This window comes from Stenella coeruleoalba (assembly GCF_951394435.1).
Source record: "Stenella coeruleoalba genome assembly, chromosome: 1".
NCBI classification, from domain to species: domain Eukaryota; kingdom Metazoa; phylum Chordata; class Mammalia; order Artiodactyla; family Delphinidae; genus Stenella; species Stenella coeruleoalba.
The window spans coordinates 104,461,578-104,605,756 of NC_137169.1; the positions used below are offsets into that span (position 1 = coordinate 104,461,578).

The 144,179-nt window shown below is 44.0% G+C and overlaps 1 protein-coding gene across 1 annotated transcript; it reads right to left on the reverse strand.

Moving 5' to 3' along the window:
• Positions 1-10,558: 10,558 nt before the first annotated feature.
• Positions 10,559-113,021, reverse strand: TBX15 (T-box transcription factor 15). The gene is made up of 8 exons (XM_079941426.1): positions 112,499-113,021; positions 52,349-52,562; positions 47,053-47,154; positions 45,326-45,497; positions 44,041-44,208; positions 35,141-35,205; positions 21,624-21,721; positions 10,559-13,070 (listed from the first exon to the last, which is right to left on the reverse strand). The coding sequence occupies exons 1-8, from the start codon at positions 112,701-112,703 to the stop codon at positions 12,286-12,288; spliced, it is 1,809 nt and encodes a 602-aa protein (XP_079797552.1). The 5' UTR covers positions 112,704-113,021; the 3' UTR covers positions 10,559-12,285.
• Between the last annotated feature and the right edge of the window lie 31,158 nt (positions 113,022-144,179).

The following is a 144,179-nucleotide window of genomic DNA, read 5'->3' on the forward strand; positions in this document are numbered from 1 at the left end:
TAGATTTTCAGTACATGTTGATGAGCCATTGTTGAAGGTTTAGTTGAATGAGTTTGGGTGAATATTATTTCCAGGCCTGTGAATGAATTCTACTCCAGAAATTCTTTTTTGCCAGTATCACTTTGTCAGGAAATGTTATATATGGCTTGTGTTGACACTCAAATAGAAGGACACACATCCAGCTAAAGTTGTTACCACAGAAAGACTAAGTAGTTTTAACACTCAAAGGGTAACTGTATTTAGCAGGTCTTGTGGAGGCCATGTGGAGGGAGATGACTGACTACCCCCCATGCTTTCACCTTGTTAAGAGACAAGGAATTAGCAGCCACTTTGGATTGGCCTTTAGTTTGGTCTATAACTCAGTATCTTCTGACCGCATCTTCCTTAAATCCTCCCAAAAGACTCTCCTGGGATTCATACACATTATGAAATCCAACTGTCTGATATGACATATGGATGCCTCACCCTGTATATCAGATTTCCATCCACACACCCCACAAGTGTGTTCGTGTTCCTATATTAGATACAGACTGGGAACCCCAGAGATAATCTTCTTTCCCAATTTCAACAACTTCAGCTTGCTTGAGGGATAGTTCTGTTCAGCTACATAATAGAGAATGTCCTTGAGTGATTAAGTCTGGAGGAGTCTTGCATCCTGGTGGTTTGAGGGGAAAAAAAAAAAAAGTCTTTCCAACTCTGGATCCTCTGGGTTTTGCCCTGATATTTTACTAGGGCCTCAATATTCTCTAATTCTGAATGGTTAAGGAAGACCTTTCCAGGCCATGTTTCAGAAGAATTAACCCATGTTAGAGTGAGGCTTGGAGAGCTTTAAGGAAAAGATGTACGTAAGCCCGTATTACAAAGAAACAAAATCAGCATTTAGGAAAAAGGCTCTACTGATGAAGCATGAAACCCTGCTCAGGCCAACAGACTCTGCAAGTGGGAAACGGATCTTGTGGCAGTTTGCCTACATGTTTCTGGGAACCATTTCTGGATGAAGGGATTGTTGAACCAGTTCTCCTTGGAAAAGAAGACTAATTGGACCAAGATGGTGGTTGGCTTGTTCTACTGGGTGCCTCACTCTCTGACCTTCCTCTCTGAGACTCATCACCAGCAACACTCTGAGCCCAAAAGCCTGGGTGTTGTCTCAGGGTCAGGCAAAGCCTAGTTCCAGAAACCCAGCTTGGGAGTCACGGAGAAAGATTTTACTGGGTCTTTGGCTATTGCACAGAACGTTACATGACAAGGCTCTCTGTGCTCCTACTTAGGGGTAGGAAGGGTCATTCCCCAGGCCTGCAGAATTACAGGCTGCAGAGAAAGTGATCCTGATACTCTAGAGCTGGTTTCCGTATCTGTGTCTGTTTTGAGATGGTCTCAGCCTATGAATAGTGATGTTACTGGCTAGGAATGCCTGGGGGCGCTCACCTGGGCCCTACTACTGTGATTAATCCCCACAGACTTTCCCCCAGCCAGAACCAATGTTGTGACTGGACCGGTGGTTCTTATTATGATTGCAAGATGCACCTCAGCAACAACCATCAGGAAACTTTGAAAAAAAAACAAGTTTTCTTCACAGGTCCTGAAAGGTACATGGCAAGCCCAAGGCCACACAGCCAGATCATGGAGAGAAAGAGAGAAAGAGAGAGCGTGGACCTGGGGTTCTGCCTTTGCTGGAATTGAGGGTGGGGTGCCTAGTGTTTTGTGGATTCACTAGTTAATGGTGAATTTAAAACAAGAGCAGGAATTAAGGTACTGGAAGCGAGAAGCACAGTCAGTCAAGCCCTCAGTTATCTAGGTGACTGAGGACTTTCTAAAAAGAGAAATTTATGGATGGGGTGGCCTTTATCTGGTTGTGTAGGTGACAATACGTTTATTGAAGATGGATGTCTTTGAAGTGGATCCCTTGGGAATCAAAAGCTTAATATCAGGCACTTACATGATAATCAAAAAAGCTAATCCTTAGGTACTTACACTACAATGTCATATGTGGCATCTTTCTGGGTGAAACCAAGTAAGAGTCTAATCCTAGGTATCCCATGCTCTTGAATTGGAAGAATTAATATTGTTAAAATGGCCATACTGCCCAAAGCAATCTACAGATTTACTGTTATCCCTATCAAATTACCCATGACATTTTTCACAGAACTAGAACAAGTAATCCTAAAATTTATATGAAACTGTAAAAGACCCAGAATCACCAAAGAACTTCTGAGAAGAAAAAGCAAAGTTGGAGGCATAACACCCCCACAAGACTTCAGACAGTACTACAAAGCTACGGTAATCAAAACATCATGGTATTGGCACAAAAACAGACATATGGATTAACAGAACAGGACAGAGAGTCCAGAAATAAACCACACACCTATAGTCAATTAATATTCAACAAAGTAGGTAAGAATATACAATGGGAAAAAGACAGTCTCTTCGGCAAGTGGTGTTGGGAAAGCTGGACAGCTGCATGTAAACCAATGAAGTTAGAACACTCCCTCACACTATACACAAAAATAAACTCAAAATGGCTTAAAGACTTAAATATAAAACATGACACCATAAAATTCCTAGAAGAGAACATAGGCAAAACATTCTCTGACATAAATCATAGAAATGTTTTCTTAGGTCAGTCTCCCAAGGCGAAAGAAAATAAAAAATAAACAAATGGGACCTACTCAAACTTAAAAGCTTTTGCACAGCAAAGGAAACCATAAACAAGATGAAAAGACAATTTACAGAATGGGAGAAAATATTTGCAAATGATGCAACCAAGAAGCACTTAATTTCCAAAATATATGAAAAGCTCATACAACTCAATAACTAAAAAACCAAAACCCAATCAAAAAATGGCCAGAAGACCTAAATAGACACTTCTCCAAAGAAAACATACAGATGGCCAATAGGCACATGAAAAGATTCTCAGCATTGTTAATTATTAGAGAAATTCAAATAAAAACTATAGTGAGGTATCTCTTAACACCAGTCAGAATGGCCATCACCAAAAAGTCTACAAATAATAAATACTGGAGAGGGTGTGGAGAAAAGGGAACCCTCCTGCACTGTTGATGGGAATGTAAATTGGTGCAGCCATTATGGAGGACAGTAAGGAGGTTCCTTAAACTAAAAAGAGATCTACTATCTACCATATGATCCAGCAATCCCACTTCTGGACATGTATCCAGAAAAGATGAAAACTCTAATTCAAAAAGATACATGCACCCCAATGTTCATAGCAGACTATTTACAGTAGCCAAGACATGGAAGCAACCTAAATGAACGTCCTTCAACAGATGAATGGATAAAGAAGATGTGGGGTGTGTGTGTGTGTGTGTGTGTGTGTGTGTGTGTGTGTGTGTATACACACACACACAGAGATATATGTATATGTATATATATGATGGAATATTATTCAGCCATAAAATGAATGAAATTCTGCCATTTGCAGCAACATGGATGGACCTAGAGATTACCATATTAAGTGAAGTAAGTCAGAAAGAGTGACAAATATCATATGATATCACTTACATGTGGAATCTAAAATATGACACAAATGACCTTATTTACAAAATAGAAACAGACTCGCGGACATAGAAAACAAGCTTGTGGTTACCAAAGGGGAAAGGCGGTGTTGGGGGGAATAAATGAGGAGTTTGGTATTAGTAGATACAAACTACTAATATGAAATAGATAAACAACAAGGTCCTACTGTATAGCACAGGGAACTGTATTCAATATCTTATAACAAACTATAATAGAAAAGAATCTGAAAAAGAATATATATATACATATATATACACACACACACACACACATATATATATGACTGAATCACTTTGCTGTACACCAGAAAATACAACATTGTAAATCAACCATACTTCAATTAGAAAAGAAAAAAGAGGCTATTCCTTCTATACTATAAGCTCTCTAGGGCAGAGAACATGACTTATCTATAGCATTCTCAGCATTTTGCTCAAGTAAGTAAATATAAAAACAAAGAAATGAAAAAGCCTGCTGTAATTAAGTAACATATTAATTAATAGTGCAGGTTCTGAATGGGACAGCTTGAGCGTGCCCTTGGGCAAGATTCTTAGCTTCTCTGTATATTTTCTCTTACTTACAATATGGGAATAATAATAATAGTATCTATCATGTAAGATTATTGTTCAGAATTAAATAAGATGATGTATGTAAAGCACTTAGCTGGCATGTAATAAGCACTTGATAAATATTTCTTGCTTTATAGTTATTACCACTTAAGAAAATCTCATTCTGCATTTTGTAAATCCTCAAGATGTTTTAGGAGAATGGGAAGGCACTCCTATTGAAAGATATATCTTAATGATGAACTGAACCCTAATGGGGTAAAGTCAACTTCTCCGGGTTGTTTTGCAAAACATTTGAGTAGCTGGGACCAGAAGCTAGCCCTCCCTTTATCTGCTGGGTTTATAGGAAAAGTAGATCTTAGAAAATAAGCCTAGACTGGCCCAGGGGCTTGCAGAGACTCCTAAGTCATACCTAACAAATCTGTCTCCCTTCCTTCCTAGGTACTCAACTAGACTATATTTCCCAGGTTCTCCTGCAGTTAGGCGTGGTTAGAGTTCTAACCAAAAAATGGGGAGGAAGTCATGTAACCAATTCCAAGCCAGGCATATAAATATTTCCCATGTTCAAGTTTCCATTCTTCCTCCATCTGCTACCTGAATGGAAAGGTATCAAGCTATGTGTTGAAGATAGTGGAATTTGGAAGGAGCCTGGTACTCAGAATCACTGCTTGGAGAAGAGCCACCTAACCAGGAAGCCCATGCAGATTGTGAGATGAGTGAGAAATAAACATTAACTTGTTAATATTTGGGGGTTTATCTGTTACATCATCTAGAGACAGCTTAAGGGGGATTTTACCTGCCCATGGGTGAAAGAGGAATGTACAGTGTGGCAAGACAGGGAGAGCTCCAAGATTCCTCTTCATGGCCAGGAACTTCTCCTCGAACGAGAATTGCAGGAGGGTTGCCTTGGCCATCCTTTGGCAGCTCACTTTATCTGTTTTGGCTTTATTGAATAAAAGTACTAAAAAGGACTCAAAATCTCTTTGGTTTTCTGTGCCTATACTGGGCCTGCATTAAAGTTTAATAAAAGCAAAAAGTATGAGTAGGAAGCATCTGAAGTAGGAAATGCCGTTAGGTTGACCCATAAAACATGAGTGCTAGGAGCAGTTGTAGGGATGGAAAATTTTCTCTTACCTTCTGGGTTCTTTAGCTGATTTAATAATTAAATTGACACAAGACAGATTAACAGAAGCAAAACAAATTTAATTCTGTCTGTACAGAAGCCCCCAGAGATATGAGACTAAAGGGCAAGTAGGGCAATTGAGGCTTACATGACTTCCTGAGCTAAAGAATGTACTAGGAGCCTGGAGCTTCAAAGGGGAGCAGGGTAAGAACAGCTGAAAGGTAAGAACAGCTGATGTCTGGTAGTTAGAAGTTTGCCCTGCCATGCAGGTAGTCAGATAAAACAAGATGTCTCTGATAATGTTTTTGTTTTTTTTTTCTTTCTGGTACAGGCCCCCTATTTAACTCATTTAGGTAATTAAGGGAGAGGTAAAAGTTTTTCCCCAATCTGCTGGGTCTTGCTTGCCTTCAGCTGAAAATAATCCACACGCCAAAGTGGCATGTTTTGGGGTGGCATATTCTGCTCCCCTTCACAGTAGAATGAGCTAAGAAGGAAAACATGATCTATGTTTTCTCAGCCTTAAGCAGCAAGTTTCACCTCTCTCCATCTCGTGTGGTACTGCTTTGCCTGGCCGAAGAAAGCAAAGGGCTCTGTGCTGAGCTGTATACAAGGAGCATGGCACCTGAACCTAACCCTGGGGACCTGGTGGGGTGGGAGTGTTGGGGGGATGTAACTTGACTCCTCGATCACCCCCTAGTCCCCACTGGTCCTTTCCGGAGTGAAGGTTCCCACTGAGACACTGGATGGAATCCTGAACTGCCCAAGTTAGAGCGTTGGGCTGCACCCCACAGGCTTACAAGGCTTGCCCATCCTTAAGACCGAAGAAAGAGCCCGGAGTCAGCGACAGAGACATCAATGGTTTAACGGATGGGAGAGCTTACCTGTCTGAAGCAAGGTCCTGGCTTGACTGTGTGCGGTAGAGGGTCTGGCAAGTCATGGCGGCAGGCTTCGCTCCCCGGGGGAGGGGAGGGGTACTAGTTATAGGAGGAATCGATGTCAGGTGGGCTCATCGGTTACCAGGGAAACCAGCGGAGGAGCTCGCCCCTTAACAACCCTTTGATAAGCATAGTGGAGGGTTCTGATCTAAAGCTAGAACAGTCCTTAGCTGGGGCCTGGGGCGAGTATGTAGGAGGTGAAGCAGGTACTGGTGAGGGGGTGGGGGAGGAGGAGGATGTCCAGAGAGCAAGAGAACAGCCATCTTGAGTGGCCTGACCACACACAGAGCTAGGACATCTCCTATCAGAAAAGGGAGTCCAGGAGCTTCCCTGGTGGCGCAGTGGTTGAGAGTTCGCCTGCCGATGCAGGGGACACGGATTCGTGCCCCGGTCCGGGAAGATCCCACATGCCGCGGAGCGGCTGGGCCCGTGAGCCATGGCCACCGAGCCTGCGTGTCTGGAGCCTGTGCTGCGCAATGGGAGCGGCCACAACAGTGAGAGGCCCGCGTACGGCCAAAAAAAAAAAAAGGGGGAATCCAGAGTCATCGTACTAGGAGCAGCAGGGAGAACATACGACTTAAGATTTTTGAGATTTGACTTAAGAGAGCGAACATCCTCTCCCCCAATCCCACTACCATAACTCATTGTCCCATACAGAGAACACCTGTGTTTGCCATGCTACTTCCCACCCTCGCATCTGGACGCCCTCCTTTCTCCTCAATTTATGCGGTTTCCATGAATTCTGAAAGGACAATTCAAATTCAACCTTCTCCATGAACACCTCTCTTTATTATTGACCTTATAAATCTCATTTTGGGAAAAACACAGTAGTGGAAAGGCGTTGGTTGCAGCTCTTTGTTGCATACAAGCTGTGTTCATTTTGTGCACCTTACTAAACCTCTATAAGTTTCAGTTTCCCTATCTATAAAATAGGGAATGAAATACAAATCCTAGAGGGTAGTTGCAAGGATTATAGGATAACCTTGCATAATATGGAACATGTAATAAAGACTCAATGAAAATTTGCTTCATTCTAAAGTTCTGCCCCATATATGGTCTCTACCACCAATTTAATGCTTTTATTATTCACTGTTTCATACACATATATCTTGACTCCTCGACCAGGCTGAAATCTTTTTGAAGGTAGAAATTTTTGCTATCTATTACACAGAATAGTTCTGAGAAAACTGTAGAAGACTAAGCCGTATTTAGTATTTTCTTCTTATTATGAATATGATTATTAATTGGTTGCTTGATCACTTGTTGTAACCTTTTAATAAAGTCAGAGAGAAGGGATGACTCTCATCCTCTACCAAGTCATGAAAATAGAACTTCACTGGGACCATGTAGAAGACAGATTCAGATCTGAAGAGCCCCTAAATGGCCCTGGTCCCAGAAAGTCAGCAGCAGGGCTTTAGTAAATAAGTGTCAGTGCTACAAAGCCTTCGGAAAGACAAAAATGCCTGGCTTCAGCTAATGCAAAACTAGCAGAGCACGTCTTCTAGTGAGGGTATGGCTGCCCTTGTCATAAGCTGGAGTAAGCAAATTCTAAGATAAGGTCTTCCTTTGCACTAACTCAAATGTCACCCACTTAGAGTAGCCCTCTTAGAAAACCCTGTCTAGATGAGCCTCATTCCCCAATCACTATCATCCTATTATTTTTAATTTCCTCAAAATGATGTTTGCAGTCTGAAATTATATTCTTCATTTGTTTGCTATGTCACTCACACCAGACCATGAGCTCTTTGAAAGCAGGAGCAAGTTTAATTGTTCATTTCTATGTCTTCATGTCAAGGGAGGGCAGTGACTGATAGGCATTAAATAAGTATTTATTGAATTGAATGAATGAAGCCGGTCACAGTCATGGCCCTCTCAGGAAATCAAATCTCCAGTTGACAATCATAAGCAGAAAAGCTTTGTGAAAATGTGTCTTTGTGACTGGTTTTCCTTGAGAGGACAACTCTCCTTTAGCTTATTGAATGCAAATTGGTACAGCAGAGCTTCTCTGAAATCCTCAGTACCTACCAATGAATCAAATATGTGTCATCAGCCAAAGAGCTCTGCCCTTCCATCTCAGCCCTCAAAACTTCCACTAATGATACAATATTTCATAGAAGAGGGTATTAGTCTGTAGGCTGCAAGAAGCTTCCGAATACCTCCAATTTTATTAAATTGCCAGGTTTCAATTGAGATGCTATCCTTTTCCCTCCAAAACTTATTTATTGTATCGACTTTTAAAATGTTATTTCATTCTTAACCCGTCATTCCTAACTTCCATAAAAATTCTGAGCATCCTTCAAATCTCAGTCAAGTTCTACCTCCCCAGTGAAAACACTCCCAACTTCACCTTCTTACACTGAATAACTTCTTTGAATTTTCAGAGCGTTTTATATCATTTGCCTCACATGCGCATGACTGCCTAAAAAGTGAACTCTTTTAAGGACAAAACTATGACATGTATTTTTAAAAAACCCCTATTATGTGTAATGGATGCTGCCAAGCTAGTTTCTAAAGTAAATTTTCATTAATCTGTCACAGAACGCTATGTGAAGAACAATAAGTCTTTGATAATGTGGGTCCCATTAATTTGGACTGAATTCGGCCACGTAACCATTTTGCACTATCCTTAAAAAGTGGGTTTGGCCAACAAATTCAACAGTAAGAATGACTATGTATTAGGATTCATATTGGGGCCTTGAGGATCAAAGGGGAACAAGACAGCCTTTCCTCAAAAACATGAGCATCTTAACTCAAAGAAGAATAATCTTTCAATAGCCCTTCGTATGCGATCATTGTGCCAATTGAAATAAAATTTCACCATTTCATTAAAGATAATTGGGTAGAGTATATTCTTGACAATTCTTTATCCAGTTTGTGTTAAAATAAATATTTTTATTACTTTCTCAGTTGCAGGTAGAAATGTATGCTACAATTCAAATGTAACCAGCTTAGATTGTTCTAATTCATCCAAATTATAGAAATTACCTATACTTAAAACTCTTAAATGATTATTGCTCTTTAATAGGAAATAATAAATAAAACAAGAAATTATTATTCTTACTGTTAAATGAAAATATGGAGGTTCTGTGTTGAGTTTGCTGCTCAACGTATCATGCTTATCTATTACCTAAAACCTCAAACACTGGTAGACCAGTGAACAATATTTGGTATGCTGCTAAGTCAGTAAGAATAACAATAAGCTTCATATGTAGTTGGTCTCGGTCTACCGTTATGAAGCGAAGTGTTGAATGCAAGGTTTTCAAATAGCAGTGTCGTTTTAAGTTTTGAGATGTCGCCCAGCGAGTTTACAATCCATGAAGATACTCGATCAGCTACTGTCCCGGCTATTTTAGCAACAATCTGATGGCTAATGGAATTAACTGGCATGCCACTCTTTGAAGTTATTCATAAAACCAAAGCAATGACTAATTAAAGTTTTTGCTTTCCCAACCCAAGTATGGTGGTCCAGCAGCCTCACTCTCCCCAAATCAAGCCCTGGTGAAATGGGTCAGTGGGCTTCCAGTGTAACTGTCCACTGGGAAACAGTCTGAGGCAGGTGTAAGAGCAGGAGATTTTAAGTCCTGGCTCTGCTGCTTCCCAGCCACGTTTATGTATAGACAGGTCCCAGGTTTTATAACCCTAGTCTCCCATTTGCAAAACAATATGTCCTGCCTAACCACTGTGAAAATGCTTACAAATGGAATAGCCCTGGGCACTTTATTAGTCTCTTATATAAATCGTCATTTGATGCATGACAACTCAAAATCACTCCTCCTGCACTGGGTGGCACATTCAAGGGGGAGAGTATATGTTTATGATTAAACATCCTAATCTGAGGTCCTAACCCAGCCTCAGAGACACTTTTGCCCCAATCCCTTAGAATTCTTTCTTGATGGTCCGCGGGCGTCCTGAGACTGCTGGGGCTCCAGCAGAAAGGCATAATGTCAAATTAGCAGCTCAATCACTTGCTACCTGAGGGCCTTGGTCCATTACTTTACCTTTTTAAAGTTGGTTTCAAAATCTATAAAAAGTAAAAATAATACCTACCGCAGAATTGTGGGAGGATTCACATAAGACACATGGTATGATATCTGGCACTTAGCGACGATGAGGATTGCTATTAGACTCACAGGTTTTTGCAGCTAACATGAAAGTGGGTATCCCACTGGAGTCACACCTGGTTTTAAGTCCTAGTTCCCTCTCTGACTGGCTGTGTGGACCTGGATAATTCACTCAGTCCCTCTGGAGCTTAGTAACTAATCATAACATGAGGACGATAATATATACTTCATGTGTTCTGAATAAAGATCATGTTACATAGTAGAGATGAGAGTGCTGTGCTTATTGTAAAGCACAATGTAAAGGCATCGGCTGCTGCTTGCTTTTTCCATATGAACGAACACACAGAAAACAATTGCAAAGATTTTATTTAGCGGCTTTCTGTGCTTGGCACTTAGAAACAGAGTTCCGTGCATAAGGGCAAATTTTTATACACCTTTTCTTCATACCTATTTTACATACCCTTTTTATTGCCCCCTTTTTTAATATTCATAATACTGGATTCCCCACTAGGCACATAAATACATTTATCTACAACACCTCAAAACCAAAACTCTTAATAATATCTGTATTCTTTTACTTGGTATTATTTGCATTTCCACACCACTTAAAAAGTTTAGCTTGTACCAAACTTCACTTGTTTTCTTATCATTAAAGGATTTGAAGGGGAAGGGAAAGATGAAGGGAAAAAATCCAAAACTTCAAAATTGCAATGAACTATTTGATTAAAAAAAAATGGCGATCTAAGGGCAGGTCGAAGGATGCAGAAGACCCATCTGCAATTCTCTGGAACATGACAGGACTCCTCCTGCCACAGGGGTGATGGGCAGGTGATCCAGGTCAGGTGTCTGGACCTGGCATTCGGAAGGCCAGACCTCCATTTGTCACCTCTGTTCTTGGTATCATCTGTCGGGATTATAAAACCCTTCCTTCCTCACACTCCTTCTACTTCCTTTCCCCTGCCAGGCTGCATGCTCTGGAATCGGCACTTCCTGTGTGGCGCCCCTCTCTTCTGGATCACAATGGTCAGAACTGTGGCATGAAGACGCATTCCTTGCCCCGGTGCTTCTCACCAGTGCTCTGACCATGCAGTGTCCCAGAGAGGTTTACTCCTCAATGACTTCATGGTTCCTTCCATAACCTGTGGGGGAGAGGGGGAGAAACAAACCCAAACCACATTTCCTCGGTGAATTAAAACTCTCATCGTTGCTCTCACTTCATCATTCAGTCTTGCTCTCCACCTCTCTCTTGGTCTCTGTTCGTTCTTCTTTCTCTCTCTCTCTCTCTCTCTTTCATCTGCTCTTACTCCCCTTTTCACAGGCACCACTGGGAACATCAATGACCGCACACCAGTTGAAGAGAGCCAATGTTCAAAAGCAATCTTTCTCAGGAAGCCCGGTCCAGTTGTAGTACTGATGTCTTTCCACCCTCACTGACCGGAAGGGGTTCCAGGATACACGGTTCATTCCAGAAACAGGGTAAGCTGCAGAGGAGCAACGCTGGCAGCTACTGCTGGCCCAGTCCATCTACTGTTGTACCTAGACACATTTTTGGTGAAAGCACCCATGCTGGGCTTCCCTCCACAGAGTTCACCCAGTTCCGAGTCCGTGTGCATGTATGTTTGTGTATGGATGAGTTTGTGTATGAATATATATGTATGTGTGTATGCATGTATGCACATATGATGTGTGTATGTATGTATGTATAGACCTGTATTCGTGTGTGGGTAATTTTCATGACTGCTACATGCTAGCATCTCCCTTAACATTATTATAAAATGATTATTCAGTTTCTTCAAAGGCCACTCTGGGGAGACGATGCTTTATAAAACTAAGATTTGGGAAGGCAAGAGAATGGCCACTGAGTTAGAGATGATTCCACCACAAGTATCCTTCAGTGGCTTAAATGTCTCTTGTTCTTGGGTATGTGCTTTCCTCCTCCAGTAAAAAAATAATAATAATAATAATACACAGTTCCTGTTTTTCAAAGGCATTGGGCTCCCAAAGAGAAGGATCTGCCCATGGAGACTCTGGGGCCTTGGCTGCTGTAGGCTCGGTGGTGCTAGGACTGGCCACTAGACCATGTGAACGGACATCTGGGAGGAGGAGCCTGGGACGGCCCCATACTGCCGGCCATCACAGGTGTTAGTCGCCTGCTGATTATTGGCTGAGGGGCTAATCATGTGCATGCCATGCTCCATCCCTGTAGGCAGGTACTGCCTCTCTCCAAAGGCCCCATTGGAAGGAGAAGAACAGAGTAAAGTGCTTTGAGAGGTGCTCAGTTTTTCTGGGCTTGCAGCTAGCCTTGGGGAAGTGGGGAAATTGTATCCATATAGATTATAAGGGTTGTGGAGAGAGAAGGCATTGTAGGAGCTCTGCTGCATGTGGCTGCCCCCAAACATGTGTGGTGATGAGGAGCTGGACGCTGCATTGCCTGCCTGCATGACATACTGAAACTGGGAAGTGGGGAAGGACCCCAGCTGGCCACCGTAGGCTTCCATCTTGCTGTTGCTAGGCAACGAGGAAGGAGTAGGTATTCCTGAGATCAGGGATGGAGTCCTCTGGGGCATGAAGGTTTCGGAGGGCTGAGGGGCTGAAGCAGTGCCACTCTGGAGCCTGTTGTAGCCACTGTCACTCAGCCCTGGGTAGCTCTGCAAGGCGGCCATGTTGCTTCGGGCACATGGTGGGTAATCAGAGAGGTTTAGGTTACACAGCTGGCTCTCTCGGCAGCCCACGTTGAAAGTGTTGGGGGCCAGATGAAATGTTGGAGGAGAACAGGATGGAGATAAAAGATGAGAAGAAGCTGAAGGGGATGGTGTCCCAGTGCTGGAGGTGGTTGGGGAAGTGCCTGTGCTGCCTCCTGAAAAATAAAACATAAATACCGTTGAGACACGAGAATCACCTGAAGGGCTTGTTAAAACACAGATCGCTGATTCTACCCCAGAGCTTCGAATTCTGTAGGTCTGGGACAGGGCCCGAGAATCTGCAACAAGTTCTCAGATGATACTGAGGCTGCTGGTCCAAGGACCACTCTTTGGCTAGAGGATGTCCAGGTCCCTTTTATCTCCTAAAATACCTGAATTTGTATTTGAGAGAGTTGTTCTAATAACCTGGGGATATTAAAACTGGGTTGGTGGCCGATGCACCAACAGACAAAGGGCCAGTTTAACCCAGTCTACTTCAAATGTGTTCTCAGGTAACTTAAGAAGGTCAAAAATGACCTTCCCAAGCCTCCCCTTTACTGGGCTGGGGAGCAGCAGTGCTGCACCCACTTCCTATCTCATCTACTGGAAGGTGAAGGCAGTGGTGAGTGTCAGGGTTACTGGACCTTTCCTGTGAATTCCAGAATGGGCAGCTACTTTGTCTTCCATAGGGAGTCTCCCATGATAGAATTTCTCTATCAGGGCAAGGTTGGGACTTGCCCAGAATTGACGAGCGCTGTGATTCTCAAGGAGCATCTTGTCCTTTAGGTCACCCACAACTCATGCAGGGGGTCCTAGAACATGAGCTGCTATACAAGGGGAAAGGAACTTTTAAGTAGAAGGGAGCAGGAATAAGGTTTTTAACAGTGAGAAAAAATGTGAATAAAATCATCAGGATTCCAGAAATATAGGGATACAAAGAAACCATCCACAGTGTACCAGGGAGGAAGGTCCAGGTGTGCAAGCTGAGAGGCAGATATCTCAAAGAGAAACCCAAAGCTAATTTTTAGCACAGGAAAAAAAAACCAAAAAGCCTTAGCCTACCTCCACAGATATCGTAGCAGTTTTGGCTGTAGAAATACAAATTTAGCTCTTGTTAATGGTTTTTTTCAGAGTTAAAGTTTTCACAAAGCCCAACCAATATCATCTCTTGCTTGGTCAAAAGAATTTCCCCAATGAACTTCCAAGGTAGAACTGGATTTAGATCTAAACAGCTCCTGATTTCAGAATCATTTCAGGAAATTCTCCTTCTCTGTTTCTTGTCTATATCTTAAATTCCCTTAAGAGAAGTAAAAAGATTTTTATTGCACAAATTGAGATATGGCCAACATTGTAAATGCCGTTGGAGAAGTAAGGCAGCACTGACCATGGAAGGAAGGGCATCAAGCCTGATTCTAGGTTCTCTGGCCTCCAGCCAGCTCCTGACCACAGGCAAGGCAGGCCACGTCTTAAATCTCCTCATCTGTGAAACAAGGGCTCCAACTGATAGGATTCAGTTTCTGTCCTTCTCAGAGTTTATGTCTGAGGATTAATTTCCGCTAAAGTGTGAATGGCCAGTAACAAGTACTTTCCGAGGAATCATTTAAGCACGAGGAAGTTCTTGAAGGGGAAAGCTAAGAAGGATGATGGAAAACACACTTCTTGTTTTTGTACCACTGAACAGCCTAGCCTACGGTGACTTAACGCGAAGCTCAGGGGTTCATTTGCTGCCAGCGTGGGGCTCCTCTCTGAGGCGTCCTCCACATTTTCTCCCTCTTCCACCCTAAATGCCAGGCACTTCAGTGAAATAAGTGCTACGGCACAAATAGAGAAACTCAACTCCAGCTGTAAAGAGATTTGTGTTTTATGGGATGTGTATCTAGTCTCCTCTCTTTGAAAGTCCGTCCTTGCCCTCCCAGATCTGGTGTTTATGTGGTCCTGGAGGAGACCCCCTGTTCAGCACGCTGTACCGTCCCGTGATAGGTATGCTCCATCAGGCCCGAGCCCTAGCCCTGCAGCAGGAAGTGCAAGATGGAGCAGATGACTTTTTACAACCCTAAATGGTTTTCTCGGATGGCCCAAGATGGAACGAATGGTACTGATTTAAGGCCTCAATTGGTTTCACTAGAAAAAAATAAGACGGGAACTATTAACAAGTTACAGGGATTTCTGCTGAGCAGATGAGAGGCACATGTTAAAAAGTTTGTAGTCAGCTTGCTTTGGCTTTCAAATGACACTCACTGGAAATGAGACTTGGTAGCCTGCTGAGCTTCAGGGGGAGAGAGTGCCCATACGAGCTAGTGTTTGAAGAGGGAGAGCAAGCCTGCCCAGGAGAAGGTCACATGGCTTCCATTCCCTTTGAAGAAGTGCTCTTGTGCACGTAAAATACTCAGTACAGATAACAGCCGTTTTTCAAAGTCCACACAGAGAGAGAAACTATGGCACTCGTTGATGCAGAGAAGCAAACCGAGATACTGAGAAGTCTTTACTCTCTTACGATCTAACAGCTTGTCAGCTGTTAAACAAGATTGGGCGTGCCGGCCAAGTGCTAAATAAGCAGAAGGAGGCAGGCTGCCCTCCCTGTGCATTTCAACACAGCTGCGTAGAGGCCTCTTGTCCTAGAAGAGCCAGGGCCGAGCGGGAGGCCAGGCCACTCTGATACAGAGGGGTCAGAGCTGCCTCTCAAAGGAAAGCAGGCCTCCCTTTCCTGCGTGGCCTTCTCTTCTTTCCCTTATTCCCCTCTGTGCTCACTGGGTCCGGAAGGCTCTACGAGTCTGGATTTAAACTTCATTAAATGGATGAATGTGGACTACAGAGTCAGACAAGCCCAGTACTAATCCCAGCTGTCTTACTGATACGGAACCTTAGCAAGTGAGCCTCTCCAAATAAATGGAATTTTGAATATTGACCTTGTAAGTATGTATTGAGAATCAGATGAAATAATACAGATTACAAAGCGCACACGGGCATAAAAATGTGTTTCCTTTTCTTTTCTCTTCTATCAGTGAAGAAGAAGTGAAGGAAGGGGAAAGGCATCTTAGGGCATTTGGGTCCTAATGGGGATGGCTGTGGGGTGTTGGCCTCTGTCCATGGAGATGAGCATCTCAGCCTCTCCACACTGTGGGCAGCATCATGTCACAGCCAACTGCCTGGATGTAACAGGCTACAGGAGCCTTCAGAACTGTGAATGATGGAGAACTGGACACCCACCGGGCCCATATCCCCAAGGCTAATCCAACTCTGTTTCCTCTCCAAACTATCGGCCCCTGCCCCCTCACTCCCCACCTGGGATGGAAATCAGATGCCCCATGTCTCCATCTCTTCTCAGATCAGATCAAGCAAAGTGGAACTGAACACAGACAGGTAGGTTGGTGTCTTCCCCACTCTCCTCAGAGGTCTTAATCCACATCTGAGAGGTGACTAAAATGTAATGCTCTAAGTAGCTGAAAACTCTCCAGCCTCTCAGGACCCATCCCCCACCACCGCACTTCCCTGCATCCTATTTTACCCATGGCCCAAAGTGAGAAGGTACCCGAAATTCGTACTCAACATTAACTTGCTCCAATATCCAAAGCTAACAGTCAAAATGACCAAAAAGAATACGTGTTTAGCAGCGATTCCATACAAGGGCAATAACCTAGAATAGACTTGTGTACCATGAAGACAAATTAAATGTGACCATGAAAATCCTGAATACCAAACCTGCTGACTTTTGCATCTTTAGATTGATCACTTCCAGACTGTAACATGGAGGCTTTCACGTACAGTTCCCTTTTGGGTTTATGTTGTTGTGCTTTCCGCCCCCTCACCAAAAAAAAAAAAAATCGAAACACAGTGAAACACAACCCCATCTGGGCTAGCGAAGAATAAATCTCCGTGTAATTGCTCGGTGCCACGAACCGCACTCTTCTGTCATAGAACTTGATGGCATCTGTCCCTGAGGAGTGCTGATTCACTGTGTGTCCTTGAGTAGCCTTCTTCAAGGCTTTCAAACAGGTAAGAGGTGATACGTCAGCACCCTATGGACCGATCCCAGGGAATAAACCCAGAGGCCATAAAGTTTCATGATCAGAACCCAGTTCATCCCAACTAAGGAATTCCCCTTCGTTGAAATAAGTGCCCTTCTCAAAATGCAAATGTGAAACATTATAGTGCTAATGGGAATTGCGTGCTTTCAATCCTAGAAAGATTCCTAGTGCATCCTTCTCCGTAAAATTTAAAGATATGCATAGATCCAAACCTCTTCCCTTTAGAATAGCTTTTAATATATTCACCCATTCTCATTTTTCACATTGGTTCTCTGGGTTCTGAGTCTCTCTGCTTTTTCAATGGCCCTATTTCACACCTATCACATTCCCTAGGTGGAATACCCCCCACTTTTTCACTTTCCATTAACTTGCTTGTTTTCTCTGCTACTTGTTTTACTGCCTTTCCTGCTGCGGTTTACATCTGTTGTTATTGTCATTTAGAACTAATCTGCCTCTCTCCTGGCAACAGTACTATTTTCCCACTGAGAGACACCCCCTTTCCCACTCTTACCCCTTCACCTGTACCTCCAGGGAAGGCACGTGACGCACGCCTGGACAATCTAAGCATCCCCACACCCTGCCACAGTAATTAATTCAATGGTATCCCAATTAGAGTCAGTGAGGCTCAGTGAGATTGTGCTGGAAATCTTGAGAGAGAGGCACATGACCCTTGACGTCCGATTTAAGCCTAAAAAGATGCAGGTGCCAGGGATGCTGGTAGCTATGTCACCACCCTGGGGAGCCCGAGAATGAAGTCAGGTGAGAGATGATAATGGCTTGGGGTGGGGTGGTAGCAAGGGAGACTAGAGACGTGGGCAGAATCAAGAACCTGGTAAAGGTTGGATATGGTGCGTAAGGTGGGAGGCAATCGTCTAAGGTGATTAATGGATAGTGGCGTCCTTCCCCCAGGAGAGGGCGCCAAGTCTGTGAGGTAAATCATGGACTCCATTTTGGATGCATTGAGCATAAGGGACTTCGGGCCCAAATAGAATATGTAACCAATAACCATTTGCTTTAATAGACTGAATTGAGATACTCTCCCCTCCTTGTCAAGACCTCCTCACAGGCATTATTCCTTGTCTCAGGGATAAACGAGATCAGCATAAGTTGGCTACCTTTGAAACATTATAATGATCACACAGTAGTTCAAAGACTCCATTCCCAATCTTTTTACTACTATGAATTTGCTCAGTATTTGCTATCTTTCACTGACCAGCCTCTAATTAACACAAATCAAACTGATGAAAATCCCAACACCAACAGAGACCTTCCTGATCCTAATTTTTAACTGCCTGACAAACATTAAAAGATGCAAAGGTGTTGAAATCTAGTGACGTCTACCACCAGTTGAGAAGGGAGGCCTTCTGTAAATGGCAGGTCTCCTTCTATCCACAGATGGAGACGTATGATCCGCTTTGGTGTTCTGGTCCAGGATGGCTCCTTTTCTCACAACAGTTGTCAGATCACTTGGAGATGCCACCCACAAAAACTCTCTCAGTTTTGGTTATGCAAATAGCTCCATTGTATGTACATATATATATATATATATATATATATCTCATCAGAACAACCTCACAGCAACATCAGGATATCATCAGAACAGCAGGATTGAACTTGGCTCTTATTTCTTTTTACGTCTTCGTCTGTGTCACCTCACTCCACTTCTGCCAACATAACTTACTTGTTTAGCTCATTTTGTCCTGCCACAAGTAGTGTTCAGGAAAAAGCCATTCCTGAAATATAATTCCTATCTCCAGACTCTCCGACAGTATAAACTCCTTGCTGATTCTAAATGAAGATGTCTGAAAATAAAACCATACCCTTGACTTCATAAAAATGAAATATGGACCTACTATTTAGAGTTCACAGTCAAGTTGCTGACACTAAGCCATCAATTGGATGAGTGAGCTAATTGTGTGTGTGTGTGTGTGTGTGTGTGTGTGTTAAGTAAAAAGGAAGAAGGTGTGGTGGAAAGGAAAGTGCCCAGTAAGGCAGGAGATCCACTTTGGAGTTCTCAACTTAGTTCTGTCACCACTTAACTGCAGACATGTTACTAGGCTGCTCTACGCCTCAGTTTACTTTTGTGTTAAAGGCAGAGGATAATGAATCCCACGCATTCTTCTCCATCAGAGAAAACAACTTTATAGAGCATCCATTCAATATGTTTTTGAAAATAGAAGGATTTGGACTTTTTTAAAACCATGGCTAATTCACCTAAGCACATTCCTTGAAATTTTATCAACAGATGGGTCTCAATGAAAGAGAAATTACAATGACAGCAAAGGCAAGAGGGGAAAAGCACCCTGAACTTCACTCAAGCAGAATGGCTGATCCAGTGTCCAGTAGCAGTAACAGCACAAAACTGTCCCAAGGCCACGTGTTTGACATCCAGATATTCATGTGCTTGAAGCAATGAGGTAATGTGGACACCTGGGTGGGTTGGTCACTTTGGATCTTCGGTTTGGTGTCAACACTGCCAATACTCTCTTCACCAAAAGGGAGTTACTACAAAATCAGTCTGCCCCTGAAGCTTCCACTAGACGCTCACCACTCTTTACGTCTTCTAAGACACAAAACAGTTCAACACAGATGGCTGTGTCTCTTTTCTTCATTTTATGACTGATACTGTCCAGAGGTACTGGAACACTCAGTTTTTAAAGGAAGAGGGAATGCGTATTGTTACTTTTACATCCTTTGCTAACGTCAAGAAACCAAGCCACATATTTTTTAATAATGAGAATCTGGATCAAGTTCAGTGTATAGTTCAAAAATGTATTCCAATTAAACTATTTAATAGAGTCTTGGCTTTTCCTCTAGCCCCATTTCACCACCATATGTATCCAATAATTCCACACTCATTTCCCCCCATCAGCATAAAAAGGGACTCAGTGAATAAGAGTGACATTTTGGTCTGAGAGTTCAGTGTCTCTTAAACCATTGTTTCCCACATGTCAATAAGAAGTCTTCAGATCAATAAATTTTCAATAGAAGCACCATGAAACCTGCTATGATGTACCCCTTAGCAACGCAGGCTCCCCTGCAGCTTCCCCAGGCATGCACCTGCCCAGTGGGTCCACATGCTGGTGAAATGCAGGTAGCCATCCACAACTATCACTCCACATCTGTATCCACGCACATTTCAGGTGGCTGTGCTCCAAGATTTAATCAGATAGTGACCCTGCCTACCTGAGCCACAGTGCCACCAAGTGACCTCATTCATTGTTCATTAAGTACTTCCTGGGTTCCGGGCCCTGGAGTAGATTTTGGGGACACAGCAGTGAACACAATGTCGCCACCAATGCTTGCTCTCAGGAACTGGCAATATCCCTGCCCACCGTCTCGTACCAGCCTCTGTGATACAAACTCCTGCTTAGCTAGAGCTTGGAAAGCCAACACATCAAGCAAAGGCAGATGAGCAAGAAGCCACCTCAGAAATAAATAGGGTCAAGTAAGTGTCTTTGCATGACACGTTTTCATTTATAAAGCATGTTTATATATTAAATATATTAAATGCATTTACAAATGCCTATATGGGGGCTTCCCTGGTGGCGCAGTGGTTGAGAGTCTGCCTGCCGATGCAGGGGACACGGGTTCGTGCCCCGGTCTGGGAGGATCCCACATGCCGCGGAGCAGCTGGGCCCGTGAGCCATGGCCACTGAGCCTGCGCGTCCGGAGCCTGAGCTCCGCAGCGGGAGAGGCCACAACAGTGAGAGGCCCGCGTACCACAAAAAAAATTAATAATAATAAATGCATATATTAAATAAAGCATGTTATATATTAAATTCTTCACAAAAAAGAATGATCCCTCTTTGGGGTGAGGAAATGGACTCAAGAGTAGAAGAAGCTCGCCAAGGGTACATAGAGGGTTAGTGGCCATCAAAGACGAAGGCCCAGATTTCCTGACTTCCATAAACCTCTGCCCTCTTAAGGGCCATGAGGGCATCAAAGCCACAGTGACACCCTGAATACATATGGACCCTGCTTCTATGACAGCATTATGAGGAGCAAGTCACTTCATACGAAGGGCTTCCATTTCTCCTCCACTTATTAAAAAAAGAGATGGAAATTCTGGATCACTTGCCTCCCCGGATCCCTGTGAAGATGTATGGTCTAATCATGTTTTGAATAATTATTCATCAGAACAGCAATAGTTCCTGTCCCTGGTGCATTTTCTTCTCAGTTACATGAGGGGAATGAAGACAGTGATGATGTTGATGATGACAATGACAGTTAGCATGTACTGAGGGCTTACTGTGTTTTTAAATGCATTATCTCATTTAATCCTCACAAGAATTTTATTATATCCTCCCACTATACAGAAGAGAAAACTAAATGTCAGAAAGGATGAGGGACTTGGCCAAGGTCACCAAGAGCCTAACCCAAGTTGCCTCACTCCAGAGCCGCTGCTTTTAATCACCATCTCCATCTTAAAACCTGAGGGAGTTCATTTCACCACCATTACGTAACCTGGCTTTTGGGAAGGGAGAGAGAATTTGGGGTGCCAGGTGAAACACTGCCTCTGAAACCTGCTTATTTGCACAAGTGGTGATGCCTTGGTTATTTACGGAGCTACCTAGTTCTCTTCATTCCAGGAGAGTCGGTGTAACTCGTGGCTTGGCTTGGGGCCAGATGTGCTATATTCAGTTCGGCTCCCATTCCCTCCCCAGCGCTGCCTCTAAGCAGAGGCCTTGCCCAGGGCTTTACCTTGCTGCTTCTGCATGGTGGTGAAATCTTCAAAGGTGAGCGTGCGCACAGGGGGTCTCCAGAATGCATAAGTCTCCATGATGGCTTCCAGTCCGGTTCTACACAGAGAAAAGCCAGCAAAGGAAGTTGTAAATAATCCCAAGAAATGCATGGACTTTTAAAAAAAAAATCCTTAAGTGGTTTGTCTGAGAAGCGGTATATGCACAGGCACTGAGAGATACCACCACCAGGGTAAATTAGTCTGGAAGAGCACAGGTACAGATGCCGCTGGATTGCAAGGAAAAGAAGAAATTAACCCAATTCAGATTATCTGCAAGCAAGTCAGAGCTATGACGGAATTTCACTTCAACCTTTCTTCAGAGAAGGTTTGGTCTGCTTGAAAAAAAATGTTGTGTGTTAAAGGTCAAGGTCACTGGTAGCATGAATAGAGTTGAGCAGAGAGTAGCACTGACCATTTCTCTAGCACAGGATGATGTGATCATCATTACCACAAAACAATGACACAGCCTGTCCCAGAGTCAACTCCACCACCGGGTATGTGGAGTCCATGAAACTGTCATATTGCTGCGCCTTGAAAGGCTTCTTAAATCCTCTTAAACAGAGACAAGCACCGTAATAGAAATAGGAGAGGTAAGCACTCAAATATACTTGAGTTTCTGCTGCAACAAGAAATACCTACCTGAGGGCACAAAGAGGGTTTGGTCCCAGAAACTAGACCTCAAACAAAAAGACCAATACATTTCTGTAAATGTTTATCTGTATTTCGTAATATAATAACCAAACTGGTCTTTGAGAGTCATGTACTTGGGACTTTAGGAAACATCCAGTATTTTACCCATGTATTACTTTAAGGCTTCTGTTTCATTGACACTAGAAATCCCATTAATTGAACTATGTGCACACTGCCTAATTTATCCTTCAATAAATTCTCTCTATCATATATATGTGTATATATATATGAGATGTTGACAAACAGTGTTTTAACATAATTATCCAGGCTATCTGGATTATCTTAGACATATTCTTGCTGATATTCGGTATCCTCAAAACAGAATATTGGCTGGTGCCTTGTTTGAAGCTTTGAACACAGCTTCTGATTACTGACTCCTCTTTAAAACTAACTGCTTCACTTCTAGCTAAGTGGAAAGAGGGGAAGTTAGGGTGGAGGAAGGTAGGAGAAGGAGGGTGGAGAAGAGTAGGTGGCATAAGTCCTTTCATTGCAAAGTTGCTGGAAAGTAACATGGTGTCCCTTCCTGGAAAAGACAAGCTTTCCCTCTTGAGATGAAACTTATGCTGCCTGTTCTTCTCCCTAGGTAATACATTTCCAGCATTCTCCTCAGTCTGGCACAGCAAGAATAAAGTGAGAAGCTTTACTTTAAGTGAGAACAAATAGCCCTTCCTTATAAATGACTATAAGGTCCCCTGAGGTTCTTCTGTGATGAGCTGCTGATACACTGATTGGCTCTTTGTGTTGGAAAATTTCCTCTCTGAACTGGCCTTACTTGCACAGTTAACTTTCTAAAGTCTCCCCTGGAATCTTGGAGGCTTTAAATACACCAATGTTGGCAAATTAAACTCTGTATTTTTAGAAGAGGTTGAGAGGAGAGGGTGTTGCATGGTGTTTATTAGCTGTTAATCTGTTAAAAGTAGGAATAGAAGACATTTCCACATAGTCACCCTGCATTAACGCTGAATGCAGTACATGAAACTACTTGTGGGAAGAAAGAGTCCAGGCAATTAGGGAGCTCAGAATAATAAGGGGATAGGTAGATAAAGCCATGCTGAGCCTTGATGGATATAAAAAATAGATAGGCCAGGCTTAGATCTTACTGCCCTGTTTTGGAATGTTGGGGGCTCACCAGAACATCTTAGGATTCCCTTTAATGGCACGGGAGGCTCACTGCAAATGGCAAGCTCTCTATTGTTCCACCTCCTATTCCATTCTTTCCAGCAACATGTACCAGTGATGAGGACAAAATATTAGCTCAAGGACAAAGAACAGTCCTTTCTCATTTCATAATAAAGTGATAGAAGACTGTGAGGTAGCTATACTACACCGATATACTTCCAATGTTATATTTATTAAGGGAATAAAAAATCAACGTTGATTTTATTTTCATAACAGGCAAAAAGACTATGGCAAAGGTATTAATAATTTTATTTAAGTAGTCAACGCTGTATAGGATAGCGACCGTTTATCCAAATCTAATGATACCATCTTAGATGGAGAGTTATCCAGCCTCTGTTTGAGTATTTCCCAAGGAAAATATTTCGTGTGGGGACAGATCTGTTAGAAAGTTTTCTTTGACCTTGTGCTGAAGTATCTGAGGTAACTATTTCCCTCTGGTTCCATTACCAACGGGTAAATGGTAAGAGTGCCAAACACTTTCCACATCCTCATCAGGAAGACCTTCCTTAACTGTTAAGAACACAATGTGTGACACACCACATATGGACACACCCATGGTCCATCCAGTCCAGGTGTCTTCACAAGAAGGGTCTTTTTGGTGACGAAGTTGGGTGAGGGAGATGACTACCAAAATCTAATGGCTAAGTCCACACATTCCTTACCACACTTTACTAATCTGTTGTGGATCTGTCTGTCATAGATTCAGCCTGGACCTTACTGAATCTATGTATATATTCAGGGTGGATCTCTTTTTTAGGGAATTAATCCTATTTGTTTACTATATGCCACATCTTATTTGTCCTCAAACTCCATTAAGCTTCCTTGGATAGATCTAATTGTTCAGTAGTACTAATTCTATTTATCAGGATTGGGTGAAGTGACATAGCAAGACAAGTATTAGCTAATTCACTCTCCACCAGGTTTTCCACCTCCCAGTACTTAGCACAATGCCTATTACCTGACAAGGCTTCAATTGATAGGCATTAAATTAATAAGTCAAGGAATTATTTGTATTACTAGTTTTATTTATTTAATATTTATTACTATTTTTATTACTGAGTCACAATTTCCTGAACTTTAACCAGCAATCATTTTTTCTAAGCCTAAATCTTAGGAAAACAACTTGATATCAAATCAAGAATCTGAAGACAGAGAGCGTCCTCTAGAACTGGTGACTTGGGAATTGCTTCTACGTATAGCTGTTTGTGCCTTTCTTGACTCAGGTCCCAGAGAGGTTTCAGTTTTCCTTTGGTTTCTTCTTTTCTGGTCATGGAATTTCTGACCTTCAACAGAGTCTGAGTTCCCTAGCAGAGGACAGTCATTTATACTCTCATCTTCTCTTATAAGAATCCTTGCCAACCACCTGTTGACATCTTCAGCCACTTGGATGTCTATTCAAAGTTTATACTGAGCAACACGTTGTTTACTTATTCATCATCACTGTATCCCAGTTTTATAAAAGTTTATCTCAAGGTTCTTAAAAGTGAATTCATTGTCTAACAGATTAAAAAAAGTGGTGTTAGGTAACCACATGTCATTAACATATTCCACATGGTGGGCCTCTCCGGGTCTGCTGAACACCAGAGACCTGATGTCATCTCTTAAGTTTCCAATCAAAGATGATCAAATTGGCAAGTGTCCCCCTCTTGCTTACTTTTCCCTGTTTGCTCCAGTGACAACAGAGACCATATCCAAACCCCCTTTGTTAAGTCATTTGGCTGTAATCACCTCTCTGATTTCCAGGCCTCTTCTCTTTAGACTTTTCAGTCTGCTCACTGGCCAAACCAACAGAATGTACTGAAGAGGAGAGAGAAAAGGAAGGAGAGGAAGCAAGCCAAAGAGGTCTTTTGCAAATTGATGATGCCTCGAGATCAACTGATTTGTAAAAATAGCCAAAGTGCAAAGAAATATTCTTCCAACCTTCTCATTCAAAAAAAACAAAAAAAAAAAAGCTGGGACCATCCTTTTGAAGTTCAGCAAACATATGATAATTATTACAACTACATTCATGAACCTGTTAGGTAACACACCAATGCATAGTTTCTGCTTTTTATTTCTCTTGAGATAGAAAATTATTTTTTATGTTTCTTTCATTTATTTTCTTTGTAATTCTGACATCTGACTCTCTTTGCTGGTGATACCGTTAACAACAGGAACCTACGCTAGGGATTGATAAGATCACTGGTTATCTCTCAATAGAAGACAGTCAAGGACTAAGGGAAGTCTACTGAGATGGGGTCTTGAAGTCAAAAAGGGGTTATCCAATCAGGAAAACAATTATGTGCTAGGTTCAAGAGATATAAAGGCAAAAAAGACACAGGGTGTTTACCCTTAAGGAGAATCCTGCTCAACAAAAAGATAACAACATGTAAATGACTAATTTCTGAACTGTGTGATAGATGCTACACTGGAGATGTGTAGACAATGCCATGAGGCACTGAGCAAGATGTACTGAATATACCTGGAAAACTCAAGGGGGATTCCATAAAAGGCCAGTTGTTTAAGGTTAATGCTACAGGGCACTCAGTAGTTTTCCACACAGACAAGAGGCAGAAGGAGCTTTCTTAGTAGAGTTAATAGTATATGCAAAGACGTGGAGGTATGGAAGAGAAGCCATGTTCTAGGAACTGAAAATAGTTCAGAGTGACAGGAGCTCCAGGTATGAGATGGGGGCCAGGGGTGGGGGGAGGCAGGCGGACACCATGGGTATTTATTCCATGTGAGGCGCTTGGATTTTATCCCATGGGCGATACTATGCCCCTGAACTCCTTTTCTTTCTCCTCCTGTTCCAACATTTGAAAAGACACAAAACCAGAATATACTGTTCTTTCAAATCTAATCACCATGTGTCAACTTTCTAATCCTTTTCCTTAGACTGTCGTTGGTCCACTGAGGTTAGGTCAAACCTTCCACACATCCCTCTCCTTCACTGGATCTGGAATTCGCTCCTATCTTTAGATTCCTCAGGGTTTTTATTGTCCAGAGATATTCTTAAAGACCTCCCAGTGGAGGTCTGCAAACTGGCAAAAGAGCCATCAATTCAAAACTTGGCTTTAGATGTACAATAAATATATCTACCTGATGAACTGGATGTCACTATGTGCTTTACAATGGTTTGGACGAACACGTGTCCAATGGACAGATGACTGGAGTTGAGTTAAAATTGTTCCTTGCCCAGTGATTCCCAACTTGGGAACCCTGTCCCCACTTGGAGTCTGAATAGGTAGCGACGGTGGTCCATAGGGAGTTTTCGCTGCCTCAAGAAGTACGATAAAAATCCTTGATAACACAAAGCAGGCTGCCTAAAACATTAAGTTTCTTTGCATTTGACTGGCATGGCCTCACTTTAACTCAGTAATACTAAATCACACAAGGGGCAGATTAGCATAGTGGTTAAGAGTACAAGGTCAGGAGCCAGACTGCCTGGGTTCCAACTGCAACCCTGCCGCTTACTAGTGCAGTGTTGCCTAGTTGTATAACCCTTTCACGCCTAAAGTCTCCCTACCTGTAAAATGGGGATAATGATATTATCCCCTCCTAATTGTAACTTAATAAATGCATATTGGTTAAAGACAAAATATTTCAAAACAAGAGAGAAAAATACAATGAAAGCGTGAGGACCATTGGTCTAACTCAAGTAAAAGAAATCCCGCCATCTGCTCAGATTGTGATCTGTAACACGAGAAAACACTTTTCCTTCACTGGGATTCAAAGCTGTGTCAGCCCCCTGGCTCTGGATTGAATGTGGAAGGACCTCTACGTTACCTAATTTCATTTCTCATTCTCTCCTCTAAAAACAAAAAAAACGTGTCCCTCAAGCCTCTTTAGGCCTCATTATCTTGCAGATATTTCAGATTCCAATATGTTAGCCATTAAACAGACGTCTATCTGTTAGATGACACCATCCCTGGGCAAGAGCCATAGATAATAAAACAACTGCCAACTTTCTCTGGCAAACCCACATGGCCAAGAGGACAATGGTGGAAAAGATTCATGACAGAGGAGGGAGAACAAATAACAAGGCAGAGAAAAATGTTAAATACTGGTTGAAAGACCGTAAGCCAGGGGACATGAAAAACAACTAATGCCTGGATGAATAGGAGGAGTCTGGCAGGATGCTGCTGCCGGAGTCCAGTATGGAGCCAGCTACCTTGAACTGCAGACGCGGCAAGGCCTGCAGGGGAGTCCAGCACTGATTACTTCCATAGATCTGCCGAATAGCACCCATGCCAGGGATAACAAGAGTATACACAGTCTACAGGGGCTAGTGAGACTGCCAGGAATGAGCAGGATGAGATTGGCTGGAAAAATACAGCCAATGGCTCTAGGGAGAACAAATGAAAATATAGAAATTGAAAGTGAGAGAGATAGTTGGAAAGTTGTGCTGGTTGAAGGAAAGCGAGTGGTCAGCTCCTTGGCTCTAAGCTTGCCTTCAGGAGTGAGTGGGAAATGGAGGTGGACAAGGGCAAGCTATGCCTATCAGAGCAGTGAGACCTCATTCTCTGGATGTTGTCACTGGCTGGCTTTGCAAATTCTAAAAGCTAATACCTCACTGTACTCAGTTTTACCGTCAGTAAATGGGAAACGCTTTACTGATACCGATCAACTTAGAGGTAAAAATAGAAAACTTGGACCACAGATACTAAATGAAATGATTCTTACTATTATTTGTATGCGTATGATTTGATGCCTAGAAATAAATTTACAAGGTTGAACTATACGAAATTGCTAATATCTTACTATTTTTGACCTACAACTAAGGAAATTTTGTATGTTCAGCTTAATAGCTAGATAAGGGTGTAGACAAGATTTGAGACACTTAGTTATACTAGAGAAATCTACCAACAGATTTATACTAGAGACCCACCCTGTACCTTGACTCCCAGAGAAAAGTTGTTTCTTTTGGATCTAAGCAAGGATGATCTGGCCCTGGGGCTAATCTTTTTTCCTCTTCCCTCCTGTTAACTTTCAGCACTCTAATTCCTCATCTCACAGTCCTCTTTCTGTCTGCATACTTGTCTTTGTTGGGTGTTGTGAGGAGGGGCTGGACCTTGACGGGAGTTCCCATCGTGCCAAGGAGGTGGCTCTTCACTCTGTGAACATGGCCTTGGGACAGCAGCTGCTTAAGAGGAGGCATCACAAACAAATCTTTACTCCCAAATACCTTCCCCACAACCAGTAGAGAGTCCTTCCTTTGGGTTAAGTCTTAGCCTCGTTAAGCATCCTCTTCCAGCAAGTAAATACATCCATTCCTGTGAGGCACCGAATGGCTCCATTTTTAGGTCACCATCCCCCGACACATGTAAGGGACACTAGGCACTGGAAAGACTGTCACCAGCCACATTCCCAGCAAACAGCAGTGCTTGCTGGAAACACTCTGAGAATTAGCTCAGACTCAGTGCCTCCTACACTTCAAGCTGCAGGCCCTATTGTTTTTTTAGTGAGGGGCAACCTATTAAAACTACTTTCCCATGTAAACCAACCTCCCCATAATACAGGGCCTGCCACTGGCCCTTTCTGACAGTCCCTGCCTTGTGGAACTTGAGTGTCCTTGTTCAAGCCTCCAGGGGAGAACTCCACAGAGACAAAGACACCCTCCAAAAAAGCTGCAGCAACTCCCTGGACTACAGAAGGGCCACTCCAAGGGGGAAACTGTCATGCAGCCATAGCAGTGGCTCCTGGAGCACCAGGCCAGTAAGGAGCATCTGGAGGAAACCATGTCACCTGGGACAATCCCCCTTGCAGTTGTTTTAGATACAATGGAAGCTGGAAGTACAGGTAAATCCCAAGGTCAAGACAGGATGAAGGTTGCTGACAGAGGAGAACCCAGGGTCACAGAGTCCACGGCACCTCTAAAACAAGTTCATAGAACCTTCACTCCACTTGACAGGTCATAACTTTAATCCTCCCCTCTTTATGTCTGTGTTTGCTTCGGAGGAAGCCGCTGGGAATTATATAAAAGTTCCCAAGCTTACTCGGGCTTTCGGTAAAATCTTGGCAGCCACTGCCCACAGGGACAAAGTTTTCACTTTAGATGTGGGCTGAGACCCACAGAGTCGTCTTTCCTTATGCTCCTCTGTCTATCCGCTTTCAAGTGCAAGGTCTCTGCAGTGGCAATTCTCCCTCTAGCTGAGCACAGTGGGCTCCCCAGGCACGTGGACAGATAGACATCCCGAGGCTGCTTCTCAACCATGAGACTCAGTGCAGAGACGACTGCTTCTCTTCAGCCTCACGCCCTTCGTCTTCTCTTTGTAAAGAACTGAACCATTGGGGTGGCCATCACCAAAGATGTCATTTGACCTCTCAGTTTGCTACTGAGTGACCTTTCTCAACCAAACCTCACTCTGCTTGGGCTCATCCTCTGCGAGCCCTTCTTTCCTGAGGCTCATGCCTCTGGAACTTGCTGGGTGTCTTCCTTCTCCTTGGAGCCAGGCAGCACAGACATGCACCCACTGTGCAGAGCCAGCTCAGATGGCCCGAAGGGTGTGCATGTCTAATCTACAGTTAAGCTAAATCAGTGTCTTCCAGCAGCAGTCCATCTCAGATTTGAATCAAAATTGCCCTTAATCTTTCAAACAAAGACTATTTATAGATTCACTCTTTCTTCCTTTCTCGGTTAGTATCTAAAACTAGCTCCCCACTCTTTCTCTACCTGACTCACCCTTAGTTGGGGTAAGGCTTTCTCACTCCCGAGGTCCTGGTTTTTAACTTCTCTGCCGCTCGTCAACTCTGTTCAATGTTTTGTAACTAAATGAATGATTATTATTTTACTTTATATACCTGGCACTACAGGAAAAGAAATCTAAGAACAGGAAGCTGAAAAAGGTAGAGTTCTTTCTTCAAAGGTCTTCATTCTAGCAGGGGCCAGACAGAACCCAGGAACACAGACCACATGACAAAACTTATTGTCAGGCCGAGGGAATCTATTTTCCCCCAGGAACAAGAAGGTGTTACTGTCTCCTCCTTATAGGAGGAATCTCCCACAGGTAATGCTGGATATCGCACCATGGGGCTAGGCCTGTTAAAGGTAAATATATATTGACCCTTTCACCCAAAGCTATATTTGGGCCACATAATTTCTGAGAAGTCTAGAAGGAAGAACAATTTAGACATAAACAATTTCCCTCCCATTGCAGAGACAATGCCTGGAAGCAAAATCTGTCAGTGTTTCCACTCCAAAAGAACCATATGTCTACTACTCTTCTCCATAACATGAACACACACACACACACACACACACACACACACACACACACACACACACACACTTTGGTGGAGACTTCTAATGAGGGACACAATTACATGGGAATGAAAAGTAGCAGGTCCGTAAGTAAAGGCTGAAGGGTGGTGACCTTCTCACACTGCAGCGTGAGAATGACATTTCTTAAAGAATCAGGAGGAACTATGATGGGCTCCGATGACGGTGATATCACAGAGCTGACACAGTGAAGTCACTAGGACTCCTGTTGGGGTTCTGCATGGCCCAATGGATATCATCCCTTGTCCTCATTTGAACTCAGAATAAATTTCCAAGAAAGACCTAGGAGACCGATGTAGTAGAGACCAAAATACCAGTTTTATTATTGATAAAAAGTGTCTGGAGACTATAACATAGGTGTGAAGGCTGAAGGAGTGAGCTAGAACTCCCTGAAATAAGCTGACTTCCCAGAGCTGCAGGCCTCCTCTGCTGGGCTTACCACACAGTGGGAAGAGCCCAGATGGTACACTTTCTGCAGACAAGCGGGTCCTAAAGAGTTCCAGACTCAGCAGTCACATCAGTCACCTTGGTTCCCACTGAGGGGAAGGAGAAAGTGATGGGGCTAGAAGCCAGGAATACTTCTCATGGATATCTCTTTTCATTCAAATAAGAATGGGGACTAAGTGTCCTGGCCACAGCTGTCTCAAGTTCTTCTGGACGCTCAGAGAGCACTGTTGTGAACCCAGCCAGCTTCTGATTGCACTGCAGTGAGAGGCGTGCAGGATGAGAGAGACTCATGAGAGTGCCGTGGGCGGCTGTGTCCTCCCCAGCTTTCCTCTCACACTCCCTTCTGGAGCCTCGGGATCGCACTGGCATGGATTGAGATCGACAAACCTGAACGTGTTTTGGTTTGAGGTTTGGCAATTTCTGTAACTCCAAAGTATTCCACAAATGTTTTGTGTTCTACAAAACCAAAAAATATTGGCCAAGCACTTTCCCCCCTAATTTTTAAGCTCATGTGTTTTTCAAGGAAATGTAATCCGTATGTTTGGGGTACATTTCTATGCAACTCATCAAACCATGCTCGTCTGTACGAGTCATTTGATGTCTAAAATGCATGGGGAAAAATCACAGATTGATGAGAATCACTGTGTTAGCACAAGCAGGGCCACAAGCGGGGCACTGGTGGGCACTGGTGGGCACTGCTGGGAAGGTGGTGAACTAACTGGATTCTGGTTTTGGCACAGGCCACCTCTTCCCAAAGATTTATAAATAATCCTCTATATCCTCAGCCATCAATTTTCGCATCTGCAAAATGGCATTAATAATTCTTGCCGTCATCCTTCAGGCAGCTAGTGAGAGTTAAAGTGTGATTATCAGGTAATTTTGAGCTTTTTAAAGAGAAAATATAAGGGCTTCAATACTTGTCCCAACAAGTTGATTTTAGTCTAGCTTCCCAGAGCGCTGGAGGATGAAAATGGCTTCTACCTTCCCTAATTCATCCTTGTCCCTTCATGACACAGGTGACTTCAGTTTCACCTGCTAGGGACGTTCAGCCTGACTTCCTGTCCTTGACTATGGAACCCTTTTTTGGGATATAGGAAGTAAATGACACAGTCATGGGGAAGAGTCTACACACACAGAGAATATAGGTTGATTTAAGTGGAAAAGAGAAGGTTCTGGCTACTTGAGTAGGATCTTTAAGTGGATGAAGGGGGGTTAGAGAAAGAGCTCTATTCTCGATATCTGTTGAAGATAAAATAAGTCAAGTTTAAACTGTTAGCATGATAAAGCACAAAGTGCACAGACTTTGACATCAGATGGACTTGGGTTTTCATCCCTTCTTCAATTTACTGTGTGACACTAGGAAAGCTGCTTAAACTCTCGGAGCCTGTTTCCTCATTTGTAAAATACAGGTTGCTTTAAAGATTAGAAAGAAAGTAAGTAAAACGTCTGGAACACAGTAAGTGTTCAATCACAAATAACTTCTATAATTACTGATATTACTTAAAACAGCCTGCAGATTTAATAGGACATAATGAAGAATTTCCATGCGATCAGAAATAAATAAATAAGGCACTGACATGGGCTAATGAAGATGCATAGTTTTGCTTTCCTGGAGTTCTTACAGAGAAGAGCAGCCCACCAGGCAGGACAGGCAAGTAACTGTCTGTCCTGAGCAGTAAGATATTCACCAGCCTTAAGGCAGACACAGGCCAGGGCCAAATGATGTGTCAAGGTCCTTTCTAGCCTAGTGAGAGGACAGAAGAACCTTGGGACTTTAACTGAGCTGTCATCACAATTTCCTAACCAGAGACAAATGCTTCAAGACACAAGGTCTTAATCTCAAGATTAAAGCGTGGCTCCAATTCCCAGCTCAAGCTCTAATGCTGGTCAATACAGCCACTCTATTCCAATTTTCTGTTCTAAGTCATGCCTCTGAAAAACAAGGAATCCAATGGGATGACAAAGCAAAGAAAAAAGAGACAAAAAGAAAGCAGTCTTTGGAGTGCCAAGAATAAAATAAACAAATACTAAATGCCACTGGAGATGCAGAAGGAAAGAAAAAGAAAGTAGTTGGATAACTAAAGTCAGTAGGGTTGGTCTCTGGAGACAGATGGTGATGTCTAGAGTGGAAATTCTTAACTTTTGGTCATAGACATTTTTGAAAATTTGAAGAAAGCTGTAAACCTCTCCCCAGAAAAATGCACACGGCTCATCCACACACACGTTTCCTTTCAATATCTGGGAACTCACAGAACTCCTGAAATGCATGCGTGGACCCCAAGCTAAAGATCTTAAACACCCTAGAGGCTTCTTTATGAAAGACCAGCTTCTATTTGAGTTCCTTATCACTAACAAGTTCCTCAATAAGCCCAGAAGGCAGAGCCCTGAAAAGGAGGCAACAGGAAATGGCTCACAGGCATGTTTTGTGACCTGGACATGGAATAGAAACTAATTGGGAGGAAGAGGACTGTCTATCTGAAATGGAAGGAATAAGTATTGGCTTCTTCATTGGCTAAATTTTGAAAACAAAGGCCTCTTATTTTAAACAAAGAGTCATTAACTGGAAAGCATTCAGCCTGGAGTCCATATGCCTGAGGCTATACAACTAACCAGTTGCTTGACCTAGAAAATATTACTCAATTTTGTCATCTTCAAACCAGAAGTTCAAGTGAATTTTACTTAATAGACGTGACCTTAAAAAATTCTGAGGAAAATAAAATTTTAAAGAAATCTAAGTGTATTTTAAATATGATAAAAGTTTCATAAAAAGTGCTTTCATGTTCATTTTGTAAAGAAAATGATCACTACACACATCTGATTTTTAGCGTAAACTAGGTTCTAATATAATGTGCTACACAGTTCACGAGGTGATTCTAAATATAATATTAGATAGTTTATCTGAAAACTCTTGAAGAGAAAATAGCAAAGATAAATCCTGACAAACTGTGTCATTCAGATGTAAAAAAAAGGCCCCCAAATTAGGAAAATGTCTGAACATTAAAGTAAATAGTTATTGCAAGGTCTACACACTTACAGGACACATGTGTCATATTTGCTGTTTCAGTATAGTTCATATGAAATGAAATTTTCTGATTGAATAATCTTCAATGTATCTGCTTTCCCTGCCAATTTCAGCTCTCTCCTAACTCTCTGTGAATAAGAGATTTTAATTTTATATACGAAGAATGAGACAGGAAGGATTTAGACAGAAGCAGAGTTAACCAGAAAAATACCACAGTCCCTAAGGCTCTTTACAACAGGAACAAATAGTCCTACAAACGTCACCAATTCCTAAGAGTTCCACAGTATAACCACCTAATCATAATGATGATGCTGGGTCATCAAGAAAGAGCGTTCTATAAACTCTCTTTACTAAAGCAGAAAACATCTAGTAGAGTTTGGAAACATTTCCTAGGAGAAAAATGGTCAATTTTTAAACGAAGTTTTAGCTCTTACAGGGAATACTTTTCTGAAAAATTTTATTTGTCCACAATTCCTTTTTTCCTGATAATGAAAAATAAAGGAGATATTACTATAGTTGCTGTAGCCACCTATAGACACTTATCAGAAAAAGTTGCAATCTTTTAATGACAATAAATCACTGTCAAATTTGTTTTAAGTGACTAAATTACCAAGTACGATGCAGGGAGAAAAACACCATGAGGGATTCAATCTGATGATTTACAGTGTGTTAACAAAGAATTTGGAGAGTTCAACCTTTGGGGGGCAGCAGCTTTTTGATTCTTGGATCAACTACCCATTTCTCTTTGCCTGCGGCAGCACAGTTGCCTAGCATGCAAACGTTCTCCAAAAAACCAGAGCCAGAAGCCACCAATGGGGCTTGGAGAAAAGAATGTCATATAGAAAAGAAAGGTCAGTGAGTCTCTTGCCCAGTTTGCTCACCTGTTTCTTCCAGAATCTCTGAATCCTTTAGCAAAAGGGTTTCTGTCGATTTTTAATCTGGTGATCTGGAAACAAACAAAAAAAGCATGAATTGTATTTATATTAACTGACTTCTTTTTTGGTTGCTCCTAGAACGTTAATAAAAATCACTCTGTTAACAACAGCTGTTGTTTTTATTTCGTTTCCTCTTAGTGTGAGATTTAGATTGAAGTTGATACAGGACTTGGTCCTGGCACACAGACGTCTGACCCATCTGACCCACATCTCCCTAAAAACCAAGGTTTTCCCAGTATGCGGCTCTGTAAGCTCTCTTCTGCTCACCATCCTTGCCCCAAAAATGGTGACAAATCACTTGCCCAGACAAACAAAGGTATCAAAATGGAAAATGGGACAGTGGTCAGATCCATAGTGCATGACACACAGGAGACAGTTGAAACATGCTTGTTGAATGAATGAGTAAATGAATGAGTGAGCAAGTGAGTGAAGAACGAATGAATGGGTTCAGTCAATCCAATCAGTGCAATCAGGTCACCAGACAACATGCCTCAGCCTGAAAAAACCAAATAGTTGACTGCATTTCCCATTTCACTTAAGTTGTGCCTTTCTTGCCGCTAGGGGTTGTTCATTTGATGACCTAAAATGCTCTTGTAAAAGACACAAAATAGTAGCTGGACTTTTGTCAAGGTTGCATCCAAAGAAAAATCTACAGATGTGGGATGGGATGGGGCAGGACACAGTGCACCTCACCCAGTCTCCAAGTCCCACAAGCCAATCAGAAGAAACAAAGAAGCAGCTTCATAAGGCTAAGCAAATCCAGCGCAAACAGTTGTATGACCTGGGTTGGATGGGTCCTTAGTAGACATCTGGTTCGACCTCCACTCCGTGCAAGAGTCCCTCTCTATTGCATCCTATCTTAGTCCCCTCCCACTCTGCAACCGTATATATTACCCTCTCGCCTCCAGACTAGAATGGCCTGACCAACGAATTCCATCTGCGCTATTGTGTTTCCGCCTTTAGCCTTTGTCATGGAAGGCATTTGGATACCTTCTGTCTGAACCTGATGTTAATGACTCGCTACATCCAAGCGATAGAGACTTAGAGGTGGGGGTTAAGGAGCTCAGGAAAGGAGGAAAGTCCCTCTCAGTAGAAGGTAATTCTGAAAAGAAGGGGATCTCATTTTCAAGACCATCTTCCCATTTCTGATCACTGTAGAATTTATCACTAGGATGGCTGAAGTTGTTTCTTGGGTTGCAAATCTTTCCAAGTCCCTCTTCTGTCTCACTTCGTCAGAGTGGAATTTCCTAAAGCCACATTCTAAAGGTCTTTAAAACGCAATGTGAGATTCTGACAGAGTCTGACTTGAAAGTACCAAAGTTTTTTTTCCCCCTAAACGTCCTTTGCCTCTAGAGTGGCACACTAATAATGCAGTACTCATAATGAAGCAAAAGCAATTTTACATCTATTTTATAGACCAGAGCAGGAGCCTGAAGCGTTGGCTTTCTAAGGTCTAGCGTCTGCCCTGTGAATATTGTATTGAGTTTAAAGATTGTCACTGCTTTTCTGTTGTTGACTTAAAATCAGTTCTTTCTTCCTCCATAATCCCCAGCAATAAACCACACACCATATTTTCTTTTCAAGTTGGGGTTATAATATTTTATTTTCTCCTTCAAGTTGGCTTATCCTGTCTGACTCCTTTATGATAGGGGTTTCTGATATATGATTGTGCTGCTATGTTTTGGGGGCACAGACCCCTGTAAATATAACGACCTTCTATTTCACGGTCCTGGGAGAAATGGTTGAAAACCAGCTCCCCAGAGCTCCCTGTATCACAGGCCAAGGAGTCTGCATGGAGATTTAATAGACAAATGACACCAAATGTTAGGAAACACAACACCTCTCTACTTGTTTCAAAGTTTTTATTGTGGGATTTGGACCGCTTTATGAAGAGTGTGATCGTGCTACTCGTTATTCATTTATTATCAAGTGCCTTTTGTGTGCAAAGCAATGTGACAGGTAGCACAGGTGAGAGCGTGGCAGACAGTCAGTATACAGCTGTATATCATCCCCCCCAAGAAATTTATAATTGAGGAGAAAAAAGAAGACATACATATTAATAACTACAATGTAAAACAGAAAGTGATAAGGTTTGCAATAAAGGTAAAGTGCCCCAAGAGCTTAGAGGAAGCAGTAATTGCTCCGAGCTGAAAGGTTCTGGGGTTTCACTTTAGTGGAAGCACGTGAGCTAAGCTGGGAAGGATGCATAGGATTTTCATGAAAACTGCAAAAAGGGGAGAAAGGAACAAGGGAAGCATTTCAGAAAAAAGGTCCTATGTAAGCCATAGAATTGAAGTGGGAAGGAATGAAGCATTTTTGAGAAACACTGAAGATTCCAATTTGACCAGAGCACAGGGTACAGGAAGAGAAGCAGTGAGAAAGAAAGCTGAGATGCTGGCCTGAGGCCACATCATGAAAAGCCTTTACTACCCTGCAGACATTTAGATACCTTATAGGTAGAAGAGAGCAATTCTAGCTATCCAAACCAAATTGTGATCCCAGTTAATGCTTGTGCTGACAACTTAGGCTATATCTACAAATAGCAAGGGTAACAATGAGAGTATTTTGGAGGAATAAATCAATGTATTCACGACCTCAATAATCCTTAGTTTCTAATAGTCCCATGGTTTCCATATCAAGAAACTCCTGGTAGACTCAGTATAGAAAGGGATGCAAATGACAGCTTGCTGTCCTACAGGAGACAAGGATGTTGCATAAGGTGAATTCTCATCAGGTAGAAAAAGAAGTAAAAATCCTCCCCTTCCACTCCAGTGGAACATGAGAAGAGAGGAGAGAGACAGAAGAGAAGCAATCAGTTAGACTTACATGTGCCTTAGCTTTCTACTCAAACCAAAATCCAAGGGCGGTGGGGGAGACTCAGAGGAACACGGGCAGGGTCACCTCCATACACACATGGGGGTGGCTGCACCAGTATAAGTGCTGTAGGAAGAGGCCTGAGTTAGGATCCCCAAGCCTTCCATGGCCCTTCGGCAGTGGGTCAGGGACTCAGAGGTCCTCACATGCCATGACAGGGAAGGCAGGGCGACCCCGACATAGAGGTGCTACAGTCCAGACAGGAGTCAAACAGAGGCCCTGGATGAGAACTGAGGTGAGGCTGAGTCATTCAGGGAGGCCCAGGAGGTCCAACTGAGGCAAGAACACAAAAGCACAAGGTCAGCAGTCTCCTGCCAGTAAAACAAATCAACACAAGGAACCCCAGGACCAGCCCAGACCTGACCCCACCACAGCAGAGGCCAGTGAGGCCCAGAGAACAGCACAGGGGTCCACAAGCAACCACAGTGAGGGCTCAGAAACCTCACTGCCTCCACCCCTGCCCATGCACCGTACATCTAGAGGCCGTCTGGAGGAGGAGGCGAGGCTCATTTGAATAGTTAATTTTCAACCCTCCCCTCAATTATATTTATCAACTAGGCTCAAATATGGCGGTCGATCTCCACCTCGTCACCTTAGACCAGGTCAGTGGCGTATTTTGACTAAACTACTCTAAATACTACTCTTCAAGCTGATCTCCCTTCTTCCACTCTTTTCCCTGTCCAATCTCTTCATTCAGCAACCAAAGCGATCTTGGTTAACGCACCATAGTTGGACGATGTCATTCCTTCAGTGCCTACCACTATGCTCAGAATTCAATCCAAACTCCTTGCCTGGCCTTGCGGGGCCAGCATGCCCTGACCCCTGCCTATCTCTCCATCCCCACCCACCCTCCCCTGACTCTGGTCCCCAGGCTCCAGGCAACCTGAGCTGCTCTCAGTGCTGGCATGTGCCAAGTTCTTTTCCTGCTCAGATTCCTCACGTGCACTCTACCTCCAGACTGAAATGCTCTCTTCTGTACTCTTCATATAGCTGACTCCTCATTCTAAGTCTGAATCTAAATGTTATCTCCTGAGAGGCATCTTCCTTGATCATCCCTCCAAAATAGGATATTTCTGCCACTCTCTTTAACTACACCCTCTTTAATTCCATCTTTACTCTTCACCCAGTTGGTAATTATACATTTATTTTGTTGTTTACATATTTACTATGTGTCTCTCCCCCTAGACTACAACTAGGAGCCCTGTCTATTTGATATACCATTTTATGAAACAGAACCGAATATGACATGCTATTCATGCTCAATGAATATTTGTTCAGTGAATGCATGGAGTGAGGGAGTAGATGAATGAATGAGGATGCGGGAAACAGAAATCACCAGTCCCAAAGCCATCACAAGCCTTAGAGGATACAAATCAAACAACTCCCCCAATCCCATTTGCTTTCACTGTAGGCATTACAGACAAAAGTCTTGAATGTCTTTCCAGTCAGAACAAGGTCTATTGGTAACTTCCATTGTAGCTAAAGCTATGCCACAGCAGTCATGCTCAAACTTGGTCTGATGATAATGAGGCAACATGGAAAATACAGAGGTTGTGGAAGCATTTTTCTTCCCTGATTTTTTTTCCATAACCTTATACTGATGTGTATAGTCTGAGTTATTGAAGACTATGGGATATAAGGGGGTAATTACTGGCTTGCCACCATTCATTTCAATCATTTTCCCTCACTATTTTGCCTAGTAACATAGAGGCAGTTAATAAATGAGGTATACCTCACCATGCACAGTGCAGACAGAAATAGCACAACCTACAAAGAAAATGAAACCTGAATATTCTCAGTATAATTTTACAGGACCAAGGCTCAAAGAGACTTCCCTTATTAACACTCTTATTTTTTTTTTACCATATTGCTTGAAAAGCATTCCATCAGGATAAAAAAAAATTTTAAGCCAACATAAAAAAAAAATTCTGCACTAATTTGATTGGAAAGTTAGAGCAAAACTGGCTCAATAGTTCAGGATCTAATGAGTGGCTCAGAAATCCTATTGAATTTGCTTATACAACCCTGGCTGTGGTTTCAGACTTCCTATGTAGTTCATGTAGCCAATTCTCATCAAGAAATAAGACTGTATTACCTGAGGAGAACATGGCTGTGTCATTTTGAAATCTAGTTTCCTGTTTGGAAAAAAGAAAAACAAATCAAGGTTCAGCAGTCTTTTTCCCTTAGAAAAGACAAAGACTCTGCAATGGAAATTTCCTGCTAATTCCATGAGGACATATTGGCATCCCCTTCTTCCAAGGAAAAGCATTAAGTGTAGGATCACCTTTATTCCCACTTCTACCACCTCGTTCTCCATGATGAGAGTCTGGGCATGGTGTACTTTCCTCTCTGCGATAAGCCTGCCAAGTTGGCACTCCAAGAGCAAATAATAGTAATAATAACTTCAGTATGCTAGTGGCCCTGGGAGTCTATGCATCAATCAGCAAGGGTGAGAAGGAATGGGAAGGGGGGAAAGAAAAGTATAATCTATTTCATGAAAATAGAAACTCTTTCTTCACACTTCACTCCTACTTATATCCAAGGAAGCAGAACCATGGATACATAAGGAAACTGGTAGTAGAGGTATGCTGGCTAATTATTCAGTCATTTTCCAAGCATGTAGTCAGTACTATGCATAGACTATAAATATCTTAGAATTATGGAAATGGAAGGGTCCTTCCTCCTCATTAGTGGTTTGTGGGCTTCAAAATGTCATAGACCAATTCTACTCCCCTCCCCTTCCAACATGTGAAGGATCAACAATGGCATTACAATTTTTTATTCTACCAGATAAAGAGAATTAACAGCTCTCTATTATCTCCTGCCATCATTATTCCATAAAATAAATGAGATTTTAGTAACAAACTGAAGCCCAGAAAGAGAAAATAGCTTGCTCAGAGTGACACAGGTAGCTAGTGGAGAATTTAGGACCAAAACCCAGGTCTCCAAATGCCTAACCCATTGCTATCTGTGGAACAGGACACTGCCTTTCCTTAGGAAGGCTAGGCAACAGTTCATTTCAGTTCCGTTCCCTCCATTGTCCTTCCTGACTTGTGCTCCTCCGAACAAGTCCCTGAGAGCAATGAGGATCTATCGCTGACTCTTCTCTCTTTCCTTTCTCATAGAGTTCCTAACCCTTCCCTTTAAAAAAAAAATGAAGTAAACAACTTTGCTTTAAAATATTATTTGTTCTCAATCTAGAAGGTTGAAGGAAATAAAAACACAGTAATCACTGAATATAGCTCACAAAAGAGAACAGTTTATGTTACCCAGCCTCTTCATGACAAGTCTGAAAATTATTGTTGGGTAACAGATCTGACTTACAGGATGCAGACCTCAAGATTCCTGGGGGAGAGACCTGAGGTTAGTTTGCTTTATTAGAAGGCACTGTATCCTATTAAATCATATCTACGCAGCTAAAGGGAATGTTAAACAATCACACTTGATTTACCCAGGGACTGGAGGCTTGTTAAACAGGCAAAAGCTGTTATCTAGATTTTAAAATGGGCAGAATTGAGAATGACTCATCTATTTTGAATGTCAGCACATCATGAATTCACGAGAGATCAAGGTAGTTACCTATTGAATATAATACCTTCGAGAGCCCACGTAGCTCCTCCAATTCCCAAGAATCTACTTTCTTCTTAATGAGCACTTTATTCTTTAAAATTGCCTCTATTCCCCACTAGCCTTCATGCCTGTGCAGGTGTGGGTATTTAGCAATGTAGGCTGACTACTGACAATTTGATGCCAGGTTTGTGTCAGTGACTTAATGCAGGTTCCCTCGTCTAGTCCTTATAATTCTATGAGGCCAGGACATTTTCAGACCAGGAAACACAAGTTGAAAGGGGTTAAGAAACTTGCTCAAGGTCACACTATTCACCAGTGAAAAGGCCAGAAACCAAACTAGATATGCCTACTACCAAGTCCCATGATCTTAGTCATGGCATCCTACCCCCACCAAACCACCACTGCCCCACTCAAGTCCAAATATAGACAAAATATTTATATGAATAGAATGTACTCAGGTGCAGGAACACTGTGAAATAATGCAGAGGAAGTGAAAGGGATTTCAGGTACCCATGTTTGGTCTTCACAGTGAGCTGTAGGTTTTTAGTTTTAGCTTGGGTTATACTGACCCTTCTTGGCCTCTAGAACCGATCTCAGTGAGGCAGTAGAATGGTCATTTATCAGTGTTCTAGTTTGCTCTACCAACTACGTTCTAGAGTCATATTTATTGCCACATCTGTCTGTCTTCATGAGAAAGTAATGATAAAAATGGCGGCTGGGGTAGTTTTGGAAAAAATCCAAACAATTTTCCGAAGAACTTAGACTTTTATTCTCCCTTTCCTGTAACACAGTTAATCCCAGAGTTCCAGTTGCTCAAAAGCCATGTCTATATTGCTGCTCTGTCTAGCATCAGAGCTTAAGACATCTTGATTATTAAAGTTTTCTGTAAGGACTCTCCACGGTCTCTGCAATTTTACTATCTGAAGAGTTCGAGAGAGCTTAATAATTTTAAAATAGCGTCCATGGCAAACTAAAGCTCTTCTTCTACTTTAGATCAAATGCGGCATCTAAAAGGAAAGTCCAAAGTTGGGAACACTTTACAGCTGCTGAGAAAGCCCAGCAACCGTAGAGCACTTAACATTTATTGGACTAAAGGGTTGTTGTATATCAAATTCCGCTGAAGGTAAAAAGCATCTAAGGAATTTTATCAGGACGTGCCATGAAAGATAGAAAAATTCTTTCTACTGTATATGAACTAAAGATTGTATCACTCACCTTCATCTGCCTGTTACATACTAAGCCCTTGATAAATATTTACTGAATCAATGTTTTTCCTCATTGCTTTCTTTGTCAGAGCACAGTATCCATTATAAAAGGTATTAAGTACGATAGTATACGTCCATTTTGCTCCAAGCAGGCCCAAAATAAAAGTAAGCAGACTTTCAAACTAAATAAACAAGCAAAAACTCTGTTTTAGAAAAGAATTCACTGCAGGATCCTACGAATTAGACAATTTACCAAAATCTGAAATACAATCTAACTTACGAAAATGAGATTCACATACAACTTTCAGAGAACTGCATAAAGTGAGATCACTTGTGAATCCAACCAGTCACCCTCCTCAGAAAAAGAACATTGTTTAGAAATGCCCACAGTAATTCCAGACTTGGCCTCTCTCTTCCCCTCACCCACTCACTGTCTAAGTAGTGTCTCAATGTCAGAAAAAGCATCAGTTCTTCCACAAAAACTTCCCTCATTCCCCAAACCAAAACAACAAAACAAACAAAAAACTGTCCATATCTCTGTTGTTAAGTTATTCCACTGTATTATCATTATGTATTTATGTGTCTTTCACTCCACTAAAACTCTTCTTTTCTTAGGGAGAAATGCCTTAATCTGCTAAGCTTAGAATATCGTAAATTCTCAATAAACATTAATGGAATGAATGAATATATTACTAACATAAAAACATACACATCTTAGGGTGTGGCTGGTGAGCACATGGAGGCCAATTTAGTCTGAAAGTGTAAATGGAAGCAGTGGGTCTGACATAGAGTTTGAGAGGCTTGATGACTTTGATGTAGCCTGATGGACGGCTCCACGGAGAGGATAAGAGGGAAGGAATGAATCAAACCTCAGGAATTTCAAGTGATGAGGAACATTTGCCAGGATGTAGTAGAGATCATGAAACATGGGTACAAGTACAGAGAGACATGAAAATGACTTAGGAGGTTTGGTCCTCCTGGTCAAAGATCTTGCCTCTGATCTAAATCTAGACTCTGACAGCTGCTACTAGGCATTACCCCCTTGTCATCACCAGTGCCGCGTGTGCGCCGCCAGCCTGGTGTCTCTCATTCCAGCATTTCAGTGCCATGCAGAAGGACTAAGCACTTCTTACAAAAGGATGAGTAAACTCCTTTAAAAGCGGCTGCAGCAGGAGACTCTCCAAGGCAGCCTCTTACCTGCTGGTTCTGATAGGCTGTGACTGTGGTAAACACGGTCTCAGGAAAGTTGAATGTTTTCACTCCATCCCCAACAGGAACGGCTTTGGTGGGTGAAAGGTCGCTGCTGAAATCCTTGCGAATCACGTGAACCCGAGGCTGGTATTTGTGCATAGAGTGAAGAATGATCTGAAATGAGAAGGGGAAACATTACTCCAGCGTTGTCTCTAAGGTCCCTACATCTTTTCCAGCTCTCATGCAAACAAAATTACAGGATAAAAGCGTTACAGGAAGAGCACAGTTTAGAGGTGGGATGTATGGGAAACTGGAAATCAGTGTACTTTCCCATGGCTGGAAGGACTAAGTGATCGGATAGCATCACATCACATGAAACCATGTAGCAAATATCCCAATCATAGGTGGCGAGTGCAATATGTTTGCTTTAATTGGATAAATACTGAATGAATTGGTTCCAGTACCAGCAGACATCACTCCACTAAAAGGTCTCAGAACCTCTGCCATGTGACAGTTGTTCCCTCCTGCTTCAAATTTTCAGCACGAGTTCATCTGTCTTTAAATTCTACAAGCTATTATTTGCACTTTGTTATTGATTTTACGGACATTCTCTCATGTCATGTCAGAGTTAAGGGTATATGCGTCTTCTCTCTTCCTTGGAAAATTATCATTTCCCTAAAGATAGGAGCCATGGTTTTAGCTTCTTTCATCTCCCCATATCATCCAGTATGGATCCCGGCATTCAGGGAAAATTCAGTATGTGTTTTACTGCCAAAAATAAATTAATAACATCAGTTGCACCAATTATACCTGGCAAGCCTTACAACCTATTCTTCTCTTATAAATTCATAAATTTCTTGACCAATCAGCCAGAACTGTCCCCCAACAGTTTCCCTGAGTTTACTGCCCTGTGAGTTATTCTATTAAATACTGTGATTTATTCACCATTTTAAAATGTGTCCTCTGTTTCTGTCGCTGAATTCTCCTGACTTGACCGTGAGTTCCTGGAGCACAAGAGCTCTGTCTGATAAACACAACCTGACTTACAGCAGATGTTTGCTAAATGTTAGATTTGTAATAAACGTAATTTCACAAAAGGAAAAAAAAACTTTTATGCTTACTTACTTAAAATGACTCAAAGATTCATTTGAGATTCTCAAAATCTCAAATGAATTTAAGAATCTCAAAAATATTCTTATTTTACATGTTTGAAAAAAGCCTGGGGCTAGTCATTTCTAGAGCAAAAGAGGGGGAAGAGGGAGGAAGAGGAAGATGGGATTATTTGACTCACATGTCCTTGATCATCCAATTCATTGTTGGTCAGCTTGAGTTTGTCGAAACTGACCACCTGTCTCATCCAAGTATCTCCAGAAGCTAGAGAATCAGGGTGTATATAAACTCTTGGGGGCACAGGGGAATCAGCATTGCCAGCCACCATCCACTTGGAGCTGTGATACACATATCTGAGACAGAGAGGGAGAGAGGAGAACTCAGACACAGATGCAGAGAGGGAATAGAGGCCCAGGAAACAATTAGGGACAGGAGGGAGGAGACACAAAGAGATGAGAAGAATGGAGTAGGATGGATTAAACAGAGAATACAGAGGAGAAAGGGAGAAGGGTGGATAACCAGGGAATATGAAATAGAGATGGAAATGGAAAACAAGATGGGTGGGGGAGGGCAGGAAAGTGTTGTAGTTAATGATCAAAGCTGCAGCTCTCACAAGGAAAACATTCTCACAGTCCTTTTTCTTTCTTCTTCCTCTCCTTGCCTTGCACCCCTGTGTGCACACAGGCATCCTGAACCCACGTGTTTAGCTATGGAAAAGGTATTTTACTGCAACCTTTCACCTTTCAAATGCAAACCATATAATCCATTGGCCACTTGTTCAGGATTTGGTTCCTTATTAAAAACATCTTCCATATTGTCCTATAAAACACAGCCATGTGCAGACACCCTCCAAGGCTCTCACTTGTTAACCATTTCCTAGCTAAGAGTCTGAATTTAGAAGCATTTCAATGAAAACCTAGTTTTGAACATCATCATCTTCCACATTATTTTCCCACAAAGTCACTGGAAATGAGACTAGGTTAATCAAAGCCTTCCCACTAAGTGGGAAGACTTAGCAGTGTTTCTGGGAATGGCTGCACTAAGGCAGAGACCTCCATTTTCATTGAAATGGAGGATGTTTTTAAAGAAAAGAGCATCTCCCCTCCTAAGTCCTACATCAAGACCACTTCTTTCTTAGCCAGCTCGCCCTCTAAAATACAAGTAATGGTCTTCTCTATTCACCTCTCACCTCCAAATTCATGGGCTCAGGGTCAAGTTCTGAAATATCTCAAAAATGAGCCATGACTCACTGATTTGACTGAGAGCTCAGGAGATCAATTAAGCCACAACTTGTTTCAGACAAGAACTATGTGTAAGGCACATGGAGACTATGTTGGCTTTTAATGGCTCTGAAGGAAAGTTATTTAACAAACTTGTTCACAACCCATTTTAATGAACAAAAATTCCCCTTAACTAGATGTTCTTCTTGAGGTCTTACTCAATTCTCCCATTCTTCCCCTCCATCATCCACAGGATAATCCCTCAGATATATGATTGAAGGTACTGCACTAATCCACTTCTCCCATTTTCCAAAATAAATCATCTCAACTCACTTAGTATTTCATAAACCAAATCATTCAATATGTTAATCACTTTCAGTGTTAACTGAGTTCGTTTTAGACTTAAGATCCATTTGACTTTTGCTGCTCTGGCAGACCTTATACAATCCCACTCTTTAGAGAGATGTAAGGAGGATTCCAAACCAAACCATTACTGGTCTAACTTCCTACCTCTAGTGACTACTTCCTGTCTGGTGTTCTGCCACAGGCCATTGGTATGTCCTCCATCCTTGTTCCTTATCCAGTACATTGTACAGTGCACTGTTAAAATGCTTCATCTAATGAGTTTATAGAACCATCCTGGGATACTGGTGATGCCCACAGTTCCACATCTCAGAGTCATCCTTACCTGTATCTTTTATTGTCCACAGGTACAATGTCCATTGCTATGTAGTACTGCTGGTGTGGATCCAGGCCAGTGATCTTCACTCTCATGGCAGGAAACATCCTCCTGTGGATGGGAATAATGTAGGAAGCTCAGCAGTCAGAGGGGGAGAAGTAGCAAGAGTAAAAGCTTGATGAGTCTCTTAATTTGAACGCTAAGCACACAAAGTCCCATATCCTCTAATTCTCAAAGTTGGCTGTTTTTTTTCACTTTGGAAATTATCACTGTCAAATATGCTGAGGATTTACATTGCTGAAATATCACCTCTTCTTAACTTAAATTGAACTGTTTCATCATTCATACACTCAAAGACCTCATACCGTAACTTGTTTTATAGTATTAGTTAATCTTTAATGTGAGATAGATGGATAGACAAGAGAGAGATACATTGATAGATAGAATGTGTGTATATACATTTCCTATTAGACTATAACATTCTTAAATATACTTATACTCTTATACTTAATATACTTGAATAACTTATATTCTTCTTATTCCCCAAGTAGCTTGTCACAATTGATTGTAGTAATCATGAAATATTTTCTGATTGAGTCTATTTGAAAATGACCACTCTAAAAATAATATCTCAAGAAAAGAAGAAAAAAAGGAATGTGCTACCAGTTCCCAAATGAAGGACCACCAAAGTCTTTTTATTTTTATGCATAAAACTGTAGAAAAATTTCTGCAAGTTCTCAGGCTGTCAACGTGTCTGTCAGAGGAAGGACGCCGCAGAATAGGGAGCAAATACCAAATGAATTCTAGTGGCCTCTGGGCAATACCTTGTTTCTACCACAATGGCTTGTTAAACTTGCCAAAGCAAGCGAGGTCAGGATATGACACTTTACAACTACTCTCATAATTGAAGAGGAGAAGAGGGAGCAGCCCCACAGAGGTATTGAGTTTCAAGGAGACTAAAACAAAATTCACCATTCTTCTTTAACCGTAAGAAAGAAGAAAAACATCAAACTCTTTTGCATGTCGTGAATTTAGGAACCAGACATAAGAAGTGCTTGGTTCAAAAATTTGGATTGCCCTGAATGTGCTCTAGAGTACTTGTACACAAAATGCTGCATTAAGCTTAACCATCTGGGGCCAGTTAGTTGAGCTGGGCAGAGCACGGTGCTAATGAGGTCAAGGTCACAGGCTTGATTCACATATGGCCTAATTGGCTTTGCTCCATTTCACGGCCACAGACCATACCCTGACCCCAGACAGCCATCTTGCAAGTGTGCACTTGTTGTTTACATGACAGGCTTTCTGTGCTAGTCACACACTCTACTACTCAACAGAAACAACTCAAAAAGCAAATATCCTCTGGCAATAGGTTGGTGACATCATAATCATATTTGGGGGGAAAGCACAGAGGGACCACAGACCTTCAACAGGGATGATGGCTAATTCTTAAATATTTGCAAAGAGTAATATATTACCAATTCTTTCCCACTTTATAACTTTTCAGAAGCTTCTATTGGTATATCATTTTAGATTTTCTTTCTCTACCCTCACAAGCTTAATTAGAAAGCCTTATATTTTATTTTATTTTAAATGTATTTATTTTTGGCTGCGTTGGGTCTTTGTTGCTGGGCACGGGCTTTCTCTAGTTGGTGCGAGTGGGGGCTACGCCTCATTTGCGGTGCGCAAGCTTCTCGTGGCAGTGTCTTCTCTTGCTGCAGTTGCAGAGCATGGGCTCTAGGGCATGCAGGCTTCAGTAGTTGCAGCACATGGGCTCAGTAGCTGTGGCTCGCCGGCTCCAGAGCACAGGCTCAGTAGTCGTGGCGCACGGGCTTAGTTGCTCTGCCGCATGTGGGATCTTCCTGGACCAGGGATTGAACCTGTGTCCCCTGCATTGGCAGGCGGATTCTTAACCACTGTGCCACCAGGGAAGTCCCAAAAGCCTTATATTTTAGTCTTATGGTTGGCTAATGAAATTTGATGGTGGGTTGCTTATAATGACTAAATCTAACATTCACTATAGGTGAGGCACTTTGACTCACATGAACTCTTTCCAAAAACTTAGGAACCTTGGTCTATACATGTATATATAGATCATTAATTCCCGACTTAATAACAATGATTTATGATTGCCCTGTATATATAAATATTTGGAGAGCATCTTGCCCGGGATGGAAAGTCCTCTCCCTTGTTATCTGAGATACGAAAATGTGGTTCCTCTCAGCCATGTAAAGAGGCTGCATTACATTGAAAGAGATAAATTTATTTTCTTGATGACTTTAAAAAAAGGGGTTAAGATGTTTTTAAAGTCAATACCTGTTTTGTCTGAAACACTTGTATGACCTTGAGTAGAGAAGCTACCTGTCTCTTTTCAGAACTCAGGTTCTAAAATGAATGAGCTGTGTGGCTCTGGATAAGCCATTTAACCTCACCATCTATAAAACAGAGGAAAGGAACTAAATAATCCTTAAGGTGACCTTTTGCTTTAACATTCTCTGACAATTCTTAAAATCTGACCAAAGTTGCTCTTTCTTTTTGTCAGTATTTTAGCACAGAATATCAGGTAATGTCATAACATCCTAGAGAAAAATTAATCTTTCATATTCATAAAATGAGATGTGTTTGGTTTTAATTTTATGCCTAAATTTAGGCCAATTCTTTTGACTTCCAAACCCGTTTATCCCTACAAACACCTCTGTCCATGGTGCTGATCATGCAGGTTTTGTTGGTGCATTCAAAGATTGAGGGCTCTGTAGACTACAGTAGTTCTGAATCAACGGGATTATACTTTGGGATGTGAGAAGAAGTAGGTGGTGACTAAGATCTTCTGAGAGGGAAAAAGAACAGAGAGTCATACATAACTAACAGTAACTAAGAAAATGGAAATTGGGGCTTCCCTGGTGGCGCAGTGGTTGAGAGTCAGCCTGCCGATGCAGGGGACACGGGTTCATGTCCCGGTCCGGGAAGATCCCACATGCCACGGAGTGGCTGGGTCCATGAGCCATGGCCGCTGAGCCTGCACGTCCGGAGCCTGTGCTCCACAATGGGAGAGGCCACAACAGTGAAAGGCCCGCATACCACAAAAAAACAAAAAAAAAGAAAGAAAGAAAATGGAAATTGGAGTTAAAACTGAAAAAGACACTACATAGGAAGAAAAATGAAGTGAAAAGGAAAGAATCAACTTGGAGGATGGGGAGGGAATGAAAAAAATTCACAGAAGAGGAAGACTTCTTTGCATGTTTCTGAGTGGTTCTGGAATTACTTGAGCAGAGTTACTGGTAGCAACAGCAACAGCTGAGGCACTCCAATATGGAAGCAATGAATGTAGTTTCTAAACCTAAATAAAGGGATATGATTAAAGAACAAACTGTATGTCTGTGCTGGGAATCTCTGGATATATTCAGGTATCAACATGAATTTGTGAAGGCAGAGATATGGAAAAGTAAACATTGCAGAAAATCATGAAATGAGGTCACAGGAGAATTGTCAAGGAGGTGCTCAGGTAAACTGAATTCACTGAAGTGCAGGGAACAAGGGAATGATATCAGGAACAAAAGTGACTAAAATACACAGACATAATAGTAGTAAGTAAAGACCCAAAATAAAAACTGGAAAATCTTACAGACAAAAAAAGTAATATTTCCCCTCTCACCAAACCAATGCCCTTGCCAAAAACTAAGAAAAAGAGTAAACACTTTTTCCTTGAATTGCTGTTTCTTTCCAAGTCATATCTCAAAATGTAGACTCAAGATGTAGACTGAAACACAAGCAACAAAAAAGAGATGGTTTTTGAAAGTGATTCTGGATGAACAACAAGGTCCTACTGTATAGCACAGGGAACTATACTCACTATCCTGTGATAAACCATAATGAAAAAGAATATAAAAAATAATGTGTATATGTGTGTGTGTGTGTGTATAACTGAATTACTTTGCTGTACAGCAGAAATTAACACAACATTGTAAATCAACTATACTTCAATTTTAAAAACAAGAAATTCCGAAAAGTAATTTTGAAAGTAATTCTCCTTCAAAATTGCTCCTCCTAGGAAGGTTTTTAATGGTTTTATTCTCTACTAAAACTTAAAGAAGGAAGAGGGTTTACTGAGGAGGATGAAAATGAATAAGACTTCAGGTTCATTTTAAGCTCACCTTTTTGTGATATATTATTGTATTGAGAGGTTTCTCTATATGCATCCAAGTGAACTAGACCCAACCAAACTATGCTTTTACTTTAAACGTCTATGTGCATGAAGACAGCTTATGATCAATGAGGTGAGACTTTTTGGTCTCTGTGATGTGAGACAGTGGATTGACTTTGTAAATATGGAAGCACTATAATTATTTTAATTTCAGTGAACTATTCCTATATACTAATAAACTCAGTCCAAATTTATTTTGATTTAAATCATTTTCATTTTAAATCCAAGGGGCAAAAGCTATAACCATTTCTTAACAGTGCAGACTTACAAACAGTTGAGACAATTGTTTTGGAGCCAAACAGATTTGTGTAGAATTCTGGAGCTGCCCTTTACTACCTGTGTGGCCTTAGTCAAGTTAATTAACCTCTTCCAGCTTTTGCATCCTCATCCATATACGGAATTATCACATCCTACCTCACAGGATTCCTGTGAAGTTTAAATAATGAAATACATGTTGAATATCCAGCACAAAACAGATACCTAACCATGAAAAATTTAAAGATACCAATAAAGGAGTAGCTTAATTAACAGTGTTTATTTCAAGAGACGCTGTGTTTTTAAAACTTTTATCATCCTACATACATCATTTTGCAAGAGTTTCCACCAGGTCCCATTAAAGTAATCACATTTCAAGCCAACTATAAAACACAATGGATCAATCCGCAGGGCTCCAAAAATGCACCAAGCCCAAATTTTACCAAAAACAAAATTCTTACAAAAATACCTGGCTGATTTAAATGCCTTAGAAGATGCAAGCTTTTTCTCTTGAAAACATTGGTTGGTGAAGTAACACTTGCTTTGGAAATCTATTGTTTGACTGTTATGCACCATGGATCTCCAGTATTAGCTGGAATACATTTGCAGGCAGAAAATGTTTGTGAGGGAAGAGGCGATTTAGGTTTGAGTGGTCCTTGGAGGAAAATAGCAAAATCACAGTAAACACAAGAAAAGCACTTTATCAAGACATCCAGATGCTGAAAAGTGAGTGTGAGTTGCTTTGGCTGCACCAACGCTACTACCACAAATAAGTGAAAAGAAAACTGTAACAGCTCCTACATTTGTTTTCCTGTTCTTCGAACGTGGCTCTGCAAAGGAACTTGTCCTTACCTGCCTGCTTTGGTGATGATCATCTCGGTTCCAATGTCATGGAACCTCTTCCAGAGGTCAGCACACTGCAGCTCCACCTGAATCTCCTCCATGGAAGACATGGCAGCAGGCACAGGGCCTGCAGCACCAGGGCCCAGGTCAGCGTGAGTGTCAAAGGAGCAGGAAGACCGCTCAGTGATCACCTCAGAGTCTGAACCAGTGCTCTGCTCGGAATCTGCAAAATAAACAGTCAAGACTTAGGTGAGAAACTGCTGAGCTCCCACCACACCCCTGGCCCTAAAAGATGGAGGCAGGGTAGGGAGCACGATGGGGTGGGGAGAGGGGTGAACAAAAGGAGACTTAAAGCTGGGAAGCTCCAGAGCACAGCACTCAGCGTATTTTATTATTTTTTCTTTATGGTTTGTTTTTGTGATTTATGACCTTCTTTCAGGTTTCGTGTTTCCAACATGACATCTGGCATTTTAGTAAGTTTTAGCAACAGCTGAAGAAAATTGGTCCACAGTAGGCAACATAAAGAGTACTAATGTCACCATGTTGAAGGGAATGAAGCCAAACTGGAGCAACAAAATAGACAAATGCCAAATTTTAAAAATAATCATCATCACAGACTATAGCTGCAAATCTAGATTAGACCATTTAACTTGGGGTAAAAGATTCAATGCTAACAACAATGTGTTCTTTAATTCCATACCACTCAGCATCACTGTCCTTCAGTCAGTTATTTTTAAACACAGTGAGTTTTCCTCCATTTATATATCCTGGTCATCAAAAGTAATGAAAAGTTATTTGGGATCTTCAGATACACTTTGTTGTATACTTGAGTAAATGGCTTTTCCTAAGTCTAATCAGGCCATTTTGGATGAAAAAAAAAAAGTCTGTTGTGAGGCAAGGATGTAAGCATATGGAAAAAGTTACCCAAGAAGGTGGTTGAAACAAAGGGAATAAATGAGTTTAGGAGACACCTTGATTGGTTTCTGAAGTATGGGCAGAGGGGAGGGTTGATCCAAACAGGAAGGTAGGATTGAGAGCAACCAAATAAAAAGCTGGCATGCTGGGCCAGATGGTCCTTTCCTCTTTCGTCTTCTGTTCTCATGAAGAGGGGGCTGGTGGGGGGGGGAGGCAGGGGGGATGTAGACCGATGGAGAAACCTAGAGTCAGATCTACTAGAGAATTTTCTGTAATTTTTTCAGATTTTTTACTTTTAGAGTCCCTATGCCAAGAACTTTATCTCCTAATATTTTCCAAACTTGGATTAGCTAGTACAGTTTCCTTATGTCACACGATACTGCAAGCCAAGCCTAAGAACCTATTTCTCTAACTCACCCTTAACATCTAGGATTCCGATTGCTTCCCCCATAATTAAATACATACATAAAGAAAGGTTGAAAACAATGATGTCTTACTCTGACAACTGGCTTTTCAATGCTGTCAAAGGTCAGGACCTCTTGGGTACCAGTCCTTGACACTAGCAGGATGGAAGGAGGCTGGGACAGAAAGCCATATCATCTTGCTGCCATCCTCACTAACTGGAGCAGGTTTCTAGGCCTGTGAACAACCCCTCTCATGACACCTTTAATTTTCTTTTCTTCTAGCCCTAGTGTGCTCCTCTCTCAAACCCGGGCAGCATCACTGCTGAAGACATTCAGTACACTGCAGAAGTGAACCAAGCTCCTAGATAACACGGAAGTCTCTGCCCCAAATCTTTAGTTTATCCACGATCACTGGTCCAGCTACCATCTTCATCAAAAACATGAAAAAGTTATATGACTAGATACTACATATCTAAGCATATCATTTTATATCTTGGACTAAACTGGAGCTAATATTTGTCTCCTTCAAGTACAGAAAAGTGGAGCTGCTTTTCTAAGGTGAGAGCTGTTGAGTGACAATCAGGTTCTATCCCAGCCTGATGCTATCTGCTTTTCGGTAGCGGAGCCATGATATCCTCACACATTCTCCAAACACAGTAATCTGATCCCTTGAGACATGGATTCCCAAATCCCATTTTGTTTCTGCGATATGCCAAGAGCTCCTCACTTATCACTAAAATTGTGAATTTTTCAAGAACTTCTTGAAGCAAGATTTTTAAAAAATAGTCTTGTCCTACCTTTGGAAGCAAAGCGTTATGAAATCTCCTTACCATAAAGTGCTACGGTTATGAAACAGTTGTAAATAGGCAGGGCCCAGCAAAAATTCTGGACATATAATTTCTCCAATGTGTGTTTAGGAAGGGGGAAAGGAAAGATATCACTGCACGAAGTGATAATATTTTTAAGGTAGACAACTTGAGGTTAGGATTAGAATGGGAACTGTGGCTGGAGATTTAGGAAGTAAGAGACTGCTCTTAACTCTCTATGTCATCTGGAATAAAACAGGGCTTCCCTGGTGGTGCTGTGGTTGAGAGTCCGCCTGCTGATTTTGCCGGGTTTGTGCCCCGGTCTGGGAAGATCCCACATGCCGCGGAGCGGATGGGCCCGTGAGCCATGGCCGCTGAGCCTGCGCGTCCGGAGCCTGTGCTCCGCAGCGGGAGAGGCCACAACAGTGTGAGGCCTGCGTTCCGCAAACAAACAAACAAACAAACAGGTACTCAAAATGTAACATTAAATGGATTGATGAATAACCTTGGACAAGTCACTTAGCCACAATGGACCTATTTCTTCATAGTACAATTAAAAGGATTGAACTGAAATCTCTTCCACCTCCAATGGCTTAAAGAATGTAAGACTCCTTCCTAATGCAAGTTTCAGTGATAACCCAGGTGACCTCAATTAGAAGCATCAAAATTTTTTTTCTTCTACTTAAAAACTTTTATTTAGGAAAAAGTCCAAAATACATGTAAATAAGTCAAAAGAGAGAATCCTTTTCAAAGATCATTATACAAATTGCTTAATTGGGACTTTAGTTCTACGTAACTCAATGGCCAATCATGTGTAATATAGATTGTTAGCTGTTCATGTTTTTTTTTAGGTAAAACACCAAAACCATGATTTGTGAAAGAAGAAATTGATAAGTTGGAGTTTAAAAAACTGTAGAAGCATCAAATTTAAAACCGTCTGGGAAAGACAAGTTAAATGAGAAAAAAGACTGAGAGCTCAAAGTCACATTATCATAGGAGTTAAAGAATTGAGTTAGTATTCTGTTTATAGTTTCAATCAAACCCATCAATAAGCACCTATCAGCATGTGGCCCTATATGAGATACCATTCAGATAATTTGAAACAGAATCCAGACCTTGGGAAATTTCCCAGTTAGTGTTGATTAATTATGCATCTACTGAGTGCTTACTATGTGCCCGGCACTGTGCTGGATTCTGGGAAATATCAAAGCACACAATGGGGCTCCTCTTAAAGGTATTTACAGTACAAGTGGAAACTGGGAGCATTCACGAATAATCAGAAACCAAGACAAACACTACCATGCAGTTTTCCACACCCTGACATACTTTCCTGTATGTCTCACAGGAATTCAGAAAACAGAGGGATCTGAGAGGGCTGGAACATTCCTGGGGAACCCATGGTTACTAATAAAGAAACGGACAAGATGTGGAGGCATAGGCAGTATTTTCCCATGAAGAGGATTTTCAGAGACAGTGATTTGTTTCCCTGGAAATACTCTGTGCTCCTCTACTCTCACTCCCTCTCAAAATAGAGTCCAAGTGACTTTTATATACAGAATGCAGGCACCAGCCCTCATTCTCAGTCACATGAATGTATCATGTAATTTTCCATTCTTGATTGTTTCTTAACTTCCATAGGTTGGAAACAAAATTAGTATTATATTTTATATAGTTTGTTTTGAACCCCTAGAGTAATGAGGGTTACCTGTGATATAAACTACTCTACAATACCCTTCAAATAGTAATCTCAGAGTCCACGTCAACAGCCTAGGTAAAAATAAAGTTTAATTCTTTGTAAAATATATTTCTAAATCATAGTTATATAAAATATTTCGGCTAACCAGATCAATTATTTCAGCTATTAATCAGAATGTATAATCAAGTTACCTAAGTCATAAATGTAAGAAATGCATACAGAGCGGGTGGGTTATTTCAATCAGATCAGGTCATCCATTCAGAAATATAATCAGTCTTTTGAAGATCAGAAAACACCTCTGTGTTTTCAAGGTTTTTTCATTCTTGGCAATTTGTGACTTCCTGCCTTCAAAAAATAACCACTAGGAACTCATTTGAATGATCTGGAAAGATTTCTTGGCCATCAGACGTCTCTTGTGAGTAGTATTTTAACAAGGAACGTTTTAGTAAGTCAGAACATAAATGATAAAGTTATACATAACTAAGGAAGTTAAAGAAGAAAACTTTGGGAACCTGCGCTAAGCCAGTTACAAGTCACTGGAGAATATCATGTGACTGACTCATAGGGTCAAACTAACATATCTATTACCATCCAAAAAAAAAATCTCTAAGAAAGAGAATCTAACCATCCGTTCGTTGTGTCACTCATTTTCTATCTCTGACCTATTTCATATTGAGAAAATGGATACGGTTAACGCTAAGTTCCCAGAGAAAGTTGAGTTTAGCTTAGAGAGAATTTCAGTTCTCAACTCATACAAAATAGTAGCAATAATAAAATAGTTTCTTAATTTATATTTTACATATTATCTAATATATCCTTCCATTGGATGAGCTAGACATGGCCTATATTTTTATGTCCATTTTGTGGATGAGGAAACTGAGACTAAGAAAAATTGAAAACCACATGGCCCACAAAGTAGGTCTTCTGCCTCCTGAATCAACAATCAGGGCTCCCCAAGATCCTACTACATTCATCCCTGGCCAAAGCAGTCAGCAATTCTGTAAGACCCTTCAACTGTTTGGGCCATCCTTACAACTGAAATAGCTTAACATGTTTGATCTTGGCCAAGTCACATAACTATTCTGGTCCCTATTTTCCTTGATCTTTATAGCACGGCACACGCACATTTAATTAGGGCCGCTATAAAGTCTCTTTTAAGTTTAATGTTTAATGGATGGATTCGTAGTACAGCTTAAAGACCACCAAGTCTAACAGCAGGAACGCAACCACGATAAGCTGATTTGGTTGACATGTATAGAGAAAGCCTGAGTTATGTGTTCTCTGACTTCATTTCCACATTAGGGGACTTCCCTGGTGGTCCAGTGGGTAGGACTCCACGCTCCCAATGCAGGGGGCCTGGGTTCGATCCCTATTCAGGGAACTAGATCCCCCATGCATGCCTCAGCTAAGAGTCCGCATGCTACAACTAAAAGATCCCACATGCCGCCACTAAAGGATCCTGCCTGCTGCAACTAAGACCCGGCGCACCAAAATAAATAATTGTTTTTTAAATTAGACGTTATTAGAACATATTTCACAGTCTGCCAGGTGATTTTCATCTCCACTTAACTAATAATTTTAAGGAATCATTTTTTACTACAGGTAACAAGGCACATTTACTTTTAGGGCTCTGCTACCCACCAAGAGTGGGGTCTTGGAAAGTCACCTCATTTCACCAAGCCTCAGTTTCCTTATCTTTAGTATTTCCTTATTTTACTATTAGGGTCAAGGAAAAGATACCTTCCTTCTCAAAAATTACATTTATATCTGTATGATAAAGACAGAATCTAATGGTTCTGCTGATAACAATGTTAGTGACTTTGGACAGTGAGACGACTATAGGCTCACAACAACTATCCCAACCAAACAGTTAAGTGCTCACCTATTGAGCACTTACTGGCACTCTGCTAAGACCTTACATACATACCATCATTTAATAGAACAACTCTAAGAGTTATTATTATTATCTCCATTTCAAATATTATTTACAGCCAAATCCTAATTGCATCGGTTCTACCTCCTAAGGATTGCAGGCATATGAAATAATATTTAATTCCTTTTTTTAAGAAGATGTTGGTGTGATGGTGTGTTCTAACTTCACTGATTTGCATCAATGAAGCTATCCAACTTTCCCAGCACTACTTGCTGAAGAGACTGCCTTTTTCCCATTTTATATCCTTGCTTCCTTTGTTGAAGATTAATTGACTGTAGATGTGTGGGTTTATTTCTTGGCTCTCTATTCTGTCCCATTAATCCATATGTCTGTTTTTGTCCCAATACCACACTGTTTTGATTACTATCGCTTTGTAGCATTGTCTGAAGTCTGGGAGGGTTATGCCTCCTGCTTTGTTCTTTTTCTTCAGGATTGCTTTGCCAATTCTGGGTCTTTTATGGTTCCATATAAATTTTAGGATTATTTGTTCTAGTTATGTGAAAAATGTCATGGGTAATTTGATAGGGATTCCTTTAAATCTGTAGATTGTTTTGGGTAGTATGGCCATTTTAATAATATTAATTCTTCCAATCCAAAAGCATGGGATAGCTTTCCATTTCCTTGAATCATCTTTAATTTATTTTATTAATGTTTTATAGTTCTCAGCATAGCAGTCTTTCACCTCCTTGGTCAGGTTTATTCCTAAGTATTTTATTTTTTTGGTGCAATTTTAAAAGGTATTGGTTTTTACATTCCCTCTCTGATATTTCATTGTTAGTATAAAGAAATGCAACCAATTTCTGTATGTTAATCTTGTATCCTGCTACCATGCTGAATTCACTTATCAGTTCTAATAGCTTTTCTGTGGAGTCTTTAGGGTTTTCTATATATAGTATCATGTCATCCACATATAATGACATTTTACCTCTTCCCTTCCAATTTTTTTTTTTTAACATCTTTATTGGGGTATATTTGCTTTACAATGGTGTGTTAGTTTCTGCTTTATAACAAAGTGAATCAGTCATACATAAACATATGTTCCCATATGTCTTCCCTGTTGCGTCTCCCTCCCTCCCACCCTCCCCATCCCACCCCTCCAGGCTGTCACAAAGCACCGAGCCAATATCCCTGTGCCATGCGGCTGCTTCCCACTAGCTATCTACCTTACTGCGTTTGGCACAAAAATAAAACTCATAGTGGCTTAAAGACTTAAATATAAGACATGACACCATAAAATTCCTAGAAGAGAACATAGGTAAAACATTCTTTGACATAAATCATACCAATATTTTCTTAGGTCAGTCTCCCAAGGTAATAGGAAAAAAAGAAAAAGAAATCAAGATCTGGACACTATGCTCATTGATCCTGGGCCATTTCAGTGGACAGAAAATAGATAATTATTACTTTGAAAAATATCATGCATTGCTACTAAGATTTCTAACTCCAGTTCCAACCACAAGGTTCTTTCTTGCCTCCCCACATTCTCAATTTTTATTTTCCTTCTCTCACAGTAAGAGTTTGGATCCCCCAAAATATCAATATATTTACTATTGGCTCAGTCTCAAAATATACACAACATAGTTTGAGAATTGCTACACCTATACTACTACAAAGGAAAATCTACTAGATTAAGTTGAAGACTTATTCACATTTTCTTTAGTCTGAGGATATATAATCAAAATATTGTGTACAGACGTTATTTGGATTAGTTTCATTTTTCCCTATGTGGTTATATAATCCATTTGTTATGCTGTTTAATTTATTTGTTTCTATTTGTATTCAAGTTTAGTTTGTTCCAGTTAATTTTGATTTAATCTCATCATTTTAATATGTAAAATATTAAACTGTTTCCGAAGTCAAAGCTATACAAAGAGCTATTCTCAGAGAAATGCTGCTTTCTAACCTCTGATTTCCATAACCAATTTGCCTATTACATTAGTGTTTATCATTCCTATATTTCTTTTTGTAAAAATAAATGAATGTATATGTCTCCCTCCAAAAAAAAAAAAGAAGATGTTGGGGGTAGGAGTTTATTAATTAATTTATTTATCTTTGCTGTGTTGGGTCTTCGTTTCTGTGCCAGGGCTTTCTCCAGTTGCGGCGAGCGGGGGCCACTCTTCATCGCGGTGCGCGGGCCTCTCACTATCGCGGCCTCCCTTGTTGCGGAGCACAGGCTCCAGACGCGCAGGCTCAGCAGTTGTGGCTCACAGGCCCAGTTGCTCCGCGGCATGTGGGATCCTCCCAGACCAGGGCTCGAACCCATGTCCCCTGCATTAGCAGGCAGGTTCTCAAGCACTACGCCAGCAGGGAAGCCCTTTAATTCCATTTTTATTCCACCAAACATTTCTGCTTTGTATAGACCAGGTTGTGTATTCATGTAGGAAGACAGACAAAACAGGTTCTTGCTCTGAAGGAGCTCACAATCTGGTAGGAAGGATACAGCAACTGTTAAAGAAGATGGACTGTGATAGGTGCTCCGGCAGATGTATAGGAGCAAAGCGCTACCAGGAGCTTTGAAGAGCAAACAAGCCAATGGACAAGAGGATCGAGAAGACGTCATGAGGTGACATTTGAGAGTGGGCTTGAAATCTATATGCGCTTTATATGAGTTTAATATGAGCAAGCAAAGAAACTATGGGGACAGAATCTCAGGTACTGGGAATAGCATAAGTAAGAACTTGTCATTTTTAGAAAATTACAAGCACACAGATATGACCAGAGCTTAAAATACATAAGGGAAGAGGGGAGGGGAGATAAGAGATAAGTTGGAAAATCAGGTTCAACGCAATTATACAACAACTTATTTAACATTTCGTATGTGTCAATCACTTTTCTAGATTCTTGAGACATCATCAGGGAAAAAACAAAAATCCCTGGCCACGTGGAGTTTATATTCTAGGAGAAATGTGTGTGTCATAATATGGAGTTTAGACTTTATTTTCTTTATACCAAAGTTTTCTTTTAAATGTAGGTGATGATGGTTCGGTCTTCCCTTCTGGACTATGAATTCCATAAACTGAGTTTCATGCTTTGCCACATCTCCTGAACGAATGATACACGATAGCCTGCTTTCAATGTGGAAGATGGGTGGCAGAAGACTACTGCAGAGTCAGATAAGAGACGTTGAATTTTCTGAGATTAGATGCACAAGCCACTTCCATGAGACTGGACCTCAGCTGTCATATTTTACCCAAGGGAGAAGATAGCTTGAAACAATTAAAAGAGAAAGACCCAAACCAGATGATAATCAAACAATCGTTCTTGTTTTTGTTTCTGCCAATAACTGGGACATGACTACATTGAGTGGTGCCCCCTAACTGATACTAGCAGGGCAACCACTCCTTGGCCTACTTCTTAAGTCCCAAAGTCTCTAAAACCAAGACCCACCCACAGTCATCTCAGGGCTCCCATTCACACCACAGGAGACATCAGAAGCTATAACCCAGGTAGCACTCTCTGTACCGGGCTCAAGTAAATTCTTATTCCCAGAGGACCTCTGCAGTGGAAATTGGTTCTGGGACATCAGATTTTATCAGATAGCTTAGCAAAATCTGGTGATGAAACTTTTCATAGAGTAATTCTAAATACAGCAGAAGCAGAGCATTTGGCACTGACCTGAGTACGCACTGAGCCCACATTTGATACCCAGTCCAGAGCTTCAAGGGAATGAACTATAACCCAGGTTGGATTAAACTAAAATTATGATGATAGCAAACACTCAAATGAGCCTGTTAGATGACTTTAGTAATGGAATGAAGTCTCTGAGTCCTCCATGCCCTCCAAGTTCTATTTGGGAAAAACGGGGGTGGTAACCTGAAGCCTGCAATTCCCATGCCAATAATCCAATTAGGGAGACTGAGAGCACATATCCTTCAGCTGCCTAAAGCACTCTCCATCTGACAACCAGCACCTCTCTCACTGACATACAGACCACAGGCAAGGACCCAACGTCATCCCTGAGATCTAAGCCTTTTAAAGGGGCTTTGCAAAGAAGTGGCGGCAGTCATTTCTACATCTATTTCTTGTTGATCAAACCAAGGCTCAACGTCATTAAAGGTTCAGCCTCTAGTGCTCCAGCTTGCTTTGAAGGTGGAAGCAAACCAAAGAAGAGAAATAACAGGCACTACACTAAATAGTCTACATACATTTATATTTAAGCCTCATGCAATTTTCACAGAAAACCCTATGAAGTAGGCATTATTGCTGCCCCTTTATAAGGGAGAAAGCTGAGGTCTGGCAGATGAAAAAGCTTTTCTCACATTATATAACTAGGAGGTGTCAGAGTGGGATTTGACTTAGTCTGACACTAGAGGTGATGCTCTTTCCACCATCAACTGTTGCCCAGGTTTTAGAACTAGACCTGCACAGTTCTGTGCTTCCCACTCTGAACTTGGAAATGCAGAACTCACGTTCAGGCTGCTCAGTCAGAAGATAGCTCTATGGAAACTAAAACATTATCAGTTATTTGGGGAAAACAGAAAATTCAAAGCCAGGTCAGATGGGAATTTACCTTTCGCAGTAGCAGAGCAGTTATGTTCAGGAATATTTTAGGTCTCTTCACTAACTTAACATTATTTAACAAGTAAGAACAAATGTAAAAGGCCCTCTTTTGTTGTATTTCACTTCCTGTTCCCAGCACCCCCCATGTAAAAGATACAAATGTGACAGAGAGATCACTGAAGATCACTGTCAGCGTCAAATCACTCTTTTGCTTTAGCCTAGAGCATAAGAAAAATAATGCTTGAAAGTACTTGGAAGATGTCTGGACTTTGAGAAGTGTGTAATGACAGCATTGAGAGACAACAAAAGGCAGCTGAAGTAGTTCCTACTTGTACATAATTTGGTTTACACAGGCTTAAGTCAGAGTTCAGGGCACAGAAGTGTTTGATAGTATTAAATATATATCTGTACTTGAGGAGAAATCAACTGATAATTATATATATGAAAGCACTTTATAAACAGTAAAGTGCCAAATTAGCAGATAAAATTATATGCCAATGATCAAGGTAGTCGGGAAGGCCAAGAAAAAATAAGGACAAATATGGGTCCTGGATTTTCTAGAACAATCCTAATTTCAAATATTTTATTTCATCCTCCCCAGAAAATTAAAAGTTTTGAGACCAACTTTTGGTTCAGGAAACATTCTTGATGAAAGCACAGAAAATGCATAAATGGAATAGTCAAAAATTGGTCAGAAGCCACGTGGCAATATTCAAATCTAAATACCTCTTGCCCCAGAGGTCCTCCAAAAGTTAATCCTGATGGACTGGGTGGTCTTCAAGATTTACCAGGCAATTTTAGGCCAGTAGCTGTCAACACAAGCCCCTTCACAAGGCTCTTGGCATTTTTTCTGAGTGAATTGACACATTAGCTCATTCCTGAGCCAGTGCTTATTTGCTCTTTGCAACCACAGCTACTCCCAACCTCCCACCCCCACCCCCATCATCACAGCAGCTACTACCATTAACACCGTCAGATGTTTGCCACAGTGGTCTTTTAATTTCCATGATGTGAAAAGGAGGCCTTCCCCCAAAGGCCCTGGAAGAACTTGCCTTATATCGTGTTAGGATATTCTCACTGAGCACCAATAAATAAATAAACCCATGCTAATATGCTAAAGGGGAAGAACTAAGCAGCCAGTTTCCAAGCAACAAGTGTAATTTAACTATGACTTCAGGAGACAGTGCCCTTGGAGGTGGCAATGTCAAACATGTAAGTAGGATAGACATTCGAGTACAGCCAGGAACATGCAATACCCTTCAAATTATGCTCAGGATACCACCAGCTACACTGAGTTTAAAATCTCCCCAACCACTTTGTTATAAAGCAGAAACTAACACACCATTGTAAAGCAATTACACTCCAATAAAAACATTAAAAATAAATAAATAAAATAAAATCTCCCCTACCTATCAAGCCAAACATAAAGAACCATCTGTTTGATGAATAAAAGAGCTAAATGGCTGGCAAACATAACAACTTCTCCGGTAATTTTCTGAATTCATCCATTCAATCAATTATTTATTTTTTCAACAAATACTAGTTGATTATCTAGCCTGAGCCTGGCAATGTGTTAGGTAATGTGAGGGGCACAAAATAAAGTAAGATACGTTCCTACATCCTCGGGAACTTACAAAATCACTTAGGAGACAGGACAGGTTAATAAGTAATCTAATAAAAGTAGAAGAGTCAAAATCCAGCATGGCATAGAGCATGCTGACGGACTGTAATTCAAAAGACCAAGTTCTAAAGTTCATCTCTTCTTTTTCCAACTGTCTAATCTTGAACAAGTCACTTAACCTCTTTGAGCCTTAGTTTTATCATTTGCAAAATGAGGATATCATTAGTACCTACTTTGTGAAATTTTTATGAATCACTAACAAAGTGTGTGTCTGTGTGTTTACGTAAATACTTTATCAGTAGTAAAAGGGATATATGAATGCTAATTTTCATGTATTATCTAAAAGGAGTATCAACAAAATGCTATGGGGGTTTAGAGGTGAGAAGAACTTCTTCCCAGCCGGTGGTCTTTTCTGGACCTAATGGAGAGATGTGTGCAAGATGAAAAGGAAGAGATGGGGAAGGAGGAGAAAGATCTTCCAGGAAAAGGGAATTTTATGGCAGAGGCACAGGAGTAAAGTCTACCAAGCAGGTCTAGAGAACAGCAAGTAATTGAGACCACATCTGTGTGATTCCTCTTGTATCCTCAGCACCTGGGACAGTGTCTGGCACCTATCATGCACTCAATAAAATGTCGGTTTTGTTGAATAAATGAATGAATGAATGAATAAAACGCTGTATGTTTAGCAAAGCAAGAGAAGAAACGTGGCCAGAGAAGAAGGCTGGAGCCACATCAAGAATCTTGAATGCTATTCTTCTGATCCTCTTCAGGAGACCACTATATCCCTAGTAATGAGGTGTTTTAATTGAACGCCATGTTCCCAACAAAATCCCAACAGGGTCACCTCTACACATAATCTAAGCTATTGGAATCCCACTAGTTTTCCTTCCATGACCGTGAGTTGGCAAGGTCTAACCCGAAATCTTTCAGGGGCATCAAATGAATTCAGTGACTTCGGTCACTTCTGTGAGTAGCAGTCACAGTCTATCATCTAGAAAATTCTCAATACTAACTCTCCTTCACATGAACCTAAGAAGAAAAGGTGCCTGTGATCACAAGGGTAAAATGAGGAAAGGAGCAAGCCCTTCTACAAGTGCTGGAGCTGGTGATGCTTGTGTGTGTGTGTGTGTGTGTGTGTGTGTGTGTGTGTGTGTGTGTGTGACCTGGCAGGGGATGGGGTGCAGAGATGCCTTCTCCTTCAGGAACAGGATGACTCCTGCACACAGAGCTTCTGCACCCTATAGACCCCCACACAGCAAGCGTCCCTGCTATCTGCAATGAAGTGGGGTTTCCAGAGGAGCTGCCAGGAGGGGGAAAGAGCACGGTCCTTCTTTAGAATCATACAGACCCAGCTTTATGACTTTGGGCAAGTGATTTAACCTGCCTGAGCCAATTTCCTCAATAAAACAGATATGCCCATGGCTCTCAGTAAAGCCCCGGGCACACAGTAGGAGTATATTAAATGTTAGTTCTGTCCATAATTTGGAAAGGGAGGTGGCCACAGGGTTGGATCTTTTCCCAATCACTTGCCAATCCACATTTGAGAGGGAGAAAGAAGGTTTGTGTTCTTTCAAAAGGAGAAAAGCAAATCCTAACAAAGAAAATTTTAAATGTAGAATGGGAAAATATCACATAATGAAGAAAATAATTCAGGGCCTGAAGCAAAATTATCAGAAATGAATATGTTAGAAGGAGACATTGTGGAAAGGCAGAAGGAGGGAAAAGCAAAGGAGTAGTAAAAATGCCAGCTAAGAAAGCCTGTTTTTGTGTAGGTCTACTCCAGGTTCATGATGGCTGCCATACTAGTTGAGAAGGAAAATGCCTAGAATCTGAAAGACGAGAAACAGGTTAGACCACTGAGAAAAGATGTACGCTGGATCTTCAGTTAGGAAATGGGGCCCCGAGAGCAAATTCTAGCCTTCAACAGAGAAGCAGAGAGATCAACCTTGGCTGAAGAAGCAGTCCAAGGGCATTGCTCCACAAGAGGTGGGAAAGACAGAAAAGAGCTGGGGGGCTGCAGGGTCCCCTGACTCCAAATTGACAACCTTGTCAAGAGCTCTCACCCTCTGGCTCAGGCTAAGGAAAATATACATTGAGGAGACAGAAAAGATCTAGTGCCTAAGGGAGTCTCCCAAGAGCCTCAAGGTGAGACCTGAGAGTTGTGCATTATAGCCTATTTGACAGCTGAGATTACTGAGACTTAGTCAAGGTAACACGCCCAGTGCCACTCACCCAGAAGCATCAGAGAAAAGAAAAGGATCCAGGTCTTTCTTACCCCAAAGCTTGAATTAACCACCATCCACTCCACCTTCAGAAACCCTAAAATAAAATGCTTTAACAACAGAAATGAATCTACTTTGGGGGCAGGGGGCAAGCATTAAGAGTTAAACAAACACTCTGGATTAATTGTATTCATAGCAGTGTCTGTGTACTTACAATACACCATCCCCTGCTTAAGATGCTTGCCAACCTCAGAAACTTACCCTCATATCCCAAGTCCCCAGACTCCTCCAGGAAAAGTCCACCTGCCAGGTGTCTCTCCTGCCTTCTTTTTTTCCTACAAAGCCCTCCCCGGAGGAGAGTGAGTTGTCAAAGGAGTCTCACCTGATGGGAATTTTGGTGATAGCCAAGAGAGTGGAGCAGGGTAAAACACAGCCTAACACTGTCTTCTATGTAAAAGTCGATTTGGGAATCCCGGAGTCAATATTCCTACCTCCATTCCTGACTCCTCGAACCGTCTTGACCAGGTCACTTAATTCCATTCATTCCTCAGCCAACACCTTGGCCATAGCATGCCTCTGTTTCTCCCCAGGCCTACCTACCTTGAACAGTCCCAATGACCTTTGAAGAAAGAGTGTCCTCCAAGTGTGCTAGCAATTCAGAAATGGACAGCTTCTAAAATAGCTGGTATGTTGTTGGGTGTTGGTTGCCTTCTGAAGGAGTGGTGGTGTCGCAGAGGCAGCAGGATTTCCTTGCCAAAGTTGCTCCCACCCTGCTCCCCATGAGGCTCTGCACTGCCTCTCCCAATCCCAGCCCATGAAGAGTTCAAGCCCAGGGGCCGCAGCATTTAAGCACTGTCAGAGTTCCCACTCCAGTCCTCACAGTGGTGCCAGTTCAGCATCTGTCATGATGACCCAGCCTGAACCGTATTTAGAAGTTCTGGACACGGCACCATGTCCTGGCCCATCTCAGAGTGACAGGAGATTTCCTGAGCACTTGGGCCTGTGATTCAAGGGCTCCTCCTCCCAGGGAATGGGGGTCAGAAGGACTTTCCTAACGGTCTGTTTCCTCCTCGGGAGGGGACCCATCTGTTGGAGGAATCTCTTAGAGAGTCGATCTCCATCAATATTATTATACAATGTTATTTTTAAAAAAATACATACTTTTTATAAAGCCTGTAAGACATGGCAGAGGAAAAAGAGAAAAGCAGTCAGAAAATGGGTTTAATGCTCTGTTCACGGACTACTCTTACAAAGATAAATTTCCCTGGAATTACATCCTGGGAGTGCTCAGAATCTAGCAGATACTGCCAGTGAATAGAAAGGGCTAGCCTAGGACTCGGCCTCTAGGGACAGTGCATAATAATTCACATCATCTTCTTGACAGGCTCTATGCCAGTCCTGAAAGTAGCCTACTGGAGTCCAAAAAAATTTATAAGTGATCCCTGGTTAGCGGTTAACAAAATAAAATTTAATTTATTTACAGTTTAACATAATCTCCGCCAGGCAGGAAGACTGATAATTAAATAACACTAATCGGGTGGGCTTTGAGGGTTACTACACACAGAGTGGGTGTGGGTCCTCAACTCTGCTAGACCACAGGAGAGAGAAAGGCTTTTTCCCAATTGACCCTCAACTCTCTGCCCCAGTGTCCCTGACCAGAGTCCCATGGAGATACCCTGTCATTTAAAAGGCATCAGTGTTTGTGGCCTCTCCTCATTTCTGGGCAAGGACCCAACATTCAGAGAATGTGGTTTTAGGATCAGGGCATCTAATCCATTCAAGGATTATTTTTCCCCCCTACTGCTCAAATGGGTGTGTTAATCATCACCTCCCTTTGTTCTGTAATAAATTCAGCCCTGGCTAATTCCAAGCCTCTATGCATCACTAAAGTTTAAAGATGGCGTTTTGACAGGTCAGATATTCAGAATCAATAGACCACCAACCAGTCAAAAATCTTAAGTAGTTTTAGGAACATGTGGAAGTAATTTTTTCCAAGAATTCACAAGTTTGGAGGATGAGATCTTATTGATGGTGTGTGGGCTGTTGTAGATATTAAAGTATTACTTTATATACCATATTCTACATGTAATCAAAATTGATTTACAGTGAAGGCAGATTTTCCTTATTATACCAAATATTACACATTATCAGATATAAATTACAATGGAATGCACGCTATATAGCATCTTTAAAAGAAACCAATAAAAGACTGAGATAAAATTATAAGTGAATGTGCAATGATCACACATGTAAAATACAAATGTCATAGGCTAGGGAATTTCATAGAAATCAGAATATTTTGTGTGACACTGGCTATAGACCTACCTTTTAATTACAATCATCTCAATTGCATGCAGTGAATCTGTTTGTAAAGGAAAAGTTATTTCATAAAGTGTTAATTTCTAATTTTTTTACTTTTTAAGAGAAATATTGATTTTAATTCAACATAAGGTAAGTTCTAGTCATCTGTCACCTTTCAGTCTAAAAATTAGCAAAATTGTTGAAACAAGGCACAATTTTCCCCATACTTGCTACATGGCTCCAGTTATGAAATATATATATATATATATGAACATTTTAAAACAAAAATAGAAGTCTGAGGGTTTTTTTAAGTGTATAAAACTCCCACAAAACCTATCAGCACTGTTTCTTATTCTACAAAGTAGCACCAGTAAGAAGAGTAAAGGGTGTTAAAAACCATTATGACAGCATTTCTGAAATTAGGGATACATGTCTAATTTTTTAAATGAAGAGGTTATTAACCTGAAGTCAATGGATGGGTTTTGGGGGTTTATAGGTGACCTAAAATTATAAGTTAAATTTGTAGAAGCTTTCATTTTTCTGGGAAGAGGATGTATGGTATTCATGGAATTCTCAAAGGAATCTATGACTTTAAAAGGACAAGGACCACTGGTTTAATAGGATTCCTTCAAGTGGGAAAATTGTCTATGTTCCAAGCTCTCTTCTGCTGTAATGTAAAGCATTTCCCCTTAGCTGGATATTTCCAATGGGAGAAATTTTCAAAAGAATATGACACGGGATACTAGAGGCGCATCCTAAGAGAAATATATTCTTTGTCTCCCTTACGAAGACAAAGCGGTTTCATTTTCTGGGACTGTTAAATGGTCATATGGGACCGCCCCAACTTTCTCTGTATGGGCCCTTATTTCCTATCTGTCTTTATTTTAGCCACATATACATGCATGTGTAATTTTTTTACTGTAATTCCTAACACATCATTTTGGGAAGTCGGGAGATTAGAAATTATCTTTAAGTGAACGAAAATGGGGCTTTTCCTTTAGCCTGGCTACTTCTATTCTTTCGTACTCTCTCAGTGTCCTTCTCCCTGCCCCTCAGAAAAACCTCAGTGGCGCAAGAATCCTGGGGTCCCCAGGCTGTTTCTCCTGCTGTGTGCCAAAACCAAGCAAGCTTGCTGCTGTGGGACACACGGTCCAGTCCCCACACCAGGGGTGTGCTCTCAATCCATGGTCTCCAAACCTCAGAAGAAATCTTCCTCTCCCTCCACATCCCCCACCCCTGCCCTGTGTCCTCTAGGGCAGCACCTGCTTCTGGCCCTGGAGCCAAGAGGCAGCTCCTCAGGGAAAGCTGGACGAGGTGAGTAGCTGACGCTGTCCTCAGCAGGACTGCCAAGGCTTTCCTAAAGGCCACGGCAACCAAGCCTGCCTGCGAGAACATTTTGATGAGCTCAGTTTGTTTGCTACCGCGAACCTCCTTGCCCTCACAGTCTATTTTTACCATGTTGTGACGCTGAAGACTCTGCTGTCATTAAAGCGAAAGATAAATAGAGTAAACTGTCTATTATCTATTGTTCTATGGTGAAAGAAACCCCGGATTCAGAATCAGAAGGCAGGAGCTTGAGTCCTGGTTCTGACCTTGATGTGGCCTTGAGGACGCCACTGAACCCTGCTGAGTCTCAGTTGAAGCATCCGTGGAAAGTGGTTACGGAATCCTACGGCTTACCCAACTCCGTCAGTCCTCAGCAGGATAAAATAATGCAGATGAAAGCACTTTGTAAACTACAAAGTGACTTAGAAATGGAAGTGATCAGTACTACATTTAATCACTCATCTCATTCACAGAGATTTCTCCCTGTGCGCTAAACACAGGCTAAATCCTCACTTATCTTATAGAGCCCATTAAAGACAGGAAACAGACTCAGAAGCAGAGCAGTGACATGAGAAGACCTGGATTCCCTCCTCTCATTCGTCTACACCTCCCCCGTGTTGCACCCTTAATGTACTCTTACTGAGCAACTACTGCCTTGTCTTTAAAATGTAGCTGATAATCCCTAGCTCCTGTGAGGCAAAGATGTAGACAAAATGACCTCCCAGCATCTCATTCCATGACCTGTGATTCCGCTAGATGTGACCAAAGTCAAAGGGTGCCTAGTGGTAGAGTGGGAACGAGCACCCAGGTCTGCTGACCCATGGACCCCATCATATCCTTGCTGCCATGTCCTCTGAACCATAGCACCTGCTCATCTCCCAAGTGATGACCCTGCAATATGACAAGATCCCGAATTATCAACGAGAAATCACAGTACAGTTAGATGCTAAGTACATCTTACTATAGTCTGATCCCCTGTTAATCAAAGTATGTTGCATCTTTTCACCGATCAAGCAAAATAGCCCACCCTCTAGTGAGGCAAGCAGATTCCTTCTTTAAATGATCATTTATACTCCATTCCAGGAGATCAGCTCTATCACGTACCCCTTTATATGGAGGTCACGAGGCTGTAGGATAGTTATTATAGCCATACTGCTTTAATCATTACCAGTGACAGGAGGTTTTGTTCAATCCAATGGCGAAATGTCTTGTCCATAGGCCCATGGAATTCCCAGACCTGCATCAAAGCTGGCCTTCTGCTCCCTTCGTGTGAAATGAAGGCCAGTCCCAATGAAACCTCAGGTTTTCCATAAAGTTACTCAGCTTCTCCAGGGTCCATCATTCCTGTCTCTTTTCTCTCCAAGCCTCAGAGTAGCTCTTCTCTCAAAGCCTGCCTCACTTCTTTGCCCCACAGAGTCACTGTTGTGGCAGGACTCAACAATGTCTACAACCTTCTTTAAACTCTGCAAGGAAATGCTTAATGAAGGATCCTGTCTTGATTCTCATTTTTCTTTTTTTTTTTTTTTTTTTGCGGTATGCGGGCCTCTCACTGTTGTGGCCTCTCCCGTTGCGGAGCACAGGCTCCGGACCCGCAGGCTCAGAGGCCATGGCTCACGGGCCCAGCCACTCCACAACATGTGGGATCTTCCCGGACTGGGGCACGAACCCGTGTCCCCTGCATCGGCAGGCGGACTCTCAACCACCGCGCCACCAGGGAAGCCTGATTCTCATTTCTTAAAAGGACCTTGTTCAGAGGAACTGACTTCCTTCCCCTCCAGAAAGATCCTACTGTGGTTTGGGTTAGGATTGCACATCTGGATTCAGTTCGCACAAAACTGTTTATCTCTGGCGTTAGATGTTCTGCTAACTTAGTCTTTAGAAGAAAGAATATGACATGTTTCTTGTCAGCACCTAAACTAAACTACCTGTGAAAGACTTCCTTCTTGTCATTATTTACAATTTAATGATGAGCCAAGATGGTCCATGATAAAATACATCCCCTCAGACAAAGCGGACAAATGAGTTTTAACTAACCTATGTCAACTCTGGTCATTTGATGGGAGATCACAAAATTGAGGAGTATGAGGCCCAATCCAAGCTTAGAAGAAGAGATAGATTAGTGATGTCTGCCATGGGCACAGGAGTAGGGAATAGCAGCCCACATGTTACATATTCACTATCATATTCTTTCCAAGGTTTCTACTGAAATGCTGCCATGCATGAATTGCAATGCTGTCCCTCTTATCTGTTTTAAGGGAATAAAGGCTATTGTATCATTGTTCGTATTTTGTGTCATTCTTTCCAAGTGGACCAGGTTTTCCAGAGGCAGCAGATAGGCCACTAATCTTTCTCCTTTACCAACAAGGTCATCATGTTAGCAAACGTCCTCTGCTCTGACACAGTTTTGGTTTTAATGGCGAACTAATGTCTTCATCAGTATCTGTGCTATTTCACACTTCATTTCCGTCCCTAACTCTTGGATGCAAACCATCCAGTCCTGGTGATTTACTTTGCGAGAGTTTCTTTCAAGTTACTTTCCTTCTCTAGGGATGCCACGCAAGCATTTTCAGGGCTCCAGCTGGGGAGCACCCAGCCTTGAAACATCAGCATGTGATCAAGTCATTCAAGAAAGCCAAAGGCCTTGGCAGGGATCTGACAGTGAGGCCCTTAGCTGAGGCCTTCGAGTCTGAGGGTAACAGAAGCAGCTGCTGGTTGTTCTGCTTCTCAGTCAGCACAGTGGCTCAAGGTGGTCCAGATCATCAGAACCAGAGAACTGTGAGCAGATGGAAAGAACACAGATGCTTTGAAATTGTGATCCACAATTCAAGCTGTTTCCGGAGCTCTCAATGCATTTCACAAAATCTCCAAACACTCTCAAGGTAAGAATGGTCTTAAACTTCTTTTCTATGTCCTATAGTTGCTGCAATCATCCAACCCAGACTTCTCTAAAATAGTCCTAATTTCAGATAGTTCATTCTGTGGTCCTTGAAATACATTTGCATTTAAAATGTAAAGATAGGAGATAATATCCTAATATCTTGCTTGAAAAACCATCCCTTAGCATAAGTACACAATAAATACTTTACCTTTGATTTAGTACATTCTGGCCACAAGGCACAGCTGGGAGGAGTGAATAGGGAGGGTGAAGAAAGAAGTGTCCCGATTTCAAAAAGTCTGTAAATGATGGCTCTTATGGAACAGAAACAGAAAGTATCCCTCTACGGTAAGAGTCACACAGCCCTGGGGGCTGTGCACACGTGGCTTGTGGAGAAGAGGTTTCTCTGCTGAGGTCTGAAGCTTCATCGGGGCAGGGCCATGTCTGACCTTTCTCTACAGGGAGGGAACACGAGGGGCTGAGGATGAAAGACCCAGGATGAAGCTGGCTAATGCAGAGCCAAGACCCAGTGGCATAAAGAGGACCTCTCTCTTCACGCGTCCTTGGGGCAGAAGCCCTCATGATGTGGTCTCACTTGGGGCCATAAAGATAGATTAAATGAGGACCACTGAAGTACCTGTCAGTAGCAGCAGAAGTAAATATATAAGCACCTTCCCTCAGAGCACACTCCAAATAGAAGGCAGAGCTGAGGCCTTCCAGACAAGCCTGAGCTGCGTGACCTCTGATGTGGCTTTGCTGTTACTGTTTTGTTTTTGTAAACGAATATCCAATATTGATACCTTGATAACTGTGAGACTACCCCTCACCATTCTACCAAAGGTAAGCTTTAATCAGAGCACCCGACAGAGCTCAAACAGCATTACCAAGAAAAATAAGAAAAGACAGCTTCAGTTTCTCAAAGCTTGCTGGTATGAAAGCACAATGTGCTTCATGTTTCTCATTGGAGGAGCAGGTGGGTCAGTCTCAACATCAGCCTGTGACCTTGGTTCTTTGCCAGATGAGGCAGTGAAGACGGACAGGAAGGCTGCGCGTGTCGCTCTGAATAGGTGCCGCTGTTTATGACCCCAGAAAGCAGCACACACGAGCAATTCTGATATGCAACAAATTTAAACTTTTAAGAACAGATAGACTCATGAATTCAGATGTCATCCAGCTATATGCAGTAAGGGCAGATTACTCCAGAAAACAAATGACTAGAAGTAAATTTCCTCAGTAATGTCACAAAACATTGGAATAAATTTCCTTGACAGCAAAGGTTCTCCTTAACCAGAGACTAACAATGTCCAAATTGCAGCTGTCAGAGGATAACAAAATAATGAGGAAAAAGTTCATCTCCCAACAGTAGGAGATACTGGCCCCAGTTGGCTTGGTATCCTAAGTTCTTAGCAGAATCCCACATTGAGTTCTGTGGAGTTCCACACACAGGCTACTGCTAATGTGAAATTCCCCAGAATAAGAAGCAGGACGTCTCTCTGCTAAGGAATAGGAGTAGCCTGTGTCCTCCTACTTCTCCCAGCTGGAGAAGGGCCACTGGAGGAGTTTTGGGGTAACTGTAACAACAGTCATTGGCCCTGAGCCTGGGGCAGCAGATCTGTGGAATCCCAGGCCCTGGTCCTCCCCTTCTGGCTGGCAGGGTCTCCAAATGGCTCTTGAGCTCTCCTTGGCAGTCATTACAGTTCACCTGCTGCAACCGCAGGTGCCATTTTCTGCTCGGCCTCATGGACGTTGTTGCAACACCCCATTGTCCCTGATCCCGTGTGCTGAAAACTGAAGGTCACCACTGACCTCAGCCAAAATTGCTTCCTGCTCCCACCCCTGCCAATCTGTACCACACACTCCAAAGGTCACCAGCCCGATGTCAGTGCCCCCTGTCCCAACATGGGCCTCGCTGCTTCTCCAGACTTACAGCCCCTACAAGGTCCTCTCTCTTCCCTGTGCCACCGCTGCTGCTGCAAGTGTGAGAAGGCCCTGTCCTCGCCAGTGTTAGAAATCTGAATGTGACTCTTCAGCAATGCATTCAGCTGGCAGGAACGTAGGGCTGGGGTGTAAGATGATACAAGTCTAAACAAGGAGTGCAATTTTTTTTAAGCGATATTACATGCTTAAAACCAACCATGCCTTCAAAACAAAACAAAAACAAAAACAAAAAACAAACAAAGGGGGTTTTCCTGGTGGCGCAGTTGTTGAGAGTCCGCCTGCCGATGCAGGGGACACAGGTTCGTGCCCCGGTCCGGGAAGATCCCACAAGCCGCGGAGTGGCTGGGCCTGTGAGCCATGGCCGCTGAGCCTGCACGTCCAGAGCCTGTGCTCCGCAATGGGACAGGCCACAGCAGTGAGAGGCCCGCGTACCGCAAAAAACCAAAACCAAAACCAAAACAAAAACTAACCATGCCTTCACAGATTGAAACCAAAACTCAATTCTCAATTATTTTATGTGCAAGTTCCACTCTCACCCAGGGCTCTGAGAGGCAACAGTCTTAGGCCCACTGTTTTTAAAAGACCTTTTACAACCCTGGAGCCAACCATCAGTTCCAGGTGTTTAATCCCTCTGTCTCCTGGTAAGCCTGCCCTAACATAGGCTTAAACACCCACAAATGCCCAGACTGGGCACCCACATGAAGTATGGCTGAATTTTGCAAGTAGACTAGCCCTAGGAAGCTCAGCAAACAGAATCACAGCTACACTTTGGCTCCCGGAAAGCTGACAAGGACTTTTTCCTTGGCTAAGAACCTGCACTAGAGCCCACAAAAGACAGAAATTGAGTACTTCTTTTACTTGAAATTCTGTCTCAGAAAACCAAGAGCAGGAAACCACCAGGAAAAGGCTGTTAGCACTTGAAGCAACGGTACATCTCATATTTAGATCTACCCTCAGCTCAGGCCTCTGAGCAGTATGAAATAGAGAAAGCAGCCACAAAAGAAGGCTGGAGAAAAGGGGGGCATTTCATTTAAAAAAAATATAGACCCAATACTGACATTTTTTCCATATTACAAAGGACTGGGTTCTGGCCTGTGGACAGCTGAGATAATACTCTTTAAAAGTGGATTTTATAAAAAAAATGAATTAAAGCCACTGATTCTAATTATAAAACACATTTTAAAATTCAGTTTCATTATTTCACAGTTCACACCAGAAGATTTCAGATGGGAATGGATGACACACGAGAAATGCCAAGTGCTTATAATATGTATGATGTTACGCATATGGGAATTATCTGAAACCAATGTCTTCCTAACCCAGCACTAATGTTTTACACACAGGGTTGTTTCAGTTTTCTTTTCCTCCCTCCCTTCCTCTCTCCCTCCCTCCCTTCCTCCCTTCCTTTTTAAGTTTACTGACCTTCACACTCAAGAAAGTCAACAATTCTCCTCTTTCCTAAATGAAAACTTTTAATGAATTTTGGTGAATACTTTCTTGCCCCATACAAAGGTAGACATTATTTCAGCAGATCTGAATTTATTCTAAATAAACACTCTAAAATTAACGGGCCAAGCAGTTATCTTTATTTGCAGTGGGAGTGGACTTAACATGAATATTGTAAGCTGTCCATAGTGGCCCTTGCCTACCTTTCTAGGTTCTCATAACCAGGAAGACCAAATAAAGCCCGATGTCCTATTCCTCAAGAATTGTCCCATGACCGCCAGGTGATGGCTGGGAGGAATGCTAATCCTCACATGGACGCTTGGAAAAGCATCAGTCTGAGCAGCTACTTCCCAGTAGACTGTCAAAGCTTTTTTTTCTCCTACCAGCCATCAAATCAATCTGTAATTTGAAGACTAAATGTCACAAATTCTCAAAGTCAGATGAATTTTGGGGGACCAAGGAAAGCTAAGGAGTTCCCCTACGTGGCTTGCCAAAGCAAGGATCAAAGGAAGCTTGGAGTGGGTGCAATATCACAGCCCTGGAACGGAGGTCAGGTATTTGGCCTTTCCCCGGCTTCCAATGATATTGAATACAACAGATAAATTAAGATCAAGGCACACGGCAGTTCTAAAAGCACCAGCCTGTCCCCAGGAGATCCCAAGGGAGAGTCGTCATCTACCACAGGCCAGGTCTTTTCCTCACTTGGAAGAATGCCTGTTAACATGGGGACAGATTACATACAATAACGTGTAATCCAAAGCCCTACAACATGATCACAGAAGGGGGCAAACTCATCAAGAGCGTTCCCTTGACCAAGGAAGAGATTCTAACGCAGCACAGGACACAACCAACAAAATTCACTCTGCTCCGACTCCTGATGAAGCATATGTGTGTGGAGAGGTGACTACCCGAAATAGCAAGAGAGCTCAAGGGCTTACAGGAAAATCTGACCCTTTAACTTAAGGCAAGCATAGCCTACCACCAAATCTCAAAGACAGGAAATATTTCTGGGCTTAATAACTCAAGCCGATATTCATTTCAAGTTGGGGGATTTCCTTAATCCAACTGTTGGTTTCCACAGTTGATATACGCAGACATCCTAGCTGGGAGCGCTGCATGATTTAATAGGTTCTTACTCAGCACAGCCTTCAGGTTCCACCAGACCTACCCATACCAGTAAGACAGCAGAATCCTAAGCACCTCCTAGGTTGGAGGAATTACAGGATACCAAGCTTCAGCCTTCATCAGGCTCAAGAGTAAGGACCAAGAAGGGAGTATGAAGAATGTACGCCATCTTTCCAGAAGCCATCTTCACAGGCAATGTAGAAGTCACCTACATTTTAGGGTTGCCAGGAAGGCCTCTCTTGCTCTAAGTTTGCCTATAGCTCAATACTGGAGATCATCTAGGCCATGGTTTTATTTTTATTTAAAAGAAATTTTTCAGTATATAGGAGCCTCCTTCTTTTAAAAGGCCAGCTGCATTTTAAATAAGGAAGAATATGTTAAAATATATATATGTATGTATATAAAAATATATATATACACATATATCTATATATAGATATATGTGTGTGTGTGTGTGTATATATATATATATATATATATATATATACATATATATACACATATATTTTTTCCTTAGGAAAAGTGAGGTCTGGAACTGCTATGGTGATTTTGCTTCTGCAAGGGAAAATTTAGAGCCACTCCAGGGCCACAATGTTAAGCTAACACAGCAAAGGCTTTATATTTACAAGAGTCAACAAATTTCATCATTCTGTCTCCTATCACACATATCCCAAAGCAATCAGGGTTTTTCAGAAAACCAATCAATCAATGAATAATTCATGCAATGGGGGCACAGGCAATGGGGGATGCCAAAAAGTATAATGCAGGGCCCTGCCCCCAGAGCATTTACAGCCAGAGTGTAGACAGGATAGAAATATAAAATTGTTGGGTCAGAAAAAAAACCCTGTCATGCTTTTCTGCTAGGTAATATTCTTTCTGCGAGCGTCTGGAAACACAGCTCACAGAATAAGTTCACAGAAAGGAAGAGCTTCCTGCTCTAGGACAATCATGGAGTGAAAAAAAGGCAGAGAATCACATAGGTCATGCTCTCCTGCTTCAACTCCATGATCCTGTTCTAGGCTCCAAAGAATGCTTGTGTATGGAAATTTAGTGAGCCCCGAGGCTTAGTGACAGCAGCCCACTCTTCCCCATGTATGTCCTATTGAGATTTATAACCCCTGTGTAAAAGGTCACCTATAAAAGATCTCATCTTTCCAGGCAAGGTAAATGTGCCGAGTCCATCCTAGGTCTGTAAAGACCTCCTGTCCTGATGGCTGTGAGCTGTAGAATCTTGTCTGCCTTCTCCATCCTCATCCATAACCTCCTCGCAGAATTGGTACAGACTTACTGTTGGTACCCGTATAACACAGTGATGATTTACATACCTTAATGCAGTACTGGCCATGGCTTAGTGTATGCTCTTCTTGTCCACCCTTTAAGAATATAAACTTCTTGGGAGGAGGAACCATGTTTTATGCTCTACAGAATCTATAAGGACTAGCAAAGAACCAACCACCACTAGACAAAAGCATATTAGTTAACTGAGGGGTTTATTGCAGTTCTCAACAAATATTCAAATAAATCAATTACCTAAACAAAAATTATACATCAATGCACCTGTGTGAATCACACCCAGGCTTGAAATGGTGAACCAAAGCAGATTCAAAGAAGACTAACTGATGACACCTTCTCACAGGAAATACTGATGACGTCACATAAAGAATATGCTGCATAGCACAGTGAACACAACAAATAACATCAAGTTGACTTTCCACATGGAATCTAAACTCCATCCTCAGTTAGAATAACCTCCTCAAAAATGAAAATAATTAATGAACTAAAATTCAATCATATTATTCTAGGGCTTGGGCAGAAAACATACAAGTCAAGCCCAGAACATCTTGTTTCATCAGAAAGTAAGAAAGTGCTCAAAGAATACTGGGAACATGTCAAAGCACACAGGAGCTAATTGGAAAGGACTTCCTCTGGCCAAGTCAGGAGTGATTGGAGTATCAAAGTGAATGATAATAACAGATTATAATCCATTAAATAAAATAGGAACTAAAGAGCCCAGAAGTTCATTTAAATCAAGTTAATTAATTAACCAACTAACTAATATAAAAGAAAAGCTCTTCCTTAGAGTAAAAGGTCAACTAATAAATATAGAAGGAATGATGGAGACAAAAACGTCATTATCAATAGACTTCCAGTTCCCATGCCAGCATGTAAGGAGCTTAGAAGTCATCACTCCACTTTAACAACAAGTAAAAACCTGAACAAACTGAAAAATCAACTACTCTTCTTAGATATGTCAGAGAAATGAGGTCACAAGGCAAGTCCCTCTCCCAAATCAAAGAGACAGAGAGGGGGATACTTAGAATCACAACTTACCATAGCAGAAACCCATGAGCACAAACCTCTGCAGGAACTGGTGCCAGGGTAGGAAAACCTAAACCGTAATTGACCAACTGCTGGAGGCAACTCCAGGGAGACCCAGTTATAGGGGGAATCCCACACTTTTGTGAGTTTTACCTCTAGGAGATCTTTTTAGTGAATATCAGAGAAAAATACCTTCATACTTCCATCATGGAGAGGGAAAAGGGAACCATTTTGAAATACACCAGAGCATTCTCTTCTCAACAAGACCTCCCCTAAGAAACTATTTGCCAGAGCATAACATACCTGGGGGAAGGAAATTACCCAACTTCAGCACCCCTCTATCCATCCTGTACCACTCAAGGGGAAGGAAGGAGGAAACTGAGAATCACTGGTGAAGTTTACAGTCCAGGACACAGGCTCACCTGTGCACTAATTATAGAACTATAGAACACTTTCTCTCCCTTCCACACCTTACCACCACACCACTAAAAGCCTATTTACTACAGTTCCTTTCACACAGTACAACATGTCCAGATTTCAACCAAAAATTACAAGGCATACTAAAAGGCAAAAAATACAGATTGAAGAGACTGAACAGCAGCAGAATCAGAGTCAGATGGCAGGGATGCTGGAATTATCAGACCAGGAATTTAAAACAACTATGACTACTAATGGAATTTAAAACAACTATGATTAGCAATGGCTCTAATGGAAAAAGTAGACAACATGCAATAATAGATGGATAATGTAAGCAGAGAGATGGAAATTCTAAGAAAGAGTCAAAAAGAAATGCTACAGATTAAAAATACTATAACAAAAATGGAAAATGGTTGTAATGAGCTCATTGGTATACTGGAGAAGGGTGGGGAAAGAATCTCTGAGATTGGAGATATAGAAATAGTAACTTCCAAAACTAAAAATTAAAGAGAAAAAGACTGAAAAAAACCAGAACAGAATATCCAAGAACTCTGGGACAACTATAAAAGGTGTAACATACACATAATGAGAATACCAAAAAAAAAAAAAAAGGGTGATAGGAATGGAAGCAATATATGAAGCAATAATAACTCAGAATTTCCCCAAATTAATGTCAGACACCAAGCTACAGATCCAGGAAGCTGAGAAAACACCAAAGAAGATAAATAAAAGAACAAAACAAACAAACAAAAAACTACCTGGGCACATCATATTCCAACTTCAGAAAATCAAAGATAAAGAAAAAAATCTTGAAAGAAGCCAGAGGGAAAAAAAACACATTACCTAAAGAGGAACAAAGATAAGAATTACTTCTGACCTTTTCTCAGAAACCATGCAAGAAAGTGGAGAGTGGAGTGAAATATTTAAAGAGTTGAGAGAAAAAAACAACCAACCCAGAAGTTTGAACCATCCAAAATTCTCCTTCAAAAGTGAAGGAAAGATAAAGACTTTCTCAGGTAAAAGTTGAGGAAACTTACTGCCAGTAGACCTGCCTTGTAAGAAATGTTGAAAAAAGTTCTTCACAGAGAAGAAAAATGATACAGGTCAGAAACCCGAGTCTACATAAAGGAAGGAAGAGCATCAAAGAATAAGTGAAGGTAAAATAAAAACTTTTTTTTTCTTATTAGTTGATATAACAGAATAATGCTTATATATTTCTTTATGCTTATGTGTGTATATACATATTTGCATGTATATGCTTATTTATGTATGCTTATGTGTATATACATATGTGCAAAAGCATATATATATATATATATATATATGCAGACATACAAATAATATACTTATGTATAAGTGAAATGAATGACAGCAATGATTTAAGAATGGGAGGGAATAACCTATATGGGAAAAGAATCTGAAAAAGAATATATATATTCATATATATATTCATATATATTCATATATATATTCATATATATATATATGAATCACTGTGCTGTATACCTGAAACATGACATTGTAAATCAATAGTACTTCAATTAAAAAATGAAGAATGGAAGGGAAGAATTAGGAATATTTGGTTATTATAGGAAATTATAAGGGAATTCCCTGGTGGTCCAGTGGTTAGGAATCAGCACTTTCACTGCAGGGGCCCAGGTTCAATCCCTGGCTGGGGAACTAAGATCCCACATGCCACTCAGTGTGGTCAAATTTAAAAAAAAAAAAAGAAAGAAATTATTACTCACACTACCCATGAAAATACACTTGGATTAGTTGTAAATGTATATTACAAACTCTAGAGCAACCACTAAAAAAAGTATTAAAAAAAAGAGTATAATTGATATTCTAAGAAAAGAGTGAAAGTGGAATCATATAAAATGCTCAATTAAAACCACAAAAGGCAGAAAAGTCAAAAGAAAGCAGAAGTAGCTATTAAGTTCAAACACAGCAGATTTCAGAGCAGGAAAATTATCAGCGATAAAGAGGGTAATTACATAATAATAAAGGGGTCAATACTCCAAGAAATCATAACACTATTTCATGTGCATGTGCCTAACAACAGAGCATCAAACGACATGAGACAAAAACTGACAGAACTACAAGGAGAAATAGGTGAATCTACTATTATGGTTGGAGACTTCAAATACCACTCTGTCAGAAACAGACAGATCCAGCAGGTAGAAAAATCAGTAAGGACATAGTTGAACTCAACGACACCATCAATCAACTTGATATAATTGACATCTATAGACTACTTCAGCTAACAACAGCAGAATACACATTTTTCCCAAGTTCCCATGGAACAGTCACCAAGATAGACCGCATTCTGGGCCATAAAACACACCTTGATGAGTTTAAAAGAACAGAAATAATACAATGTCTGCTTTCAGACCACAGTGGAACTAAACTAGAAATCAATAACAGAATGATAGCTAGAACATCCCATAATACTTGGAGATTAAGCAACACACTTATAAATAATGCATAGGTCAAAGAAGAAATATCAAGAGAAATTTTAAAATATTTTGAATGAAATAAAATGGAACAAAATCATCAATGTATGCTAAAACAAATGGGTGAAAGTTTGATTAGGAACAAGATACATAGTCTCAAAATATCTCTTCATAAATTATTTATTGATTTCAAAGTAGAACAAACTAACTTTACAGTGGAGAGAAATGGTTGACACCATCTTAACCAAGTGATCAGAGTTAACATCACCAAGATGGACTTACTGTGGTAATCATTTCACATTAAACGCATATATCAAATCATCAGATTGTACACCTTAAACTTATACAATGTTATACATTGATTATATCTTAATAATACTGGTCACAAGAAGACTGGGGGGAAATGCAGTTAGGTGATATCTTCTTTAAAAAAAAGTTAACATCACTAAAATTGGGAGAAACCAATATCATGTGCTCTTGATATGGTGGTGTACTTAGGACACACGTCTGTGGTATTCCTGCCAAAAAAATGTATAACCTGAATCTAAACATGAGGAAACATCAGACAAGCCCAAAATAGCTGGCGTATAAAATAACTGGCCTGTGCATTTCAAAAAATAACAAGGTCGAGAAAGATGGAGAAAGGCTGAGGAAACTGTGCTGCAGATTAAATGAGATTAAAGGAATTGGACAGTCAAATGCAATGCATGATCTTGGATTAGATCTTGAGTTGGCAAAAAAGAATATCTGTAATGAACATTAGGACAAATAACGAAAATTAAAAGACTTGATTATATAACAGATTGTATCAGTGAACGAGGTCTCCAATTTATTAACAAATGGTTCAGAAAACAATTATATAAATGTGTGTGTATGTATACACACACAGACAGAAGCAAATGAAACAAAGTATACAATTAGTGAAACTGAATAAAAAGTATACAGACAGAAGTTCCTTGCACAGTTCCTATAACTTTTCTGTAAATTTAATATTATATCAAAACAAAAAGTTTAAAAAATGATTAATTTTAGGAAAATTTCAAAAATTTTTTGAAAAAAGTCACCTTAATATCAGATAGCTGAAGAGACATTTGTAGTCTTTAAAATTAGCTTAAATCTGCTGACACACCAAAATTGCAGAAGTCACCACAAAAGTTTGCCTAACAAAGCTGAACATTCAGAATGGGTTCTCTGGTTCCTGCCTACCTCCATTTATAGGAGAAATGTAAAAATTAGACTTGATTGTGGAATACTATATTTAATTAATTGCAGTGTTGGATGAAATGCAAAGTACTGTGAAACAAAGAAAATAATTAAATGTTGAAAATGCAACCATACACTTGACAATAATCAAGGAAGAAATAGGAAATAAAGAATTTGGTCAGCACTGGACAATCCAATGAGTGATCAGACCCTGACCCTTTGGCTCAGGGTGATGCCTTGGCCCAATGCCCCCACCCCAGAACCAAGAGTAAGGGTTTCCCTAAGGCAGGGCCAGGACTGAAAATTTTAAGGAAGCACCAAAAAATTCAGCTATCAAGATAAATGATATTTTAATGCAATTTTTTTATGGGGACCATTTTTTGAAGTCTTTATTGAATTTGTTACAATATTGTAACAAATATCTTTTATGTTTTGGTTTTTTGGCCACAAGGCATACGGGATCTTAGCTCCCCAACCACGGATTGAACCTGTACCCCCTGCACTGGAAGGCCAAGTCTTAACCACTGGAAAACCAGGGAATGAACAAAATATCAAAATATTAAATAGAGACAGTGGTATGAACTGAATGTTTGTGTCCCTGCCAAAATTCGTATGTTAAAGCTCTAACCCCAATGTGATGGTATTTGGAAACGAGGTCTTTGGGAGGTAATTAGGGTTACATGAGGTCATGAGAATGGGGCCCTCGTAATGGGATTAGTGCCCTTATAAGAAGAGACACTAGACCACTCTCACTCTCTCTCTCTCTCTCTCTTCCACGTCAAAACACAGTGAGAAGGCAGTCATCTGTAAGCCAGGAAAAGAGCCCTCACCAGAAACCAACCCTGCTGGACCTTGATCTGGCACTTCTCAGCCTCCAGAACTGTGAGAAATAAATTTCTGTCATTTAAGCCAGCAGTCCCCAACCTTTTAGCACCAGGGACTGGTTTTGTGGAAGACAATTTTTCCATGGACGGGGCGGGGGTGGTGGAGTGGTGGTGGGAGTTCAGGCGGTAATGCGAGCGATGGGGAGCGGCAGATGAAGCTTTGCTCACTCGCCTGCCACTCACCTCCTGCTGTGGGGCCTGGTTCCTAACAGGCAGTGGACCAGTACTGGTCTGCAGCCTGGGGTTTGGGGACCCCTGATTTAACCACCCAGTCTATGATATTTTGTTATAGCATCCCAAGCAAACTAATGCAAATAAGATCAGTACTACCAACTTTTCCTTTTGCCTCAGGCTCCAATATCACTCTAATATTTTGATATTTAGTTCACTATGGATTTTTTTCACCTTAACTTTGATTTTTTAAATATTGCACTAAAGTATTATCTTGATTAGTGTAGTAAGCTTTTTCTCTCCCTAGTCCTAGCCCCACGATAGGAAACACAGTCTAGGACTTAACTCTGCTCCCACAATATCCTCATATATCGCCACCAGCCCACCCTCCCACAGCAAAGTAGCCAAATACCCATGGTTCCAGCCCATATTTTACCAATATCTTGCCTTCTTAGGCAATGTTGAGGTGCTCATCAATTCCCTAACAACTCCACTTGGCCAGCCCTGCCTCTTCTGTTTTCCAATGACCTAGCTCCAAACAAGGAAAATATTAAACAGATGTCTCACCCTAGGAAAGGCAAAGACAGAGATTAGGACAGTAAGTGAGATGTCAAAGGATCAGTAGAAGACCATGTTTAGTGTTCCAGTATTATAAATACTATTTAACAGAGAATCAAACTCAGAGAAAAGAAGCGTTACCAATTGTCAAAGAGTATAACATCTTTCATTATGTGTATACATATAATGGGAAATTAAATGCAAGTTCTGGTAACTTTCCTTGAGGGAGAAGGTAGGAAGAAAGCAGAAAAGGGAGGTGGAATAGAGGAAGGAACGTCAACAATTAAGTGCCTAGAGAAAGGCGAATACCATATAATATCACTTACATGTGGAATCTAAAATATGACACAAATGAACATATCTATGAAACAGAAACAGACGCAGGGACATAGAGAACAGACTTGTGGTTGCCAAGGGGGTTTGGGGTGGGGGAGTGAAGTATTGGAAGTTTGCGATTAGCAGGTGCAAACTATTACATATTGGGTGGATAAACAATAAGGTCCTACTGTAGGCACAGGGAACTATATTCAATATCCTGTGATAAACCATAATGGAAAAGAATATGAAAAAGAATATATATATGTATAAATGAGTCACTCTGCTGTACAGCAGAAATTAACACAACATTGTAAATCAACTATACTTTAATAAAATAAAATTTAAAAACCATTAAGTGCCTGATCTGCACTAGGGTCTGTGCTAGGTGCTTCCCAATTACCTCACTGAATCCTCCCAATTCTGAATGCTGGGCTGTGAGGGATACACTCTGCCCCTATGCCAGAAAGCTTTCAGGCAAGTAAGAGTATGTATTTATAGACATCTGCGAAAGAGACCATCGTCTCTCCCTGCTGGAAGGCAGAAAGCTGTGGTCTGCCAGGTGTGCAAGGCTTCTGTATCTGAATGTTAAATGTATGAGGTGTCTCGGGCTGGTGCCTGAGCCATGATGGTCCTGGTTATTGCCAGTACCTGACCTCTGTCAGCACTGCAGGGGCTCCAGTCTGTGGAGCACAGTCTGCCAAGCTGTGCTGAGCCCTCCCTGGAGTTACCGCTGCTACAGCACCTGTTTCATTACTATTATCTTTTACCCATCTCCCCAAATCACCTTAACACTCTGAGCAGTAGCAAAATATAGAGATTTGTTCTTCAGTGCCAGTCCTACTTCAGTCTCCTAATTCATTACTACCAAATAGAGAGCTACCCACAGACCAAATGAGAAAGAGATGAAATCTGACTTCCAAACCAGAGTACGCATAAATACCTGCCATAAATTCAACACATCCAAAAACACTCTGATGAAAACTTGAGTTAGGGGCTTCCCTGGTGGCGCAGTGGTTGAGAGTCCGCCTGCCGATGCAGGGGCCACGAGTTCGTGCCCTGGTCCGGGAAGATCCCACATGCCGCGGAGCGGCTGGGCCCATGAGCCATCGCTGCTGAGCCTGTGCGTCCGGAGCCTGTGCTCCGCAACGGGAGAGGCCACAACAGTGAGAGGCCCGCGTACCACACACACACACACACACACACACACACACAAAAAACTTGAGTTAGGAGTCAATTTCTCCTCCTTGTTCAGACACCTGGAATATATTGCCTTTGGCTAAGCAGAGAGGCATGTTTCCTATGGCTTCCCAGAGAGGAAGCCCTTGGAGAAGACCAGATTCTCTGCATCCCTCCTGCACACCAAGAAAAGACCCAGCAACTCAGAGACTGGCAAGACAACCATAGTCCTGTAGGCTAGCTGAAGAGACCCTGAAGCAAGTCAAAACTTGAAGAGACAAAGAAAAACCAAGAAGAAGGCAAAGCGAGGGAGAGGAATGTCTGGCAGGAGCTGGTGGGTTTGAATGAGGCAAGATGGGGACCCCTGAGCTATTTTTGCCTCTGCTTTTGGCGGCTTCTCCTGCTTGCTGTGTTTATGGGCCTGACGTGACTTTCCACCCAAGCACACTTGCTAGGCTTGCATTGGAAAACTTGCCACCTTCCACACAGCTCAGGTTTCATCTGATTCATACCAGCAAGCTCTAGTTTCAAAAGCCCGATGCGTGTTTTTGCAACTGGATGGAAACAGTGATGCAAATCAGACCCAGAGAACACCTGCAGCTCTTCACCACACTGGTAACTTCGTCCTTGCCACCAGCTCCCCCATCTTCGGGGTAACTGACTCGGTGGCCCGATTCAATGCCCAACCTTCTCAAGGCATTGTTGTCCACAGCTGCCAACTTCCCAGGACCCCAGAAGAAGGCGCCGGTCCCCCTAAGCACCAGAGTTTACACAACAAGGTAGGGTGACCAGGAGGCCAGATTGGAGGTTGAAAGGAAGGGCTTCTGGCATACAGGCCAGGGCCGGAGGCACAGGGCTGTAATTTATAGGACATGACACAGCCTCCCGAGCAGACTAGTGTGTGAACCGGCAGAGTTTCCCTCAGGATCAGGCCTTCGTGTTCCAAAGCTGAGCCGGTGTGAGGAAGTAGGGACAAGGGGCCACTCTGACTCAGTCATACCAAATTTTAGCTACTCATTGCTTGGAAGGGAGGAGGGAAGGCAGAAACCAAGACCTGGTCAACACAGAAGTGGCTGAGGTGCAATTTCATCATGCTGGGCTTGGCCCAACCCATCCTCTTGGGGTGAGGGAGGAAAGATTTGTTACTGCTGCTGTCAGCCACAGCCAGAGACCCGCAGGAAGCAGTAGGAGGAGAGGCTGAGAACAGACGAAGGGGAGTGGCTGTGGTACTGGACTATGGGTTCAGCAGGAGAGGGGTGACCACACAGGAACTGGGAATTCATGCAAGGTCTTCCTTCATCCAGGCCCTGCTTCTGGGAAACCTGGTGGGAACCAGGAAACTAAAAATTGCTTCCTGGCTCCTTCCCAACCCAGGCTAGGTCAGGCATTCCTGCTCTGTGCTCTGTACACAGCACATAGGCTGTCAGAGCGCTCATCGCCCTGCATTACATTTGTCTGTTTACATATCTGTCTCTGGGGAGCAGGGACGGTATGTATCCATCTTTCTGCCTTCCAGCACCTAGTAGCCTATCTGCCTAGGTTAATGCTTGGTGAACGAGTGAATGAACTACTGCTGTGATTAAAGTGTGACTCGTTCCCTGTACTGAAACGGCGGGGGTGCTGCTGTGTTGCAGAGCCTTTCTGTACGTGTCCAGGGCACTAGCTGGGATAAGGCAGCCGTCTCGGCTAGGGCAAAGGAGCATCACTTGGGGCTTTCTCGTCACTGTCATGTGACCTCACCTATCCTGACTAAATTCTGACCTCCCCATTCTTCTCTCTCCCCATTCCACACTTTATCATCTCATTTCCTACTATCACACAGCTCTTCCTAAGGCATAGCCCTGATGACAAAACATCTGCTGACATCAACTGATCACTAACTATGGATGCCTTTATGTAATTCTTATAACAGCCCTAAACAGATAAGGAAATTGAAGTCAAGAGGAATTAAGTAAGCTTGACTTGAGCAGTCAAGTTTTCAGAGCCAGTAAGGGACAAAAAAAAAAAAAAAAAAAAAAAAAAAATCACAGTTCAAACCCACCTGAAACTTATAACCGCTATCCTCAAAATCTTGCAGGGGCTCTAAATAACTTACTCATTTATCCTTTTTGTCTCGATTTTAAAGTCCTTAGGGCAGAGACTATTCCTCACTCATCAACATGTTGTAAGTGTTCAATAAATAGTTGTTGAATTTAATTGAATGCACCATTTGTCTTAGGCCTCTTGTAAAAACAACCTGAAGAGCTTGTGCATGGGTCAAAGACGCAGAAGCCCTGGGACTGAACAAGCAGCATGGATCATAACGGCTCACAGCCATTCTTTGGAGAAAGGTGGGAATAGTCATGTAGGAAGCATCCTCTGGGTCCCCCTCCAGGCTTTTGCAGTGGTTCCAACTCTTTCTACTACAGGAAGAGATAAACACCCTTCATGTATTTCCTCTCACCCCCAACTGCAAGGAAAACAGTAACACTAATTAGTTGTAACAGGGTGTTCATTTCACACAGTTCTCAGCAGGTTGCCCTGCTGTTCTTTGAAATGGTCTGGAAACAGCCTTGATTTTAAACATCTGAAGATAATTGAACCAAAGTTGCACCCAGAAACCCTGAGTGACAGGCCTTTTATTCTCTCCCTCACTAACAAGAAATGTTTGCTGCCGTTTCTTATTGACTCAACACCTTGAAAGCCTCCGGCAGTGATGGCTTGCACCCCAGGATCCTAAAAGAATAAGTTAAAGTAATGATTGGTAATAAATGGAGGAGCAGGGACGCCTGAGCGATTAAACAAAACCCTATGCCTGTTTAAAGGGAAGAAGGAATTGCCCTACAGCCCCATAAACTTAAGGTCTGTACCTTGAAAAAATAGGGAAGTTGCGGGGAGAGCTGAAAAGAATTTATGACAAGATCAATTTGCAAACATTTTTCAAAGACAAGGATATTCGTTAGCAAATATGGAAACATTTTCTAATACATTGTTGGCAAGTGGGTGGGAAAATAGGCTGTCATGTCTTGTGGGTGGAAGTGTAAATTGCACAAACTTTTTTGGAACATCCATCAAAATTTTAAATGACATAACTTCAACTATACAACTCTACTTCTAGAATGTATTCTATAAATGCTATCACAAGAGTGCCCCCAAAGTAATCAAGGAGCTTTACTTATAGAAGCAAAAAACTGAAAACAACCTAAAGGTCCATTAAAATAGTTTGGATAAAAATTATGATAGATCCACACAATGGAATACTATGGGACTTTTAAAACAGTGGGAAGGGGGGGGGACCTGTAAGTATGTCTATTTAACAATCTCCAGTATAACAGTTTGAAACTAACTTCATAAAGTCCAAAGTCCTGTGTGTATTATGCCACATTCTATGTTTTAATTTTAAAGGTTTGTATATATACACAATTAAATATGTACATATAATGATTCATATACGTCATACCTATATGATGCAAAACAAAGTAGTAACAGTGACTGATCCTGGAATGATAACCTAGGAGACTAGGGATGGGAGATTCATTTTCACTTTATGCTTTTCAGTGATTACTTTCTATCCTATCTGAATTTTTTTAATATGTGCACAAATTATTTGGGTTTTTTAAATTTGTAAGCAAAAGAGAAGAATAAGTAACAACTGTCACAGCCTATTAAGGAACAGAATCTTGCAGGACAAGTATGATCCTCTAAGACACAGAGGTGGGCCTGGTACTTTAAGAGGACAAGTACAAAACCTACCTTGTGATTTTGAGGCCTTGATTCAGTCTGTCAAGGAAAACCTACAAACGTACTTGCCAAGCAGACATTGATTGAACAGGTATACAGGTAACCAGAGGCCCATCCCTAGAAGGAGGTACCTAATGATCACTGTCACTCAGCAGGAATTTAACAAATAGTACAGAGCAGGTGCTCCTGGGCCTACTGGGCAGCAGCTGAGGAAACGTACAGGTAGACATTCTGGGCCCAGAAACCCTGGCTCCTCAAGAAGAGTGAAGAAAACCGTCTACATCGCTACCACGTGCCTACAAGCCCAGCCCACGGACAGACCCCCGTAGAACCAGAGGAAAACCCACTGCACATTCAAAGGCCCCCAGACAGTAAAACAGTATTCTACCTGCCTCCAGCTCATCTTCCAACTCCGCACCCCATTTCCCAGGGTAAGGGAAGTGGGGGTACTGAGTCTGAGGGGAGGCTGTTAATGGGAAACCAACGGCTCCATCCCAGGGCTCTGCTCATACCTGGCTGTGATCTTGGGCAATTTGTCTTCATTCGTTTCCTCACCTCCAAAATAAGATGACTAGTAGCTCCCTTTTGTGTGGTTTTGAGAGAATCAAATGAGATTATCATGATTTTCCTGCTCTGAGAAAACAAACTACCATACAACTATAAAATATTAGCAATATTACCCTGGTGATCGGTTGCGTGAGAAGCCAGCAACTTGACTGAATTGTCTAGCCATTTGGTTTAGTCAAAACAGTCAATCAGACAAACAAAACCCAAAGTTAAGATCAGTTCATTAATTGCCACGCAGATATATTATTTTATTATTATTATATCATTATGTATTAGTGCAAGGCAGGGGTGGTGTGAGGACTGGAGACACAGAGATAAAGACAGATTCCTGACGTACAGGAAAGGCCAGGTCTAGTCAGGGGATATGTGAACAAATAACTGTACTCCAATATTGTCACTACCCTATTCTGTTAGAGGTACAGGAGAGGTGCCACTGGAGAAAAACAAAAGGATTTGTTTCTGTGATACTTACAGAATCAACCTCCAAATACTGACTCACCAAATACCAAGATATACAGACCAGTAACAATTGCTCACCAAATTACACATTTATTTGTTAAGGAATCTGCAAGTGATTCGGAGTAATTTTTGGTATCAGAATGTTAACCAACATATTTGTTTAATACTGTTTGGATTTAGTCAAGCCTCTCATTGAATAATTTCAAAACTAAAGGACAAAAAAAAATGACCCCATAATTGGTAGCCATTTCAGATTTCACAGTGGTAGGAACACTGGGTAAAAATTAAAGAAATGACCTGTAAGTAGCAGCACTATTAGGCAATATTTCAATCAAGATAACTTCAAATAATATCTTTACCACCATCGCGCTCAGGGCTATGTTCTCCAGATGCTTGACAGACATAGCTGTATTCCATCAAAACAGCAGTTCACCCACCAATTCAGTGGATCCCGTCCATCAGTTAAGTGAAGGAGAGGGACAAGTAGAAGATAAAATAGACAAAGCAGTTGTTTAAAGTCATGTAGACAAAAGAAATGGTTAACCAAATGTTTCACTTTCCAACATGTGTTATATTCAACTTGATGTTTCATTCAGGTCTAAATATCATTCTAAGAGTTGCAACTGTTGGGCAGAGCTCCCTGAGTTAACCTGCATAAAATTAAATTTAATTCTAATTTAATTCACTTCCAGAATGGTATTCTGTTGCCAATGTTAAAACCCTGAAGGAGTCTCCTTTTCCATGACCTCTATAAAATAACAAGTCGTAGTTGCCACAACCAGAAAGACATCCTGAGCCTCATTTGCCTAGGGAGCCTGTAATCAGATCTTACTTACTGCCCCACGTTATTTCAAGAGCCACGAGTCATTCCTATTAAAACAAAAAGTAATTTTCTGTCCTTGCTACAGTAATGAATGTTCTCGGTTATGACATTTATTTGGGTGCCGGCAGAACTAGTACAATTGCTTTTAAAATACAGGGTCCAGAGCACTCATTTAAGATGCCAAACATGCACTAACCAGTCCCTTGTCTCCTAGGCATTACCAATGAAAAGACAGTGGCAGAGAACACTAGTTTCCATACCTGTTGCCCATCAAAATCATCTGAGGACTTTTCTAAAACACAGACTTCACCCCCTCATCCCCATCCAGATCTTCTGAAAGGAGTATTTGGATTGGGGCCCTAGAATCTATCCCAGTAAAGTACCCTTCAGGTACATTGGACAGTCAGCCCTAGTGCAGAACCTTGTTTAGTGTGTGGTGTCATGAAAAGAACCAAGTAGGCGGGCTTCCCTGGTGGCGCAGTGGTTGAGAGTCTGCCTGCCGATGCGGGGGACACGGGTTCGTGCCCTGGTCCGGGAGGATCCCACATGCCGTGGAGCGGCTGGGCCTGTGAGCCATGGCTGCTGAGCCTGCGCGTCCGGAGCCTGTGCTCCGCAACGGGAGAGGCCACAACAGTGAGAGGCCCACGTACCGCAAAAAAAAAAGAAAGAAATTCCCTGAAAATAGACACTTTTATTTTCAGTTAGAAATACATTGGGGCTTCCCTGGTGGCACAGTGATTAAGAATCCACCTCCCAGTGCAGGGGACGTGGGTTTGATGCCTGGTCAGGGAACTAGACCCCACACGCAACTAAGAGTTTGCATACCACAACTAAGGAGTCTGCCAGCTGCAACTAAGGAGCACACGTGCTGCAACTAAGGAGCCAGTGAGCCACAACTAAGGAGCTCGCCTGCCGCAACTAAGACTCAGCACAACCAAAAATAAATAAATAAAATTTAAAAAAATAAGAAAGCAGTACTGCATGTTTAAAAAAAAATCATGAAAAAAAACCAAAAAGAAATACACTGAATCTGTGAGCTTTGCAATGCAGAAGGTAAAATCCAAGTCATCAAGTATACAAAATGGGTCTATTTTCTTTTCTTTCTTTCTTTTTTTTTTTTTTGCAGTACGTGGGCCTCTCACTGCTGTGGCCTGTCCCGTTGCGGAGCACAGGCTCCGGACGCGCAGGCTCAGCGGTCATGGCTCACGGGCCCAGCCGCTCCACGGCATGTAGGATCCTCCCAGACCGGGGCACGAACCCGTGTCCCCTGCATCGGCAGGCAGACTCTCTCAACCACTGCGCCACCAGGGAAGCCCTGGGTCTATTTTCAAGGCCAAACAAAAAGTACAGAATCTGTTACAGGAAGATATGACTTACTTTTAGCAAATTTGGAATATGAAAATCTGGCATTACCAAAGTGATAGGAATTTGTCTTCATTTTATCAATGGATTTTTTTTTTTGCCTTCATAGCATTTCACTCTCTATCACCAAGAATAACAAACATTCTTTGCACATTGAAAAGCTAGTTTATCATCCAAAGATTCTATGTACACATTTGGTGGAAAGTGAGGTATAGCAGGACCTAGCAATAAGTCCCACTGGGTAAAATTAAACATAAATTTATTTACAGAGACTATTCAGATATTAGAAAAGTTGGTGCTGATAATATTTTGCACTTCAGCGTCTGAAGACCCCAGCTGTCCTTCAGAGACAGGATACTTCATGACCGACAACTAGATCTTGGTGAGCTGTCATGTGCACCCCTCCTAAGTTTGAGTTCCTGGATCGCATTCTCTTTCTAAACAGGATTCAGAATAAGCCTTAAGTTGGAATGGTGGACTCCCAAAAGACACCAGGACATTCAACACGTCCTATAATCTGTTGGCTATTAACATTTAGGGACCCACAAGCTCATCTTGAAGTATCCTCACAATTCAGGATCAAAGATATTCAATGAGAGAAAGACAGACTCAGAGTCATCCTGCTGTTTACATATAAACGGTGGAGAAGCTCTCTTTTCCCACAACTTGGAACTCAAGGCATCAACTCATCCCAGGTCTGTCAGCCTTCATGTAATTTTGTCTCCCTTCTGCTGTGTTTAGAATTGAGTGATGGCTTGAAAGCCACCAGTCCTGCGGAACCCACAGTGATACTGGGCTGGTCCCAGCAGTCAGCCACCAACGTGGGCATGGTAACCAAGAGCCCAAACAGAGACAAGCTTGAAGAGCCTTTTCCTCTAAAGTAAGTTCCAGCTACACACAGCAGTAAGGCAGAGCATAAGGAACGAAAGGAAATAGCAAAGTAAGGCTGTTTTTCTTCTTGACAATCTGAATCAGACCACTGATTTTATATGTAATTTGACAGGTACCAAAAAGTACCTGGCACTTTGTATCTCAGTCCCTGACTCTTCTTTTATGACCGTGTCGGTTCTGAAAAGCATTCTCAGAGCTGCCACACATCCCTCAGCCCCCCATCTTCCTCAAAGATTACCTTGTGTTTCAGAGGGTTTTCTCTTTTTTCCTCCTGACAGCTCACCTTCTTTCCCATCATGGGGCTGAGCCCTGAGCTGGGACCTCCTGCCAGTTCACTCACATATTCCTACGGCTCATAGGAAGAAACAGCCAGAAGAATTTCTATCATTCTGCTTCAGCTTAACACAACTCTACTTTCTCAGGCAAACTTGTGCAATCTGTCTTTCATTTGGAGATATTTTTGTACTTCTGTTTGACACTGGGGATTTTCAGATTGCCTTTTATTCTCTTTCATTTTCTCCCTTGCTGGGCAGAAAACAGAGGCTGCCATGGACATAAGGCCTGAAACAAACAGGGTAAGATGAGGCAGAGTTATTCCCACAAACTAATTGTGCTTCCAAATGCTAGTGCCTGGTCAGGAGAGAGCTCTGAAATAGACTCCATGCAGACAGCATTCGCCAAATCCCAGCTACAAAAACTTCTTGTTAATGGGGCAATTAGAGATTCTTTCCTTCTTAAAATCCAGTGGTCTTATCTCCATTAGAGATACAGACTTCAGAGTATAGAGATATCAACTCACACGTGCAAGATCACATCTAGAGGCAACTGGCAAACACCTCATGCTGGGCCTCCAGGACCATCTGGAAGCCAAATCATTTGTAAAGTGGCTGTAGTGGTTACCATACCCCTCACTAAAGTTGGACAACTACCGATTCAGTTTAGCAAATGTTCATGAAGAGTTAACAGGGATTCGAAGAGGAGAAAGTCACAGTGCTCTGCAGGGTTTTCCAGTCTTACAAAACAAATATGCCCTCCAAAAAGCTAACACTCAAGGCAAAATGTGTTAAGTGTCATAAGAAAGGTACAAAGGATTGACTTTTACAGGCTTCTACTTTGTCCCTTCTTCTGTGACCAATTTTAAAGCATAGAGAAGATCGATCAAAAGCACTGTGAGAGCGTACGTGTGTGCATGTGCACAGAGATGGCCACAGAACCAAGAGAGACAGCCAAAGTCACTGCCTCCTTGGCTACAGACATCAATTGCCCGAGAGTCTACAGGTTAATCCAGTCTAATAGGACAACAAGAGGATAACACGTGTATATGCTGCCAAGAAAAGAAAGAACTAAATTCAAATTACTCTCCTGCTGGCAACGCGAAGTCTGTAGGGATTCTATGAAGCCAGAGGCAGGGCAGGAACCTTGCTCATAAATGGTCTAATCAGATTAGTCAGTGAAGACCTCCCCTCAGAGGAGCTTTACGATGATGATGGGCAGTGGGGAACCTCTGTATTCTTACCATCTTGGCTTCACATTTGATAGTTGCAGTTTACCTAGCTGAGACTCCCTGATTACTATAAAGTCACAGATGCACACTGGCACCATTTTGAGAGGAAATTACAGAGAGGCCCCTAAAAGGGAGTTCCCAAGCGGGAAGCAGCCACATAGCACAGGGAGATCAGCTCGGTGCTTTGTGACCATCTAGAGGGATGGGATAGGGAGGGTGGGAGGGAGATGCAAGAGGGAGGAGATATGGGGATATATGTATATGTATAGCTGATTCACTTTACTATAAAGCAGAAAGTAACATACCATTGCAAAGCAATTATACTCCAATAAAGATGTTAAAAAAATAAAATAACATGAACACAGAACCCAAAAAAAAGAGGAGTTCCCTATAGCGGACTCCAAGTGAAGAAAATGTTGGTGACGTCTGAGAACTTTCTTCCCTATGGCAATATCCAAATTGGACTTAAGCTCTGCATGGATATATGTGGTTTTCTTCTGAGGTCATCCTATGTTTGAATGTGTACATCATGCCAATGAACGTTTATATCAAATTATTCTTTTTCATCTTGGAATAATTCTCTTATATTAGGTGCTTAAGATGAGTCTTGAAAGTAGGATAAACTTTCTTCAAAAGAAATTTTAGGGAAGGAGAAGGAGAAAAGTACTCGAGACAGGAAGAGCAGGAGCAACTGCATGGAGGACAATAAAAGTTAGCCTCTGGGGGCTTCCCTGGTGGCTCAGTGGTTGAGAGTCCGCCTGCCGATGCAGGGGACACGGGTTCGTGCCCCGGTCTGGGAAGATCCCACATGCCGCGGAGCGGCTGGGCCCGTGAGCCATGGCCGCGGAGCCTGCGCTCCGCAACGGGAGAGGCCACAACAGTGAGAGGCCCGCGAACCGCAAAAAAAAAAATTAAAAAAAAAAAGTTAGCCTCTGTCCAAAGGAAATGCAGTATCCCAAAAAGAGATCTGCACTCCATGTTTGTTGCAGTATCATTCACAACAGCTAAGATATAAACACACTACGTGCACAGGGAACTATATTCAATATCCTGTGATAAACCATAATGGAAAAGAACATGAAAAAGAATGTACATATATGTATAATTAAATCACTTTGCTGTATAGTAGAAATTAACACAACATTGTAAATCAACTATACTTCAATAAAATAAATTATAAAATAAAAAATAAAATAAAGTGACCATCCATGGGTGGATAAAGAAATGGATATATAAATATAAATATATATACATACATATATGTGTATATATATAAGTGTGTGTATGTGTGTGTGTGAATATTATTCAGCCAGGGGAAAGAAAGAAATCCTACCATTTGCCACAATGTGAACGGACCTTGCGGGCATTATGCTGAGAGAAATAAGTCAGAGAAAGACAAATACTGTATGATCTTACCTATATGTTGTATTTCTAAAAGTTGAACTCATAGGACAGAGTAGAATGGTAGTTACTAGGGTGTGAGGTGGGGGGATTAAAGAGATGTTAGTCAAAGGGTACAAACTTGCAGTTAGAAGATAATTGAGTTCTGGAGATCTAAAGCACAGCAGTGTGATTATCGTCAGCAAACTGTACTATATACCTTAAAGTTGCTGAGACCACAAAAGGTGGTAATCATATTTCAGTATATTAATGTATCAAATCAACACACTGTATACCTTAAACTTACACAATATGTATGTCAATTTTTTTTTTAAGTCAGCCTGTGTAAAGGGAATTGGACAAGCAGTGGAGATAAGCTAAGAAGGGTAGGTTGGGACAACCCTATCTGACACTCACCAAAAGGTTTCTCATAAGAACACTGAAGTGTTTCTGAGTTCCAAAATTTACCAAAAATATCATTATGAGCATGGTAATACGGAGCACTTTCCATGGGCCTGGCACTGTGTCAAGCACTTTGCATTTGTTATCTCACTTAATTCTCACAACAGCTCTGCAGCAGGTATCCTTACCCTCATTTTACACGGGCGCACCGGAGGCACAGAAGTCAGTCACTTGCCCAAGGTCACACAGCCAGAACCATGTGCAGGGGTCTGGTCTCCCCGACCCGCCCTCCATGCTCTTCACTGTTGCGCAAGGCTGCCTCTTTGGCCTCCACCTGTTGTCTTAGTTGCCCACACCAGCCAGTTTCTTCTGCTTCTAGGATATGAAGGACCGTCTGCTTTCTTTAGAATTTCATGCTCATTCCCCAACAGAGGCCATCCAAGGCAACACAGGGTTGGTACCCAGCTGGCAAGATGATGGACCAAAAATTATCCTCAAAATTTAGGAAAGACGTTGGATGAGAACGCCTCAAAATCTACCTATACACATGCCCCCAAATTGCCCTTGCGTTAAAGCCAGATCTGTCATTCTCAACACTCACCAGCGATGAGCCACGCAGCTGTGGAGGCCTAACAGACAGGCAGGAAAACAGGCAAAGAAAGAGAAGAATGTAGTCAAGCCCCAAAGAAAAAATGTTAACATCCGGAACAAACTCACCCACACAGGCTGGGGAACCGTTACACTGAGCTCTCCGTAACATCCCCCAGGCACCGTCCCACCCAGCCCTCCCTACACACACGCGCGCACTCACACACAGATACACACACACTCTCCAGGGCTTGGTTTACTATTTGCTCACCCGCACAGCAGTCAGGTTGTCCTGTGTCTGTAGGAGGTGCCTTCTGCCGTACCTACCACCCAGTCAGGATATCACAGAGATGCCTTAAATCTCTGTGATGTCACAGTCTAATCTGGGTAACGCACAGTTGCAGCAGATGGCATCTAATGTTCCCAGGACTAATGCTGGTCATACAACCAGTGCTCTGAACACTAAAGGAACATTGAACTGGCCAAGGCCTGGCTGGTTTCATATCTTGCAGCGGTTCTAAATGGACAGATCTCATGGATGAGATCCAGTAAATCACCTAAGACTGCAGCATTCATCTCATCCTCTGTCACACTCTACACTTCAAGAGTCTGGCTCCACATGGGTTCCTCGAGCAAGGAAACGGGCCCAGAGATTCATATGCTTCTGTTGCTGCAAGAACATATCAAATCCCGTCAGTCGCTGCCTGCCCCGAGTGAGGTGGGCAATAGGAGAAAGTAAAGCTTTAAAACAGAGATTGACTTTACATCTTTCTCTTTTTAGCTTCTAAAAGCCATTTTCCTATCACTGTGTACAACAGACAAGAATATGATAGACCTTACAGTTAAACAGCAAAGAAATACAGTAATACTAAAGTCCACACACTGAAAGCGGGGGTTGAGGTGGGGGTAGCTTTTCTACAAATCCCTGTTGGAGGCATGAGACTTCCTAAGTGGGGAAGGTTACTCAGAGTGGAGGAGAGGGTGGGAAATGATGGAAAGACAGTGAACAGGTCCACCAAAAACTTGAAACCCATTGTTAATTTCCCTGAAACTCACTGCTGAGATCACAACCACTTAAAGCGGGTCAGAGGAGTAAAGGAGCTCAGAGTGTAAGTGTTTATCGGAATGCGAGATTTCTGCAAATCACTGATCCCATACGGAACTAGGCTGCTCTAATAGAGCTGTTACAAAATAAATGAATCAGAGCAGTCACTCAGAGGTTAAAGTTAAAGCCATGACTCTGAGAGTGAGTGTACTTGCTGTGGGTCCTCAAGGCAGTTTCCTAATCCTTAGGCATTAGAAAGAAGCCACTGTGGAAATCAGAATCTCCTCCTTTGTAAATTCAATCCACGGCAAAGGGATTTCAGCTGAGATTGCTGAGTTCGAAAAAATCAGCAGTACTTAGAAATGCACGAATTGCTCGTCACTGCAACTGATACGTTCCTAAGCCGTTCCATTTTGAATCAATTACCAGTGAGATGCCATCCATCCCGTTGTGAATGGAGAAGGGAATGGGTGAAACAGAGCAGTTAACGTTTCCCCTTTATTTCACTGCATGAGGGGATTTAGGATGAGGAGGCTTTAGGTCGAAATCAATATTTCAGACACTAAGATTTCTGTGCATGAAACTCAAAGAAAAGCAAGTCACATTGGGAAGGCTGCACTCGCCCCGTTCCAAAAACCAGGGTGTAGAAACTCCACCCTGTGATCACTGTCACAGCGGCTTCTACCAGCAGGTATGAAGAAGGCACCTTAGGGCTACAGGGACTAACAACCATAGGAAAGAAAGAGACCCAGAAACTATAAATGAGCTCTCTCTCATTTATGATTTAAGAATTGGTTTGGGGGGACAGCATGGAGAGCAAGCATAAATTTCCGTCTACGAAAGTTCAAAGTTCTCTCCATAGCACTGAAGAGTCATCCGCAGCGGGGAGCAGTACAGTCTAGTGGTTAAGACATTGACTGGAGCCCCATGGAGCTGGGTTTAAATTCTGGCCACACCAGCTAAAGTGAACTGGAGTTGTGTGTCTGTGGGCAAGTTATTTGAGTCTCAATATCCTCACGTGTAAATGGGGAAACAATTACCTCCCTTGAAGGACTATTGGGTGCATACAATGAAAGAATGTACGACCATCAGCACAGTGCCTGGTACCCTCTAGCCATGAAAGCTCTTATGGTTAGCAGCTGTGGGGACACTGAGATAATATGATGCTTGTAAGATTGGAAGTATGGAAACATCTGATAAAATGTGGAGCAGAGAGTCTATTTTGAAGACTGAGACCTGCCTTCCAGCCAGGACAAAGCAGCTCCCTCCTCTGAATGGCCAGGCAGGACCTGAGTGCTACTGGTGAAGGGCCCTGGGCTCCTTGAAGGAGGGAGGGCTTGGGAGAGATCCTTTCTCTGTTCCTCTTCCCTGGGAATGCACCTTCTCCCTCTGTGGTGGAGAATCAATATAAACAAAGTCTGGGGTGTGACTATTTAAAAAAAAAAAAAGTGATCAAATCCAGCCTTCCGTTTTCTGGAAGGAAGAAAACGGTGCAAAACTGTGCAGCCAGATGTGAGTTCTAACAGAATGGCTGGAGCTTCTGCTGTTTCCCTGGAAAAAGACTTCCCAGTGTCTTCTTCCTGAACAGTCAGCTTGGTTATAGGTTTTCCTTTCATTTAGTCCCTTCCCCTCCACCTCCATTTCTTTGAACTCAACCAAGGGCACCTAAAACTCCTTCACTGCAGCCTCAGCTAATCGGTGCAACTGGCTCATTTTGCCCAGAATCCTGGGGGGGGGGGGGGGGGTCCATCAGAATACAGGCTTTACAAACAAAGCCTTAGGAAAATGAATGTTCTTTATTTCCTATACAATAAAACCTGAATTTGGGGGGATTTCTAGGCTCCAAAAACTAACCAAAGAGAAACACGCTCATGTTATTCCACTTTCCTGCATCCAGAAAGGCCCCTCTGTCTGCTGCCAGAGCTGAGTTCCTGAAGAGCCGGTAAGGCTGAGGCTCCGTAGCTCCACCCTCTGCCCACCCCCTCTTCCTACCGTACGCCAGGGGGCTGACCCCCACCCTTGGAAGCCCTCTCCCCCGCCCGTCAGTTCTCACTCAGGTGCTGGCTCTTTGCCTCAGTGGGACCCTAAATAGCAATGGCTCTCAAAGTTTAATTTGATTTGATTAAGCCATGCCTGCTTCAAAGCCTGTACTCTGTTTCCAGCCACACACTATCCACCAAGTACAGATCCCACTCCAAGTCCCAAACATCCCATTTAAAGCAAAAAACTGGGGGAGAGGGGCGGTGGCTACAATTGATTACGATTTGCAACAATTTCTTATTTAAACTGGTCACTAAGGTAAGTAATCACTGTCAATTCAATTGATAGGAATAACAGGCACCGTGCTAAATCCTTTGTTCCTTCAACACGCGCTATCTCATTTAATCCTCACAAACACCTGTTGATGAATACATTTATTATTACCAATGCAGAAACTGGGGTTGACAGAGATTAAGTAACTTGCCCAAGGTCATACAACTAGCAAGTGTTGGAAGTAGGGCTCAGACACAAGCTGTTTAACCCCAGAAACCTGAGTTTTTAACCATTCTACAATCCATTCATTGTAACAAATAGTAATGATAATAGGAGTAATTATCTCATTAGAGTGTTCTGGGAAATCATACATATATATACAATTGTTATATATTATTATTTGGAATATATATATAATTGTTACATATTACATTTGGAATCTATGTATATATATATAAAACTTAGCACAGTGGCTGGTACATAGTGTTCAATAAATTTGTTGTCATTGTTCTTGTTGTGTTATCATTATCATTATACTTTTATCATTTACTAAGTATTTCCTCTGTGTCAGCCACTTGTGTCAGGCTCTAGAGATACAAAAGCAATGAAGACAACATCCCTGCCCCACAGCAGTTTATAGGGCAGTAGTGAGAGAGGATGACCAGTAAATCTACAAGCTCCATGATGACAGAGGTCTGCACAGGGGCTGGGGCTGCAGAGAATGGGGCATCAACTGAGGGTGGGGAACTGTCACCGGGCTTTGAAGCCCAGTTGTACCAGTCTGTAAGGAAATAAGGTCCCACAAGACAGAAACATGAGAAACCCTCTTAGGTGTGTCCTGGGCCCAGTTTTTTGTCTGACCCTGCCCTCAAGTTCAGCAGCTATGAATAGAGAGGTCTTGAACGCTAAGCTGTCTTCTGATCTATCTTGTTGACAAGCGTTTTGCCTGTTACTAAGTCATCCTTTTAGCATTCTCACAACTCTGCCAGATCAAGATCTCGGCTTAGCAGACTGGACATGGAAAATAGTTACTAGTGCTTTCCATTAGGCTCAAATAGAAATGAGGGGCAACTGATTTGGGGGGGATGGAGGCAGGTGGGAAGGGTGGTCCACCAATTCAGTTTACCAGCGATGAAGTTTTTCTCATTCTTCAAATCCATAGAGTTTTTCCAGCTATTTCTGAGAATGGCACAAAAAAATGTTCAAAGCATAAATAACTTATATTTCCTTTAAATTCACTAATGCCATAGAACTCTTTTAGTAGGAGGGTCCTGGGCATTCACACAAACAATAGATTACATCAGACACAAAAGACTAGAAATCACTGATCCAGGACTTCTGAACATGTGATATTAATCTAAAAACTTTTCAAGAGCTTTATGGAAGCTCTTAATTCTAGCTGTAAAAATCTTTTTTTTTTTTTTGGCCTTGTGTTGCTATTACTGTTACTTTCTACAACTGCAGTAAAACTTTCCTCATTCAAACAAAGTAAGGGATGAGTCAAGTGATAGCCACAGTGCATCAGGAGAAAAAAAAATTTTTTTTACGATAACAAGATCACAGAATCTTACAGCTAATGGGCTTCAGGTGTTATTTAAGCCTCTCTTGCATCTCACAAGCCAGGAACTATGGCCTCATCAGTTACTATAAAACAACTTTAAAACATTTTTTTCAACATTTATATGTCCTCCATTAAAACAAATATCCCTGGTTCCAACATTAATGACAAAACTAGCACTAGCATCTAGGTCTAATTTAAGCGAGTATAGCCCTCTTCCTACTTTAATACATGGATATAACCTAGAATACGAGGGCCTGTGTTGAAAGCTCTGTAGCATAGTGAAGACTCATAGATATCCACATAAGCAATTAAGGCTTCCGAAACGTTTTACAATTCAGTATTCCTCTGCAAGCTTGCATATACGATTAATTTTCTAAATCCTTTTTTTCCTATATAGCACATAGGTATATAGATATATATACACCTAGCCCCTCCCCAGCTTTGCTGCAAACAAATAAAGAAATCAAAGTATTAGACTTCTGAATTAAGGAAGATTTGTCACATCCAGGGAAAGCATTGCTGCGTTCACAATCATTTATTGGCCCAAGTGCTTGCCTCTCCCCACTGTGAAAAGCAAGTATTTATTTTTCAGAAGCAAAAACATAAGGCCTGAACCACCCAAGTCACCTAACCCCTAGGTTAAAATTCTGGGCCCTTGGGGCCTGGTGTGATTGATGCTTTGGGGCCAGGATGCCTCGAGGCGGGACTTCCCTCTCAGCTAACGCTGAGCTCTTGAAGGGAAGCCGTCTGGCCGGCTTCTTACAGAATATAGTCATTTCTCAATCTGCTTGGTAAAGATGGGTGGTTTCTTTTTTTTTTTTTAAGAAAAGCATTACTTCATTGTTTTAAATCTCCAAGAACAATGCAAAGAACAATTGCCTGCTGTCCCTTTGTCTCGGTGGGCAATGCCGGGTTTCTGGGAGGGGGACATCTCTGCGGTTATGAGCCCTACACCCTCGGGGATCATGTGTGTCTCGAACCGACAAAATGACCTTCCTTTTTAATGGACTGCCTGTGATATTGACTGACCCTAGAATTACCCATTTGGAAATGGTTAGAGATTAAAAATCCGACAAGCCGAGGGATTCTTGGTTTCTAATTGCTAATGTTTGAAGTGAGTTTGATTCCTCAAAAATTTGTTCAGTCTGATAAAAGCAAAAGCTCAAACTCCCCTCAGGGCGCGAAGTGTAAGATCCTTGGGTGCTGTCTGATTTGAGGTTGGTTTGGGGTTTTTTTCCCCTGATTTTTTTTGTGGGAGGGGGGACGGCAATCTTTCACCAAAGCCTTCCTAATTAGCCCCATAGTCCCCGCATTTCTCCAAGATGTAAACAGAGCTGAGAAAAGCACCCACCATCCCTCAGGATGCCGGCACTGGTTTCAAAGGCCCCGCGCTAACCCTGGGCCCACGCGGCCCTGCGGATCGGCCAGGCGGAGCCCCGAGCGCCGGAGCAGGAACGCGGGCCGCGCTCCCCGAGGCCCGGCCGCCGCTCCCGCCCGGCGAGTCGGCCGAGACCCGAGCGAGGGACGGAAAGCGGGCAGCCCCAGCCGCGGCCCAATTCGCCGACTCGTGAAGGTCACCCGAGCGGCCCTGGTTTCCCAGGGATGGTTTCATGAAAAGAGATGCAATCCCAATGCCTTCCTCGGTGACACGTCATCTGAAAATTTTTTAAGGGGGTGAAAAAATGAGCTACCAACGTGTGTGTAGGAGATTGGAGGAGGGGACCAGGTCGGGGTGAGGGGAAGTGAGGAGGGAGGGGAAATACAGGGGGGCGAACTGCACTCCGAGCCCTTGTCTGGGGCTTTGACATCACGTTCTGGGCTGCGGGACAGTAAAGAAAGGCAGGGAGTGTTCGGGGTCAGAATTTCGGTTCACCCGGTGGAGAACTAGGCGTTAAAACTCCAAGGATCCGTCTAGGTGTGTAATGACCTCCAGTGATCCTTGTAAAGGGAACTCGACTGTTATCTGTAGCATTTTGGTTTTTAAACGAAGGCTATATTAGGAGATTAGTTCTGCAATCCACAATCAGGGGTTGGTGTTTTGTTTGCTGTAATCCTCTAAAGTGTGTGGCAATTTGGAAACAGCTAATTTGAACCTCAGCAACTATATTGTAGAAAACATAAGAGAACAAATAGGGACAAGATGTTGAATATATTTCCTATCTTCTTAAATTATTTCCCCCAAATCACACTGTTTCTCTCACTATTTCTATTAACCATTATTATTATCCAGATTCCTCTTAGTTGTTCCGTTAGCTCTCTTCATGGAAGAACATGAAATTACTCTTCAGAATACAAGGCAGCTTCTGTCCATCCAAAATGAAGATGGCATTATTCACAAAATTAAAAGCCAAATTTAGAAAAATTTCCACTCTCCTCGTTCTTTTAAATTGCATCTGCACAGTCTCATTTTCTGCTGTTTTCTCTTAGGCGTTAGTCAAAATCATCAATTTGAGAGTTAAATAAAAACACCAATAGCTAGAAGTTTCAGGTCTGGGGATACTCTTGAATTGTCAAGTGATATCTAGAGATGACAAAGTTTCTTGCCCCCCAGATTTTAGGTGTTCCCTATTTGTTAAACTGGCTCCACACACACACACACACACAAAAGCAGTTTATTTTCTCTGCAACTTCATCTATGTCTCATTCAGAACTTAAAGCTCACACATAAATTTGTGTATAAAACACATACACTTGTGTAAATACTTTTTAAATATCCTGTATATACTTATGTATAACGGGCAGAACTAGACATTGGCTGATTTTAAAAGTACAGAATAAAAAGTAGTGTTTACAAGGCCTATTTTCACCTCCGGTATCAAAAGCTCATCATCAGTTTGTAGTCAGCAAAAAACGTCCTGCCCTGCCTCAAAGTGAAGCCATTAATGGCAGGGAATAAACGTTGATTTGTCGTCACCAGTTGCTTTAATTCCCCACCTCTTCCCATTTCACCTCCAGTCCTCCCTACTGAGTCTCATTTTCCACCCTGACACTTAGAGTGAGGGCCTCACTTAAATTAACTAATAATTATCCTTGCCCAAAGAAGTGTAAACAGACCTTAATTTCAAAATTTGCTAATTGCTGTTCCCAGTACAGACCCCTGAGTATCCCTGTCATGCACATATAAAATTCAAAGCTCACTAGAAACCAGAAAAGGCAAAGCAAAAATAAACCATAGGGATGAGAGAAAGAAGGGGGAAAGATTCCATGTTCCACCAGCTCCCTACTTTCCGCTGTGGAAAAATATCCCAAAAGGTTAAAACTAGAAAACCACTTAAATATTCTCCCCATGCTTAACTACTTTATCTTTTGGGAGTAAGAAAGCAATAACCAGCTACACCCCTGGAATAATCATTGGACAGATTTCTGCATTTCCAAAAAGGAAAGTGAAATGCCAATCTGCTCTTTATCCCTGTGGAATTTGCACAGTTCAGCCTGGCTTTTTTTTTTTTTTTTTTAATCTACAGTCACCTAGAGAAGAAACTCCCAGATTTAAGAAGTAATCATTTTTCTCCCAGGTGTGAGAAATAAACTCCTACTAGAGTCCATAATAAGAATCTTAAAAAAAGTGCTCTCATCTTATTAATATTATAATTTTGGCAATAGAGAAAAGGATTGTCACAGACCTGGAATATTTCACTCCTTAATACTAGCAATGCCCTTGGAGAGGTTTAGACGAACAAAATAGTTGTCTTCTGAGCCAAAATGTATTTGTCCCTCCCTCTTTGTGGCCCAACATGAAGGATTAATGATGAGGGACTTGCTTCCATTAAACTCTCATCCACACAAGGAATTATACAAATAAACGGGGGAACACAAACCACCAATACCCAATCATTTTAGTACTGGCTCCCAGGTCAGGCATTTCCTACCATTCTTCACTTACTCCTCACGTGCCGAGTATATGAACTAAATATGTTAAACAAATTTTCTTTAATAATTAAAAGATGTTCATGATACCATTTGAAGTAATGGGGTGGAGGTGCACAGGAAAACGGCAGCGGGTATGCGTCAATATAATTTCAATCCGAGCCCCACCATAAGAAATTTAATTCCCCCTTCCCCCTGCATGAACGTCACCTCGTAAACTTTTCTTTCTGGAAGCTTTATCTATAAAATCAGGAAACCTAAAGTGGCTAGCTCTGAAACCAAATAAAGTATTCAATAAGAAAGAGCGTTGGGTGGGCCGTAGAAGACGCGAATTCAGAATCGCTGCGCACCGAGGCTGGAAGCTGATCTGTCCAGGAAAGCCTTCGCCGCCCTTTAGGCTTGTGCTCTTCGGAACGGTCTCCGAGGGGTAGGGGTGGCTATGAAGCCAGCCGGGCAAAGGGGCAGCCCTGCACCGAGTAGCGAAGAAACGTGAGCAACCCGTCCCACCCGCGCGCACGCCTTCCACACGCTTCACGTGGGTTTCTGAACCCCCCGGGGAAGGTGGAGGGGGGTATGGGAGCGACCTGCAGAGGTGCAAACCACAGCCCACTCCATTTCTTCCAACACAGTCCAAACTCTGGGCACCAGTGTTTTCCGCATTCCCTGTCCTCCCCACTGCCCTCGAGCAGTTTGCTCCATCTATGGGACAGAATGGGTTGGAATTATCTCCTTTTTCCGAGTGGCTTCTATCGTGCCACCACTCCAGGACCGGAGCTTTATGCAGAATGTCTCCATAACCCTCCCCACCGCGCGGGGGACATTGTGGCGCGCTCTCCCAGCCCCGTACATCCAGAAGGCACTAATTTAGCCACTGTCGAAGCAGAGCGCGAAAAAGGCATTTGGCAGTCATGCCCCAGCAAACCACCATCCTTAACCGGCCTACAAGGCATTCAGATCTTGCCTACCCCTTCACTCCCTTTCAGAATCGTGACACAAGGTCACTGACCAAAGAGGCAGCCACCGCGGAAGGCCGTTTTGACCTGGCAACCGGGAGGTTTGGGCACGTTCATCAGGTCCTACACTTGGCTTATTCGCAGGGCGCAGACCCGGCACTTCGAGGCCTGCATCGGTGCCGGGACGCACGTACCGCCGAGGAGCCGGAGTTCTACCCGAGAAAGACCCTTGGCGTCTTGCCCAGAGCGCCGCATACCCATACACGGCGGTCCACGCCCCAGCCTGCGCCCTGGCTGGTGCTTGCCTCGCACAAGTACGTTCTCCCCACTGGCTTCAAACTCATCGCCTTTTCTCCATTACTTAAACATCAGTGAAGAGTCACTTCTTCCGTTTTGACCCTAACGTTCCCGTATTGGGGGGTTGGGAGTGGGTAGAGGGGTGATGTCAGGATTAAAATCTTGGAGTTCTACTCTGAGCAAACAAGCCGTAAACCGGCAGATTAATTCCTGTGACCGGTTGGTCTCGCTAACTCGAAGGAAGCAAGTGCCTGGGGCACTGCGAGGAATTTTCTTGTCTCATTTCACTAGGGGTTGCGCAGCCGGGTGCCTGGGAGAAGGCGAGCGCCTGACGTGTGTGCACGTGTGCGCGGAGTGCGTGACTCCCTCGCGTTATTGTGTGTGCCTGCTCTGTGTGCCCACCCGCGTGCGTCGCCACCTCCTTAGGCCGCCGAGCGCCTTGGCTGCGAAGCTCAGGCCCGCGGGCTCCGGAGGGGGAAAATCCCATCGCAGAAGGTTTAAATCATTTTTCTCCGCGGGGGATCGGGCCTCGGCCGCACTCGGCTGTGGGTTTGGGCGGGAAAGACCCAAACCCGAGCTGGGGAAGCCGGGTGGAGCCGGGGCTGCGGTCCGAGCGCAGATGGCGCCGCCGCGTGCCTGAAATATACTTCTAAGGCCGCAGCCGGAGCAGCTGTTCCCGGCGATCCTGGCTCGAAAGTTTCCTCCGTTGCTGCTGTGTGAGAGGCGGGGGCAAGCCGACCCGAGAGCCAGGCTTTTCAGAGACCGGTTTTGAGACCCTCCGCAGCCCGCAGAGGCTGAGTGCTGGCGGCTTCTCCAAAAGACTGGAGCGCTGGCCCGGGTGTAAAAATGACGGTACCTTACAGGCCCTTCTCAGGGCCTTCTCCAAGGCCCGGAGGGCCTCAGGGTTTTTTGGGCCCACCAGGCTCGGTGGAAATCTTTGAAATACATACTGTGTGTCCTCTGATGTGTGAGGGCCTACAGCGAGCAGGCCAGGCTGGTCCCCCCGCTTATGCAGGTTGGAGCCCCAGGCTGCGGGCGCTCGGCGCCAACTAAAGCCAGCTCTGTCCAGACGTCGAAAGGAAAACGGGCTGTGAAAAAGCAAAAAGCCACGTCTTTGAAAAAAACTTAAGCATTAAAATCGGACCCTTCGGTTGTCTGAGGATCCCGGAATTTTGAGGGAGGGCTGAAAACGATGGTACCAGTCAGGGAGGGTATGGTGAGAATGATAAATACGGCTGCTCTAAGGCGGGTGGCCTGTGTATGTGTGTGTTTGTTTAATCCTTCCCCAGCCCCTTGGCAATATTTTTCTTGTCGCTGTGGGTTTTTTTCTGTTCCTGACTTCTTTTCGGCCTAGGGCCAGCGAGCCACGCAGTGGGTCCAGCCCCCTCTTCTCCTAATCGGGAGAAGAAAGTTTAATGATAATTCTGAGGCCCAGCCGGCTAGAGACTCGGCCCTGGGCATAATGGAGTCGCCCGCACCCCCTTTCCCGCCTCCAACACCATGCACACACCATTAAATGTGGCTCTGCCTTTGTATTTGTTAGGGCGCTGTATTAAAGACAAAAAGAAAGGCCTATAGGGAACTCCAAGCCCTGGCGTGCCTTCTACTACCCCGCTCAAAGTCCAAAGCTCTGTCTGCTCCACTCTCCTGACTGCCAAGTCTCCACATCAGAGCACGCTTTTTCTGAAAGATATTTTTTCATCCTACATCCTGTTCGTCCTGTTCAAAAGAAAGTCTTGGCCACTACGGGAACTCCAACTTGGAGATCCCCTCGGCCCACAACGGGACGGCCCAGCTGCACGCAGCCTGGCTCCGCAGAGGGCCCGCGAGTGCTTTTGACTTCCGGCTTCTTCCTCCTACCAGACCTTTGCCCCACAAACATATTTCGTTTTCTCTAACCCAAACGCCCATCTTTTTCTTTAAAAAAAAAAAAAGTGACAAAGGTAATGAGAACTGGTCAACTGACCTCTCTATTATGTAAAGTTCTATGTTAGGTCCTCACCCCCTACCCCCATCCCGCGGGAGCCAGGAAAGAGCATTCTGGATGCCAGGTTCTCGTGTTCACATCCCTGGACTGGTCTCTCCTTGTCCCCAATCCTCGTTTTTTTCTCCCCATTATTTTCTGAGAAGGACGGCGGAAAGAAAACTGCCAGTTGAGTCTCATTATGATCCCACATGTTGGTCCTTTTGAACATAAGACCCTACATGGGCTCCCTACAACCTGTACCCCCCTCCCAGAGAAAAGTACCCGTGGACAGGACAGGGCGTCTGCCATACTCAGTTAGATAACTTCTGCCTTTTCCACCATCGGGAAAATAAAATAAACTACATCGCCAATCGTGAGTTGTCATAAGGCCTGAGAAAACTTCCACTAAACTGTGTGAAGGCCCAAACGAGATTCTGACAACAAATAAGTACGGTGAGGAAATAGGGTCTGGCCAGAGATGGGAAACACACATTAGCCATGCGTTCCTTTCTGGATTGCCCACACAGGGGTCCGCGTGGACAGGCACCCGCATCCAAATACAACGAAAGGCTTGAGCAGACGAAATAAATCTCCTTTTAATTTTCTTTTCATCGACTAATAAAAATAATTCCCCAGCACGAAACCCAAATACCGTAACCGGCCGCAAGAACACGGAGAATTCATCAAACTCTGTCTCTGCAGGTCACCCGCTAATCGCGTTATTATTAGCCTCAGGAGCATGGAAATTGAACTGTCACTGCCGAAAGAGAAAATGTAAGCGACAGCTGTCTCTCCTTGGGTCGGCCAGCTTTCCAGCCCCCAAGCTCCTGGGCCCCAAGCTGGGTCCCCAAGCTCCTGGGCCTGCGGCCAGCCCCATCCCTTTGCGGGCAGCCCTTCCCTTCCGACTTGCCGGCGCTCTGACCCAAATCTACTCTCCAGCCCTAGCTGGTCAGCAGGAGCACCTCCAGAAAAGTTTTAGAAATCCTGTACGGAAACTTTCTGAAGCGCTAAACCAAGCCGCTGCGAGCGTTGAGTGTGTGCGCGCTCGCGCTCGCGCGCGCGCGCGGGCAAAATTCTTCCGACAACAGCTGTTCCCCCTGTGTTTTGCACAGTTGAAATCTTGGCACTTAATACAAAACGTTGTTTTCCCCCCTTCCTAGGGTTCTGTTAAAGTACTGATGTAGACACCCGCCCGCTGTTTTACGTGTTGTGTGTATATAACGTGCATAGAAGGCGCACAGATCCGAGACACGTTGCTGCACTGATCCCCACAAATACGCAGAGATGTGGGCCCTGAAGAGTGGCCCAGGGCGCAGGGTAAGCGGGCTAAAATCCATTCCTCTTTCCACAAATGCCAACTAAGTAGAAATATAATTATGCTCCCTCGTCACGGGCATTAGGAGAAACACAACTTGAGTCCCAGAAAAGTTGGTGTGGAAAGGGAAAGGACCGAGGTTGAAGGCTAAATGGGACAAACTGGGCAATTCCCACAGGGGTGTCGGACCGAGAACTCCGTGCCAGTCCTCGGACCTCTCAGAAGTGAGTCCCAGCTCCTCTCCGCTCCCGCCACTGCCTTGCATCGGCGCCCCTCTTAACCCCAGGGGCCTGCAGCCCCAGCAGCTGCGGGCACCGTGAACACTGCATTCTGCTCCCAGAAGGAGAAAGGGATGCGAGCAAGAAGGCCTCCCGGCTTGAGGTTGGCGACGAAACTGCAAGGCTCAGGCCAGTTTCCCCAAATTGGTTCCGGCGAATTTGGGGAAGGCTCAAGGCATTTGCGCAAAGAAAAAGAAACCCGGGTTGGAGCAAGACGTCGTCACCGCCAGGGCCTTCCTCTTCGCCACTCTCCCCGCCCGCTGGCCGCCCGGCGTCCCTTCTCCGCCCGCCTCCCGTGTTCTGGCCCTACGCACTCACCCGGGTGAGGCTCCAGGCCGTGCGCGGCCGCGTCCTCCGTGTCTCCGAGTGGGCCCGCGGGGCTCAGCGCCTCCATGGACAGGTCCAGCCCCTTCTCCTCCCAGTCTCGCAGCTTCCGCTTTTTATTTGAGCCGATCAAGGCTTCAACGGAGAAGGCATGTGCTCGCGAGCTCAGGGCGACTGCAGATCTTCTCCTTTCACTCATCTTAGCCGCCCGCACCCCGGCCCCCGCTCGCCCCCGCTACAGAGGGAGCAGCCCGAGCCCTCACGCTCCGAGCGCCCGCCGGGCCGGGCCCGGGAGAGGCGGCGGCGAGGCGGTCGAGACTGAGGCGGCGGCTTTGCGGGTCCTCGGCACCCTCCCCTGCGCCCTCCGCCGCCGGCTCGGACCGACGTCCCTGGCTGCCCCAGCCCCTAGGAAAGAGCGCCCCGAGCGCTACCCGCTCGCTGCATGAGCGCCCGAGTCCTGCTTCCCACCCACCCGGGCAGGCGCTCACAGGCTGTGCAGACTGGACTTCATCTTTTTTTTATTCTCTCTCCCTCCTCCCTCTCCCTTTCTCTCCTCCCTCTCCCTCTTCCTCCCGTGGTCTTCCCGTCCTTCCTCTGATCCAAACTTCTGGGAAACCTTTTTTTCTAAATTCCTCCCTTCTCGAGGAGCTGGGGGCAGGCGGTGCGCTCCTGTCCGAGGGGCGAGGGAGAGGGAGGGGGGAGGAAGAGAAAGACTGAGGGGAAAAAAAAAAGCCCCCGACCAATGGCGAAGAGGGAACAGGAGAAACCCTGAGAGCGCCGGCCAATGAGAGGAAGGGAGAGACTGAGGCTCGGGCCAAGGCTCCGCGCGGATTGTCCCCGGGATGTTCCTGGGCCGACTTTAACTCCTGGCTTCCCAGTCCCCCACGGTTCCTCGTGGGGCGGGGGGGTGGGGGGGGGAAGGGAGGGGAGCTGAAAGTCGAGGTCTGATCTGTGCCGTTACAAACTCCTGCAAGTCCCACATCCATACCTTTTCCTCCCAAATCTGCTAGGTCTCACAGACGCTGCAAGCGCAGAGTCATTTAAATTACGGATCTGGAATTGGGAGGCTCTGACAAAAGGTCAACCTGTCCAAATACGCCAGAAAAAGATTCTGACAATCTCGCGCTTGCCCCCCAGATGCTATTAGATCTGCTAGTTCCGCCGGGGTTTCGCTACACAGGTTCTTATTTTCCTGTTGAACGATTTCTAAGCGACTCTGGTTAAGGCAAAACGAAAGAAACAACAAGAAAGCCTCGTTACTATCCGAGGTCTTGTAATTGAAAATACAAAAATCGCTTCGTCCTTCCAGCTCTACCTGGTAGAGAAGGAGACTAGGCGCCCTCAAAGCGAGAGGGCTGCGGTGGGACACCCGGCTTACCGCGCGCTCCTCAGGCGGATCCCGACTGGGCCCGCACGCAGCAAATGCTCTCCTGCTGTTCGGCGTGGATGCTAAGCCGGGCTTCGCCTGCTTGGGGCGCTTGCTCTGGAGAACCCGCCGAGAGGGGCTGGGAGAGGGCAGCCAGGAACTTTGACAGTGGAGAAGGAGCTTTTTCAAAATTCCCTTTAAATCCGATCACCTCGGGAGCCCGGCTCTCCCCGCCCCACTGATCCTCCCTCCACCCTTCAAAAAAAAAAAAATCTTTCAGGACAGTGTGGTCGTCAGGGATTTCTAAGGAACTTAAACCCAACACTTCTGGCCATTCTGATTCCCCACACCCGCTACCGGTTTCGGGCCGCTGGAGACCCCGAGCTTAGCCCAGCACAGAGCAAGTTCAGAGGGGCCAAGAAGTTGATCCTGCCAAGCTGGAAAAAGGTCTCGGATTTCGCGGACGACGGGCCGAGCCACAGCCCTATCGCCCCAACGCCCTGGTCCAGACGCTTCTATCCCAGCGCGAAGAGGCAGGAAAGAGCCAGCTCCCAGATGCCAACGACAGACCGACAGGCCCCTGCAGAAAAGCCTTGCCGACACCCAGGCTCTGAGCAGGGTCTAAACCCGAAAGCCTAGGGCAGAAGAGCACACGGTGTGTCACAGACCCCCCAAGAACGAACACCCATTGGTCCTTCCACCTTGGGGTGAGAAGGGAGGGCCTGTTGGACCTCTGAAAGGCCACATTCCCCGCCTGACCACCGAGGAATCCATCATAGTTCTTGCTGTTACGGTTGGATGTGCTCTGGTGCTGGAGACAACTGCAGGGTGTCCTGAATGTACCTTGGGCCTCTTAGGAGGAGAGCAAGAAAGGCCAGTGTGGGAGCCCCCTCAGATGGGCCTCCAGCCTGGAGGAGAGGAAGCTATCCGCGCAGCAAATGCAGAAAGAATAACGAAAAGCCGCCGGATGAGTATGATTCAGCCAGGCTTGGCCTCCCAGGCCTTCCAGGAGCCTGAGTCTCAGGCTTGGGGGTCCCCCAGCAGCACCCCAAGAACCCTGGGATCCGGCACTGAGCTCTTCAGCCTCTCCCACCGTGCTGCCGGGCAAAAGCCTGGGTGGCAAGGTGCAGGGTCTCCCACCTCAGTCACCACTCAGGGTTGCTTTCAGGCGACCTTGCTGAAAGTGATGGCGCATTCACCACTGCCAGGCTTCAGCAAAGGAGCTGGAGACAAGGCAGGTCAGGAAGGTGCAGTTACCTTCCCCCCGGCTCAGACCTCTCTTTCGGCTCCCAATTCTGATATTACCACCCTTGGCCGGAGCCTGCCAGGACCAGGCCCGATGGAGTAACAATGGGGCAGGCCTCTATCCTTTCCCAGCATTTCCCTCCTCCCCCAGCACCTGTATGTCCCATCTCCCTCTGGTAGACTCTTGCCTTCCTTTCTCTCACAGACCTTCCTGGGTTTGAGAAGTAGATGCACCATAGGCCACACACCCTCCCTGAGGTCATGAAAGTTTCTCAGAAAGAAGACATTTTGGTTACCCACCACCTAGATGCAGGTCCTGAAGGCCTGCCTGATGTAAGTGTCACTACCCAGGTGTCCACGAGTCATACGTAGAAAAATCCTGAGCAGTGCCTTCAACATCCTGCATCTGCTCCTCACCCCAAAACCTATGCTCTGCACAGAGTTCTCAGAGGAGCTTCTACGCCCTTCCTTCAGGTTGCACATAGGTTGCCGCCACCCCCATCCCACGTACACATACATCCTAGAATTGTGGGTTAGTCCATTAAAACAAACCAGATGATAACGAAGCCAGACTGGTTTAGAACAGTCATGAAAATAGGAGTTTTCCTCTAGGTAAATGGAGGGGCAGGGAAGTTTTCTTTCTGTCACTATAGGGATCAATTTAAGTTTTTCGGTGTGTGACCTTGTGCTGACAGACAAGAAGGTCTGGAGAAAGATTCATCAGGATGGTTTAACGTCCGTGACTTAGATACATAATTTTATGCAACTGGAGAGAAGAAGAAAAAGAGGGTTCGGGGGATTAAATGTGATTATCTGGGAGTACGGTATGCATTTTCCTTCTCCTCATTGCATCAAGGGGCTTTCAAAATTTCCTCTCATTACCACAGTTTCTCTCTCCTTTAACCTTCAGGAATGAGCGTGGGGTCTCCAATGTCTGAGGCCAATTCCTGAGGCAATCCCCAGGTTTCCCCGCCGTAGGCTCCACCCTTGGGTCCTGGGTGGAATCTACAGGTGGTAAGTCCAGTTCAGGTCTATTTCAGGCTTGAAGATGACTGACAAGGACCAAGCTGGAAACCCTACTCTACACCCTGCAGGGCCCCCAAAAGGATGAAAAGGTTGTTAAGCACCTGAGATGTCAGAGCGGTGGGGGAGGGGGAAGGAGAACTCACTAACCCCCTCAATAAGGGAAGTGGATGTCCAGGCCTAGCCTTGACCAGAGGAAAGCCAAGAAGAGAAGGGCAGCATAGTGACTGCTCACCTAAAGCTGACTGTGTCCAGATAATTTGATTTTCCAAAGGAACATCAGAGTTCTGCAGGATAGGGACAAGAATCCTAGAAATGGAGCCCTGCATCCTCCACATAGCTGTCCTTTCCTCTTGTTTCTCCACACTAAATACCCCTAAATACCACCACGGCTAATGCCCCAATACCAAGGTGACCCGCCAGATGCTGTGACTTTGCAGTTTTGAGTAAGTAACTGAAAACAAAATTTAAAAAACAGGTGGTGGGGCTTCCCTGGTGGCGCAGTGGTTGAGAGTCCGCCTGCCGATGCAGGGGACACGGGTTCGTGCCCCGGTCCGGCAAGATCCCACATGCCGCGGAGCGGCTGGGCCCGTGAGCCATGGCCGCTGAGCCTGCGCGTCCGGAGCCTGTGCTCCGCAACGGGAGAGGCCACAGCAGTGAGAGGCCCGCGTACCGCAAAAATAACAAAACCAAAAACAGGTGGCCAGCAGGACATGTTAGGCTGCCCTTACATGCCTAGGAGGACACCCTATAGAGGTGGGAAAATTACAATGAATTCGGCCTCTCAAGCGGGTTTGACACATTATAAGGCGGCGGTGGGGTGCGAGGAAATTATCAGGACTCCAAGGCAGGTGGAGCCTAGCGACCAGGTCCCATTCAGCTCTAAACTATGGGAGCTTAGGCAAATCGATGAATGGCCCCGAGCCTCAGTTTCCCTGTCCGCAGAGTGAAGGGGTCCTAAATACTTTACAGCTAAGCAAAGCAGGCAAGATAATCGGTGGGAGACTGGACAGACCTGAGGTTTTGTTATTGCTGTGATAGAATCTTCCGGGAACGTGAGGCCAGTGGACCCACTTTTCACTTCTTTTCCTAAATTGGCGCCCAGTTATGGGGTGGCACAACTGGCCTGGAGCCCTCGTGTGAGCGTAGGCTGGGAATTGGTTACTGGAAAGGCCTGCCCGGTGCCGGTCCCGCGAACCAGCGCGGGCTCACTCCTGTGGGCCGCATCTCCAGTCTTTCGGCTGCGTCCAAGTTGCCGGGAGCTGTGGGTCCGTCGCGAGTCTTTGACTACTCAACCAACCCCTCTCACTTTTAAAAAAACAAAAGTCCGTGGGGGCGAAAGGGTCTTTAATGATGTGTTTTTGTTTGCGCGAAATAAAATCTTTTGTTTTTATTTTCAACCAGCAGCGTGCCCACCTCTCGGTCCTTCCAGATGTTTGCAATAAAATCGCAGGTTTTGCCTTTGGGACTGGAAATAAAATTTAACGGCCTTTACCCTGTAATTATTCTCTTAGCTCGCCCTTCATAAATTTATCTGCTTTATATCGGACTTGAGGTAGGGGGTGAGCGTAAAGGGAGAAAACCCCAATTTTATATTGGCGACTATAAAAAAGCGCCACCCGGTTTCCTCGCCTTCGGCGGCCGTGGTGTAGCCGGGAGAGCCTGGCCCGGCGGGCGGCAACATTGCGCTATTGTTCGCCGCCTTCGGTACGCGCCGGAGCCGGGCCCCTCCACAAAGGGGTCCTTGTGCGGCGGGGCCGAGCAGCCGCGCCCAGGAGGCGAGGAAATCGTGTTCCCCCAGGCCGGGCTCCTCTGTCCCCGGGGCGTCCCGTGCGAGCCGCAGCCGGCCCTCGGCCTTCGGTGTGCGCCCGCCGCGCCGAGCGCCGGCTTCGGCCCTGACAGACTTCGCAAGAAGCGAAACCCCGAGCCTGCGCTGAGCCCCCTGAGCGCGAGGGAGGAGCCAGCCTCTGTACCGAGGCCCTACTGAAGGCGGGCCTGGGGCTCCAGGGAAGGGGGCTTCCTGGAAGGCCCTCCAGCCTCTATCCTTCGCCTTGCTTGGTTTGGCCTGGAAGGTAGCGTTCCGCACCCTCAGGAGCTCAGGGTTGTTTGGCCACCCTAGGTAACCCAAACCAAAGAGGATTTTGAGGCCGCCAGCGAAATTTCTTGCACCCCGAAATAAACGCGGGCACATCAGTAACTGCTTCATACTTTTATAGGAATCTAGTAAATACAAGGTTCGTGCATTACGTTGCGTGACAACACAAAGCCATGGTTACAGCTGTCTGGCAGCACACACATGCCCGTACACACAGTGTACAGCTACACGTGTGTAGCCACATGCCTTTCTAGAATCAAACATGCATGTAGGAACAACACGTGCTTGGGTACGCAGGTCACACACAGGCATACGGGGAAACATCTTACCCACACACTCAACTGACCCCAAAGGCTGCAAAAATCTACAAGCCTTTGGCCCTTGGGCAGTTCTTTCCACAGCAGTTCCCCACTCCACAGCTCCCCGGGGCTCTCCCTTGCCTCCTGAAGTTTAATTCAGGTGGCTGTTCCCCGACCCCCTCTTTTACATCTGCCCAGAGATACCTTCGTGGTCAAGGTCTCTCAGGCAAGGAAAGAAGTTGGAAAAATGAGGAGTACCCAGTGTCAACCCCTGAGAGAGCCACGGAACGCCTGGGTGAGACCAGGGCACTCTCCAAAGCTCAGGAGCCCCAGCAGGGACTGAGAGACGGCAGCAAGAAGCAGTGGGACCAAGCGGGAGCAATAGGGTTTAGTCTCGTTTGGTTTTAATTGTGCGCACTCCCTTACACCTTTCAGCCAGCCGGCCTCCAGCCAGCCTCCCCAAACCCGGGGAGCCAGACGCTTCCTAGGCAGAGCATTTTTCAGGGTTCTTTCCGACAAGCCGACTCCCAGGTCTGCTCCCTGACTGTGACTGCATCTCCCCCTTCCTGCTGAGTTTGCTGGTGCTTGGCTAAGCAAGGTTAAGAGTTCTCTTTGGTCTTTCCACTGAGAGGAAGGATGAGCTAAAGCTTGTGGGGGCGACGAGGCGAGAAGCGCCAGTCCCGACAGTCCATCACTGCCGGCAGGGACCCTGGAATCTAGAGAGGTTCCCTGGGATTCCTGGGTGGGGTGAGGTGGGGGAGCTGAGGTTGTCAATAGCGAGGCAGGGGAGAGGGGCGCCTGGAACACTGAAATGGGGCCGCCCATGAGGACCAGCAGCTAAAAGCAAACGATCTGAGGCATTAGGGGCTTGATGGGATGGCTTTTTTGCCAGAATTGTCTGGATTTCACGTTTTACTAATAAAAATCGGCCACCCAGGAGCAAAACGTCCTCGATAGAGCTATGTGAGCCGGCTGCGGGACCCTGAGCCATTACCCATAAAGGAGGAAAAGTAGATTTTTCAGCCTCCTTACAGATCCATTTCTCCCTCTCCACAAGGGGAGAACGAATTGTCCATCATACAAGGAAGAGTGGAAAACAGTGATCTGACTGCGAAGCTACAAGGAGGGGCTGGGGAATTAGATTCTCAGGTGTATGGAGGTCGGGGTAGCTGGGGTGGCCAGAGGGGTGCTTGCCTCTGTCCTCAGAGTGCAGGAGGAGGAGCTGGGGAAAGGCATTAGCTAGATCATGAGAGGCTTTTCCTTAGTTTTGGTCCATAAGTCATAGGCCACCTCACTGACCCTTCTTGGACAAAACCGAACCACTAGAAGAGAATCTGGAACTCCTAGGTTATATGCATTGAGTCCCTGGTGACCCCAAAGTGGGTACGGAGATTACCAATGAGGAAAACCCTATTGTTTGGACAAATGAGCCTTCAAAATTGTTTTTTATATATTTAAAAAACCCATTTGATATGCATATAGTATATGCCATATTATACATAGGGTATATATTATATGCATCATATTATATATAATACACCATATAATATAAAACCATATAATATATACATATATTATAAAACCAATTGTGTATATTGTTTTATAACTAAACAAACTATGTGCTTTTTAAAATAACTCAAAAGGTCTTTTGGAACAAAGACACACGTTGGGTGTCTGTAGAGAGCCAGACGTGGCCAGAGTTCCAGGGCCTGCCGCTGGGGAAGAGGTGGGGGGACGGGGGCAGTCCCACTGCTGGCTGCATTCAAACAACTGCAGGAGGCATTGCTTTCTGGCCCACAGCCGCCTACTCCAGAGAGCCAGGGGTGAGGAAAGTTGTCTATCCCTACTTAGGAAAAATATTCACTTAACCTCACATGCCTTCCAAGGACCTCACAGGACAGTCAACAAATTCAGGTAAATGAAAGCATTCTCAGGACAGAACAACCCATGAATCCACATTCTCCTAATTCTCAATGGTGTCTGCAGCACCAGGGGCGCAGGAGGTTTGAGGTTTCTAAGGGGCAAAGGCCAGAGGCACTAGGGTGGGCTGGAACTGCACCACTGACACCTGCTCCCAGTACTGCTCTCCTTGGCTGCCTTCACTGGAAAAGAGAACTTTTGGCCCAGCTCAATAAAACAGCAGAAGGCAATACCATCCATAGACCCCTGCTCTCAGGAAAAACAGAGAGAAAAAATGAGAGGTGCTGCAGCCTTCCTCTCTTGCCACCATGTCTCATTCTGTACCTCCTCTCTTTCTGGTCTGCACCGCTGATGAAGAGCTAATATTTATTGACCCTTTCACTCTGTGCCAGGCCCTGTGCTAAGTGTTTTACATGCACTAACTCATTCTACCCATTTCAAGCTCTATGAACCAAGAATAGTGTTATCAGTCCCATTTTACAGATCAGAAAACTGAGGTATGGAGGGGTTATATAACTTGGCAGGGGTTTCACAGCTTTTAGTGCAGGTAATCTAACTCTAGAGCTAGAATTCTTAATCTCTATACCCCCAAGCCTTTCTAGGTGCAAACACACATAAATACACCTTGTGCACCTAGGTTCCCTCTTCCTGCGACTCGGAGGTGGGGGTGGGTTCAAGAAAGGGACTTTGATGGAATTGTCTTCTACTAGTCAAAAAAAAAAGTATATACTCTCATTTAAAATACAATTAGGAGGCTTTCCTGGCTAGAGAGCAGCATCCTTTCCAGCAAGCAGATAAAAGGGCAGGAGGGCCCCTGGTGCTGAGCAGAACCGGAAAGCTGTCGCCCCCAGCAGGGCTCAGTCAACTAAGGTCAGGTTAGGCTCCGGTGGCTCCACGGTACCAGCCTCAGCCGGCCTTTGCCGGGGCAGACTTGCCAGCCCTGGGCCAGCTCTCCCGGCGCCTCCCAAATCAGTCTGGGCTGCTTTACTAAAGTGTTGGTTTCCCCGGCTCCAACCCATTTTTGGTTCAAGTCCCCAACCACCTACTCCTTAATGGCTTCCTGCCTGCGCTGCCCCACTCCCCCCGCCCGCCTGCCCGCCCGCCCGAGTAGTCTCTAGACTGCCGATCCTCCACCCACTTCTGGGCTGGTAACTGAGCGATTAGGAGGCAACCTTGGAGCCCCCCAACTCAGTTCCAAGCGTCTGTCTTTCTCCAGTGGAACCTGGTCCACGCCATCCATCGTGGACGGTAGCCAGTGCCATGCAGACGGGCTCCGCCCTCAGACTGGGAGCTTCTTGAGCACAGGGTGTGTTAATCTAGCGTGGAAACCATCTCCAGGACTCCATGGTCACTAGAGAAATCCTGCTCCCCACGGCGGCCTGTCAAATGTCTCCAAACTGAATTTCCCTCCGTCCTGCCGTCTGCCATACACACATTCACAGGGCTCAACTCCGCGGGGATCGAGGTCCTCCGTATATGGTAGTCGTTATTTCTAAGGCTCAGATCCAGATGAAATGCAGGTAAGGAACAGGTCCTGTGGCTTGAGCACTGAGTGGTATCAGTCATTTATTCCTCAGAATAACTGAGGACTCAGAAATCAGATTTGTCAGGGAAGCGGGGCTAGAGAGGGAAAACTCCTAGGCTCTTGGGGCCACAACTCCGGAGTTCCCAAGAAAAACCTCAGTTTGGGAGAGAAAGCTTTTGGCTTAATTTGGCGAGAGAGGGGAGTACAGCAGAGGTCTTCGGTGCCCAAGGAGGGCCACCTGTGCTGGGCAGGAGACACCAACTCCCCATCAGAGTCCTCACATCAGAAGTGGTGCCCCGGAAGTCCCTTGTGACCTTTGAGCTCCCAGGCGGCTCAAACTGAGTTGGGTCATATTTTTCAGCGCCTGTGGCTTCAGCCACCTCCCCTCGTCCAGGCTGCAGGCCTAGGTCCTCCCTCCCACTCCCAGCATAAGGCTGGCCTGGGGAACTGGGGCTGCAGGTGCTAAGGGAGCTGCAGGGGAAGACAGTCCCTAGGAAGGCCCAGCCAGCCATTTCCTGCGGGACCCAGAGAGAGGGAAGTGGGTGAAACGCAAGAAGACCTTCCCTCCTCCTTCTCCCCTTTTCCCGATTTCAATTTCTCGGTGGAATGTTGGCGGCCTCTCTTCTTAGGCTATTTTTTTTCTCTCCCCCTGATGGCAAATCCAGTCTCGCTGGCGAACTTGCTCTGAGCAAACACTGCTTTAAAACTCCTGTGCAGGCAATGGAGCGCTGTGCCGGTTTCCTTGGTGTGCGTACAACGCAAGGCTTGAGCTCTCCCTGTTCTTTAACCTCCCTCCTGCCCTCACCAGTAATCTTTACCCATGTCCCACCCACCAGGGAGTTTCCCTCGATGCCACAGAAGCATTTTTCCACCCAACAAGCTGGCCTGGCCACTCTCCTACCTGCCTGGGAAAACTCCTAGCCGTCTTTCCATCTATTTTCCCTGAACTATTACATGATAACTGGAAGCTGATCTCCCATGTATCTTGTGGGGAAGACTGTGGGGAGAAAGGTGGGTGAGTGGGAGTGCTGGTCAAACAAGTGAGAGGAAAGGTGTGTACAAGGAGGACCCGGCAGGCCCCTCTCCTGAGTCCTCCAGACGGTTGGCTTCTGTCGTGCTCCCAGTTTCTCACGCCACCCCCCTGCAGGCTCTATCTGGGTGTAACAGTCCGGGTGGGCAGGCTGGCCATTGGCCTCCTTAGAGCCTGAAAAACATGGACTGGGGCTTTTAAGACAGAGAGGCTGGATAAAGTAAAAGCCAGAGAAACATGAGAGGGAAAGGAAGGATAGAAGGAAAAGATAAAACTTAAAGAAGAAAAAGAGAAAGGAAAGGGAAAATAACGAAAGGAAAGAAAAGGGGAAAGAAAAAGTGGGAAGAAAGAGGCTAGGACTGCTTCAGCTTCTGAAAACCTAGCCCCAATAGTGGTCTGGCCATAAAATCAGGGTCCTGCACCCTGACCCATCTTCACAAGGTAGGATTTGGGGTGAGTCAGGGCAGAGCATTAGGGAAGGGGCCTGGAAAATCAGTCTTTCCAGCAAGCACACCGTGCACTGCAGAGCCCTGATGGCCTAGGTTTTGAAGCCCTCAGGTAAGGGTTCTTAAACCAGACTCCTGCAGAGAACCTGGTGGCCTAGCAGGACCAGCTTGCAGATTGAAGGGCAGGGTGACCCCCCACACACACACCAAAACACACACACAGCCCTCTTCCTCAAGTACCGGATGGAGAGTCTCCTGGGACAAGAGAGAGGGAAGAGAAGAGATTTCAGGTAGAGTACAGAGAGCGCAGTGATGGGGAGACAGGGCTGAAGACCGCATGCAATCAGAGACCCCAAGCAGACACTAGAGCTTTGGGAATTTGGCCAGGTCTGCCCAGTCAGAGGAGGGAGGGCTCTCCAGATGCGTGTGAGGATGGGGGGACTCGGTGGGAAGCCCGCCGCGGCGTTTGATTGGCGCTTTCAGTAGTTGAATATTCTCCCGAATCTTAATCCAGTTTGAAGTTATTAGGCAAAATGCCGGGAAAGGTTGCGTTGTTTTATTTCAGTAAATCCCCACGGCGGGAAAGACCTATGGGAACGGATTGGTATTGGCCCTCCACCCACTGAGTCTGCAGCTGCCCCCACTCACTCCTTTCCTGGCAGGGAAGAGGGTGGAGGGCAGCGGGCACCGAGTTCTCCCCTGGAAGGCAGGAGGTACTTTTTCCTCTGAGCTCCTCCTTCCCTCCCTCCCAATTCAAGTCACCTAAGTGGACCCTCCGTCTTAGCTTTTCCGACAGCACCTCCCCGCCCCGCACTGCCCCCCCCCCCCCACACACACACACTCGCAGCTTCTCTCTCAGCTTCTCTAGGTCGAAGACAAATAAAGCCCAGCTGCCCGCCTGGGGTGAGTCACAGGGACCGGTCCGCCGAGGAGGGGAAGAAGAAACTCTGGCGGAGAGGAATGCGCTGCAAAGCCGAGCGAACAGATGTGTGCCTGGCGCCTCGGGCCCAGCCCTGGCCCGGCCCAGAAAGACTCTCCTCAGCCCTGCGCCCGCGGAATTACATTATTTTCTCCCGGGTCCAATCATCTTTTTACAGGAAAAAAAATAAAGAAATATAAATTGCTGCTTTGCAAGATCAAAGCACCGCTTTCTGGTGCATCTGGCCGAGCGGGGAGCTGGGGGAGGGAGAGTGGCGCAGTCACAGATACCCAACTTCAAAGTGTTCTCAACAGCGAATTTCGACCAGTGTACTTGAGATTCTCTGCCCCTTCAACTTGAGGGGTGCCCAGCGGGGTATCGAGTAAGCTGGTCCTGGACGCTTGGAGAAACCTCTCCTTGACCAGCTCCACACCCGCGCTAGAATCAGAGCCCTGAGGCTCCTGCCAAGACACTGACTCCGAACAGCACGTGGGGGTGTGATGAGCGGGAGGGCGAGGGTAGCTAATCACCGACAGGGCGTCGGGTCATCAAATATCCGAGTAAACCGCGGAGACACCACCAAATCGCCTTGTCCCTCCCCAGGTAGCTACCGGAGGCTTCTCGTCAGCCTCCTCTGCGCTCCGGCTGCAGGTCGCTTCTGCTCTGCCGGAAGGACTGGAGTGAACCAGGATAGGATTCGGATTATTCGGGGTACCCGGGTCAATCCCAGGCTCTCCGGGCAGAGAGGAGCGAGGATCTTGACTGTGGATTTGTTTCTTTGTGACAGGCCACCTGAGAGACTACGCAGGCCTGGTAGATTCGACTGGAGCTCCCTCGGGCCCTCAAGTGCTTTCCTTAAGCGAAGCGTGGGGCTGGCGCCCGCTTCGCGGGCAGCTCGGAAGTGTGGCCCGGGTGCCCGCGCCGCAAGGCGCGCGGGGTGCACCGCGGGTTCTCCGGGCTTGGGAGTTTGGGCGGCCGAAGAAGCTGAATCCAGGTTGGGCTGAGTCTCGGGGAGGGGCAGACCGTCTCTCAGCTTTTGCTGCACGGTTGTTGTGCAGCCAAGCGGCAGAGGGTTTTTTTCTCGCGCGTCTGCGGGACCTAGTTCCCAAGCAAGAAGCGTAGGGGCACAACCACGTACCCAGTGGGCTCCCTGCGCCCTTTGGGGCGGGCCCTGGGGGCAGGCCGGAAGACTCGGCTTCTCCCAAACCGCCAAAGTCTTTCCTTTGCTGGAAAGACCAAGAGTGCAATATCACCTCGACTGCACTTGACTTCAATTGTTCCTGCACGGCCATTTCTGATGTTTCAAATTTCAGATTTTCGTGCCACGGCAGGAAGGGTTAAAACAGTCGAGAGCGCGCCTGCTCTCTCCAGCTCTGGGTTCCGTGTCTCCCCAGTCGCCCGAGGGACCGCATCTCAGAAAAGAGAACTGTCATCCCCCCCGGGTGGGTGGGCAACACAGTGTTATTCTCATTTCTCTCTGAGAAAACCAAGGTCCCTAAAACTTCGTTGACTTTTTCTAGGCTCCTGAGTGGCAAAGTTAGGACCCGTTACCAGGTCACATAAAAATTCTTGTTCTTCCCGCTCCCTTGGGGGTGATTCCACCCGCCTCGCACTCCCTTCTCCCGCCCGTCACTCGAGGTCATCGCCCCAGCGGCTTGAGCAGCTCTGCGCGGGCTTGTGCGCACCGCCCTGACCTCGCGCCGGGCATCTCACCTCAGCCAGGCAGGTGCAGAGGTGGCGGCGCGGCAGCCGTGGCTCGTCCGGCCGAAGGGCAGGAGTAGGCTGGCCGCCTCTTTCTGCTGCCCCGTGGCTAAGGGGGGCAGAGAAGGGGGGGGGGACAGGGCTGGGGAAACCGCCGTCAGCGGGTCCCGGCCCCGCCTCCGGAACACAACGCCCAGGAAACCTCGGAACTTTCCACTGTCTAAAGAGCTTTACTAAACACATTGTCCCTATAATTGTGGGGCCACTCAGGAGAGTGGATAACTGAGAGGTTAAGGAGGAGAGCGGGCCTGGGCTGGCCCTGGAGGAGCCCAGCGCCCGGAGCCTGCCTGCTGGGCTGTGTGACACAAGCCCTCCACCACCTCGGGCCCCGCGAGGAGGGAAGCCCGCAGCACCTCAGTGCTTCCCCACGCTGCAGTCGGGGAGCTGAACACCTGGCGTCGAGGCCCGGGGAGTTCGGGGCATCCAGGCCTGGCCTCCTGGGCTCCCGGTGGGCAAGGGGCCAGAGTCAGGCGGCGACAGGCTTCTGGGAGAGCCAGGGCACTTGTTGCTTGCAAGACACGGTGCCCAATAGCCGATTTCGAGCGCCAGGCTTTCCAGATATTGAATTTGTAATCACTCCCACCCCGGAGGGTGGCGGGTGGTGAAGCTTCCCCTTCCTTTCCTGCAGAGAACTTTCACTCTCCACCTTCAGAACACATGCTTTCCTATCTCTTCAAATCTCTAGTCCCACTTTTCCTGGCACACGCCTTCCCGCAGTGCACTATCCTTAACCCCACCCCACCTTTGGAGGTGGATTCCTAAGAGGGACTCTCCGAACGCAAATCTTCGATTCTTCTCACCACACCGGGGAAAACATCGTCAGCCTTCTCTCAGGAAACAGCCGCGTGCGGGCGCAGACCTGGCTCATTGGGCCGATGAGCCGTGAGCTAATCTTGCACAAGTCTCTAGATTACCAAGTCCACATTTCCCATTTGTAAAATTAGGATGATTGGGGCAGCTGAAAGAGCGTTACGGTTTCCCCGAGACGCGTCAGCTGTGGCGCCCATTCCCAGTACATCCGACACGCGTGCACGTCTACGTTTGAATCCCGCCGCCTGAGCCCGCTGAACACCAGCGCACAGACCCACACTTTCTTTCTGTCCCTCTAGCTACTTTTCCTGCTTGCCGGGCTGGTTTCTGCTGGGTGATTAACGACCCCAGATAGTGTAAGGAATTTGGCTTCTCAAGCTCAGCATTTTCAATCCCTTAATTTGTCCCTAGGTGACCGTTAACGATCACGGCTGTAGATCACATGGGGGCAGGTCAGGTAGAGTGAGCAGCTGATTCAACACTGTTGAATTGGGGTTTGGTTTCGATTTTTAAAAGCGGTTCAGAAAGCAGCCCCTGGAGAACTTCAAGGAGGCGGCAGGCAGCAGGCTGCGGAGGTCCCTGACTAGCCTTTGGGTTGTCACCACTCTCATTCTTTATAAACTGTAAAGTGCCGGCAAAGAGCAAACTCCCCTTGGGCCTTAGTCTCTGAGGTGGGTGGGGCAGACACGTGAGCAAAGGGGAGATCACCAGTGTCCTGCCCCATATCCAAGGCCTCACTGGGAGAACTGTGCTCTAGGTCAGGGCTGTTTCCGGAATCTATTCACCACAGAGCTGCTCCAGATGCAACCTCAGTCTGACATTCAGGATAGAAACAAGTTAGTTAGACTCCCCTCCACTTCTATAGCGCCCCCTCTTCCTCCACTCCAATGAGTCCAGATTGCTGTCATCTCATTTAAAGAAGGGATACTGTCGCTCCTGAGGGGCTGGGAGTGGGTCTGAAACATACCAGGTTGTCCGCAAGAGCTGCCACAGTGTCTCTGGCAGTTCGGCTTTAGAGAAGCTTTAAAAATACTCCTTTCCTACCCCTGTCCCCCACTCCTTCCTGAAGAAGCAGGCAGCTGCCCTGGGGGCAGAGCCTTTAGAGACAGCTCCCTTCAAGGACCTCCTGGACTCCCCAATGCTAGGGGCCGTGTGAGGAGAGAGGTGGGAGATGAGGAAGGGGAAAGGGAATGGGAAGAGTCTCTGTTCTTGTTTTCCTGGGCCTTTCAGGCTGGGGCAGACTATTTCTGTTCAGAGGGGTCAGAAATTAGCTCCTTGCCTCCCCTGTGGTGACTAGGGCACTGGCTGGCCGCTCCTTCCAGTCTGCTATCCCTCTGAAAGGGTCTGGGGGCAGTGGGAAGAAGAGGGTATCCGCACCCTCTAGGTGGTAGCAGGCTGCCCCAGGGCAAGAGTGTGACCCACTGGACTCTCTTCTCCGAGGTACCAGGTTTGTAATATCTGAAATCACACACCATGGTGATTAAATACATGTTTTTGTAAAACAAACCCAGAACATTAGACTAGCCTCAGCCAGATTGGGAACAGTGGCTTTCTTCTACCCTTCCTGGAACTGACAATCCTCTCCCAAATGAAGACCCCAAGCTTTCCTGAGAACTTCAGCCAGTCTGCGAAAATGCTGACTGAGCCTGGGTGGGTTAACAGGGACGACCGGTCTGTCTGCAGGCCTGTGAAACCCAAGCAGTATACCACCTAGAGAGGGTATAAAGGAATGTGGGTGTGTGCGGGGTGAAATCAGTCAAAGAACCTTTATAGAAACATGAGTGTGACCTGTAAGGGAAGTAAGGATGTGACCAAAGTAATGCATTTGATTTTACTGGTTGACTGACAGGCTTTGGTGGGGGTCGGATAAGTTTACCAACTGGTTGCAGAGACCTGCGCCTCGGGCAGGGACACGGGGAAGGGGACTGCTCAGGAGAACTGGACGGGAAAAGAGGCAAATACCAAAAAAAGTTATCCTACATTCTGGGATATGTGACACAATTCTTTGTCACATGTGTATTACATACACATATACAAGCTCATTTAGTTTAAAAAAAAAACCTTAACTTGAAAATAATAATTAGTCACGAGTTCATTCATTCACTCAGCAAAAATATCATTGAATGTCTACAGTGTGCAGGGCATTTTACTATGCTCTCCTTTGTAAAAATGAGTGTGTGTCTGAGTACAAATTCATCCAGCAAACTCTGAGCTGGCTTCATGGAAGGTTTCAGCTCAACAATCAGAGTGATGGGGCTCAGACTTCAGGACACACACACTTTGGGTCAATGCCAGAGGTGGTAACCAGTCTGCTGGCGCCCTCGGAGTTCACACTTTTCCTCCTGTGCAGTTGTGGAAGCGGGGGAGCTCCAACTTCCAGTCCTACTACCTTGGGGGGAAATGCTGAGAAGCAGAGTACGCTAAACACCTTTTAAATAATGCTTTCCATTCCTAAAGCCTGTTCTCCTTCTAGGAGCGAGCGAGGAGCGGTCTAAGGGGCTTGGGAATCACAAACCCTGCAACCAAAGAAATTCTTTTCGATGCATATGCCATTGAAAAGGAGAGACTGATTTAGGGTAATTTCCACAGGTGCACACTTCAATAGCACGCTCACACACCCAAACACATGTATACACAAATACACACATTACTATACAAGTTCCTTTACACAGCGTATAATCATACCTACAAAAAAAGCAAAATGGGAGAAGAGTGCCTTCAGTTTCCCTGCTTCCCAAATTCAGAAACTCTACAAGTAGGTTCAAAATATCACTTAGCTTTTTAACCATCTTTTCCATAAATTCTTATCACCTTATCTGCTTTATCGGTGCGTGACCAGCCCAGCAAACACTATCCTGAAAGGGCAGCAGTAAATGGGCCAGTGGCTCGTGACTTCATGGCATAGTCGGTGAAAATCAGATCTACACTCCTTGGTATCAATGCTCAGACCCTCTGATATCTAACGGAGCTGGTGAATGAGGCTTAGCAGCCTTGGCGCAGGTTTCTGCTTGTACAAGCATATTCCAGGCTGTGACTTTGAATTCTATGATCCAAGCCAAGCGGAGAGATACCAGGGTACGGATTCTGTCTCCAAATGCCTTTTTTAGGGGGTGGGGGTCCAGCTGGGGAAGAGTGTGACAAAGGGGTGGAGAGGAAGGTAAGATGACCCCAAAATAGAAAAGCTGGCCACAAGCCGCAGTAGAAAATAATGCTGCTGGAGGGACTGGGGTCAAAGGCGGGGGTGGGAACCATACGCCGCCACGGGAACTCGTCCAGATCCTGCTGCGTTCAAGCACACGCCGCACCAACGGCCGAGGCGGGTACAATTCCCCCAACGCGAAGGTAGGGAGGTGAGGGTCCTGCGAACCGAGCTTTTCCTTTTACGGATTCAGAGGACGGTGTAAACTGCACACGACCTCCCTAAATGTCCATTCGCCTTAGCTGTGTCTAGTGAAGTAGACAACGGAGAAAAACATCCAGCCCCATCAAGCTGAAAACATTTTCACTTTCACCCTAAATAAGTGAAATAAACGGCTTTTCCTTTTCTGAACATCGCTCTTACTTTGCCATCTAGATTTTGGAAATGCAGACTCGGAATTAAACGCGCACAATCACTTCCACTGCACCTGTACAGGTGAGACACGCGCACACCCCTGCGACGTCGGATCTCTAAATGACCGAGCTGGGCGGCTACCACCCAGAAGGAGTCCTGGCCACGAGCTCCCCCCCCCCCCCCCCCCCCCCCCGCGGCCCGGGTTCAGGGGCAGTGGTGCGGGCCGCTTGGGAGAGGCAGCGAGGCTGCCTGCGGGCCCGGACTTCCACCGGCGCCGGAGCCAGGCGGGAAGAGTCCAACCCCGGCCGCTCGGCGCAGGAAGCGGGCGGTGCCCTTAGCGACTCTGCGCTTTCTCCCCGTCGCGGAGGCGAGTGGAGGCTTCTTCGACTCCGGCGTATCTGCGATATTCAGACGCAGGCCAGGCTGCTGCGCCTGCCTTTGTTCCAGGAGGGAAGCCGCAGCGCGGAGCTCGGGTGTGGCTGCGGGGGGGGGGGAACAAAAAGAAAAAAGGGGAGGGGGGAGCGGCCAGGACCCTCTAGGAAGCCTGCTCTGCAATCCACTGAGCCTGTCGGTCCCGCGGGCTACTTGTACCGGACGCTACCCCGGGTTTCACACGCGTAGGGACCTCGAGGAACTTGGATCCGGGCGCCCTGGCGCCCTGTGACCCCTCGGGAGGTTTCCTAGCGCCCCCCACCCAGCCTCGCCGCCCACCGATCCCCTCCCCCCCCCGCCCCAAGCGAGCGGGCAGCGAGGGCGTGTACGGCAGTCCGCGAGGGGGCAAAAAGGCACCCCCACCTTATTTCTAGGAGCTAGAGATGGGGAGGGCTGCAGCTCCTAATCTACCTTAACTCGGCATTGCCCTCTTCTCCGTCTTCAGCAGGAAAAAAAAAATGCCGTTTGGAGCTTTCACACACCGCCCCCACGCCCCCACCCCGATTTTGAAAAGAGACTGCCTCTCCCTCTTTCCCAACAAGGGTCTGCCCCGCAGGGCACAACTTCCGGAGAAATGGGCCCACGCGGTGAATTCCGTGGAGCCGGCGGGGGGGGGGGGGGCCCGACCGGCCAGTTGGCGCCGCGAGGCCCGGCATGGGGCCTGGGCCGGAGGAGGCCTCGGAGCGGGCTCGCGGTGGAAGCCGAGGCCCCAGCGCTCGCGGAGCCCATTTGCTCCGAGTTCCCGGCCTGACATTTTGTCCCTCAGGAAACGTGACCCCTTCTTCTGCACGGTGGGCCCGCGGGGGAAGGAGGTAAAGCCTCGAGGAACTCCTCGCTCATAAACCCCGAATCCCCGCCGCGGTTTTGTGGAGCGGGAGTCTGGCTTTGTTTCGGGCTCGGTGCTCTGGGCTTGTATTTCACACTCTCGCGGCCCGCACGGCCGACTGCGCTCGTGCTCAGCCGGTTCTCGGGCCGCCCCAGACGCTGCACAGAGAGCCAAGCCCCCCAGGCCCAGGCGCTGGCCCGTGGCTCCGCTTCCCTTCCACGGACTTTACCCTCTGGCGCAGGAAGGTTTTAGGGGCTCTTGACGCTAAGACATTAACCCCCTTGCGTTGCGCACAGCACGAAGGTTGCAGACAGTCTTGTGCCCCTACTGCGAAGGGTGCGGCCGGTGAGCCTGGATCTCGCCCCGCCGCCCGCGGCCCCCGGCCTGGCGCTGGCGGGAGGCGGGCGACCTGGGCCGGCTCTGCGTCCCGGGGGCCGGCTGCGGATGGCAGGTTCGGGCCGAGAAATGCCCCCGGAGCGAACCGAGGAACGCACTCGCTCGTGAACCGGAACTTCCGACTTTTGTGGCCGCAGCACAACTTCAGGGCAGGCCTGGGGGCCGGAGCCGGTGTTTCCACGGTTGGAGTCCGCGAGCACCTCGCAGGGTCCGCGCCCCGCTCCTCCCTTTGCTAACAAGTCCCCGCGCAGTTGTGGGCTGGAGCCGGGGGTCTCGGAACCTGAGGGGCTAGCCCGGCGAGGAGGGGCGGGGGCGCAGGTGCGGGCTCCGGGGTGGGGGGGTCTCGGGAAACGCCCCGAATCGGGCCTTTCGCCCTCGCCGTCCGCGCTGAGGTCGTTAGCATCCCAGGACCCGCTGTCTGCGCCCCCGCCCCGCCGCGTCCTCAGCTTCTGAGGCCTTTCCATTTCAAGGAACCAAAGGAAAACTGTTCTGACTCTTCTGCACATTCTCGTGGAATCACCTCCTGTCTGAGGAGGGTGGAATGCTCAGTTCCTAAGCTGTCTCCCCCATTGCCCTTTTTTCTCACCCTCAACCTCGGATAAAGACTCTGAGCACGTCGAGGGGAAAAATTAGTAAAATCCGTACTGGAGTGAAGCAGAGGAAATTTAAGTCACAAGACTGCCACCAGGTGATGGTTTTCAGCAACAGCATTTCTGGGCGACTTTAGGTCGCTTTATCTCTCTGCTGAGCTAATGTCATCTGTGGTAGAAAAGTTATTGAATCCAAACGTTTACGTTAATCCCCCAAGAAAAGGAGAAATGGCCCCGAGAAACCTCTTTCCCACAGACGCTGAGAAATTGTTCAATTTGTCTTTCTAGCCTCACTACCATTAACATCTGATAACTGCACTTTCAAAATCGAACTCTCCCCTCCCCAAGGTGCAGCCCTGCTCCCAGCCATCCCCTTCTTCTTCCCCCCACCCCTTCCTCCCTGTTTCCTCCTTCTGAAACAATAGCATGGGCTGCTGGAGTCAGTCTGATGATATAATCCTTAAGGCATTCACGGGCAGACCAAGGGCCAAGCTATCAAAGGGCTCAGCTTCTTCTTTTTTTAAAAGCTGTGTACTATTCAGGAAATTTGGTAATTATTTTTTTTCTCCATGTAGTGGTATTACCCTCTTCCTTTTGATATTAGATCCTCTATGGGCCCCTAGCTTCATGCTGTAGAGACAGGGGAAAGATGAAGGGGCTGAATTCTGCATCAGAATGTAATTTTCCTTTATGTCATCATTGCTGCTAAAGACCAGCTGAGGGCTTCCAAAATAACAGGAACCCCCAGAGCAGGCGGAGAGTCCTCATGTTTCTAGGAGCAGAAGAGAATGCCGATTTCATTTATTCCTTTACATCACAAACTTGGTTTATTTTTGTACTTCACTCAACCAAAATAATTTCAGTACTTTTATAGTAGGATTGAAAAGTCACCTCAGTGGGAGAGCCAAGTTTAGGACTTGGTCCACCAGAGACCTCCCGGCTCCACGTAATATCAAATGGCGAAAGCTCGCCCAGAGATCTCCATCTCAATGCTAAGACCCAGCTCCACTCAACAAGCAGCAAGCTACAGTGCTGGACACCCCATGCCAAACAACTAGCAAGACAGGAACACAACACCACCCATTAGCAGAGAGGCTGCCTAAAATCATAATAAGGTCACAGACACACCACCGGACATGGTCCTGCCCACCAGAAAGACAAAATCCAGCCTCATCCACCAGAACACAGGCACCAGTCCCCTTCACCAGGAAGCCTACACAACCCACTGAACCAACCTCACCCACTGGGGGCAGACACCAAAAACAACGGGAACTATGAACTTGCAGTCTGTGAAAAGGAGACCCCAAACACAGTAAGTTAAGCAAAATGAGAAGACAGAGAAACACACAGCAGATGAAGGCACAAGGTAAAAACCCACCAGACCAAACAAATGAAGAGGAAATAGGCAGTCTACCTGAAAAAGAGTTCAGAGTAATGATAGTAAAGATGATCCAAAATCTTGGAAATCGAATGGAGAAAATACAAGAAACATTTAACAAGGACCCAGAAGAACTAAAGAGCACACAAACAATGATGAACAGCACAATAAATGAAATAAAATATTCTCTAGAAGGAATCAATAGCAGAATAACTGAGGCAGAAGAAGAACGAATAAGTGACCTGGAAGATAAAAGAGTGGAAATAACTACCACAGAGCAGGATAAAGAAAAAAGAATGAAAAGAATTGAGGACAGTCTAAGAGACCTCTGGGACAATATTAAATGCACCAATATTCAAATTATAGGGGTCCCAGAAGAAAGAGAAAAAGAAAGGGACTGAGAAAATATTTGAAGAGATTATAGTTGAAAACTTTCCTCATATGGGAAAGGAAATAGTCAGTCAAGTCCAGGAAGCTCAGAGAGTCCCATACAGGGGAAGCTCAGAGAGTCCCATACAGGATAAATCCAAGGAGAAACATGCCAAGACACATATTAATCAAACTATCAAAAATTAAATACAAAGAAAAAATATTAAAAGCAGCAAGGGAAAAACAACAAATAACATACAAGGGAATCCCCATAAGGTTAAAAGGGGATCTTTCAGTGGAAACTCTGCAAGCCAGAAGGGAGCGGCAGGACGTATTTAAAGTGATGAAAGGGAAAGACCTACAACCAAGGTTACTCTGCTGAGCAAGGATCTCATTCAGATTCGACAGAGAAATCTAAACCTTTACAGAGAAGCAAAAGCTAAGAGAATTCAGCACCACCAAACCAGCTTTACAACAAATGCTAAAGGAACTTCTCTAGGCAGGAAACACAGGAGAAGGAAAAGACCTACAATAACAAACCCAAAACAATTAAGAAAATGGTAATAGGAATATACATACAATAACTACCTTAAATGTAAATGGATTAAGTGCTCCAACCAAAAGACATAGACTGACTGAATGGATACAAAAACAAGACCCATATATATGCTGTCTACAAGAGACCCATTTCAGACCTAGGGACACATACAGCCTGAAAGTGAGGGGGTGGAAATGGAAATCAAAAGAAAGCTGGAGTAGCAATTCTCATATCGGACAAAATAGACTTTAAAATAAAGACTATTACAAGAGACAAAGGACACTACATAATGATCAAGGGATCAATCCAAGAAGATATAACAACTGTAAATATTTATGAACCCAACATAGGAGCACCTCAGTACATAAGACACATGATAACAGCCATAAAAGGGGAAATCGACAGTAACAGAATCATAGTAGGGACTTTAACACCCCACTTTCACCAATGAACAGATCATCCAAACTGAAAATAAATAAGGAAACACAAGCTTTAAATGACACAATAGACCAGATAGATTTAATTGATATTTATAGGACATTCCATGCAAAAACAGCAGATTTAACTTTCTTCTCAAGTGCACATAGAACATTCTCCAGGATAGATCACATCTTGGGTCACAAATCAAGCCTTGGTAAATTTAAGAGAACCGAAATCATATCAAGTATCTTTTCTGACCACAATGCTATGAGACTGGATATCAATTACAGGAAAAAAATCTGTAAAAAATACAAACACATGAAGGCTAAACAATACACTACCAAACAACCAAGAGATCACTGAAGAAATCAAAGAGGAAATTTAAAAATACCTAGAAACAAATGACAATGAAAACATGATGACCCAAAACCTATGGGATGCAGCAAAAGCAGTTCTAAGAGGGAAGTTTATAGCAATACAATCCTACTTCAATAAACATGAAACATCTCAAATAAACAACCTAACCTTATACCTAAAGCAATTAGAGAAAGAAGAACAAACCCCCCCCAAAATTAGCAGAAGGAAAGAAATCATAAAGATCAGATCAGAAATAAATGAAAAAGAAATTAAGGAAACAATAGCAAAGATCAATACAACCAAAAGCTGGTTCTTTGAGAAGATAAACAAAATTGATAAACCGTCAGCCAGACTGATCAAGAAATACAGGGAGAAGACTCAAATCAATAGAATTAGAAATGAAAAAGGAGAAGTAACAACTGACATGGCAGAAATACAAAGAATCATGAGATAGTACTACAAGCAACTATATGCCAAAAAATGGACACCCTGGAAGAAATGGACAAATTCTTAGAAAAGCACAACCTTTCAAGACTGAACCAGGAAGAAGTAGAAAATATAAACAGACCAATCACAAACACTGAAATTGAGACTGTGATTAAAAATCTTCCAACAAACAAAAGCCCAGGACCAGATGGCTTCACAGGAGAATACTAACAAACATGTAGAGAAGAGCTAACATCTGTACTTCTCAAACTCTTCCAAAATATAGCAGAGGGAGGAACACTCCCAAACTCATTCTACAAGGCCACCATCACCCTGATACCAAAACCAGACAAAGATGTCACAAAGAAAGAGAACTACAGGCCAATATCACTGATGAACATAGATGTGAAAATCCTCAACAGAATACTAGCAAACAGAATCCAACAGCGCATTAAAAGGATCATACACCATGATCAAGTGGGGTTTATCCCAGGAATGCAAGGATTCTTCAATATATGCAAATCAATCAATGTGATAAACCATATTAAGAAACTGAAGGAGAAAAACCATATGATCGTCTCAATAGATGCAGAAAAAAGCTTTCAACAAAATTCAACACCCATTTATGATAAAAACCCTCCAGAAAGTAGGCATAGGGGGAACTTAACTCAACATAATAAAGGCCATATATGACAAACCCACAGCCAACATCGTTCTCAATGGCGAAAAACTGAAACCATTTCCTCTAAGATCAGGAACAAAACAGGGTTACCCACTCTCACCACTACTATTCAACATAGCTTTGGAAGTTTTAGCCACAGCAATCAGAGAAGAAAAGAAATAAAAGTAATCCAAATCAGAAAAGAAGAAATAAAGCTGTCACTGTTTGCAGATGACATGATACTATACATAGAGAATCCTAAAGATGCTACCAGAAAACTACTAGAGCTAATCAATGAATTTGGTAAAGTAGCAGGATATAAAAATAATGCACAGAAATCTCTTGCATTCCTATACACTAATGATGAGAAATCTGAAAGAAAAGTTAAGAAAACACTCCTATTTACCATTGCAACAACAAAAAATAAAATATCTAGGAATAAACCTACCTAAGGAGACAAAAGACTATATGCAGAAAACTGTAATACACTAATGAAAGAAATTAAAGATGATACAAACAGATGGAGAGATATACTATGTTTTTGGATTGGAAGAATTAACGTTGTGAAAATGACTATACTACCCAAAGCAACCTACAGATTCAATGCAATCCCTATCAAACTACCACTGGCATTTTTCACAGAACTAGAACAAAAAATTTCACAATTTGTATGGAAAGCCAAAAGACCCCGAATAGCCAAAGCAATCTGGAGAAAGAAAAACGGAGCTGGAGGAATCAGGCTCCCTGACTTCAGACTATACTACAAAGCTACAGTAATCAAGACAGTATGGTAGTGGCACAAAACCAGAAATATAGATCAATGGAACAGGATAGAAATCCCAGAGATAAACCCACGCACATATGGTCACCTTATCTTTGATCAAGGAGGCAGGAATGTACAGTGGAGAAAGGACAGCCTCTTCAATAAGTGGTGCTGGGAAAACTGGACAGGTACATGTAAAAGTATGAGATTAGATCACTCCCTAACACCATACACAAAAATAAGCTCAAAATGGATTAAAGACCTAAATGTAAGGCCAGAAACTATCAAACTCTTAGGGGAAAACATAGGCAGAACACTCTATGACCTAAATCACAGCAAGATCCTTTTTGACCCACCTCCTAGAGAAATGGAAATAGAAACAAAAATATACAAATGGGACCTAATGAAACTTCAAAGCTTTTGCACAGCAAAGGAAACCATAAACAAGACCAAAAGACAACCCTCAGAATGGGAGAAAATATTTGCAAATGAAGCAACTGACAAAGGATTAATTTCCAAAATTTACAAGCAGTTCATGCAGCTCAATAACAAAAAAACAAACTACCCAATCCAAAAATGGGCAGAAGACCTAAATAGACATTTCTCCAAAGAAGATATACAGACTGCCAACAAACACATGAAAGAATGCTCAACATCATTAATCATTAGAGAAATGCAAATCAAAACTACAATGAGATATCATCTCACACCAGTCAGAATGGCCATCATCAAAAAATCTAGAAACAATAAATGCTGGAGAGGGTGTGGAGAAAAGGGAACACTCCTGCACTGATGGTGGGAATGTGAATTGGTACAGCCACTATGGAGAACAGTATGGAGGTTCCTTAAAATACTACAAATAGAACTACCATATGACCCAGCAATCCCACTACTGGGCATATACCCTGAGAAAACCATAATTCGAAAAGAGTCATGTACCAAAATGTTCATTGCAGCTCTATTTACAATAGCCCAGAGATGGAAACAACCTAAGTGCCCATCATCGGATGAATGGATAAAGATGTGGCACATATATACAATGGAATATTACTCAGCCATAAAAAGAAACAAAACTGAGCTATTTGTAATGAGGTGGATAGAACTAGAGTCTGTCATACAGAGTGAAGTAGGTCAGAAAGAGAAAGACAAATACCGTATGTTAACACATATGTATGGAATTTAAGAAAAAAAATGTCATGGAGAACCTAGGGGTAAGACAGGAATAAAGACACAGACCTACTAGAGAACGGACTTGAGGATATGGGGAGGGGGAAGGGTGAGCTGTGACAAAGCGAGAGAGAGGCATGGACATATATACACTATGAAATATAAGGTAGATAGCTAGTGGGAAGCAGCCGCATAGCACAGGGATATCAGCTCGGTGCTTTGTGACCACCTGGAGGGGTGGTGGGATAGGGAGGGTGGGAGGGAGGGAGATGCAAGAGGGAAGAGATATGGGAACATATGTATATGTATAACTCATTCACTTTGTTATAAAGCAGAAACTAACACACCATTGTAAAGCAATTATACCCCAATAAAGATGTTAAAAAAATATATGCAAATCAATCAATGTGATAAACCATATTAAGAAACTGAAGGATAAACACCATATGATTGTCTCAATAGATGCAGAAAAAGCTTTCAACAAAATTCAACACCCATTTATGATAAAAACCCTCCAGAAAGTAGGCATAGGGGGAACTTACCTCAACATAATAAAGGCCATATATGACAAACCCACAGCCAACATCGTTCTCAATGGTGAAAAACTGAAACCATTTCCTCTAAGATCAGGAACAAAACAGGGTTACCCACTCTCACCACTACTACTCAACACAGTTTTGGAAGTTTTAGCCACAGCAATCAGAGAAGAAAAGAAATAAAAGTAATCCAAATCAGAAAAGAAGAAGTAAAGCTGTTCACTGTTTGCAGATGGCATGATACTATACATAGAGAATCCTAAAGATGCTACCAGAAAACTACTAGAGCTAATCAATGAATTTGGTAAAGTAGCAGGATATAAAAATAATGCACAGAAATCTCTTGCATTCCTATACACTAATGATGAGAAATCTGAAAGAAAAGTTAAGAAAACACTCCCATTTACCACTGCAACAACAACAAAAAAATATCTAGGAATAAACCTACCTAAGGAGACAAAAGACTGTATGCAGAAAACTGTAATACACTAATGAAAGAAATTAAAGATGATACAAACAGATGGAGAGATATACCATGTTTTTGGATTGGAAGAATTAACGTTGTGAAAATGACTATACTACCCAAAGCAATCTACAGATTCAATGCAATCCCTATCAAACTACCAATGGCATTTTTCACAGAACTAGAACAAAAAATTTCACAATTTTTATGGAAAGCCAAAAGACCCCGAATAGCCAAAGCAATCTGGAGAAAGAAAAACAGAGCTGGAGGAATTGGGCTCCTGGACTTCAGACTATACTACAAAGCAACAGTAATCAAGACAGTATGGTAGTGGCACAAAACCAGAAATATAGATCAATGGAACAGGATAGAAATCCCAGAGATAAACCAACACACATAAGGTCACCTTATTTTTGATAAAGAAGGCAAGAATATACAATGGAGAGGGGCTTCCCTGGTGGCGCAGTGGTTCAGAGTCCGCCTTCCGATGCAGGGGACATGGGTTCGTGCCCTGGTCTGGGAAGATCCCACATGCCCTGGAGAGGCTAGGCCTGTGAGCCATGGCTGCTGAGCCTGCGCGTCCGGAGCCTGTGCTCCTCAGCGGGAGAGGCCACAACAGTGAGAGGCCCACGTACTGCAAAAAAAAAAAAAAAAAAAAAAAAAATATATATATATATATATATATATATATATATATATATATATATATATATACAATGGAGAAAAGACAGCCTCTTCAATAAGTGGTGCTGGGAAAACTGGACAGCTACCTGTAAAGTAATGAAATTAGAACACTCCCTAACACCATACACAAAAATAAACTCAAAATGGATTAAAGGGCTAAATGTAAGGCCAGGCACTATAAAACTCTTAGAGGAAAACATAGGCAGAACACTCTGACATAAATCACAGCAAGATCCTTTTTGACCCACCTCCTAGAGAAATGGAAATAAAAACAAATATAAACAAATGGGACCTAATCAAACTTCAAAGCTTTTGCACAGCAAAGGAAAACATAAACAAGATGAAAAGACAACCCTCAGAATAGGAGAAAATATTTGCAAATGAAGCAACTGACAAAGGATTAATCTCCAAAATTTACAAGCAACTCAATAACAAAAAAACAAACAACCCAATCCAAAAATGGGCAGAAGACCTAAACAGACATTTCTCCAAGGAAGACATACAGATCGCCAACAAACGCATGAAAGGATGCTCAACATCACTAATCATTAGAAAATGCAAATCAAAACTACAATGAGGTATCACCTCACACCAGTCAGAATGGCCATCATCAAAAAATCTAGAAACAATAAATGCTGGAGAGGGTGTGGAGAAAAGGGAACCCTCTTGCACTGTTGGTGGGAATGTAAATTGATACAGCCACTATGGAGAACAGTATGGAGGTTCCTTAAAGAACTAAAAATAGAACTACCATACGACCCAGCAATCCCACTACTGGGCATATACTCTGAGAAAACCATAATTCAAAGAGTCATGTACCACAATGTTCATTGCAGCTCTATTTACAATAGCCAGGACATGCAAGCAACCTAAGTGTCCATCAACAGATGAATGGATAAAGAAGATGTAGCTTAGATATACAATGGAATATTCCTCAGCCATAAAAAAATGAAATTGAGTTATTTGTAGTGAGGTGGATGGACCTAGAGTTTGTCATACAGAGTGAAGTCAGAAAGAGAAAAACAAATACTGTATGCTAACACATATATATGGAATCTAAAAAAAAAAAAAAAAAGGTTCTGAAGAAACTAGGGGCAGGACAGGAATAAAGACGCAGACGTAGAGAATGGACTTGAGGACATGGGTCAGGGTGGGGGGAGGGGAAGCTGGGATGAAGTGAGAGAGTGGCATGGACATATATACACTACCAAATGTAAAATAGATAGCTAGTGGGAAGCAGCCACATAGGACAGGGAGATCAGCTCTGTGCTTTGTGACCACCTAGAGGGGTGGGATAGGGAGGGTGGGAGGGAGACGCAAGAGTGAGGAGATATGGGGATATATGTATATGTATAGCTGATTCACTTTGTTATAAAGCAGAAACTAACACACCATTGTAAAGCAATTACACTCCAATATAGATGTTAAAAAAAAAAAAAGAAAGAAAGAAAAGTTACCTCAGGAAGGGAAAGTGAAGATAATAACCAAGTTAAACAAATCATTTGTTTAGAATGCATCACAATGAATCATGCTTTCTCAGGGGTGTTATTGATAGGTATTAAATCCGTAATATGTTATCATGTCTACCAAGGTTTCCCCTGTGCCCAGCATAGTGCCTTTCTCATTACAAGTGTCAATGAATATTTGTTGAATGAATGGACAAATGAAGAAGTATAAAGCAAAGGAGCACAAAAGGGATTGGATATTTAACTTCATTCAGTTAAAAACCCCTCTATGACACATTTCTTTTGTTTGTTTTAATAAATTTATTTATTTATTTTTGTTTGTTTTTGGCTGTGTTGGGTCTTCATTGCTGCACGTGGCCTTTCTCTAGTTGAGACGAATGGCGTCTACTCTTCGTTGCGGTGTGTGGGCTACTCATTGAGGTGGCGTCTCTTGTTGCAGAGCACAGGCTCTAGCCATGCAGGCTTCAGTAGTTGTGGCACGCGGGCTCAGTAGTTGTGGTGCACAGGCTTAGTTGCTCCGTGGCATGTGGGATCTTCCCGGAGCAGGTTTCGAACCCATGTCCCCTGCATTAGCAGGCAGATTCCTAACCACTGCGCCACCAGGGAAGCCCTATGACACATTTTTTGAGTGAATGTGTCATATAAAGCAAAACTATTTTTGTTGGATTGTGAGGGACTGACCATGTTTAATGGATTTAAGTTTTATCTCACTGACTAAACTGTAACGTACAAGATCAGAAACTCAGTGCTAACACTTTCCTTATATACAATGTCTTTCATATTTCTGGGCACATTATGAATCATCTTAAAGTATGGTGAGGGGGAAGACTCATGATGAAAAATGTTAAGAGAAATTTAATGTGCAGGCATCCCTTTGGGCAGTGCCAGGTAGAGGGACAATAGTGGTTCAGGGGTAGGGAAATTTCGGTTGAGACTGCTTCTTCCATCGGGCCATATATTATCTTGCCCAGATCCTCTCGAGAACCAATATCCTCTCCTCTGGTACCTTCCCACATTAGGCTATGAAAGCACAGAGAAGCGGATGTGTTGACCTGAGAATGACTCTTCCGTTTTACCTCCTACCTCACCCCCACCACCCATAGCTATTTTAGTTTCTCTGTTGTAAGCTCAGTAGGTTTGCATGAGTACTAATGAAACCATCACAAAGTTTCCATCCACTTGGGCCCTAGTTAGTTTGGCCTATTCCAAGCACATCCATGATACCATTTCCTATAAATTCATGCTATTTGGCCAAAGGAAAGTGCCACCCTTAATATATTCTTAATATATTCTTACAGGAGGTTTTGTGTTTGGAAAAGGTATGCCAATCAACTGGATTTTCCCATAGGAGCCAAGGTATCACACAGGTTTATCTGCATGTGTAACACTATGTAAAAAAAAAAAAAAAAAGATGTAAAACATACTTTCAAGGAGCTTTCTGTTTTTCACTTCTTTTTATATTTTTCATTAAAAATTTCTCCATGGCAAGCATAGGCACTCAAGGTCAAGTTGTCCATCATTCCTTGTGGCTTTCCAAATAGAAAGACCTTCTTTCTTGAGGAGCCATCTCATTATCACCCTGCACTTAGACATAAAGCACGGTACACAAGCATTTAAAATGCTGGCCTTCCTAACCATGAATAGTTCATCCTTTGATTCCTCACTGTGTTTCTGCTTTAGCATGTTCAAAAGTCTCAAATATTTGAATTGAATGTTGGCTAGATTGGAGGCCAAACAGTGTTGAGTTCGATCCTAAATCTACCAAGTCAGAAGTATTTTCTGTCTCAGTCACAGGTCCTGCCTGTTATCTCATAATGGTGAATAGCAACTGTCACTAGGCAGGGCTCTTTCCTTGGATCAGTTAAAATTTTTCTAAAGGATTGAAAGCTGACTAGAAAGCAATGAGACTGATATATTCTTTTAAGTACCAGAATTTATTTATTCAAATTGGAGTTGTCCTTCAAAGAAGTACCCTGGGATTCTACCCTGTATTCAAATGATTGTTCAAAACATTTTTGGAATGCCTCTCTTGGAAATGTCTTTAGGGATAGCTTACCAGCCACATGAAAGATGGCATCATCACTTACTCCGATACTATTTTCCTCCTTGCTGGCTAAGATGAGTACAAAAGCTAGGAGCGTCAAGTGCAAAGCAGCATCTTTGCCTAGAGAGAGTGTGTCACTTCGATGGTGTCCTTGTGACATACACAGC

Coding starts and splice junctions, on each gene's coding strand:
- TBX15 (XM_079941426.1), bottom strand. CDS start 112,703: ATGAGTGAAAGGAGAAGATCTGCAGTCGCCCTGAGCTCGCGAGCACAT. Junction 45,498..47,052: donor GTGGACAATAAAAGATACAG/GTAAGGATGACT, acceptor TCTCTGTCTCAG/ATATGTGTATCACAGCTCCA. Junction 44,209..45,325: donor AATTGGATGATCAAGGACAT/GTGAGTCAAATA, acceptor TTCTCATTTCAG/ATCATTCTTCACTCTATGCA.